Source organism: Pelophylax lessonae (assembly GCF_965119305.1).
Source record: "Pelophylax lessonae genome assembly, chromosome: 4".
Lineage (NCBI taxonomy): Eukaryota > Metazoa > Chordata > Amphibia > Anura > Ranidae > Pelophylax > Pelophylax lessonae.
In genome coordinates, this window is record NC_138771.1 from 143,746,674 (window position 1) to 143,885,031 (window position 138,358).

Sequence of the window (138,358 nt, forward strand, 5' to 3'; positions counted from 1 at the left end):
TATTTGATCACCTGTGCGATTTTTTTATTTTTTGTGTTCTATAAACAAAAAAAGAGTGACAATTTTGAAAAAATAACAATATTTTTCACATTTTTTTTTATATGAAATTCTCAAAAAAAATGTAAAAATCTAAAATTTTTAACATTTTAGGCCAATTTGTTTTCTGCTATATATTTTTGGTAAAAAAAATCGCAATAAGCGTATTTTGATTGGTTTGCGCAAAAGTTATTGCGTTTACTAACTACGGGTAAGATTTATGTCTTTTATTGTTTTTTTTTTTTAACTAGTAATGGTGGCGATCTGCAATTTTTTTTTTTTTTTGCGGGACTGCGACATTGCGGTGGACAGATCGGACCCCTGACTGACATTTTTGACACTTTTGGGAGTACCAGTGATATTACTACAGTAATCAGTGCTATAAATATGCACTGTTACTGTAAAAATGACACTGGCAGGGAAGGGGTTAACTTTATTGGTGATCAGTGGGTTAAATTTATCCCTAGGAGCGTGATTCTAACTGTGGGGGGGCATGGTTTGTGATGTAACCACAGAGACATACGATCATACATAGCAGGATCGTATTGTCTCTGCAGTTACTTCAGGGAGAATGACAGACGGCTGTGTTTACATAAGCCGTCTGCCTTTCTCCCTCTCCAGTGGGAGATCGCGAGTGGGCGGCGGACATCTGAGCCGGCGGTCACTCGCGCAGGGATGTCAGGGAACGAGCGGGGGCGGGAGCGTGCCTCCAGCGGCGCGCGCTTGCCCCCTGCAGGCTCCTGGGCGAGCGACGTAGTCTTACGTCGGTTTGCCCAGGAGCCGCTGACCACCGCAGTAAATAGTCGCGCGGCGGTCTGCAAGTGGTTAAATGCACTATCTCTTAAAAATAGCTTAACATTTTTTTTTTTTTGCTCGGAACTCCGCTTTAAGTGGTTAAATTTATCGGTTACCTAACGCCTGGCAAAATCCTACATACTTCTAATGCGAATTGCCTGTGCATACACTAAAACACAAAACAAGATCCTTCAAGAAAAATGCTTAGCAAGAGTATGTAATGTATCATTACACCAATATACAGAGAACATGATTTAGTAGTAGAACATATACTGCACATGTGTCATCCATGGGTAACAATGAACGCACAGGCCCCCTAATAAGTCATTTTTTGAAATGTTGTTTCGTGTTGAGCTCCAAATCCACAAACTTCCTTTCTGTAAGGTATTCTATATATGGTTACCAGTTAAAACATTTCAGAAATGTATACAGTAGCATAAACAATCTGTGTTTTATAATGTAGCTACCTCCTTTATAACATTGAGTATGTATGTGCCTAATCTCAGCAGGAACATCTCAGCTCTGTGTTGTTAGGTCTCAGGTTACATGGACTGGGTTTTGGCTGCAACCTAGAAAATGACATACACACATACACACAGGGTGCTTGAAGGACACAGAGAGGACAGAAGGCAGCAGCTGCAGTTCTGTATGCTTGTGGGTAGAGCTGGAAGATCTTTGGAACAAAAAAAAAATTAAAAAACAGGTAAAATTTCCATAATCTTAAGGAGCGTGCTTGCATTTTACATCTTTGTTTAAAAAACACTTTAACTGCTATTCACAGTAATTTCACCACATAGCAGTTAATGTATGTAAACTTTGTGGAGTAGCTGTTTATGTTGGTGCACCTGCTTAGAAGTATGTTGGTGACTTTGGTTTGTCTTGTGAACGTAGAATCTGTTTTGTGACGGCGGTGTCCTTGGCCTGTGCATTGTCTTTTAGCTGACCTTTAGGAGAGAAATGATCAGGAGCCATAGAGCAAAATTCTTTCTTTTCTTTTCTAAAGTGCAGAATTCTAATGTATTTTTTTTATTTTAATGTATTGAAGGCCAAGCAAATTACTAAATTCACAACTAAAAATATACAATATATGTGAACACTATTCCCTGCCATAGAATTTCTCTTTTCTGCCAGTCTTGTAATGCTGACACCCTGCCAGACTGCATCACCAGGTTGGTCACTTTTCTGTATTGCAGTCAAAGTTATTGTAAACCCTCACCTATAGAAACTAAAGGCAAAACATTTGTATAAAAAAAAACATTATAAATACCTTTTTTATGTGATTTATTACAGTTACTTTTTTTTAACGCCGTCAATTTTAAGCAGGGCTATATACCTATATTACATTCACATCAGTCCCTGCCCTCAAGGAGCTTACAATCTAAGATCCCTAACTCACATTTATACATGCACATACTAGGGCCAATTTACCTACCAGCATGTCTTTGGAGTGTGGGAGGAAACCCACTTAGGCACAGGGAGACTATGCAAACTCCAGACAGGTAGTGCCCTGGTTGGGATTTGAACCAACAACCCTAGTGCAGCTAGGTGGGAGTGCTAACCACTTAGTCACTGTACTGCCCCGCATCACATTCTCTCTGTTCTCAGCTGAAGGAGGAGAAACAGCAGAACACTGAACTTGCCAGTGAATGGCTGTCAGGACAAGTCTGATCATTGGATGAGAGCATAGCTAGAGAACTGATCACGGAGTGTTCTCCTGCTTAGTGTGGTTAGTGTTTAATAGGAAAGTAAGGGACTGGCAGGAACACCAGGGATTTCACACAAAGTAAGCAAGACAAAGAGAACAGGACACTTTCTCATACAAGTACATGGTACAGCAAGCACAGATCAGGAATATGGAATGTTGGGCTAACATTTTCTTTAATGTGGAACTCCAGCCAAAACTTTGCATCTGGTTTTATGTAATGTTCATAGGTGTGCGTAGCCTATTGCATTAGGGTGTGCACCCCAAAGCTCAAACACACTTGGGTGTGTGTCTATATATATATATATATATATATATATATATATATATATATATATATATATATATATATATATATATGACCCTGGCACATAGATCTCCCTGCCGGAACACTAAAAGAGAAGTGCGTAAACACTTCTCTTATGGCAGAGCTGATAAGAGGGAGATCTTTGCCATCTTCCTACGGGCACACAGAACAATAATACTAATGCGCATGGGGTGATAAGGGTGTGCCCGGGCACACCTTGAACACTCTGTGCGCACGCCTATGGTAATGTTATATCTGCCAGGTTTTAGTTTCCCCCTTCTGTCCTTTTATTGGTGAGAAATCTCACCTGCCCTTCTGGTACTCTACAGTTAATACTGTAAAGCTGTCACTAGAGGTGAAATCTTCCGATGAGGATACATGTTCTGATAACTGCCGCTGCTGTCAGTTATTTTCTGTTTAGGGAGAATTCCTCATACTTCCTCTTTTGCTTCCAGAATAGGAAATAAGTAAGGCCCCCTACACACGGGTGTCAAAAATTACTGATGTTTACTTAGAAATTTGTTGACAGAAACTAGAGTAATGTTGAGTATGGGCGTATAGATGAGTAAAATTCTTCTTTATTGCGGGTCTTTTATTCTATGCATAGAAATTGCATAAAGATGCATAAAAACCCATATGCTGCACTCAAATGTAACATTTTCTATTTTTCTTTTACAACTGTACTCATTGCGATATTACTGAACTTTATTCAGCTGTGTGCATTTTTTTGACAGACAATAATGCATCTAATAACAAGTCAGCAAAAAGCATGGCTTTTTTTACTCCCGTGTGCAAGAGGCCTAGGGTCTCATTCACAGGGCCTATGCGTTCACCCATGTGAAGTGCCATCTTTGCCCGCACAGGGTTCATAGACGTTGTTTGCATCTGCATGTAGGCAGTATCATTAATGCCTATTGGGACGCAGCAGCTGCACGGACACAGCCGCTGGTCCCAATTTGACAGCTGTGCGGATGCATGTACCTGGGTGTATGCAACTGCTCTGTTTTTCACAGTTTTTGTAGAGAATTCCACTTTTTTTTTGCAGTATAGGTTAGTATGTCAGAAAAGTATGGATTTGTCAAGTGAAGTTAGCCAAAATCCTTGCACTGGATAGAGCTTACCTGAAGAAGCTTTTTTAAATCTGTCAGCATAGGTGAGCTGTGCTTTAAAGCAGAACTCTAGCAGACTGAAAAAAACATAGTTTTACATAGTTGCAGAAAATCCCTATTACCAAGAAAGCTAACCTATAGCTCCCAGCTTTCTCTCTTTTATAACCAAAACCATATTTCCCTCTTTCTTCCTCAAATGCCCCTCTTTTTGGGCAAACATTTAGACGACTATAATGACTCCTGCACATAGGCATTAGCACCACTGCAATGTATATTCTGAGCTATTTCCACTGCCTTGAAAGCCCAGGCACTGTGTACATCTACCTATTGAGAGGAATGGCTGTGCACGGTTGTACTTGGGTATACACCAGGGCTCGAGAAAACACAAGAATAGTGTATCGGCATATCCAAAAATATAAAATGTTTTACACTTTCCATTTGCCTCTACACTAGACTCATGTTTATGTGAGCACCGGTGTATACCTGGATACAGCTATTCATATTTACGGACAGCACCTAGGCCTTCAAGGGTGGCAAAGGGGATTTGCGTTTTTACCACCCTCACACCCCCTTCCCTAACTGTCCACTTACTAACATGGTGGCCTCTCAGGTCCATCCACATTGCTGCACCCCCGGTGCTTCACAGTGTGGCAAAGTTAACTCATCATGTCACCTTTGGCAAGTGGTTCCACTTGCCAAACGCACCTATTGAAGTCAATGGAGCTGTCAGCCATTTGCACTACGTTATTGCAATGAAAAATCCCCCTTGGAATTGGGAAAGAAACAGGCATTTAGGAAGTGGCAGTATTGCCTGTAAACTGGCTCTAATCCATTACTCAAAAGCCATCCACCGTAGATTGTTTTTCAGATGGGTGTCTTAGAATCACTGCACTTGTGATTAAGGCCCTAGTAGTAAAAAAAAAAGAGCACTTGTTGGCATAACCTTTTTTTTTTTTTTTTAATTCTCCATGTTCTGTGTAAGACAGGGTGTGAAAAGGATGTGTCCTTTACCCACACTTACCTTTACTGTACTAAAATGTGTTCCTCATCCCCAAAAAAGTTGGGATTCATGCTTACCTGCACAGTTATTGTTGCATGTGCATCCTCTTCCCCACATTGTACAGGCCTTACCCTGTCAATCACTCCACAAAGATGGCTCCAAAGTCCCTGAACACAGCTGCTTAGCAATGACACCTGTAGGGTAATCCCAAGCATGCAGACACATTACCTCTAAAACCATATACTTCAGTGAAGTTATCTTGAGGGATCAGCATTCAGAACTTCTCAGCTGCATCTTATAGATGCCAAGGATTAGAGCGCAAAATGCATGAGCAACATGGGGATCCCCAACAGGAAGATGAAGATAAAAAATACATACATAAGACAAACATTTTATGCCAGCTTTAAAGAAGTCTTGTCTGTATTGTTGACTGGTGTTCTGTTGCAAACCTAAGAGATAGGCCTGGAACAAAAAGAGAATCCTTGGGAACATAGAAACTACCCCCCCCCCCCCATGTGCAATTTTTAGGGGGAAACCTTTTGTAAAGCAGAACAAGAATGCTACCACTGCTGACTTTCCATTTTACAAATGCTGGTTGCACTGCTGTCATGCTGACTCTCTGGCTTCAATACTTTGTAACATAGGAAAGGCTGTTACAAGGTATTGAAGCCTTCCCTTGTTTCACTGAACAGGAAATAGTATGAGGATAAAGACCTCTGACCTTATTCTGGCCTTCTTGGTCTGTATGATTGTTGTGAGTCAGTGATTCAGAAGCCAGAGGATCAGCATAACAACCCGGTAACTAGTATTTCTTCAAAGGAAGTAAGAAATTGCATGTTCCATATTTCTTTTTAAAATGCATACTGTAATCTCAGCTGGAATGTAGGTATCATTAACCATAGGTTCATAAGGCTAATATAAATTTTCAGTAGCATCAGTATTTTTTTATTTGTATTTAATCTTAAAGTATCTGTGAACACACTTTTTCCTAAACAACGTCTATCAGGGGTGTCCAACCTTTTGACCTTCCTGGGCCACATTGAAAGAAGAAGAATTGTCTTGGGTCACACATAAAATACACTAACAATAAGGATAACCGATGAACACAAAAAGTTGGGAAGATCACAAGTTAACAATCACTAATAAAGATATTGTACTGATCTGAGTAATAAAACGTAATGTTTTTAAAACAATTTTTATTATAAAAGTAAAAGAGGGTAACCTACATTTAGTGTGATATTTGACACTGTTTTTGATAAACTGACGCATCAATATCTGGTTCCATGGATGTAGAAGCAATTTTCAATTAATTCTCAAGGTGCTCATCAGATTTTTTGGTTCTAATTTTTCATTCATGTGCTTCATCCTTGAAAATAGTTGCTCACAAATATAGGTGCTACTGAGAACTGATGACATGAATAAAGTGAGATTATAAAGAGCGGGATATTTTTCATTCAGAAGATAAAACGTATAAAAGTCCCGTAAAGAGATACTGTCAAAATTTTCTTTGGCCCCATGTGTTCACCAAGTGTAAACACATTTTTGCAAAAAAATTCCCAAAAAAGTAAACATTTTAAAGTAAGTTTACGAATTTGTGTTGGGTTGCATTTATAGTCATCTTGGACCACATGCAGCCCCTGAGCCATAGGTTGGATATTCCTAATGTATATAGGTTTACTTTTTTTTTTCTTATTTAGTGGTCAGTTGACTGCACAGCCTTCTCTATGTTTCCCATTCACCTTGCAGGGGACATGCAGCTGCAAAAGGCTAGCTGTAACTGGCTAATGGTTCACAGCCACTGTCACAGCCTTATTGCAAATTTAAATAGAGCATGGAAGAAGAAAAAAAAGGCCTGTGACATCCCTACAAGCCCTAAACCAACACAGCTACTGTACTAGGTATGAGCAGCTGCAGCTTTTCAGTGTGACTTGGGCTGGGAGCTGCTGTCAATCAACCCTGCATCCCGTATATCTAAGAGAGAAAGAGTGGAATGCAACTGACAAATCAAGCACACCAGGTATTTTTTTCCAAAGGCATACAAATAAATATATGCCACAGTGTCAATCACCTATATAGCAAGAAAGACTCGTGTCAGCGGTTACACACACTTTATCATTAAGGGTAACATATACCTTAAATATATGCTTTACAGGATGTTTATGAGCTACAGGCACATCACAGGTAACCAATGAGGTTACCAAAAGGTCCAATACAGAGGTTTGGTGACCAATGAGGTTACCAAAAGGTCCATTGCAGAGGTTCTATAACCAATGAGGTTACCAAAAGGTCCATTATAGAAATTCAGTGATCAATGTGGTTACCAAAAGGTCCATTACAGAGTTTCATTTGAAGACTATATATAGAATGACCTGTCTAGCCATGTGATTATGCTAGCAAGAACAATGCTCCATGGTAAGAAAAGGGAGTTGAGCCATTAAGAAATCATGTGCAGAGATCACTGTTAGAGGTGGTCCCCGCCTCTACTAGTTCAGAATCCAGATTTCTGATATCGCGCTTGGTGAACACATTTAGTAATAAACATTTATTGTATATATTAATGTATAGTGTCATGACTAAGACCTTAACTTATAGGTAAACATTTATTGTATATCTTAATGTATAGTGCCATTACTAGGACGTTAACTTCTAGGTAAACATTTATTGTATATCTTAATGTATAGTATCATGACTAGGACCTTAGCTCCTAGGTAAACAAAAACAAAAGTATTAATTGCAGGCATATGTACGTGTTCTATGTTGTAGCTATGTCTTAGCCACTGTCTCATATGTTACATATTTGGTTTTGGCATTAGCACTCATCACCCTTTCTACCCTTTTTATGTTCTATATTTCTCATTTCTTAACTGCCAGTGCTTTTGCTTTATCCCCTTGCCCTTTTTTGTTCACCCTGCTTTTTGCGTCTCAAGTCCCTAGCTCTTCTCTCTTGTTGTTCCCTAACCTTTCACACACTTGGGCTACATCCAACTCTCCTGCATAAATATAAACTTACAAGTTGTGTTGCTGCTAGAAGGGAATGCGCGAGGAGAAGAGAAGTACATTGGGAACATGCTAGCCAGAGGAGAAATGTATCAAAGAGCTTGTAACTTATCTAGACTAGGTTCATCTGGTTAAAGCCGGGCATTATTTGGAAGCTCATCTATATTCTAAAAACTGCTGTAAAAAATGTATCCCGTCATAATAAGATCATATCAATCACATTGCTATGGGCATAGTGGGAGCCATCTTTTTTAAAACATGACTTGAAGATATGTATGTGTTTTAAGTTTCTGTTCACAATTTTTGTTTGTGTGTGACACAATTCAATACTTGGGAGTCGGGGTTGCTCTTCTTTTTTTGTATAATACGTTTTTATTGAAATTTTTCAAGTTAGCACAAAATATAAACCAAGAAAGGGAAGAAAAAAGATTCTGATTGTATGAAAAGTACAAAATGTACAAAGTGCCAGTATTACAAGCAACATATGAAAGACAAAATGGAAACAAAAGGCAATATTAAGTGCCAGAGAGAGTGCAAAGAGTCCAACAAGCACTTCTTACAATCAGTATAAGCATGCAAGGGCAGGAGGAGGTGATAGGAGACTTATAACATCAAACAAATACCTTGGGTGCAGGAATTACCTGCAAATATCAAATAAGGATAAAGAAGCCCCTGCCTCCTGTACATCAATAAAGAGTGCAGGAGCAAGTGGAGCTTCCAAGTGCAACATGGTGAGCTGCACTGCTAGAACAGAAGATGTAGCCACTCAATACAAGATAAGAAATTAATAGTGAAATAAAGAGGAAAAAAAGGGACATTTTGCATATATATAGGGATGTAACGATATCAAAATCTCACGGTACGATACAATTTCGATTTTGACCTCACGGTACGATATTTATTGCGATATTGTGGAAAAGCTAAAAGCTGAATGTAAAAAACATTTTCTAGGCTAATGGGAAAGGGATTATGAAACAAACAGCATGGGTGGCTGGGCACTGCCACTGTGGATAAGTACCAAAGGAAAAAAAATGTTTAAAAAATGTTTGGTTGGTTGAGAATGGGGAGTAGCAATTTTTATAGTATTTTTAAGATCATACCTTGGCACATCTGTAGTACGATGTATACAACCAACCTACTACATCAAACCTGACATTTACAAAGATCAATATGCTGTTTAACTTTCCAGCAAGTTATAATTTCAGCCAATTTACTTCTGTTTGTTAATTAAGAGCCAGGCATTCCCTTGATCAATACCAGACCAGACCCTTTTCCTAGATGCTGTTCTGATATTATTAAGCTCTTCCTGCTCAGCCTGGAATCCCTTTTAAAGGTGAATGCCCCAGAAGGGACTGGTGATCATGTGTGATCCCACTGACTACAGGCCATTAGTCTTGTTGCTGTGCTGAGAGCGCGCTCACAGTTCTTGGTCATCTGCTGCCCAGCAATGCATATGTGTGCTCACTGTGCTGGCCTTGAGTGGCGTCAGTTTTTTTTTTTTTCATTTAATTTCGAATCTTTCTTTTACACATAAACTGACTCACCGGCGGTCCGGTGTCACTGTCTTCCTCTTGCCGACTTGCCGTGGTGCTGTCAGCCTGTCACGCTGTGGTCACGGTGCCTGCCTGGAAGGAAGCTGCTCCGACTCCGCCGCTCTCGTGCGCTGGCTCCGCCTCCGCTCCACAAGCCCGCCCACCCACACTGCTCCAAACCAACTGGCAGCCGCTCGCCTCGGCTCGGCCAGTAGCAGTGCAGCATAGAGGTGAGTGACCGCAGACAGCAGGAGCCGACAAGACACAGAGAGAGACACAGACGGCGGCCAGACACCGTGCACCCACCACGACGATATCGGGCCATGTGAACAACCGCGATACCGCGATAGCGGTAATATCGTTACATCCCTACATATATACAGTATGTATACTGCGTTACACAAAGGGAATCCAGAGAGTGGTCAGGCAGGCAGAGGTCATACACAAGCTGGCGGAGCAGTATAAAATCGTCAGGCTGGAGAAGGGTCAAAAATCCAGGCAAAGTTCATACACGATAATCGGAGTCAGAGAGCATACAGCACACCACACAAATGGGCACCGAGTAACAGGAAGTGCTGCTATTTATGGACTGGTTAAATTGTAAATTGTACGCAGCTGGCAGCAGGTGGGGCTAGCGTGCCCAAAGCAATACATCAGGCTGGAAAATCACGGCAAAGACTCCAAAGGTTCCACGTGGCACAACAGGCAAGGCTTCAACTGCGAAACTGGAAATCTCCTGGTTCAAGGACACCTAGGTACATGACATGGACCCCTTCAGGGGCCTAGCGGGGATAAGCAGGAAAGGAGGCATGAAAGTCTCAAATGAGAGCAGGGGCATGCAAATCTTTAGCTGGAACCCAGGAATGGTCTGTGATGGGATATCCTTTCCAATTAACCAGATTATGTAGGCCATGACCCTGCCTTCTAGAATCCAGAATTTTAGAGACTTCAAATTCATGTTGTCCATCAACAAGAACAGGAGGAGGTAGATGTTGAGTTCTGGAGTAAAGATTGAAGATTGCTCTTTAAGGAGAGAGACGTGGAACGTGGGGTGTATCTGGAGAGAGGAGGGCAATTTCAACCGATAGGAGACTCGTCTGACTCATGCAATTATTCTATAAGGACCAAGGAACCGATGGCCCAATTTGGTAAAGGGTTGCTTCAGTCTCACATATTTGGTAGACAGACAAACTCTGTCCCCCACCGCATATGGAGGCATATGGCATCTTCGTCTGTTGGGAAAAGTTCATATCTGCCTGCTGACTTCTGTAGTAGTAAGTGAATCTTGCAGTGTAGCAAAATACTTTTCACCCATTGATCTGCTGCTCGTACCCCAGAAGAAGGCTGAAGTAGTGGAAAGGTCTGAGGGCGATAGCCTAGGGCTGCGTAGAAAGGTGTGGTGTGAGGGGCACTGTGCCAACAGGAATTAATTGCAAATTCAGCCAAAGGCAAATACTTAGACCAGTTGGAGTGTAACGAGTTGATGTAATGCCGAAGATAGATAGGTTTCAAGGGTCTGGTTCATGCGTTTGGTTTGACCATCTGTTTGCGCATGATGTGAGGTCGAGAGTGAGAGCGTTACTCCCAGTTTCTTACAAAACACTTTCCAGAATCGGGAAATTAACTGAGAGCCGCGGTCTGAGACGATATTGGTAGGTATCCCATGATGTTTCACAATATGAGAAAGGAAAAGGGTAGACAGCTTCCGCTGTAAGTAATCCAGAGAGTGGTACAAAATGAGACATCTTGGAAAAACGATCCACTATGACCCATATAGCAGTCATGTCATCGGATTTGGGTAACTCTGTAATGAAGTCCATAGTCAAATGGGTCCAAGGCTGGTGAAGTGCAGGAAGCGGTAGTAACAGCCCAGCAGGCAATGTGCGAGGTACGTTATTAGCAGCACAAGTTGGACAGGCAGCCACATTAGTCTATCTTAGCCTAACATTAGCCTATCTTAGCCACATTAGTCTATCTTATTAGCCTAACATCTTTTTTTCATGTGAGGCCACCAAACAAGATGCTGCAAGGTCTTAAGAGTGATTGTGACACCAGGATGACCGGATAGCACTCCATGTGCCCATAGGAGTACAGGTTTCCTGAGGCTGGGGACCACAAACAGGCGACCTGGTGGTACCTTCAGCACTTGAGGAACACGATTCTGGGTTTCCTGTAACTGCTGGAAAAGAGCTGTAGAGATCTTTATGACAATCTTGTGAGGTGGAGTACTATACTGCTCGGTAGGTTGACCTTTTTCAGAAGTAACAAATTGTCTGGAAAGAGCATCGGCCCTCCTGTTACTATGCCCAGGGACATAAGAAAGGACAAAATTAAAACAGGAGAAGAACAGAGCCCACCGAGCTTGACGTGAATTCAAACGTTTAGCAGTCTGAAGATACAGCAGGTTTTTATGGTAGGTCAGGATAGAAAAATGCTTTAGAGCCCCTTCCAGAAGATGTCGCTATTCGGATAAAGCTAGTTTTATAGCCAGTAGTTTTCGTAATTCATCTCCGCAGGAGGACACTTTTTAGAAAAAAACGCCACTGGATAAACTTTACTGGTTTAAGGTTGTCTCTGGGACAGCATGTCACCTGCTCCTACCTCAGAGGCATCAACATCCACTATGTATTGGAAATCGGGGTTTGGATGCTGAAGAAGGTCTTGCTGAACATACCTTTTAAATGCTGGAAAGCTGATTCTGCTTCTGAGGACCACAGTTTGCAATTGGTTCCTCTCCTAGTCATAGAAGTATTGGGGGCAGCTATGGAGACAAAACCCTTGATGAAGTGCCTGTAGTAATTTGTGAACCCTAGAAAGCTTTGAAGTCCCCTCAAAGTGGTTGGTTGGGGCCATTGAAAGACAGCAGAAAGTTTCTGTGGGTCCATTTGGAAACCGACACTATTTATGATGTATCCAAGGAAAGATATGTGGTGTTGATGAAAACTGCACTTCTCAATCTTTGCATAAAGGTGGTTTTCTCTCAGTCACTGTAATACTTGTCTTACATGTGAGCAGTGCTCTAGGTGAGTTTTGGAAAAAATCAATATGTCGTCCAAGTAGATTATCACAAAACTGTTGCTGAAGTCATGAAAAATGTAATTTAGGAAATGTTGGAAGACAGCAGGGGTGTTAGGGAGTCCAAATGGCATAACCAGATACTCATAGTGTTAATTGCGGGTGTTTAAAGCTGTCTTCCACTCGTCTCCCTCTCTAGTTCGAACCAGATTTTAAGCCCCTCAGAGGTCCAGCTTAGTGAAGATTACGGCTCTCTTAAACACATCAAATAATTCTAGAATAAGCGGCAATGGGTAGGAGTCTTATACAGTGAGTCAGGTCTATGCATGGTCTAAGACCCCCATCCTTCTTGTCGACAAAGAAGAAACCTGCCCCTACTGGAGAAGAAGGGGGTCAGATAAAAACTTGACATATTCCTCCATGGACTTTTGTTCAGGCAATGACAGGGGATAGGTCCTTCCTTTGGGAAGAGGTGCTCCAGGGATTAGATTTATCGCATAGTCAAAAGAACAATGTGGAGGTAAAACCTCCGCCTTTTTTTTTTCAAAACACACCTGCAAATTCATGGTATTCAGGAGGCAAGGTAGGAGAAATGGCTGCGGGAGCCAACAGACAACTAGAAAGTCTTGTGGGTCGAGATAAACCGTTCATATAACAGGAAGGTCCCCAAGAGGTTAATTCTCCCTTTACCCAATCAAAGGAAAGGTTGTGCTGTTGTAACCATGGGTAGCCAAGGATAACAGGCAGAAGTGGAGAATCAATAAGAATCAATAAGAGACAGGACGATTTCCTCTTTATGGAGTGCGCCTACTCTGAAGGGTGATTGTAGTGGTCTCAAACTTTACAAAGCCATCTCCCAATGGCTGCCCATTCAGGGTGGTGATGTTTAGGGGTCTAGACTTGGGAACAAATGGGATGTTGTTTTCTTTAGCAGAAGTGTAATCCAGGAATATGCCAGTGGCTCCCCAATCTACAAAGCCTCACAGGAGACAAGTTTAGAGACTAAGTGGCAGGTACATTAATCTTGGTTTTGGAGGAAGCACTTGTAAGGCCTAGCCCAGCTCCTCCCACAATTGTTAGACCCTGCCTTTTACTGGATGGGCTAGGCAACTAGATAGCAAATGTCCTTTAAGCCCACAGTACAAGCATAAGCCCAATGCACGTCTCCTTTGTTGCTCCGATTCTGTGAGGTGGAGACGGTTGACTTCCATGGGTTCCACAGGAGACTAGGATTTAACAGAAGTTACAGGTTCAGCCTGAGGTGGTGCTTGGAAGTTAGGGGCTAAATGATAAACCGGCCTAGGAAGCTTACGGGTTCTAAGTCTCTCCTGGCGTCTTTCATGGTACTGGAGATCCAGACGAACACACAGCTCAATTAGTTTTTCTAGATCTTTCGGGGAGTCCTTGTATACCAATTCGTCCTTAATGCGATATGCAAGACCTTTACAGAAACCTGCATGTAATGCCCTTTAGTCCCATTTGGTCTCTGCTGCCAGGGTCAGAACTCAATAGCATACTGCGCCACAGTCCTGGTACCTTGATGTTTGTCCAAAAGTGAGCACTCAGCTTCAGAAGCTCTATCTAACTTGTCAAATACAGTCTGAAGAGAAGCCAGAAATCTATTAGCATCTTGCAGCACAGGATCATTGCATTCTAGATAAGGAGAGACCCATGCCAGGGCTTCCCCCTTTAACAATAAAATTACAAAAATCACTTTGGCAGAAAAAGTGCCGAAAGCCCTAGGGTTGTTGCGGAAGTGCATATTGCAAATGTTTAAAAAAACCTCTGCAGTCCTCAGCATCACCACCAAACTTTTCAGGTAGGGGAAGTTTGAGTGACACATAAGAGGTGGGTTGGATTGAAGCAGGAGTCTGGAATGATACAGAGGAGCCAGGCAAACAAGACTTTAGCATAGCACAAAGTTCATCTAGCTTAGTGTCCAGAGAAGAAAGATCCTTTTATGAGCTCCAATCAATTGCCCCTGATGCGAAAGCGCCTTAACAATCTCAGCAGGGTCCACTGCCATTGTGGCCGTTTGTTATGTCAGGTACCTGTGAGGTAGAGTCAGAAGTGGAGGTCAGGCCGGCAAACGATCGGGCAAGTGGTACACAAACAGAATCCAGAGAGTGGTCATGCAGGCAGAGGTCATACACAAGCTGGCGGAGAAGTATGGAATCGGCAGGCTGGAGAGGGGTTAAGGATAAAGGCAAAGTTCATGCACAATAATCAGAGTATACAGCACACCCAGGGAGCTAGTCCACACAAACGAGCACTGAGTAAGAGGAAGTGCTGCTATTTATGTGCTGGTTAAATTGTACATTGTACGCAGCTGGCAGCAGGTGGGGCTAGCGAGTCCAAAGCAATACATTAGGCTGGAAAATCCCTGCAAAGACTCCAGAGGTTCCCCGTTGCACAACAGGCAAGGCTGAAACTGCAAAACTGTGAAACCTCCCAGTTCAAGGACACCTAGGTACATGACAACCTCCTCCTGGGAGTTTTTTTCAAAGTACGATGTCAAAGTGTGGGTTAGGGCCTCAGAGACCAACTTATCATCTGAGAGATTCATTCAGTCACCACTTCTGCTCAAGAGGGTGGGTGGAGACTGGGCGAAAGGTCAGGGTTATAGGGGAGTGATCGGAAATAGTAATGGATTAAAGAGGTTGTAAACCTGAAAAAAAAATTCTCTTCTTTTTGCAACCTGTAAGAGAAACACATAATGAGCTAGTATGCATCGCATACTAGCTCATTATGAAATACTTACCTTAGAACGAGCCCCCGCCGTGCCATCCGCTTACCTCTATGACGGGCGACATGTCCAGTCGCCCGTCTTCCGGGATCGGGGCATCCAGCCATCTGATAGGCTGGAGCCGCGGTGACATCACTCCCGCGCACGCGCGCGGGAGCCGATGGTCATGGCACGGGTCTCTGAAGGAACGACACCAAAGGCAACCTGTACTTGCCCTAGGTTAACCATTATGGTGGCTATTCCCCATCCGGGGAGGGTGTTATACAGGATCAGGTGTTCTCTAGGGGTGTACTATTGGCCCCTCCAGGTATTTGAGTACCCTTATATACCTTGCTGAGTATTCTGTTTCATTGTCTATTACTGTTTTGGCATACCAGCTGATGCGCTATATGCCATTTCTGCTGGCCGATGACGTTTTGGCAGCTTACGTGCGTTTTCATTATGTTTTGATGACCCTGACTCCTCATCCACCCTCCTCACTGATTACTTATTATTTTTTTACCCATATTGTCATTACCTACTGACCATACATAGAACATTGATCCATTAGCTCCAGAGGAAGCTTAAGGCAAAACATGTCGAGCACTATGGCTCAACGGAATTTATAATCATGTGCTAACACATCGTTCGACCTTCCTGGGAAGGCAGTATATCTTCCTGTCACCTTCGGATGGGATCGCCTCGATGTGAAGTATCATTGTATTTTCCATTGTTATCTAAATGCTTTGTATCCGCCCACCACTTTATTAGCATGTAACCACCAAAACTGTTCATGTTGTATCAGTATGTTTCCCTCCATGAATGGGATATTATATTGTTATGTTTTTTGTGATTTTTCTTTGATGATTTTATATAAACTATTTAATAAAATTTTATACTTTTAAGTATCTAGTGCCTGCAAAGTCCACATTTTTTTCTCCTCCCAGTTTTCTAATTTCCTAATAGGATGTGGCACTGTTAAGTATCTAGTGCCTGCAAAGTCCACATTTTTTTCTCCTCCCAGTTTTCTAATTTCCTAATAGGATGTGGCACTGTTAAGTATCTAGTGCCTGCAAAGTCCACATTTTTTTCTCCTCCCAGTTTTCTAATTTCCTAATAGGATGTGGCACTGATTACGTTGTTTAGATGCCCAGGATACCGCTACCTGGGAGCGTACTTAACTAATTTCTCATCTAGGTTAACATACAACATATTATGTTCAGTGTGTTAGTATGACAGCCAGGCAACTAGCATTTTCAGGAGGTCACCAATATTAGCCGACAGCTTTACTTGACTACAGAACTCCAGTTTGCATTGTTGGTACAAATCTTTGCTGCAGAATGGGTCCTGACTAATTTTTTTTCTTGTGCATTACAGCCCAATGTCTTGCATGCCAGGCAGTTTTTTGTTTTTTGTACTCTTCTCAGGCATTGGCTTTGTGACAGCAAGTCTTACGTAGCCGCATCCTGTTGTGGCCAGCTGTGCCACTCTCTAGTTAAGCCTTTCTCAACCTTTTCAACACATAGGAACCCATGAAATAATTTTTAGGGTCTCAGGGAACCCCGGCTAAAAATGACTATATTTACAACTCATGATACATTAGTGTGATGGCCAGTGGGATGAATGCTCCTTAGGCCCCTTTCACACATACGGTCCGTTTGTCTGTTTTTCATCCATCCGTTGACGGATAAAAAACAGACATCAATGCATCACTATGTAAAAACGGATGACAACGGATGATCATCTGTTAACATCCATTTTCATCTGCTACTGTCAATGTCCATTTTTTGGAACGGATGAATGCCCTATTTTTCATCCGTCAAAAAAACTGATCGGACGAAAAACAGATGTAAAAAGACAAACGGTCCATTTTTCATCTGTTTTTGCATTGGTAGTGGATGTAAAAAAAACGGATGAAAAAACTGATACATTTTGAGGTGACTGAACTGAGAAACGGACCGTATGTGTGAAAGGGGCCTTACACTTTCGGACACTGGGAATAATTACCTTCTTCCAGATAGCTAAAAAGATCAATGGTGTCAGGGGGAACTTATCTGAGAGGCAGAAACTGCCCATTGCTCAAGGAACCTCTAGCAAGTAGCAACCTCTGGAGGAACCCTGGTTGAGAAACAGTTCTCTAGTTCATAGTATTACCGGGCTGATGTAATGGTGGAGCTACTGCAGCCAGTGGTCTTTACTATCGACCCAAACAACACAGTAGTCATTTTCCCAGAAGCTCAAACTGCACAGACTTTTGTGACAGGAAGTTCCTGTGTCTCCACCACTTCCTGCCCACCTTCATACCACAGGACCACCTTCATACCACTATGTGAAAAACATAGTCATGTGTTACATTGCCAAGGTTAGCTAGTGACATGCTTACATTTACCCATTCTGTAATCATTGTTAGTGGTGAACTATTATGTTTCAGGGTCATTATACTGTATATTTCCTCATTCTTAGTAGTAGTAAGAGACAATAGATTTGAAGTAGAACTATAGGCAAAACTTTTATTTTTTAATTTTGGATAGAGAAAGGGAGGGTTATAACCCCTGTCAGATTTTTTTCACCATCTGTGTCCCATTGCGGACATTTCCCTTCACTTCTCATAGCCAAATAGGAAGTGGGAGGAAATCCCTGAAAATTAAGGGAATTTCTTTGGGACCCTCAGAGTCCCCATTGTAAGATTTCTCCTCTATTACTTTTCTGGGGACAACCCAAAATCTGGAATTTTTTGTTACTTTCATTTTTAATGATAATGGTAAACAGGACAAATAGAGAGGGTGAATCTCCTTAATGGGGTCACAGACAGCAAAAAAAAAAAAAAAAACTGACAAGTGTTCTAATCCCTCTCCACTCTATCAAAAACTAAAAAATAAAAAAATTAATAAGTTTTGCCTTTAGTTATATTTTAGCTCTGCTGTTTACCTGGGAAATCATTGCCATAGACTGGGATGTGTGACAAATGTATCTGATCATGCTAACAATTCAGAAGCACAACGTTGGCAGCCTTTGCTGAAGTAACTCATGCAACTCTTTCTCTGAAGGAGACAAGATGGCAGAAGCTCACCAGGCTGTGGCCTTCCAGTTTACTGTGACTCCTGATGGTATAGATCTACAGCTGGGACGTGATGCTCTCCGACACCTTTACCTGTCTGCACTGATTGCCTGTAGGAAACGACTCATCACTCTTAAGGTGAGTGATCTATATCATATATATCTGGAAATGTGATAAAGAAAAAGGCAGTAGTAAGTAGCTAAAATAGGTACATGCTGCAATTCTTGATGTAAAAATCACTGAATATATTCAGGAGGAATGCACAAACCATGCATGCAAAACTGTTGAATTACCACAACACTTTATAGTTTTTGCGGCAGTTTTGCATACAGTACATAGTGTATTTGGTTGCATGGATTTCTTTAGAATTGGAGAGAGAGAGAGACACTCTAAAGACTATCAATTAAATGGCACTTATGTCAGTTTATTTCAGCCTGAGTTCTGGGAAAGTCACTACACACTTGCAAATATTCTGCATAATCTGCAAGCAGGTTTCAGTCCCGGTTCACACCTATGCGATGCGGGAACCCTGCAAATCTACTGCGGGTTCCCACATCGCTTTCACAGCGCAGACAGTTCACACTGCCATATGTGAATCGCTGGGGGTGTCAATTCAAAGTTAACAACACCCCCAGATCAGTTCACATATGGCAGTGCGAACTGACATTCGGTCCCAAAAAAGGGTCCTGTGCGTGTTTGTGGCGAATCGGATGCAAATTCAGCCATACTATCTGTATGGCTGAATTCGCATCGCACAGTTGCACATGCGAACAGACACATTTGTATGTATACACACAAGTAATACAATAGCAATCTATCCATGACTAAATCGGTTGGAGCCAAGCCTGGTTCAGCCAGTCACCCACTTCATATTCGGTCAATTCTAGATAAAACCCCCCTATGTTGGTAAATCAGGCATTTGCATCGTAACGTTGCACCCATTTGAGTTACCCACATCTCCAACGTAGGGGGGGGACTGGGAGAGCCAATGCTACAATAAAAGTGTCTGGGTCTGGAAGAATGCCCTGGACACTGCTGCTCTAACAAAGTATCCTGTACAAATTCATCTAGAATGCCCAGTATGCATTGTTTTGGGTCTAAGGATATTTGATAAGCACTATTAACAGTCTGGACAACAGAAGTCAAAAGCTTTGCAACTTTGGGCACCTCCACAAAGGTGTATAAGATCACCAGTATCCCTATTTGTACCTAGCACATATTGAAGCAGGCCGCAGTCCCATGGTATACAATTTGAGGGGAATATGGTGTACTCGAAGCAATATTTATAATTGTGACAGTCTTTGAGTTACATTCAATGAGCAGCTACGAACAGATTCCAATGCCTCTGCCCATTGATCTTCAGAAATGTTTCCTACATCATTTTCCCATTGTTCCATAGCAGTATTGGGGAATTTTGCCAAATAGTCCCCCACCAACATTGCATAACATCTAGAAATGAAACGTTTAGTAGATGTGGAATGTCGCATCATATGGAATATAGGGTTGGGGACTGTTCTGGTGAAGCTAAAGAGGGCTGGGCTTTAATGGCATGCTGCAATTGGACATAATAAAAAAGCATATTATGTGGCAGGCCATATCAGATTTTAGTTGGTTAAATGTAAGCAGCCTACCATTATCAAAAATATGACGGAGGTGTGTAACGTAACTTGCACGCCACAGGGTGTCATATCGTAACTAGTTCTGGGTAAGCATGGTAATTCCATATTGGACTGTATTCTGTAAAGCTTGTCACTTGCTGTAGCTATTTCACCTTGGACCATTAGCCTATATGTGGGATATGACTTCTTAGATTTCAAAAGGAGGTATGCCTCTAAACCTTCAGGGAGATTTTGGCCCTTACAGCATAGAGAACCACCTTTAATGTTGAATCTCCAGCCATCCCCTCCCCCGAATCCTGGGCATTTAAGGCGTCCACTATCTGCTGCAATTGGGCTGCTAAATAATACATCCAGGGATTTGGAAAGGCCAGTCCCCCATTATCTTTTGATCTTTGCAACTTCTCCAGCCGGATGCTAGCAGGTCCTGCTTTCCAGAGCAAAGAGCGAAAAAGGGAGTTAACCAGTCAAAATATATTTAGAGGGATAACCACTGGGGTATTGTGTAAAAAGTTGAGTAGCAGGGGCATTAGTATCCTTTTTACCAAATTCACTCTGCCGGCCACTGAGAGCCATAGCTTAGAGTCTTAGACCATATACCAATCTTGTCCCTGAACCTTGTTAAGAGTGGAAGGATATTCCCGTGACAGTAATCAGTAATCCTCGATTATATCATAACTCCTAGGTATCTAAACTGTGTTACCACCAGTACCGGGCAGAAGACAGATAGTTGAGGGTCCAGAGCCGGATCTAATTGCAATAAGGCTGACTTCATCCAGTTTATAGTAAGACCAGAGTACCTGCCAAAATAAGTAATTCTGTTCATATTGGCTCTCAGCGAGGGATGTTTATATTTTTAATTGTAAAATGAATGCCTGTATCTATTTTTACTACTTATACAGATAAACATTTAATACAGGGTGTATTCATAATCATAACATAACATAAGATTCCCAAAGCCTTATGATTTTCCAAGGAGAACACAGCAGAAACTGTTTGTCTTCAGGCCATCGCTCCACGATTAAAAATCTGTATACAGTGCAGCAGGCAGGGAGGTCATGAGTCACTACTGACCAATTCACTTGTATGTATAAATTTCAGGTTGAGCTGTTGAACTCTTAAACCAGGCTTTTTTCCCCCAAAACAAGGCATTACTAGTCCAGAAACATGGGAAAAGGAGCCAATGAGAATAAAAAAACAAACATTCATATGCAATGTTTAATGGACCAAAAGGATAAGAAAACATTTATATGTTTTAGTCCTAACCATAATAAAAGAAAATCTGTACGAAACCACTATATACCACTAATTCAGTGAACCACATTTATGTATGGTTCTAAAATTGAGGCCCTGGTCAGTAAGGCTATGTCCTATATAATCTGTTCAAATATTGAACCTTTAATATGCCATATCCTGCAATGAACTCTCTCAAATATGATCGGGCATGATATGGAGGCTCTTAATGCTGACTTGACTTCTGAAAATGTTAGTTGTCTGCCTATCATGCTGATCCTTTTGCTTCAATACTTTAAAGTACTGTATAACTAAAGGCAAAATATTTTTAATTTTGGTTAGGATGGAGAGGGGTTAAATCACATGCCATGTTTTTATTGCTGTCTGCCACTCTCTCTACTAATCCCAAATTATGGGTTGTCCCCAGAAAAGAAATAGAGGGGATATCTTCCAATGGGGACACTGGTTCTGTGACAACCTGGGATTCTCTTGCTTTGGAGGGATTTCCTCTCAGTTCCTGTTTTGGCATTAGGACAAGAAATTAATAGAAATCTCCCTAATGGGACACAGATGGCCAAAAAATAAATACATAAATGCAGAGGTTACAACCTTCTGAAAAACAAGTTTTGCCTTTAGTTCTACTTTTAGTCACCAGCCACAAGCAAGTATGCAGATGAACACTTATGATTTTCTCTAATTTTCATTGACAGTGGGTCAGGAAAACAGCCAATCAAAAAGCATTTCCTGAACCAGGTCATACATTATGCAATTTACTTACATTTTCATACATTATTGCCCGATTCCCCCATCAACACTAAATATGTTGATGGGGGAATCTCGCCCGCAGTGCTATTGCGTTCTGCAGGGGAAGAGCCTTCCCTGCCGACAGAACACAATGATTAGTGTTGCTGGCTACAGCCAATGGCACTAATCATTTGGGAAAAACCCGACAGATTGTACACAAGTCAATCGATGAATCAACTTGTATACAACCAGGGTCCCCATATATAGATTGAAATTCTGCTGGTCCCTGCTGAACCGGACAAATTTCAATCCATGTATGGCCCACTTAAAAGTGCAGAGGAGATCCTTTTTACATATTGTGAAATTTTTTTTCTACACTCCAATTAGCATACAAGAGTGGCAAAATTGTAGAAAACTTGCTTATTATACAGACACTAACAATACTACTTACATTAATGACTATTCTGACAAAACAAATGGGTAGCCATGGTGGTCAGTGGTACACGTGAAATGGGAAGAGAGATAATTTAGGTGATCGCATGGCACATTACTAATTTTCTAGGTTGATGAAAGCTTAAAGAATAAGTTCCCCTTTTGTAACATGTTACAGATGCACCAGCCCTGCTCTCCCTTATCCCCTATTCTGACAGCTAGCGGGGGATCTTCTCCCCACCACGCCCCCGGTAGCTGCCACATTCTACAACAACAGTGTTCTGTGAATGGGAAAACTACAAGGTCCAACAGCCTTTGCGGCTGTCAGTTTGTATTTCTCAATGAACTACCATAGAGCTGTTGAGCGCTGTGGTAGTTTATTCATGCTTCCTGTCACGGTGTAACTGCCTGGCTATATCGGAGGTACGACCAGACAGATACACAGACAGTTTGCAGGACCGTGGCATTACACCCACAATCTGCTGATCGTAGGTGCAATGCTTGACAGGTGCTTTACAAAAAAATAATAAATGCATATTTTTTTTACATGCAAAAAAAGTACATTTATTTTTTATTTTTTTGTAAAGGTGAACTTATCCTTTAAAACTGACTTTCTTTTCTCCAATTTAGAGCTCCGTTCTGAGTGGAGTGTACCCTGCCAGCCCTTCTACATGGTTTGCTGTGGTAGCTGTAACTCTTGGCTCCCTATATGGAAAGGTGGATGTGTCATTCGGACTCATAACGAAGATAGGCAGCCTCCTACCTGGACAGTAAGTAGTAGAATTATACTGTTTGCTCTGTATTGTGAATAGGACAGAAATTTGCTTTAAAAAGTTATCGTGATAACACAAAAGTAACCTTTTATGAGCAAATTCATGAGCGCTGTATTAGTGGAATGAGGATGGCTCTTAATTCACAAAAGAATATGGGACACAGAGCTCAGCCCTTGTTATTTGATTGCATTGTAGCAGCACACAACATTTTGGGGATGTATTTACTTAGCTATGCAAATTCATGATTCCCCTTATTTTGTGCCCTACTACTAGCAGGCAAGAAAAGGTAAAATCCCCCTTTGACCTGAAATAAACCCATCAATGTTAAGCACAAAATGTTCTGCTGTCACATACTGCAAGCAGACAGGCTCTTTATTGCAAAAGAGAGATGCAATGTCTCCTCTAAAATAAAAAAGAAAATACCTACCTGCCTGCGCACGGGGTTCTCCAGCATATAAACTGAGCGGCATATGTAAGCAGGTACTTCCAAGTGGTTTTTTAGTGTGTTTTCTATTTTTTTTTTTTTTAAACTACTGCCTCGTGAGTTTCTGATTATTACCCAGCTTTCATTCTCAGTATAACTGTATATTACAATGTGAGGTAATTGCACTATTTAGTTAATTTGCCCTACTGAGCTGGTAAGTGTTAAGAAGCAAGGGTTAATACTGCTGGCCATGTTTTCCCGGGCTTTTTAGGAAGTACCGCCCTCTGCTGGGGCAAACATGTAAAAAGGGAGGAAACCACCTCAAAAGGGTCTGCTTAATGCAGGGGAAGAGAACAGAAGTTGTGCCAGGATGTAATTGCCATTTTGATTGATTCCACCCCTTAGTGGGAACCCAGCCTGGGTTCCAGGAACATAGACTTCTAATTTATGGACATTCAGGACACTAAAGACTTTCTCTACAACTAAGGTATGACTACCTCAATAGGCATGGACACGAGGGGCGCTCAGAAGACACTTTGTATAGCAATGATGTTAGAGAACTGTCAAGCTGTAATTGCTTTTTTAAAGTTCAACAACTTTAGTTTACCCGCTCTCACCACTTCTGTTTAATCTCGCACTTCTAAACCCTTCTCTAGACATGTAATTGATTCAGCTCCTCTGCGTGGCATCAAAATATGCAGCACAGCACTCTTCACAGCCAATATATTGATTTTCCCCTCGAATCCGATTCCTATTATGCTCACTTTAAGCATTTTTGATGAGTTTCGTTCTTGTTCAGGCCTCCATATCAATTTCAACTGAAGTGAGATAATTCCCCTAGGGGCCTCTAGATTCCCTGCGTGGTTCTCAATCTCCCTCTTTCCTGTGAGCAGAAACCACATTACATATTTAGGCTTCAAGATAGGAAAACCTTCATCCTCATTGGCCTCTCTCAACTATCCTCCTCTATTCCTGAAAATTCTAGGTGAGTTAGAGGAGTGGATGGACCTTCCCATCTCGCTCCTGGGGAGATGTTATCTGTTCAAAATGGTGAGTTTTGCTTGGCTATTATACCCGCTTTAAACCATCCCAATCTTGCTAAAACCCAAAGATATACAAATGTTGACCAAAGTGATTACCTCCTTCCTATGGCATAACAAAAGACCATGCAGAGCTCTGTCACAACTACTGTATATCTCCAAAGAAATGAAGGGGGTGGGGTAAATCTACCTAACGTTAGGGTATGTAGCCTGGCCTGTCTTCTGAAGTTAGGTCTGGACTAGGTATCCCACTCCTCACATCATTCTAATTGGACTCTAGAGTCAAAAATGGTTCATCGATACTCCCTGGAGGCCCTTATTCATAGCAGACTGAAGCTTCTACTAGGGCCGGACTGGGAATAAAATTCAGTCCTGGAAATAATTTCATAACATCCCCATAGCATTATTATACCAGCCCAACAGCATAACGTCATTATTTTCTTGTTCATAAAAGGGAAAACCATGGATTTAAAGCACATTTGAAGAGTGTATTATATATAGATAAGACAGATATAAAAGCACATAGGGCTTTACATATATGCAAATTCCGGTTAAAAGTTGTAAAAGTGCGGACATGGTACAGCAGGTGGTCATAGGCTGTGTGGACATGGTACGGGAGGACATGTCAGAGGCTGCAGACATGGTACAGGAGATGCAGGGGCTGCGGGCATGGTACAGGACATGCAGGGGCTGCGGGCATGGTACAGGAGATGCAGGGGCTGCAGACATGGTACAGGAGATGCAGGGGCTGCGGGCATGATACAGGAGATGCAGAGGCTGTGGGCATGGTACTGGTGAGGCAGAGGCTGTGGGCATGGTACAGGAGATGCAGAGGCTGCGGGCATGGTACAGGCGATGCAGAGGCTGCGGGCATATGATGCAGAAGATGTCATAGGCTGTGCAGACATGGTACAGGAGATGCAGAGGCTGCAGGCATTGTACAGGAGATGCAGAGGCTGCGGGCATGGTACAAGAGTTACAGAGGCTGCGGGCATAGTAAAAGAGATGCAGATGCTGCGGGCATTGTACAGGAGGTGCAGGGGCTGTGGGCATTGTACAGGTGATGTAGAGGCTGCGAACATGATACAGGAGATGTAGAGGCTGCGGACATGGTACAGGAGATGCGGGGCTGCGGACATGGTACAGGAGATGTCAGAGGCTGCGGGCATGGTACAGGAGATGCAGAGGCTGCAGACATGGTACAGGAGATGCAGGGGCTGTGAACATGGTACAGGAGATGTCCGAAGCTGCGGGCATGGTACAGGAGATGCAGAGCCTGCAGGCATTGTACAGGAGATGCAGAGGCTGCGGGCATGGTACAGCAGATGTCATAGGCTGTGCAGACATGGTACAGGAGATGCAGAGGCTGCAGACATGGGCATTGTAGCTTGGTAGATTGGGTCCTGGTTTTAAAGGGATGAGGTGGCAACCCTAATGGTACAGGAGATGCAGGAGCTGCGGAGGGTGTTTTTTTTCACCGATCTGTGAGGCGCCTTGCATTTAGAAATGGAGCCGACTGGCGCCATCATTTCACTGCGCATGCGCCGTCTGCCCGAGAATGGCCGAGCGTGCACGGGCTTTCCTGAGCGGTGTGCCGTTGACATGTCGGGCTGGCCGCAGCCATTTTTTTACGGTTGCCACTGCCCTTCAAGCTGCCCCAGAGCAGGGAACTTGCCGGCCTACCTGGAAATTTCCAGGTATCACGGTAGGCCAGTCTGGCCCTGGCTCCTGCTCCCTAACCTTCAACACAATTTTATTTCTGTGGGACACTGTAATAGCAGGGAGCTTTGGTGATAAGAAGAATTTCGTATTTGACACTATGACTTGAATGTTTTGCAAAACCCAATTAAAAGGATCTATTTACTGATCATTTACACAGAAACGTTTGTTCCTTGCCTAATTATCCGTAAAACTTTAACGGTCGTGTTACGATAATGTGAATGAGGCCCTAAAGTGGAACCAAAAACCTATTGATTTAACTGTTTCCCAAAACAGTTAAATTTAAGGCATGCTGTGAATGATACCTGTTATGGGTGTTTTTGCTCTCAATCGAACTGTCAAGCCACCAAATTGCTGGTATCATAACTGATCACATGTGCAGCACCATGGCAGGTGCAGATCAAACGGAGACTAAAATGGCAGCTTCCTTGGCTGTAATGGATAGGAGGGTTTAGTTCCACTTTAACTGTAATTCTACATCTCACTGCAGTAAATCTTTTTGTGTAATATTTAATGTATATTTCTCAGTTTCTTTTACCATTTAAATCTAGGGCTGTCATCAAACCTGCATCCCGTAGTGTAGTGAGTGCTATTATCTTCTCTTCTGGAGTTTGGGTCTCTGGAATCCTTCTGTATCGTCAAGTTCTGCGCATGCTCCTCTCATACCATGGCTGGATGTTTGAGCCACATGGAAAAAGAAGTTTGAAAACAAAACTTTGGGGAGTAAGTCTTCTATTATTCTTACAGTATTGCCAGATCTTACACCATCTTAGTATCACGCCTTACCATCTTTTAGGCACTGTACACTCCTCATCATCTTGGTAAAGATATAGATAGAATGGAATATTTGATAAATTGTATGTGAAAAATAATTTGAGCAGATAGAAAAACATAGTGTTTCTATATTGTACCCTTTGAATGTTTAAAGAACTGGTCAACAATTAAAGCTTTAAGAAAATTAAAACAAAGAAATTTGACCAAACTGTATCCCGCATTGTTCTATTATTCAGTCTTCTATTTTTCTTTAAACAAGGATTTCAGTTCAGTCTCCACTCTCTACCTAAATGTTTATTCAAATTTACACCATGTCATAGCAAGCATATCTATCACAAAGATTTTAAATTGCCTTTAAAAAAAGGCTAATTTATTTACTTATCTTGCTTCTCTTTAAGTCACAGAACTTTTTTTTTATTTCCACTACTTTCTATCCCCTTACTTTCCTATCAACATTTTTAAAATGACTTTGTGACTGTCACAGGGCTGTATGAAGGTAATGGCCAGACGACAGCCCATGCTCTACAGTTTCCAGATGTCTCTTCCAAGGTTGCCAGTGCCATGCCTAGAGGACACAATAGAAAGGGTAAGAAAACCTTGAATGTTGTTACAAAAAGGTGTGACTGGGCTGTGAAGTTAATGAGGAATTAGAGCTATGTACAGGTTGTCTTGTAGGTACTCATACTCTGATGAACAAGAAGGTTTTACACCATGAGATCATGGCAATCAAGAGTTATTAGTTAAAAATTAGGGCTGAGTTAGAAGTTCACCATCATGAAACTTAGTTAGGTACAGCAAACACTTGAGGGTATATTTTAAAGCAGTGAATATGACATTCCCCAAACATTCACCAAACACAAATTTTAGTTGTGCGTGTGTTTTAAATTACAGTGAATAATTCACCTTCAGTGAATGTTTCATTGTCACATTCACACATTCATTACTCTATATATGAATGGTAATAAACATTTAGTAATACCCTGTTTCCCCGAAAATAAAACCGGGTCTTTTATTAATTTTGGCACCAAAAGACACAGTAGGGCTTATTTTCGGGGTAGGTCTTATGTGTAATGTTATGTCTTCTCTCCCTCCCTGCCTGTCAGGATACACCTGTGTGAACCTAGTTTAGTGTTTGTAAAATCCTAGAATCCACTTTATGACTGTTTTATATAAACTCCAGTGTGTTTCTGTAATCTAATAGTGTGAAATACCTTTGATACAGCGCCGCTCAGCTAATCTCCCGCTCTGCTCTCCTCTCCTTCTCTTCTCATAGCTGTCAATAGGAGATCTCAGCCCCTCCCCTCAGCGGGTCACAGAAGTGCCGAGCATTATATTATATTAGTGTGAAATACTTTTAGTACAGCGCCGCTCGGTGCTCAGCTGATTTCTCGCTGCTCTTCCTTCTCTTCTCCCCCGCTGACAGCTGGGGGTCACGGAAGCGCCGAGCGGCACTGTAACGAAGGTATTTCACACTATTATAATATAATGCTCGGCGCTTCTGTGACCCGTTCTGAACACTGCAGAGGGGAGGGGCTGAGATCCCCCGCTGACAGCTATGAGAAGAGGAGAAGAGCAGAGCGGGGAATCAGCTGAACGCAGAGCGGCGCTGTACCGAAGGTATTTCACACTATTAGATTACAGAAACACACACTGGACATTATAAAAAAAAGGGTATAAAAGTGGATTCTAGAATTTACATACACTAAACTAGGGCTTATTTATGGGGTAGGGCTTATATTGCAGCCCTCCCCGAAAATAACAGTAGGTCTTGTTTTCAGGGTAGGTTTTATTTTCTGGGAAACACGGTATGACAACAAAAATGCAGAGCCATAATAGTTACAAAGAATTCATTTTTCTTTTCAATATGTTTATTGAATATCATAATAAAAAGGACATACAGATAATAAATTAGCCTGCAAGGCCCAAAGGTGTAAATGAACAAGTACAATACAAATAATCAATGGTTTGTGTAAATATATGGAGACAGAGTATAATTGAAATTAAATGTATGACCACAACAAGTAGCAAAAGCTTCTTACACCCTCTAAGCCTCTTGTCGTAGAAGGCCCAGGAGATCCCGGGCTAGGGCCTCCCCCCCCTCCAGCCCTTGTCTCGTATCTAAAACAACCTCGTATTTGGCTATCAAAATATAAGAAGATGGGAGGGAAAAAAAAAATATCTCCCCTTTGGAAACAAGTGTTCAACCTTCTAAGCACTCCATATGGTAGCATTAGGAGCAGAAAAAGGATTTCACAAATGGAGGAAAAAGAATAGATGAAGAGTGAAGAGAGAGAGATGAAAGGGGGGAGAAGACAAGTGGCTTTAGAGAAAGAAAAGCCAAAGAGCAATGGGAGGGGAAGTAGGTCTGCCAGGAGGGTCCTTTTGGTGGAATGCCATGCCCGCGTACTGGAGTACTCCAACATAAAGTGCCCAAGGTTCCGAGACTGTTTCAAACCTTCGCACTCCATCCTGAAGTTTAGCACCAAGTTGTTTCTGGGACATGATCCAGGAGACTTTCTGCTGATCTTGAGAACGAGGGCTTCTTCCAAGCTCTGAGTATTGTAATTTTAGCTCCCAAAAACATAAAGAAGATCAAGGTCTGAGAATGTTTAGCAGTTTTATCTACCCTGTGGTTCAAGAGGGAGGGCTTTAGTGGGATCCTGAAGAACAACAACCCCAGTAACTTTCCCTATTAGGTGGAGATATTTGTTCCAATAGCCTCTGAAATAGGGGCAAGACCACCATATTTGAAACATGGAGCCAACTAGATTACGCCATCTGAAGCACAGGGGAGAAGTATCTGGGTAGATCCTGGCTAATCTGACGGGGACATAATAAAATCTAGTGAGTATTTTTACATTCGCTTCTATTAGCGGTATGTTCATGATACCTTTGTAGGAGCGTTGGAGTGACTGGAGCGATTCGTCTGGGTCCCACTGTATTTCCAAATCAGATTCCCAGGACTAAGCATAGAATAGTTTATCTGCCTTGTCAGCCAGGGCAGAATAGATAGTAGAGATGCCTCCCCTCTGATCCATCATTTTGGAACACCATTGTTCATAGGTTTTAAGTTTGGGGAGGGTCAGGTTTGTCTAGCCAGGTAGAGTGTAGGAAGTGCAAAATCTGGGACAGTCTAAATTTCTCAGTAGGAGGCATTTCGAGTTATCGTCCGATATCACTTATTAATAGCAACCTCAAACTTATGACGAAAATTCTTGCATCGAGACTATGGAGCTTTATAGCTAAATATATTCACAAGGACCAGGTGGGTTTCATGCCTGGGAGGCAGGGCTCAGACCAAGTTAGGAGAGCCATAGATATAATGTCGTTGCTACACTCTCACTGGGATGGGAGCGCCCTGCAGGAAGGCCTTCTTTTGTCTATTGACCTCCAGAAGGCCTTTGATTCCGTCTCTTGTCCCCACCTTTTTGAAATACTAGGAAGATGGGGTTTTGGCTCTAAATTCTTGGGAATCATTCAGTCTCCTTACTCTGCTTCGAAAGCACAGGTCCGTTTGATGGGTCGTTATTCTAACTCTTTTGACATAAAAAAAGGACCAGACAGGGCTGTCCCTTATCTCCTCTAATTTTAGCAAAACCTTTGAAAACTTAGCAATCGCCATTAGATTGCACCCTGATATTAAGGGAGTCTTGCGTGGACCCCAGGAACACAAATGCGCATTGTTCACAGACAACCTACTGCTCTTTATCACATCCCCCCTGATCTCCACCCCTAATGTATTTCAACTGCTCCAAGACTTTGATTCTATCTCAGGCTTAAAAGTAAATGTCTCCAATCTGTAGCACTGAACATCTCGGTTCCTCTGCAGCTAATAGATCAGTTAAGGCACCACTTCCCCTTCTCCTGGTCCTCTGACTACCCCACAACATTCCCATTTTTGGCTTTCTTTAATTTCATTTTCACCTGGTGATCTGACCAGTAACTCTGTTGTTTTTCAACAGAACAAGCTCTCCTGCAGATGTAGCAGTTAGAAGGTTGAGGCAAACCATTTCCCACTGAGAGTGGTGCTCACAATAATCAGCTTTTATATATCCATGTAAAACCTGTATCCCAAAAGGAAAAAACTGTTTGCTGTAACTGCTTATAAATGTTATCTGCTAGTACATCCAACACTGCCCTCCCCCAAGACTGACAATTTTGCTGTCCAAATGTGCCCCTGAGCTTATTCATCCAGAGGGGAGGCACTCTAATACAGGAGGTGTGTTACTGGCCAGATCGCCAGGTGAAAACAGAGGGAAAGAAGCCTAAGAAAAGAAAACGAATGCAGCCACCACATATCATACTACAATAGATTACATTTTTGGTTTTGGGTTTAATACTGCTTTAATGTACATGCAGTATAGTTCGATATTTTACTATTTCCTATCCTTTTTTTTTTTGGTGCTTTTGCAGTACTTGCAGTCTGTGCAACCATTGATGGATGAGGAAAAGTTCAGTCGCATGAAAAGCTTGGCTCATGACTTCCAGAAAGATCTTGGTCGAAAGTTACAGAAATATCTGCATCTCAAGTCTTGGTGGGCAACAAATTATGTAGGTGCAGTACATATGTAGTTCATGTTCAATGGCTTAAACATACCTCCCAACTTTCTAGGTTTGGGAAAGAGGGACACCTTTTTCGCAGACAGTATGTGGGCATAGGACACACCCTTCTTACATGGACCATGAAGAATGAATAAACCAAAGATGTTTGATACACACTTTTCCCCACTACTTTTCCTTTAGGCCTCATGCACACGGGGCGTTTTAAAATTGAGCTGCAAAGCCAGTTCTGATGCCAGGAAAAAGCAGCTATAAAAACGTGCTTTCAGAAGCGTTTTGTATTGGTGTTAATGAACGTTTTAGCCACGTTTAGCAGCCTCTCTCTGCCCTCTTCTATTTTCCAACCTCAAATCCAACTACTACAGCTTAACCACTTTACCACCGGAGGATTTTGCTGTCTTACGTCTGGGCCACTTTTTGCGATTCGGCACTGTGCGACTTTAACTGACAATTGCGCGGTCATGCAACGCCGTACCCAAACAAAATTTACGTCCTTTTTTTCCCACAAACAGTGCTTTCTTTTGGTGGTATTTGATCACCTGTACAATTTTTACTTTTTGCACTATAAACAAAAAAATAGCGACAATTTTGAAAAAATAACAATATTTTTCACATTTTTTTATATGAAATTCCCCCCCAAAAAATGTAAAAATCTAAATGTTTTATCATTTTAGGCCAATTTGTTTTCTGCTACATATTTTTGGTAAAAAAAATCGCAATAAGCGTATTTTGATTGGTTTGCGCAAAAGTTATTGCGTTTACTAACTAAGGGAAAGATTTCTGTCGTTTTTGGTGTTTTTTTTAACAAGTAATGGCGGCGATCTGCGATTTTTTTTTTTTGCGGGACTGCGACATTGCGGCGGACAGATCGGACCCTTGACTGACATTTTTGACACTTTTGGGGGTACCAGTGACATTACTACAGTAATCAGTGCTATACATATGCACTGTTACTGTAAAAATGACACTGGCAGGGAAGGGGTTAATTTTATAGGAGAGGGAGGGGTTAATGTATGCCTGGTGCTTACTAACATGTGTGGGGGGAGGTGACTGAGTGACACAGGGACAGATCGCAGGTTCAGCTATGCTGAACCCTGCAATCTGACCCTGTCTGTCACTTAGGTGATCCGCCCGCTTGTGTTTACACAAGCAGGCGGATCTCCACACTCGATTCCCCGACGATCGAGGAAGAGTGGCGGTGATCACCGCCGCTCCTCCCCTGGCCTGACTCCTGCTGTGACTGAATACAGCGGGAGCGAGCCTCCGGCAGCGCGCGTGCGCCGCCCACAAGGGGAGGAGTCCAGCGACGTAGGTCTACGTCGCTGGACGGGACCTAGCCACTTTGCCGCAGTAGAGCTCGAGTGAGCGGTCGGCAAGTGGTTAAAACGCCTATGCCACTTGCAGTTCCTAAAAGCCTGTGTGTGCATGAGGCCATAGAATAACATGGAGGGGCGTTTTTAAGCTGCAAAAAAAAAAACGTCTGACGCTCCTAAAAGCAGTTGTAAAAACGCCCTGTGTGTATGAGGCCTTATACCGATTTTTAAAATTAATAAATGCAATAATATAAAGACTGGATTCAAGATTTATTGTTGTATAATGTTTTTGGTAGTTGAATAATGCATATTTTATAAAGACCAAAAAGAAGGACAAATAAGAAAGAAAAAAGAATTTGGTTCCAAAAGAGGGAATGTCCCTCCAAATCAAGGACAGTTTGGAGCTATGGCTTAAAAGGCAGTTAAAGTGTATGTTACTCTATATATTGTTTTCTTCTATGTGTGTGTTCACACGTATTTTATAAATCATTGTCCCTATCATTTTCATGTACTTCTTCCATCTGAAGTACCTGGTTAATCCTGCCAGTCACCTTTCTTCCTTGTTCTAAACTGACCTCACAAAGCACAGAAGCTGATCTGTGTTAGCGTGATTGGTTTGCATCCTTTGGCCATTCAGAGGTACAGGACACTGTGCAGACACGCAGCATGCCTGTATTGGGTAGTTCAGCCATCATACCCCCTGACCAATCATAGCCTGCCTCTGGAACACACCCCCTCCAAATCACAGCCTGCATCTTGCCTCAAGCTGAACAGACTATTGAATACAGGCACACCATATCTGTACAGTGTCCTGTAACCCTCAGGATGAAGAGATGCATCGTCACATGACAGAACCTTTTAATCTTGTATAAAAGGTAAGAAATCATTCCTGAAACTAAGCAAAAATAGTTATGTTACCGTTATAGATAGATCTGTTTTAGAAAGTATTTTACAACTATTTTAATACTGTATGTATAATAAAGGTTTATTAACCACTTGCCGACTGCCCACCGTAATAGTACTGCGGCAGGGCAGCTCAGCTGCGTCCAGTCACGTAGTACAACGTAACTGGAGTGCACGCGGCTTCGGCGGCGCGCGCAGGCCGCGGGAGGAGCAGCGGCGATTGCCGCTGCCCTCCCGCGATCGTCCGGGAAACCGAGAGAAGACCCGCGTGCATACAGGCATACATTTAACCCCTTTGATCACCCCAAGCATTAACCCCTTCCCTACCAGTGTCATTTATACAGTAACAGTGCATATTATTTAGCACTGATTACTGTATTAGTGTCACTGGTCCCCAAAAAGTGTCACAAATGTCAGTTAGGGGTCCGGATCTGTCTGCTGCAATGTCGCAGTCCGGCTAAAAAAATCGCAGATCGCCGCCATTACTAATAAAAAAATAAATAAATAAATAAAAAGTCCAAAAATCTATCCTAAAGTTTGTAAATGCTATACCTTTTGCGCAAACCAATTAAAATACGCTTTTTGGGATTTTTTTTTACCAAAAATATGTAGCAGAATACAAATTGGCCTCAACTGATAAAAAAATACATTTTTAACATTTTTTTATTGGGAATGTTTTATAGCAGAAAGTAAAAAATATGGCGTTTTTTTCAAAATTGACGCTCTTTTTTTGTTTATAGCGCAAAATCTAAAAACCGCAGAGGTGATCAAATACCACCAAAAGAAAGCTCTATTTGTGAGAAAAAAGGACATCAATTGTATTTGGGTGCAGTGTCGCACGACCGCAAAATTTTCTGTTAAAATAACGCAGTGCTGAATGGCAAAAAATGGCCTGGTCATTAAGGGGGTAAAACCATCCGGGGCTGATGTGGTTAACAAAAAAAAAAAAAACCAGGCAGGTTAAGTATTATTCTTCTATAACATAGTCATCCCTAGTTATTTAAAGATGCTCTACTGTTATCCTATTTTTATTTAAAATATTTCTAAATTTCTTGTTCAGTACTTGTATTTTTTATTTAAGTTTGTATTTTGGCTTTCAGTTTTATTATCTTTAAATTACTTTTCATTAAGTGCCGGTTCACATTTGTGCGATGCGGGAACGCTGCGAATATGCAGCGTGATCCCGCATCGCATCCGAACCCCTGGCAGTTCACACTGCCATATGCGATACGCAGGGGGTGTCAATTAAAAGATAACGACACCCCCAGTTGTGATCGCATATTGCAGTGCGATCTGCAAGTTCGCACAGAATCAGATCGAACTAGTGTGAACCACTATGCGATTCGATTCTGCTGCGGATAAAGAAAGGGTCAGGTGCGTGTTTAGTGCGGACGCGGTGCGAATTCAGCCATACAAAGTGTATGGCTGAAATTTGCACCGCACATGAGATCGCATGTAATTTAGGAGCAGTGCGCTCCGAATTACATGCGTTCTCCGTGATCGCACAAATGTGAACCAGGGCTTATTGAGAACGCTGTTTTTGATTACTGTTGGTACAGGTATATTATGTAAAATTTTAACAGATGCATTATGTGTCAGAAGAAAAGGGTCACTTAACAATGTAAATGCAATTTATTGTAGCTCTTAAGGCTCGTACACACTATAAGAAAATTGGGTGAACATTTTCGTCCAAAGAACTTTCGCACGATTTTCGTATAGTGTGTACACAATTTTCGACAGCCGATTCTGAATTTTTGTACGAAAATTCTCGAAGGGACAAACTCCAAAATGTTTCTTGTACAGTAAAAAACGAATGATTTTTCGTTTAATGTGCACCGTTTTTGTAAGGTTTTTGTAAAAGAAAAATCAGAAAAGAAAGACTGTGCAAGATCAGAAACCATAAAAAACAAAAAAAAAAGCCTTTGTCGTACAAGAATGTTCGTAAGAATTTTCATCGGTTCTGAATTGCTGTGAAACAACTAGGAAAATCGGACGATCGTTCACCCGATTTTCTTATAGTGTGTACCCCACTTAAGTTTATGGTCAGTTCTACAAAGTACGTGGGGTTCACAGTCTAATATTTGCATTTACTGTATCTCTACTAAAGGCACATTTGATGGCACTGCCTATGGCCTTTGATCATAGCTGTGCACAGCCTATTGCATTAGGGCATGCACCCCAAAGCTCAAACACACATGGGTGTGTGTGTGTGTATGTATTTCTATAGATATATAAATACATAAACTGTATATATACACACACATATATACATACACAAGCCAACACGCACAGACACACACAAGTGCTTCCACTACACTCTGGGCCCCTACCAGGGAGATGGCAACAAAAAGTGTGTGTGGTGAGTGAGGGGGGGGGATGGGGGGGGGGGTTAACTTTTAATGTCATGACCACAAATGCAAAAGGGGGCATAATGGGTTTAAAATTTCACTACCATGACCACCAATTCAAGGGAGGGGAGGATCGGTGGCAGTGAAACCTAACCCTCCTCCCTCACTCTTGCATCCATGGTAATGGCAATGAATGTTAACCCTTTCCTTAATCACAGCCCTCTCATCCTTTGTGATCACTTATAGTACACGATCACAGGCTCCCCCATGGCTCTCTTTCCTGGCAGGGACATTGCTTGTACTGGGGCAGGGATAACTTCATGCACCAGGGCAGAGAATAGGTGTTGGAATTCAACCATGCCCCCACCGCACCATTCAGCATCAACATCACTAAGACCCCCCCAAGGAAGACATTATGCCACATAAAATGGTAGGTGTGGCCAAACTGCATTAACTGTGGGGGAGGGTCTTAATAGGGCATTGTTAAATATAATGAGGGTTCAAGGTTGAGTGCAATACGCATAAAGTGCAGTGTTCAGGGGTGCAATACATACAGAGTTGAGAAATGTGCATCGTACAGAGAGCAGGGTTCATGAGTGCATTACATAGAGTGCAGGGCTTGAGGCGTGTTCTACATACAGAGTGCAGTGTTCAGAAGTGCATTACGCATAGAGTGCAAGAGTTCAGGAGTATACTATGTACAGGAGCAGGGTTGAGGTGTGCTCTGTGAACAGAGTGCAGGGTTGAGGAGTGCGCTATGTACAGAGTGCTGGGTTCAGAAGCATGCTACATACAGAGTGTACTGTTTGGGAGTGTGTTATGCACAGAGTTTAGGCGTGCGCTATGCACAGGGTGCAGAGTTCAGGAGTGAGCTAGGTACAGGGTAAATGCACTATGCACAGTGTCCAGAGTTTAAGAGTGCGCTACGACATTTTACAATTTACCCGCAGCACAGAGAGATTCATGCTATTTTCTACTCCCTGTCCAGTACAGAGCTCTTCTTCCTTCCCCGCTCTTTATCCACAGCTAACTTCTCCCCCACAAAAGAGAATCTACAACATAAGATGGCCATACATTATACAAATTGTATAATGTATGGCAAGTCTTACCGTGCAAGGTCAGGCTGCTGGCACGGGCTTCTGTTATTGCTGCGGGTGTGAGGCTAGAGCGACTTTATGGATACCCCGCGACGCTCCTCCTCATATGTATATGCAGAGCAGGGAGGGTTTTGTGTGTGCCTATGCTAGAGGCAGGTGGCAGAAGTTCCACATCATAAAAAGCCCTGCCGCCCACAGTGCAGTCTTCCTTTCTGTGCTGGGTGCTGGTATACAGAGCGGGTTCCAGCACTCGGCACCCCACTGCCACTCTGCGTGTTGTGCACAGTGGGATTAAGGTGTGCCCAGGCACACCCTATGCACAGTCCTATGCTTTTGGTATACTAGTTACTGTATGTGTTATACACTGATTTAAAGTATATGTTCCACCAAAACTTATTCAAGTTTTGAAAAGAGTGGGGAAAAGTTAACTTTGAGTTATAATGGAATGTATCATAACATAATGTAGTCTGTAAACATTTATTCTATAGTTATTTTTTATTGCTATTTTTCAGGTCAGCGACTGGTGGGAAGAGTACATTTACTTGCGTGGCCGAGGACCAATTATGGTGAACAGCAACTATTATGCTATGGTGAGATCAACATTTTTACTTTTTCCATGGTTGACTGATCTAAATTCAAAAGTAACAATAGCACCACAAGTAAATCATTTTTTAGGTGACTTTACATTACCAGACATTGTATTTCTGTGTAAAGACTTTTTTTCCAGTCAAGGCTTTGAAAAGAGATTCATGCCTCTGCCTGATACTTACTACAGTTACCATCCTACTGGCTTCAAAGAGTGTAGAATATGTTTGTAGCACCCTTGTCTTAATGCAGGGTTGCTATTGAAATTTAGTTTGCTGGGCAGTAACTAGCTTGGCTATAATTATACTGTGGACAATTGAACTTCCTCTTTTAATCTGGGTTTGACTGCGTTTCTCCCTTCCGTCAGTAGGTGGCACTGTTGCCTCTGACACTAGAGTGAGAATTACAGTTAAACAAACTGTTAATGTCCATGTCTCTCTCAGCCAATTACATTGTCATTGCGGCATTCTGGGAGAGAGTATTTAACTGAGGGGAGGTCCAATAATCGCTCTCTACTCGCCCGGACCCCCTTTGGGGAGGGTGTGTGCTATTGTGCTGCTGTTGGCTAGGCCTGAAGACTGGGGCCTAGTCACATGCCTGGGATTCTGCTGAGGAGAGCCAGCGACCCACATGGAAAAGAACATCCACAGACATCCAGTAACCTGTGTGAGTAATCTGCCTGTTACATATGGAAGACAGCTGTCCAGCCAGTACAGACCACAAAAGAGATTGAATATGGTGGAGAGGAGTTGTCTCCTAGATCAATCTGAAGCTTTATGGTTACTGAATGAATCTCAAGGTCTGTTATGGCGCTTTTCCACTGGATGGAACCGAACGGTTCGGCTCACTTTTGTGCTTTTCCACTGCTGGTACCGCATGGTACGGTGTTGGAACGGTTCGGTACGGTTCGGTACGGTAGCGCTTTTCCACTACATGGAACCGAACGGTACGGCTCGCTTAAACAGTACCACCTCAGTTGTGGTTCCAACAGGGCCATACCGGTACCATATCCCACAATCCTTTGAATGCAGCCTTGACTGCTTGTCACTACTAGCCACTGACTGGTCAGAGAATCATTCTTATCCCACCCACTTTACTTTAGTGGAAAGGCAAACCGTACTGAACCGTTCCAACACCGTACCATGCGGTACCATGCAGTGGAAAACCAACAGAGCCAAGCAGGGCCGAGTGGAGTCGAGCCAGTACTTGCAGTGGAAAAGTGCCATTATACTGTACCGCTGTCTGAGTACCTGTCTTTTTGTAATCGGAGTCTGCCTAATTGACTGTTCGCTAAGGGTGTCCTGAGCCCTACCCCTCTCTCCCCCAGTTTATTCTTGTCCTGTTGAGAAGAAATAAACTCTTTTGTTACTTCAGCATAAAAGTGACTGGCGCCCATCATTTCTTTTACCTGCATCACTACCCACCATGCCTGACAATCCACACCCACAGGAGGTATGTAGGCCCTCTCTGCCTCTGAGGGTCATCATTAGGCCCTAGGAGGTTCCAGGGGTCCGCTACATGTTAAACATTAAAAATGAAAAAGAAAAGGTCAATGTAAATAAGCTTATCAATGTATGTTAATGTAAAAACTAGCACAATTTATTTCAAATTTTTGGTATAATTAATGTATTTACTACATTTTGAAGCAGAGGAGATGGCCTGCTGCTATGTGTAAGAGAGCTGTGCTTTGACTCTCCAGAATGATGCACATCCTTTCCAGCATGGCCAGTTCTCTAGCTATGCTAGTTACTTAGCCTGCTCTCTTCTATTGATCAAACTTGTCCTGACACGACCCCAGTATAGCCATTCACTGGAATGCTCAGTGTGCTGCAGCTTTTCCTTCCCCAGCTCTTATGCAGATGAAAACATAGGGAATATGATGACTTATTAAAAAAAAAGGGGAAAAAATGCATTTATAACGTTTTATTTTATATCTACACAAATGTTTTGCCTTTCATTTCTATTACAAACTGAATAGGTTGTTTTACAAGTGTAGCAGTTTTTCCAGGCCTTGAGCCTGATGTGGGTCTGCCATTGTTACCGGTGACACCTCCAACACTTTTGTGAACCCAGGTGTGAGAACTGAGACAATGACCATTCCGGCATCTTTGGTTTGTTTTGTTTTATTGTATTTAGGGGATGGGAGAAGGGAATGAGTGGGATACTCCTCTGGCTCAACTAGGTACACTTTTGGGACACTTGAAGAAAAATGCCTGTTGTCCTGACAACAGCTGAATGCCGACCAGCGCTTCCTGACGCTTATAGATACTGTAGAACTGAAACTGTGCTGGAACCTCGACTGTAACTCAGAAGATCCAGGACTGTAGAACACTTGACTCCTGACACTGCTTTAGCTCAAAAGTCACTGAACAGCTCCCTCCAGCCCTGCACTGGGTGAGGTAGCTCTGAGTAGATACTTGTGCTGCTGCAACTCTTAACCTTGTACACTTCCCACTGTACACTGACTCTTCAGGGCCCGGACTACAGGCACCCCCTTTTACACTTCATTGTCCTCTACCTAGATATCCCCTCTAATACTTCAGGGTCCTCTGACCAGGCACCCCCTTTCACAGCTAGCTGACTCCTGGATCCCTAGAACCTTCTCCGGAGTGGTCCCCTCTGACACTAGGCAGACCCCCAGGGGCAGTCCACAGTACTCACAACCTTTGTAGGCTTTCCTGAAACTGGACTCCTCTCTTTCTTCACTGGTTCTCGGCACACCGGATCCCCTCTGCAGCTCAGCTTCACACTCTTTGGATTCCCAGGCCGCCACCGGGAAACCCGCTTCCTCTGACAGGAGGAGAGACAGCCGTACTCTCCCTCCTGGGACTCTGCATTCCGCTGCAAGACGCTGCGTCATTAGTTCCCTTCAAACTTATATACCCACTCCCAGAATCCTCTGCGGCAGAATCTGCCTTCTAGGGTATATACAAGCCAGACTGAGCCATTGATTGGGTTTCCTCCACTGCCCTATGAGAATCCTCTCACAGAGCCAGTGGGGAGACTCCCCTCTCAGTAACCTCACCTGGGAGACATGACAGTCTAGCTGAAATCATGGTCCTGCTGTTAAGCAGCCAAGGCCCACTATACTTTACCTACCTGTAGGGGGCTACATCTACCCCACACCAAAATGAGTCTGGTTCCTCTGACTCTGAGGCAACTGCCTCCTATCAAAAATACTGCCAAAAGATCAGGAGTATCCCACAAACCTAGAAAAGGGGGAAAAGGGAAAAACGAATGTACAAATAAGTTACAGTGAAAAAATAGATCTTTACACTCTGCTGTACAAATTTACAAACAGTTTAAGGTGCATGAGAACTGGTTCACCCCCCACCAAACAAACTCGTCTGGTAAAGAACAATAAAGAGAAATACAATGCAAATTTCCTGACTGACTATCTCTAAGATGGTCCCACCTGTAGAGAGATAAAGGAAGCAAAAGTTAGTCAACTGCATATACAAAGGAAAATGCAAGCCTAACTATCTTGACAGTTGAATGGAAAGACCCTCCTTTTAGCTCCAAGGGCGACCTTTCCACTCCCTTCCCTGACTACCTCTGCTAACCAGCATCTTGACTCGCCAGGGTCCACTCCTTGGCTGTAAGAGTCTGTCCCCTATCACTGGCTACCTATGCAGAGTCCTTTTTGATGAAGCGAAACACAGCACCCTCTAGCTGTCTTTCCAAACACTCCTTTTAGGAAGCAGGGCAAGTCACAGTTCTATATGACCTGCAGTCCTGCTGAGTCAAGGAAATAACACAGGGGTCCTGCAGGGCACCCCCCACCAAAGTTCTTGAATACACTTGAACTTTGCAATACCATCTTCATCTGTCAGAACTGTGGATGACATCCCACACAGTTATTTGTAATCCACAGAGATCCTGGCCCGATGGCCCAAGGGATCTAGCACAACAACAATTTCCCAGAAGACCCGGGCCTGATGGCCCTAAGAGGTCTGGCACAGCAACATTTCTTCCTAAAGACCCTGGCCCGATGGCCCAAGGGCTCTACATAAACTTAAACACTTGCTACTTGTGAACTCAGCATTAAATTTATAGTTCCTTGGTCAGTTGTGATGGCCAGCCGGCCAACACAGTTTTTTTTTCTCTTGAACATCTTCTCTTTGAGACAGAACATTTGCAGCCCTCAAATGTAATAGTCAGGGTGAGGGATCTGAACATATTCTCCTTGCTCGTTTTTGACTCTGATGGACCAGACATGCCTTGATCCATCTGGGCGACGGACCTCCACTCGGTCTATGTAGATGGAGAGCCCAAAGTTCCACTGAGCCTTTACACTGTTGAATTTTTCCTTAAGCTTTTCCTCTGGGAGTCCCTGTATGGCTTTGGGACAAAGAAAGCCCCAAATCATCTTGTCACACCAAAAGTCCCGAAACTTCTCCACCATCACCATCACTTCTCTTGGGGCATAGGGGTAGTCATACCCATATTCAAGCGCTACTTTCTTTTGTATCCACCTCTGCATCCTGGATAACCGGGGGAGAGTCCTCCTGTTACCTCTTCCTCGTGAAGAAAATGGGGTGCATACTCTTTGTATCATTTGCTCATAGACAACATTTTGGTCTCTGGCTCAAGCAATATTTCCTGGAGGGGTGAGGTCTGGGATCCTTTCAACGTAGGCATCGCAGAACCCCAATTTCTGGGCCAGATCCCCTCTCTCTTTGGCTTCCTTAGCCTCTTGATCAAGTGGTACAGTCACTTCGGGATCCAGTGAGCGGCTCTCAGCTTCTGACCCCCAATCATCAATCCCTTCCTCGACTGACCCATATCTGTTCTGGAAAGATGGAGAATCAATGCACACAGGGCACCTCTCTCCCTCACTACTAGCACTGGAGGGTTAGCCTGGAATCACTGTAGGTTTATCAGGCTGCTGGATGCTGATGGGGGCGGATCCTGCCATGACCGCTGAGGTAGCAAGGCCCTCCGGACACATTCCAATTGCAGGTGCGATCATGAATCCCCTCCCAACAGAACTCTGCGACCGAGTCCCCCTTCAATAAAGTGCAGGCCCACCGACTGCTGACAGGGCCTCCAGCTGCAGCATTAGACTAAACATGCCCCTCCCGGCTCCGCAGATGAACCTAGACACAGTCCTGGTCACTTCCTGAGTAAGGCCTGGCTCCCACATAACAGAGAGCTTTTGAGACGGCCCTCACTCTTTTCTTCCTGGAGCAGCAGATGACCACATTGCCCACATTGGACCCACGCTTGTACTTGCAAAGTGACAGTGGCACACTGAGGACATACTGCTCCTAAGAACTCCCAGCCGCCTCCTGTGCACAGCGCGAGTCCGCCGTCTGGCACCACCCGAATACCGGTATCCCAGACTAGGGGGGGGGGGTCGGGGTGATGGATCTGCTCTCGGTTCTGCTTTGCAGGATCTTCACTCATGGTGGCAATGGTAGTGGGCACATTCTCCATCTCTCTCACAAACGACATGCTCCTCTCTCCTACACGTGTCTCCTGCACGGCCACACCCAAAGAAGGGGATATTAATAGGGTCCCCTTAGTCACCCCTGATTGGCCAGATGATCCCGCTGTCTCTACCTCTTCGCCATACTGGGCGATGACTCCTCCTGCTAGGCAGAGCTGTTTGTGGCGCGCTTTCCCGCGCGGTGCTGTAACTCTTTCCCCGCCATGCTTCTTCACTATAAGCCTCAGGGAAGTAGCTGCTAAACGGATCATGTCACTTGCCAGACATGCATCCACCCTCCTCAATTGCACAAGGGCCACAAGTGCGCCTTCCTTCACTGAAGCCCTCTTTGCTCGGCAAGAGTAATATCCCGCTGTCAGTCGCACGGTCGAAAGTCCTCTTCCTCGCCATACATGTGCAATTTTTATCTTCCATACTGGCTCCCGGGATTAGCCCCACTGCCCCTCTCGGCATGGCCGACTACGATCTCCACAGTATCGGTGCAATGGCTATATAGAATAAATGTCCCGCTGTCAAATGCACGGTCAACATCAGTCCACATAGCATGCACATACACCAAGCCCCTGGCACCTCTCTTCCCATGCCCCCGGTCTCCATCTTCACTGTCCTCACTAGGACCACTGGCGTCCTCTTCTCTTTACTGCCCACACTGGGACTCCTCTCTGTTAAGCAGTTGAAGCACTCATGCACTCGGACACTTTTTCCCCCTGCTCTCCATGTTCTGACAGCAGAGTACATCTCATAGTCCATATGAAAAGTCCTCATCAGGTTACAGGTTTCCTTTGAACATTTGCGTTGCCACAGGCAACCTTCCATATGGGCTTCTAGCTTCATCCCACTCTCTTTGTCTCCCGCAGGTGCAGTCTCACACCTGACCTGGAGCTTGAACAACTGTTCTGGGCACAAAAATTTACTTTTCTGACTTTTTTTTCTGCCGTTGCCAGGGGCAACTGGCCCAGTAACTAATGGCAAAATCCTGGACGAGCCCCCAAATGTAGCAGTTTTTCCAGGCCTTGGGCCTGATGTTGGTCTGCCATTGTTACAAGTGACACCTCCAACACTTTTGTGAACCCAATTGTGAGAACTGAGACATTGACCATTCCGGCATATTTGGTTTGTGTAGTTTTATTGTATTTAGGGGATGGGAGAAGGGAATGAGTATACTCCTCTGGCTCAACTAGGTACACTTTTGGGACACTTGAAGAAAAATGCGTGTGGGCGCTGTCCTGACGCCAGCTGAATGCCGAACAGCGCTTCCTGGCGCTTAAAGATACTGTAGTACTAAACTGTGCTGGAACCTCGACTGTAACTCAGAAGATCCAGGACTGTAGAGTACTTGACTCCTGACACTGCTTTAGCTCAAAAGTCACTGAACAGCTCCCTCCAGCCCTGCACTGGGTGAGATAGCTCTGTGTAGATATTTGTGCTGCTGCAACTCTTAACCTTGTGCACTTCCCACTGTACACTGACTCTTCAGGGCCCAAACTACAGGCGCCCCCTTTCACACTTCAGGGTATGTGTGTGAAGTTGACTGTCATTTTTTTTTAATTGTATTTTACATTATTTATTGTTCAAATATTTAGTACAATGTTTTTTCCATCCCTTTCCATCCTAAACTTCTGACATGATTATATTTTCATTGTAGGATTTTCTAACCGTGAGTCCGACCACTAACCCAGCAGCAAGGGCAGGAAATGCCATCCATGCAATGCTACTATACCGAAGAAAGCTTGAAAGAGGCCTGATACCGCCTGTGAGTGTATTTAGTGAGCAATGCATTAGTGGCTGTACAGCATGTAATGTATAATGCTCTGCCCAGTAAGACAAGGAGATATTCACTATCAAGTGTATAATATTAAGCCATGCCTAACAAACTAAATTGTGGAGATTTGTAATAGCTACAATATTGCTTCTGGAGCATGGCACTTACTTGGGGTGTAGCTTATATTCAATATGCAAAGAACGTAGCTTTGTTCAATAGATAGTAGAGTGAGGGAAGATACCTACACCTAAATGAAAAAAAAATATATAAATTACGATGATAATTTCAAACATGACATGCAGGGGTAGTGAAAATGTTATCTAGTTGATAGAAATATGCTTGGTTTTATATTTTCTATGAAATAAAAGTGTATTTTTTGTTTACACAATTCAGCATCTGAAAACAGTGCTGTTGTTAGAAATCACGGGGCCCTATACAGTCTACCTGACAGGGCCGCCCCTCCCTCCCGGCCGGAAGTGACTGAGGACATAAATTTATCAGTTCTATTCTCTGCAGCTTTAGCTGCACAGATGAATGAATAAGAAGCACTCTGAGGCTTCTTGCTCATTCACAAACTGAAGCATAGTAAACACTGTTTACTATGCTTCAGTGATAAATGGACACAGGAGTGATTAGTACCGACCGCTCACTGTTTTCATTCAGGAAAGGAAAGGGCCAATAAACAATAATTTTACTGGCCCCTTCCCCTACTCTCCATCCTGAAACATACCCCTGTGTGCCTGAAGCAGCTGTCGGCAGGAGAGGAGAGAAGGGAAGTCGGCAGTGCTGTAGGGAAAAGGGGCACACAGGGGTCCCGGACAGCAGATGGAAGGGGCGCATTTGCTAGAACCAATCCCTCTGCAGTGCAGCAAAAAGAGAAAGAGGAGGAGAAGCTGGCAGCACTGCAGGGGGAGTCAGAAGAGGATTGGTGTCTGAAATAAGACAGTACAACCCTTCCTCCTGCTCAGCAGGTGCCTGGGCCCCCCTTTTGAACTGATAGGGCCCAGGCCCAGTACAGGAAGGATGGCTGTACTGCCTTATCAGTGGTCCTGCCTGAAAACCCTATTCTTTTTCATATAAAAAAAAAACATTTAGCTAATGTTGCAGAGCTTCCTAACCTCTCCTCCCTATTCTGTTTCCAATATTGTGTATATATATATATATATATATATATAAAAAAAATACTACAATGTACCTCCCCCTCTTTTCATGTGAATACCATATATATGCTTCATATGTGCCAATGACTGTTAAGAAGTGACCTACATCAGCACTCAAAAAATCCTTTAAATGGTGTCGGCTGTCTCCACGTCTTCACTGATCACTCCAATAATTTCTCATCTCCTCCAAATGGACCATGCAGGTGAAATTCAAAGGATGGAATCTTCCATAGCGTTATGCACGCTCCTGTCATCAGTGAAGACATGGAGACAGCTGGAAATCAGAGGACAATTTATTTACATGTGAATTGTTACCCTTTTGGTTACAAGAGGTTAAGGTGAGTGTAGTTTTGGAGGGGGAGCACGAGTGGCACTATTCCTTTGCTACACGGCAAGAGCACAGTTCACTTTCCACTTATTTCCTGGACTTTCTCATTAAAAGACTGATGAAATATTGTTTTTTCACCTAATAAAGACTTTACTGATATTGTATGCATTTATTTATATGGAAGGGGTTTTGTAGTTCTAGCACATGTTCATTATATTTATGTACAGGGCACATTTTGATGTGGTCTATATTTTTTGTCTTTTGTTTTTTTCTTTTGGCATTTGTTTTTGAATTTTAAATGAGGTATTTTGTAGTATGGCACATTTATATGCACTTTTAAAAAAAAAAAAATTTAAAGCCACAGTATTGGAAACAGAATAGGAAGGAGAGGTTAGGTAGTGCTACACCATAATTCATCTAATTTCCTTTCTTATGTATATATTAGTGATCGATCAATTATCGGCAAAGCCGATATATATCGAGGGCCAATGTGTACTTTCCCCGATATATTGGAATCGGCCACCAAGGTGATATTGCCGATATTTTGGGAAAGTGCTTGTACCGGAGTGATGCCATAGCCGACGGTCGGCTGTCTTGTAATGACTACCTATGCGGTTGAGAAGCCACTCGGCTGTCATTACAAGGAGCGGGAGGGGACAACCCCCACTCCCACTGCCTTCCGCGGCTCGCCCGGGTCTCCCGTCCCACCAGGAGACCCGGGCAACCAGCCTGCACGGCCGTCGAAGACCCGATCAAAGCCGCATTCGGCTCTGATCGGGTCTCCATGTAAAAAACCGGAAGTGATGTCATGACATCACTTTTGGGTACTCGGCGCCAAATTAAAAATAAATGACAGCATTCAAAACAGCCAAACTTGGCGTTTTGAAAGGTTTTAAGTGCAGAGGAGGGTTTTGGGGTCTTTTAGACCACCAGATCCCTCCACAAGAGTACCTTTCAAGTGATAAAAATAATTTTTTTTTTTTTAAATGTATGATAATATTGGCAAATATCAGCCGATACCGATATGCAATGGCCAAAATATCGGTATCTGCAACGAAAAACCGATATCGTTCGATCACTAGTATATATACCCTGAAGGGTATCTTACTTGGTGACAGCAGCTGCCCACAAATCACACTCTCCCATATTCCTCTATAGTCCATTGCATGGAAACGGTATAATTTATTCTGCTAATGTTGATTCCTTTGTGACCAGGTCATGGCTCTTGGCATTGTCCCCATGTGCGCCTATCAGATGGAGAGAATGTTTAACACTACACGGATTCCAGGAGTGGAGACTGGTGAGTGTGTTATGGAGCAGTACAAATGAAATATAGCAGAAGATCATTTCATTCCATCATTCGTTTTCAGTTGGCAAATCCAGTGTGATTGTCCAAGCACCCTGCCATCCAGGGCAAGGGAAGCTCTTTAAAAGGGAACTTGCAAGTAAAGAAATATAGGAGCTGCTTTTGCTAAATTTTTTTTAAAGGTGTTGTCATTCATATCTTTTGTTCAAAACTTTGTAAGCCACTGATTTCAAACAAACATGTGCTTACACACACTTTTTGTTTCTCCATAAAATACTTTATTGAAGATGGAAAATGCTACAAACAGAATAACAAGTACACTTTGCCGGTTCCCCATCTAATAGGGTGCGATTTAACGGCAAGTGAAAAATGTAATAGGCAAATGACAAAGCAGAAACAGCACATGTAGGGAAACAAAATATCTGATAGCACCAAAAGAAAGCCATTTCAGTGTGTAAGATTTCCCAAACTTCAGCAAGGGACCAAAGTATGTATGCATCTATGGGACTTCCAATTGGCCAACTTATACAAAGGAAAGGGACAATGGGTATTCGTGGTGTGGATACAGAAACTTACACTCACTGGCCACTTTATTGGGTACACCTGTTCAATTGCTTGGTAACACAAATTGCTAATCAGCCAATCACATGGCAGCAACTCAATGCATTTAGGCATCTAGATATGGTGAAGATGACTTGCTGAAGTTCAAGCCGAGCATCAGAATGGGAAAGAAACAGGAATTTAGATGACTTTGAACATGGAATAGTTGATGGTGCCAAACGAGCTGGTCTGAGTATTTCAAAAACTGCTGATCTGCTGGGATTTTCACATACAACCATCTCTAGGGTTTACAGAGAATGGTCCGAAAAAAAAGAGAATCTATCCAGTGAGTGGTAGTTGTATGGAGGAAAATGCCTTGTTGATGTCCGAGGTCAGAGGAGAATGGGCAGACAGGTTTGAGATGATAGAAAGGCAACAGTAACTCAAATAACCACTCATTAGAACACATCTAAAATTGAAGCAGATGTGCTACAAGAAGAGAAGACCACAACGGGTGCCACTCCTGTCAGCTAATAACAGGAAACTGAGGTTACAATTCGCACAGGCTCTCAAAATTGTACAAAAGAAGTTTGGAAAAATGTTGCGTGGTCTGATGAGTCTCGACGTCAGCTGCGACATTCAGATGGTAGGGTCAGAATTTGGCGTAAACAACATGAAAGCATGGATCCATCCTGCCTTGTATCAATGGTTCAGGTTGGTGTAATGATGTGGAGGATACTTTCTTGGCACACTTTGGGCCTCTTAGTACAAATTGAGCATTGTTTAACCGCCACGGCCTACCTGAGTATTATTGCTGACCATGTCCATCCCTTTGACTACAGTGTACCCATCTTCTGATGGCTCCTTCCAGCAGGATAATGCACCATGTCACAAAGCTCGAATCACCTCAAACTTGTTTCTTGAACTTAACAATGATGTCACTGTACTCCAATGGCCTCCACAGTTACCAGATCTCAATCCAATAGAGCACCTTTGGGATGTGATGGAACGGGAGATTTGCTTCATGGATGTGCACCTGACAAATCTGCAGCAACTGCGTGATGCTATCATGTCAATATGGACCAAAATCTCTGAGGAATGTTTCCAACAGCTTGTTGAATCTGTGCCACAAAGGCAGTTCTGAAGGCAAAAGGGGGTCCAACCTGTTACTAGCAAAGTGTACCTTATAAAGTGGCCGGCGAGTGTATAATACCAATTGTAATAGTAGGAGCTAAGTAGGAATATGTCTCCACATATTGATACAATCTACTATCAAAATGACAAAAGCCATGGGGTATGGCATCCATAAAGCACCAAAGGGAATATAATATATAGGCAATGAAAGGAGAAGAAAAGGGGGGGAGAGAAAGAAGCCAAAAGAGAGTGGAAGGAAGACCAGGAGAAAACAAAAGAGAACCGAAAAAAAAGGGGGGGGGGTTATAGATTCCCAAATGCCGCTATCCCCCCCACCCCCCAGTTTGAAGTAATATCTGCCACCGGTACTAGTCAACAGTCAGGTTGTCTGTTTGGGGCCCCCTGTCAGGTTGTCTGTATGGGGCCCCCTGTCAGGTTGTCTGTATGGGGCCCCCTGTCAGGTTGTCTGCATGGGGCCCCCTGTCAGGTTGTCTGCATGGGGCCCTCGTGTCAGGTTTTCTGCATGGGGCCCTGTGTCAGGTTGTCTGCATGGGGCCCCGTGTCAGGTTGTCTGCATAGGGCCCTGGGTCAGGTTGTCTGCATGGGGTCCCATGTCAGGTTGTCTGCATGGGGCCCCGTGTCAGGTGGTCTGCATGGGGCCCCGTGTCAGGTTTTCTGCATGGGGTCCCATGTCAGGTTGTTTGCATGGGGCCCTGTGTCATGTTGTCTGCATGGGGCCCTGTGTCATGTTGTCTGCATGGGGCCCTGTGTCAGGTTGTTTGCATGGGGCCCTGTGTCAGGTTGTCTGCATGGGGCCCTGTGTCAGGTTGTCTATATGGGGGGCCTTGTGTCAGATTGTCTGCATGTGGGCCCCCATGTCAGGTTTTCTGTATGGGGCCCCATGTCAGGTTTACTGTATGGGGCCCTGTGTCAGGTTGTTTGTATGGGACCCTTGTGTCAGGTTGTCTGCATGTGGCCCCGTGTCAGGTTGTCTGTATGTGGCCCCGTGTCAGGTTGTCTGCATGGGGCCCCGGGTCAGGTTGTCCTCATGGGACCCCATGTCGGTGTCAGGTTTTCTGTATGGGGCCCCGTGTCAGGTTGTCCGCATGGGGCCCCCCGTGTCAAGTTATCTGCATGGGACCCCATGTCGGTGTCAGGTTATCTGCATGGGGCCCCCGTGTCAGGTTGTCTGCATGGGACCCCATGTCGGTGTCAGGTTGTCTGCATGGGACCCCATGTCAGGTTGTCTGTATGGGGCCCCGTGGTTTCTAACAGCAGCCCTGACTATTATCACTGAAAAACAACATAAGATGATTAAACCTCAGACAATAATATGTGAATACACAGTAGTTGCCTTCTCTGTATATTAGCACAGCAGCCATTTTAATTCTAACTATCATTTATTCATATGAATAATCATCACACAATCCAATGTATATATTTTTTTCTCTGCAGACTTCCTTCAGCATCTGGTAGAAAGTCGACATATATGTGTGTACCACAAGGGCCGCTTCTACAGGCTATGCCTATATGATGACAGGACCCTGCTTAGCCCACGCCAGTTGCAAACACAAATTCAACGCATTCTTGATGATCCAAGCCCACCACAACCAGGCGAGGATAAACTGGCAGCGCTCACAGCTGGGGACCGGTGAGATCAGGGAAAAGGGGAAAAGACTAGGAAGACTCATAGGCATGGGCAGAATATGGATATATAATATACATATAACGTTTCCCTTTCTGCTTGTCCCCCTCTTTCTTTCCTTGCTTTATACACTTACCACTTGTTAAAACTTTTCCTTTTTTGTTTTCAAATGACATAACAGATTCTCCTGGGCTAAGGCTCGCTCACAGTTCTTCAATAACGGTGTGAATCGGGTTTCCCTGAGCTGCATTGAAAAGGGTGTCTTCTTTCTTTGCCTGGACCCTGATGCCTTAGGATACCAAGCGGAGGATAAGAACTCTCTCAGTGTATATGCTAAATCTTTGCTTCATGGGAATTGCTACAACAGGTAACGAAGGCAAAATATCATATATATATATATGGCATGTCGTTTCTGCCTAATTTGTACTTATAAGGCTATTAGTATCTGCTGTGACCTGGTTTTATCCTTCTATTACTGCCTAACCATTGTCCTAAATACTGTACTGTATATCTTTAAACAATTAGTGCTTTTCACTATTATGTATTTATAGTAGGTACAATGCAATATATTATAAAAAGTATTTAATCATTTCACGCTATTTCTCGGTTAGTACTTGAATTTCAGTCCGATGCTATAGAAAAATCCTCATTAGAGGGTGCAGTATAGATTTTATTGTAGTTGATACATCATTGAAAAAATGAACTAATCTAAACTATATTACCAAAAGTTTTGGAACGTCTGCCTTTACACACACATGAACTTTAATGGCATCCCAGTCCTAATCCGTAGGGTTCAATATTGAGTTGGCCCACCCTTTGCAGCTATAACAGCTTCAACTCTTCTGGGAAGGCTGTCCACAAGGTTTACGAGTGTGTCTGTTGGAATGTTTGACCATTCTTTCACAACGCATTTGTGAGGACAGGCACTGATGTTGGACAGAAGGCCTGGCTCGCAGTCTCCGCTCTAATTCATCCCAAAGGTGTTCTATCGGGTTGAGGTCCGGACTTTGTGCAGGCCAGTCAAGTTCTTCCACCCCAAACTCACTGTCTTTATGGACCTTGCTTTGTGCACTGGTGCACAGTCATGTTGGAACAGGAAGGAACAATCCCAAACTGTTCCCACAAAGTTGGGAGCATGAAATTGCCCAAAATGTCTTGGTATGCTGACGCCTTAAGAGTTCCCTTCACTGGAACTAAGTCCAACCCCTTAAAAACAACCCCACATCATAATCCCCCTCCACCAAATGATTTGGACCAGTGCACAAAGCAAGGTCCATAAAGACATGTATGAGCAAGTTTGGGGTGGAGGAAGTTGACTGGCCTGCAAAGAGTCCTTACCTCAACCATATAGAACACCTTTGGGACGAATTAGAGCGGAGAGTGTGAGCCAGGCCTTCTCTCCAACATCAGTGCCTTACCTCACAAATGTGCCTCTAGAAGAATGCTCAAACAGACACACTCCTAAACCTTGTGGACAGTCTTCACAGAAGATTTGAAGCTCTTGTAGCTGCAAAGGGTGGGCCAACTCAACATTGAACCCTATGGACTAAGACTGGGATGCCATTAAATTTTGTGTGTTTGTAAAGGCAGGCGTCCCAATACTTGGTAATATAGTGTATTTAAATATATAAGCCTTTATTTAAAGTGCTTTTGGAGAGAAATATTTTATTGATCTAATTTTTTTTAAATGACACTAACCAGCTAAGAATGCATTCTAAGGACACCTCGTTATTATACATAAAGGTTGCAATTCTGTGTGTTTTACTAAATATGATATGCCTATGCATACATGCAAATGACTATGGGACAAGACACTGACTGTAAATAGTACTTAATGCTGCCTTCTTCAGCTGCTGAGTTTCTTCCCCCTTTACTTCATTACAGGTGGTTTGATAAATCCTTTAGTATGGTTGTGTTCAGTAACGGGAGACTGGGTCTCAATGCTGAGCATTCCTGGGCTGACGCTCCGATCATTGGACACCTGTGGGAGGTATTAACATACTGTAGTTGATGTACTCAGGTCTATACAGTAATACCTTGGTTTGGGAGAAACCTGGTTTATGAGCGTTTTGAAAGACGAGCAACATTTTTTAAAAAGTTTTGACTGATCTGCAAGCACTGTCTTGATATACGAGCAGTATTACACTCATCACAATGTTAAAGTGGTTTAGTACAGTATAAGCATGCCATCCCCTCTGTTACATAACATTATGTGTCCCTGTGCCTGAACTGTATATACAAAATGCTTTTCTACTGTATCAGAGTTTCTCTCGGCGCTCACGTAACTCCTCTTCTCTCTGCTTTCCCCGGTGGGCGGGGCCAAGCACTCCCACTGACATCATTCGGGGAGGAGGGGAGGAGAGAAGCAGAGAGCCGAGGAGTCACGTGAGCGCCAGGAGATGCTCTGATACAGTAAAAATCAGCATCTTTTATATACAGTACAGACACAGGGACACATAATGTTATTTAACAGAGGGGGTGGCATGCTTATACTGTACAGTACTATACTTTAGATATGATAGCAGCATATCTTTATCTATACCAATAAATGGTTGTGGAATGAATCATCTGAGTTTCCATTATTTCTTATGGAAAAATTTGCTTTGATATACGAGTGCTTTGGATTACAAGCATGCTGCTGGAACGAATTATGCTCGCAAACCAAGGTATTACTGTATAAACAAAGATGATATGATATCTGAATTGACCGTGTATACTTCTCACTGTAATCTGCACTTTTTAAGATGTACACCATTGGTTGTCAACTTATGAGCCAAAGAAGGCCTTGAATGCAGCCCCCGACATCACCACGGCCACACATAACGTTCAATATATGTAATGCTTGAGAGAAATGTCAGAAACGACAGGCCTAATAGAGGAAATGAGGGTCAGAAACATGCTAAATTTTTGGCTAGGGATTTTCTTAATATTTTACTAGTTGCTGCAGGATATAGTGTTTCAGGCTCCGTACACATATTGGTGTCAATCTGTCTACGATCCTGAATCGCGGGATGCCCGTGCAATTCCTATCACTTCCAATGGCACGCCAAACGTGGCGTGATTTTGCCTCGATTGTCACCTGATGAATCATGGTAAAATCAAGCAAATCACGTTCTTGTTCTTCTTTTGGGTAAGAGGCGTCCCGCGATTCTATTGGGGTAGTGTCATGAATTGCACAGGCATCCCATGATTTGCCGTGATTCGGGATCACAGGCAGAATCGCCGCGATTCTGCTTGCAATCCGGAACACCAACATGTGAACGGAGCCTCAGTAATATTGTTGTTAAACCTTTTTTTGGTTTTAAATAGAGAAGGGACTGTTAAATTCCTGGTAGTTTTTGTCCCATCAGGACATTGAAACAATCGAGCCGCCTGACACACGCATCGGCTTCCCCACTGACGATCGGGGGCGGGAGTGCACCGCTGGCGGCACGCACTCGCCCCTAGCTCCTCCCAGGCGACCGACGTAGATCTACGTCGTTTTGCCTGTAAGAGCCAACCTGCCGCAGAAAATATGGCGTAAGCGTTCCGGAAGGGGTTGAAGACCACACAGGGATTCTAACACTTAAATACATAAAAAAAAAAAAAAAAGCTTTGACTTTACATCTACAGCACTTTAAACCTTTATATCTTTCGTAGACATACACTATGTGCTATGTTCATTTGACTGTAGAATGCTTTCATTGTTTCAGCAACATAAACATCTCGAACCAGTTTGTCAAGTTTCATGACACTATTCTTTTTTGTTCTCCTTCTCACCTCTTCTTTTACACCCTGCCATTTAGAATCTGTTTTATATTGCCTAATTCGTATTTTAGTTTATTGTATATTCAATTTCAACATGCATGTCATACATATAATGTTGTGTCTGTTTCTTCCATAGTTTATGCTGGCCACTGATTGCTTTGAACTGGGTTACACAGAGGATGGGAACTGCCATGGAGATCCTGGACTCTCATTACCTCCACCATACAGATTACAGTGGGATATTCCAGCAAAGGTGGGTTTTTTTTTAAAAAGAAACCAAACTGTGGAAGTTGTACCTAAAGAAAAAAAAAAAAAAAAGGGCAAAGGACCCGTCGCCAGTATTGCCAGTGGTCTGATCTTTTCCCATTACTGACTTATCACAGCACTGTGTCTCTGTGTGGAGGTGGCCATCTTAATAGCGATAGGGCATGGCTTCACATTGAAGATTCCCTGCTGGTGACTAAATAGTTGATAGATTGTGTTGGTATGTTTAGCCACTTAAGGACTACCCACACAGATGTACAGTACTGTGGCAGGGCAGCCCTCCTGCGCAAAATTGCGTACCTGTATATGTTTGTGTGTACAGGGTCTGGGGCATGCACGCATGGCGCCAGCGACCCACTCCCACTGTGATTGGACACAGCGGAAGCTGATCAGCAGGTCCGGTGGATGCGATGTCTGCTGGGACCTGCCGATCGTTCACAGGAGAGGCAGAACGGCGGTCTTCCTATATAAGAAACAGGGTTCCCTGTCTTCCTCCAGTTAGACCACCCCACACACGGTTAGAAAGCACTCCCTAGGAGCACACTTAACCCTTTGATCCCCCTGATGTTAACCCCTACCCTGCCAGTGTCATTAGTACAGTGAGAGTGCATTTTGTTAGCACTGATCACTGTATTAGTGTCACTGTTTCCCAAAAAAGTGTCAAAAGTGTCAGTTTGGTGTCCAATTTGTCCGCCGCAATGTCACAGTCCCGCTAAAAAACGCTGATCGCCGCCATTACTAGTAAAGAAAAAAAAAATCTAAATTCTATAAAAATATCCAATCGTTTTGTAGACACTATAACTTTTGCGCAAACCAATCAATATACGCTTATTGGGATTTTTTTATACCAAAAATATGTAGCAGAATACATATTGGCCTAAATTGGTGAATAAATTAGATTTTTTTAAATTTTTTTTATTGGATGTGTTTTATAGCAGAAAGTAAAAAAAAATATTGTTTGTTTTTTCAAAATTGTCAATTTTATAGCGCAGAGTTGATCAACTACCACCAAAAGAAAGCTCTATTTGTGGGAAAAAAGGATAAAAATTATATTCGGGTACAGCGGCGCACGTCAGTGCAATTGTCAGTTAAAATAACGCAGTGGTGTATCTCAAAAAATGGTCTGGTCATGAAGGGGGTAAACCTTCCGGGTCTGAAGTGGTTAAGAATAAAGCACAGATAAATGAAGTAGAAACACGGGGATCTTTGTACTGCAGTTTCTCAGGAACAGCTTTCCCTCCAGCTCGTAAAACAGTGAGCAGAACAGTAGTGATATCACCAAATTTAATACAAATTTTTGATAGATGAATAGTCACAAGCACAGTGCCCTAAATGATTTCACTATACAGATATACAGTGGTTATATGATGTTAGAAAATCGGAATGTCCCTGTGCAGGAAGTGTACTGTATTTTTTAGGAGACATTTATGACAAAAGTTACATTTTCACGGTACTGCTTAGGCACAATGAACGTTTCTAGATTATCTCTATAAGATAGCATATCTTCACTTTTTGAGTTCAGGTCCATTTTAAGTGGCAGCAGAAAAACAGAAGATTTCAGTTGGCTCCAATCTTTCGAAATAGAGGGCAGAGTATTTGCACACACCAGCCTAAGTTAATTGCCCCGGCTCTGCAAAGGGGTATATTCTGTACATTCTGTGAGTTCATTATAATTAAGCCTCCTGACATGAATCTTGTGCTTAAAGGAAAAGTTCCCCCTTGGAGCATAGTACATGTTCCACTCGATTTTAGGGTTGAACATGTTCCAGCATCTACAGCAGGCATGTCCAACCTGCGGCCCGGGGGCCGCATGCGGCCCAGAACCGCAGGCAATGCGGCCCACTGCCCCCTGACAATTTTTTTTATTGCTGGAGAGGAAGGAAGTCGGGTCGTGGGCACGGCCACAGCGGCTTCCAACTAACTGTAGGCAGAGGCTCCCTCTGAAGGGATCATCCTCTAGTTGTGTTAAATTAGTGCTGGGGGGGGGGAGGGCGGCATCGCGGAAAGGGCGCGCGGCGTTTTATTACTTATATACCTTAACTATAGTATATATTTTATATGCGGCCCGAGAAAATTTCTCTACACTCAATGTGACCCAGAGAAGCCAAAAGGTTGGACACCCATGATCTACAGCCTCATCCCTCTTCTCTGTGATAGCCAGGGCCGCTGATAGGGGGGGACCACCAGTCCTCCTGTAGGGAGCCCGGGCACACAGGGGGGCCCCAAAAACACGGCAATCGGTGCGGTCGGGCAGAGGGGCAATTACAGAAGGAAGCCCTGTGTGGCTCTCTGCAGCAGCTGAAAGCCATTTTCTCCCCCTCCTGCCAGCTTTCAGCTGCTGCAGGGAGAGACACAGGGCATCGTTCCTGTCATTAATTCTCCGAACCCAATCCCCCTCCCTATTCTGCCTGCTTCTGATCCCCCCCCCGTGTGCCCCCCTTTTACTATGCCATTCCCCCTCCCACAGCGCTGCAGGCTTCCCTGTTCTGTAAAAAAAATAGCAAATTGTAAAACAAAATTTATCTTTAAACATTGTAATAAGTCATTTTAAAGAATTGTAAAATAAAATAATGTAAAAGTTTTTTAAGAAAAATTAAACATTTTTTCTTTTTTAATGTAAACAACAATTAAAAGGGCTAATTCACAGGCTCTCTGTTATGATTGTGTCCGCTAATAATAATTTTAGTGTATTTTTAGTGAAAATTATGTCTTGATGTATTCAGGGGGCCGTACCAGGTAGGCTGTATGGGGCCCTGTGATTTCTAACAGCATCCCCTGTGATAGAAAACGGAAGATCCTCTCCTTGCACCCACTGTCACAATTTGTAAACAGCGTGGCCATTTGAGGCTCCACCCACACGCCTGCGTCAGATTCCTGCAAATGAATGCCTGAAAAAATGGTCAAGGGCACTGGTGTATGCTTTCATAGTTCATTGATCTTCCTGCTCTTAAGTAACTGTCTCCCCCTCGAGGTACAGGCAGACAGCTAAGCTGAGAATTTGCAGGAGCCTGAGATTCTACCCAAGATTTGCTGATCTTGGGTGCAATGCTAGAAAAATTAAAAACGAAATGTACATTTTTTTACCTGCAAAAAAAAAAAAAATGTGCATTTGATTTTTTTTTTAAAAGGTGAACTTATCCTTTAATTTTGCTGTTCTGCTGCTGGTATGCAACAGTTAGTAGTTGCAAAAGATCACTTGTGGCTGAAGAGCAGAGGAACAAATAAAATATTAACTTTTGTGTACCCTGCAATAAAAAAGTACAATTCCAACTAATTGGTATACATTTTCTATGCAATTTTTGACTTCTATTAGACTGTAGTTTTTTTCAGGTTATGTTGCGAACATCTGCAAAGATTCCAAGATGTTCAGCTGTGTGTTCTACTTTAAACATCCCTTTATGTATATATTGATGTAGACCCTCAATCATTAAAGAATAATTGTCATTTATTAATTAATCACTTTATCAATTTATTAATCACCCCACTTCTCTGAAACCAGTCCAAAGCGGTGGGAGGAGACGTTACCCACGGCTCACCGGTGTTTCTTGAGCTTATCATTTTCACCAGTGCTTTCGAGAAACAAATTGACAGTGCAGCTGGCTGCTCCCATAGGCGATTAAAGAGTAGATCCTTTTTGATTGCCTCTATGGTCTTGGAGGATTGGAGCGACGTCACGATGTCACTTCCGGTCCAGGCTGGAAGTAAATCTTTTTTTTTTTTTTTTTTTAAACAAAAGATCAAAAAAAATATATATTTTATTTTGATCTTTTGCTTTTGAAGGTAAAGAAGAGATTTGGGGTCTTTTTACCCCAGATCTCTCCTTAAAGAGGACCTGTTTCTATTATGTTCCTTATTTCTATGAAAAGGGATGTCTACAAAATGATAAAAAAATAAAATAAAATAAATAAGAAAAAAAATAAATAAGAAACAAAAAAAGCACCCATCCCTCCGTGCTTGTGCACAGAAGTGAACACATACGTAAGACGCGCACGCATATTTAAACAATATTCGCATTACACATGTGAGGTATCGCCGCGAACGTTAGAGCAAGAGCAATAATTCTCTAGTACTAGACCTCCTCTGTAACTCTAAACAGGTAACCTGTAAAGGTGCTTAAAGCGTCGTCTATGGAGATTTTAAAGTACCATAGTTTGTCGCCATTCTACGAACGTGCGCAAGTTTAAAGCATGACATGTTTGGTATCTATTTACTCGGCATAACATCATCTTTAACAGTATACAAAAAAATTAGGGTACATTTCGTGTTTTTTTTTTTTGTTTTTATGTATTAAAGTGTATTTTTTCCAAAAAAATTAATTTGCAAAACCTCTGTGCAAATAGTGTGTGACATAAAAACCTGCAATGATTTCCATTTTATTCACTAGTGTCTCTGGTAAAAAAAAAAAAATGTATAATGTCTAGGGGTTATAAGAAATTTTCTAGCAAAAAATTCTGATTTAAACTTGTAAACCAAAAGTGCCTGGTTGGCAAGTAATTGTCATTTTATCCTGTTTCATGAAGTAATACGTTTCTTGATTATCAGTACTACAGTCTGACTTGTACTTTGAACTCTACAACCTAATTACCCCATTGGGTTTTTTTTTTTTTTTATGCATTATAAGGTCTTTGTCAGACAAAAATAACTTATAGCGAAATTTTACTTTTGTCTAGTGTCGTGAGGTCATTGAACAATCCTACTTCACAGCCAAGACACTAGCAGATGACGTGGACTTTAACTGCCTTCGTTTCACAGATTTTGGAAAAGGACTTATCAAAAAGTGTCGGAGCAGCCCTGATGCTTTTCTGCAAATATCACTACAGCTGGCTCACTACCGGGTAAAGAGTTCCTAAAGTGCTATGTCACTGTGTCATAGAAAAATATCTAGGTATTATTTATGTTCCTCAGGTTATTTATTTGTTTCTTATCAGTGTAGGCCAGTGGATGCTGCCTTGCTACGTTCTTAAACACCACTGCCAATAAGTTGTTTTAAGGGTCCAAAAATGGCAGCTTTAAAGCTACAACACTTGGAAATATTTCTATAATGTTTCTAATATAGAAACTATGAAATGCTATGAAGGACATCAGGAGATATGTGGTAGAATTTCCACTTTCTTGTTGATTCGAGTTATTTAAAAGATGTTCTATCCCAAGCAGCTGGATATAATCTGCCTACCCTCGCAGGAAAACAGGAATTGTTCCACAACCAGCGCTCTATGAATAATAATGGTTGTCCATTGGTAGTTGGTAGTAATGGTAGTTCATTAAATAGTGTTTTCTCAATATGTCTCTTTAAAATTCCTGGATCCAATAAAGTGCATTTGCCAAAAATCGAAGTGCGTCTTGAACACTTCTATTTTCATTCCACAAGTGAAATTCAAATCTGCAGGCTGATCTTTTCCTCCACTGATAATGCTCTCAAAAAAACAGAAAATGTAGTGTAGTATGTTCAACCGCCAAAACTATATAGGAAAGTGTTGTATGTGCTCACATTAAAAATGTGTTTACCAGTGCCATACATCACCAAAACGTGCTTCCTCGTGCAATCCCTCAGTATTTACCCTTACCCTCAGGATTTTTTATCATGCCTTTTATCAACACTGTCAACTCTTCTTTCACGATGCACCCTCTTCAGATCCAGAAGGTTTAACAAATCCACAGCCGCACATGCGACTTGTTGCTGGTGAAGCAGGGTGCCATCTATGTCGCCTGTGGCCACCAGGTGAACAAAGTATGGGAGGATGGATGAACCAGCAGGGAGGAAAATGCCAATGGTGAGTAGTGTGTATTCCAAACCAGGAAGGGCTGCCACTGGTATACACATTTTTTATGTGAGCGCATACTCTTTCTTATATAGGTTTGGGGGGTTGAAAATATTACACTATATTTTGCCTCATTTTTTTTATTCAGTGGGGGAGAAGATCAGCCTGTGGAGTAAAGCTAAAGTGTTCAGGACACACTCAAACTTTTGGCAAATGCACTTTATTTGATCCAGGAAACCTAAAGAGGCATATTGAGAAAACACTATTTAAAGAACTGCTTTGTGGACTACCATTATTTTTCCTAGAGCGCTTGTTGTGGAAAAATTCACAGCACCTACCAAAAACTACACATTACATAAAAGGCTAATATAAGAAGAGTGTCTTTCATTTTCTTTATGTTGTAGATATATAGTTCTGTGCACACATGTGAAAAAAAAAAGAAGCTGTCATCAAGGCAAAAATATACTCCAGAGTCTACATAAGTGTGAACAGTATATATTAGTGTAAAGCATAATTACTCGCTGTCAGTGGCGTAGCGTAGGGGGTGCAGGGGGGGCCAGCCGCACCGGGTGAAACATCTGGGGGGGGGGCGCATCTGCAGTGTCACTCTGTATGTCTGACTCTGACATACACAGTTCACACACTGTCTGCGGCTGCCTCCATCTTTAGGCTGGGAGATGTCCAGCGCGGCCGCCCTATGGCTGAAAATGGCGAGTCGGGGCGGGGCTGGACTGTGCCTCACCTGTCCATTGGTGTAGAGTGGGGTGGCGTTGCAAGCCAAGCCCCGCCTATGCTGCCTCTCCTCACTGCTCAGTCAGTTTAGCAGCGAGTGAGTCAGCAGCCTGGCGCTGTCACAGAGTGGGTTTTTTTTTTAATCACCTGATCAGAGCAGTGCGCCCGAGCCCACCCATTGTGTGAAAATAGCGAATGAAAATTTGCTATTGTCACACAGATCCTCCCCCTGGCCAATCAGGAAGCGGGTCCGAGTCCCGCTTCCTTATTGGCCAAAAGGCGAACGCATGCCATTGGCCGAGGAGGGGTGGGAGGACTCGAGGAGACGTGGGGAACTGAGGAGAAGCGGCCGCTGCAGGTAAGTCTCTTTGCATTGAAGGGGGCACGCTGGTCTCTCTGCATTGAAAGGGGGCACGCTGGTCACTCTGCATTGAAAGGGGGCACGCTGGTCTCTATGCATTGAATGGGGGCACGCTGGTCTCTCTGCATTAATAGGGGGCATGCTGGTGATTCTGCATTGAAAGGGGGCACGCTGGTATCTCTGCATTGAAAGGGGGCATGCTAGTCATTCTGCATTGAAAGGGGGCACGCTGGTCTCTCTTCATTGAATGGAGGCTCGCTGGTCATTCTGCATTGAAAGGGGGCACGCTGGTCATTCTGCATTGAAAGGGGGCACGCTGGTCACTCTGCATTGAATGGGGGCACGCTGGTCATTCTGCATTGAAAGGGGGCATGCTGGTCATTCTGCATTGAAAGGGGGCACGCTGGTCATTCTGCATTGAGAGGGGGCACGCTGGTCATTCAAGCTTGTATTTAGATGCATTTTACTTTAATTACATCAGTATTTTCATAACAAACAATACATGTGCTTAGGGGGTAAGGGTTTCTTTAACTAATCTAGTGGAAGAGACTCGAGTGCTAAAATCCCGCGGGTTAGGGGGCGCAAATTACTTGCCTTGCCCCGGGTGCTGACAACCCATGCTACGCCACTGCTCGCTGTGCTTACTTGGACAACATACGAGTTCCTAAATCACAATGGTGGATCTTTATGTAGCAAGGTCATGATATTGTATACATCTATGGAGGAGCAGAATTGTGCAGTGACAATACATTTATTATAAGTATTCAGATGATATACTGTAGAATTCACCTATGATAGCTTCTTTTTTATGATTATTCAGCTTTAAACACTGTGTTAGCTTCTTCTGTAAGTTAAGAGATTGGGAAATTTGTAGTAACTCAAATGAGCCAATATTAAAACCATTTTTTCGTTTATCCTACCACGGTAGACTGAATTGCCTGCTGTGAGTTCAACTTAAAGGGTATCTCCATGCCAGACATTTTTTTTTTCCCATTTCGATAATAATGGGAAAAAGTTACAACTTCTCTTGTGTTTTTTACCGCTGTATGGTGTTCTGGGTGGATATTTCTCTCGTTTCCTATCCTTGTTTATTGTATGTGCGATACAAGCAATTTGGCTTAGATTTTTGTTCCTTTACGTTTTAGCTCACTATAATGTGATGTTATAATTATTATTAAAAAATGGTGTGAAAGCACCTGGCTCTTCTAGGTTAAAAATGCTAAAACCTGCTGCCCTTTTGATTGTAAAATACAATACCAAGATAGAAAAATTGGTAAAAAGGCACTGGTGACCTTGGATTTTCAATAAATATAGTCAAATATATCAAACCTAGCTCTTTTTTTCCTGATGTGATAAAATTGTATACATTGTTACAACTAGGTAAATAAGTGCTAGTGACACACAAATGTGCTGTGCAAAATTAAATAAGGTGCTTAATAGTGCAAAAATACCATAAGTGCTTGGTATTAACTGAATTAAAAAATAAATATAAACATGAATGTTTGATAAATTATTTGTGTTATAATAAATTAGTGCATATAAAGTGCTTCAATTGTGGACTGTGATCCAAGCTGTATTCAAACAGTTCATGCAAAAAATGTTGCTTGGATATCAAGTGCTCCAGTGATTAGGTGTGCCACTCTTTGCTTCTTACCAGATGCAGGTAGGTCACAAGGACCCCAAACGCCTGTGATCCCTTTTCTTAGGTGGATCAAACCATAGGCACTCCTCCTCTTCAGTTTGATTTAAGTGTAGCTTTCAACAGAATATTATGCTCCTTTTCCTCACTCCTCCATTAATTTACCTCATATAGATGTAAGTTAAGCCCATATGCAGGAAGACAGATGAGAAGCCAACATAGTGTAATATTGCTACTTTATTAATAAAATATATCATTCACAACAATTGGCTGCTTACTCTTAGTTGTGCCCTCCTGGCACTGGGCAATCAGCATTGGTTGCTATAGGTAGCAGGATCGGGGGTCAGGATCTGCAGTATCCTGGTGCTCTCCTTCCTGGTTTCCCCTGTAGCGTGCGGCAGTCCGGCGTGCGTCCCAGCCTGCGTTCCAATGCGATCAGAGGTATCCTCTTTCCTTCTACTTCCGGGTTTAGCAGAGACCACAGGTCCAGAGACCACAGATAATTGAAAAAAATGAAAGCACTATGCTACAGCTTGCACATTAAAGGGACTAGGGCATAATTTTTTTGGGGGGATAACACAACCACTTTAAGGTAGAGTTCCAGAGGATGGGAGAGGCTCTGGAGAAGTCCTGGGGACGAGCATGGGAGGAGGAGACAAGGGAGCTTGAGAGTAGTTGGTCTTGATAGTAGTGGAGAGGACGGTTTGGGTGATATTTGGAGACAAGATTGGTGATGTAAATCAGGGCAGAGTTGTGAATGGCTTTGTAAGTTGTTGTTAGTATTTTTGATTTTTTTCACTGGGCAATGGAAAGACAGTGAAGGGATTGACAGAGAGGGGTGACAGACACTGAGTGGTTGGTAAGCAAGATGAGTCTGGCAGCAGCATTAATAATAGACTGAAGAGGGGATACCCTATGGTAGGCCTATGGAAGGGAGTTGCAATAGTCAAGGCATGAGATCACAAGGGAGTGAATAAGTAGCTTGGTAGTTTCATTAGTTAAAAAGGGACAAATTTTAGAGAGACGTTACAAAGGTAAAGTCTACAAGCTTTTGACAACAATTGGATTTGGGACTGAAAGGACAGGTCAGAGTCTAGATTTACACCTAGTACCCTTGCGTGAGGGGAGGGACTGATAGTAGCATTATTGATCTTGATGGAAAAGTCACGGAGGGGGCACAGACGAGGGGGATTTATCGGCTCGGTTTTAGAAAGTTTTAGTTTAAGGAAGTGCTGAGACATCAATGTTAAAATGTCAGTAAGTTAGTAATGGGAGAGAAGGCTGAAAAGGTGAGGTGAGGAGTAGAGAGATAGACTTGAGGTGGTATTGGAAGATTCTTTCTTGGTGCTTCCCAAGCCATGTTTTATAGAAGCTATGATTTCCAAGCACTGCACTGATGGCTGACAATGAAACAGCTGTATGCAGTTGGAAATAAAGGGCTCTGTAATATAAGGCTGTATCTGTTCTATAAACCTGTGTATGTACAGTTTCCCTAGAGTTGGAAGAAATTATTTGCATAGATCTACCCTACAGCAAGAAACAAACCCTTTATTTTTGGGATGTGTGATGGAAATGAGGTATGTAGGTACATAAGGCTTTAAAAAGTCTCAGTGCTGCCCTATTAGGACTACGAAAAAAGTTGACTAAGAATCAGTAATAACAACGAGGCTTAAATGAATTGTAGCATCTTAAAATTTCATTATGTAAGGTGATGAGGAGGGGCTTAGTTTCTCTTTTGTTTTTTTGATATCACAGGATAAAGGGCACTTCTGTTTGACTTATGAAGCCTCTATGACCCGTTTATTCCGTGAGGGTCGAACAGAGACCGTGAGATCCTGCACCAAGGAATCATGTGATTTTGTGAGAGCCATGGAGGATCCCAATGAAACCGTGGGTACCAAGTCCTTTTTTAAATGAATTAATTTGTCATATAAAATGATGATATCAATTAGAATCCCAACTATCATCACACAGAAAGAAAACCGTCTGGCACTTTACCGAGCAGCTGCTGAGCGTCACCAACTCATGTATCGTTTAGCAATGACAGGAAAAGGCATTGACCGCCACCTTTTCTGTCTCTATCTTGTGTCTAAGTATCTGGGAACTGAGTCTCCCTTCCTTCAGCAGGTGAGAATGTCTGTCATTAGAAAAGTTATCATGTTTTTTGTTATTTATGTGAATATGTAATCTGCCCCATAACCTGTGTTTCATTTCTTTTTAATGTGGCTTTCAATAAAGGGGAACTAAAGGTAAACCTATATGTTATAATAACATGGGAGGTCAGTCCTAATTACTATGTATTCTTCACTGCTGTTAGGGCAACTGTCTCTGTTAAGAAAATATTGACCCTTATGTTAAAAAGCCTTTAGGCAAATAAAGCCTATAGCAACCCACTATATTTTAAAATACATAACATCAAACTAGATGATGGAATGTGGATGATGCCTTCACTTCACATTTTGAATAATCTTTTTAGACTCTTATCAGCACAGGGCCCAGGTAACTTCAACAATATGCAGTTAGATACACAATCATATATTTTCTGCTAATTTGTTCCAGTGCCTGAATTCTGTGGTGAGGTGGGATGGGGGCCAAAGATAATTTTTGTGATCTGTTGACCCTGATTGTTTACTGGGCCTTTTCTAGGTGTTGTCCGAACCCTGGCGTCTCTCTACATCTCAAACACCTCAACAGCAGCTAAAAATGTTTGATTTGGAAAAATTCCCAGACCATATATCTGCCGGTGGAGGATTTGGACCAGTAAGTATGTTTTAGTATATGGCATGGGTAATCTACAGATATGCAGGTCCTGCAGTACTGCAGTATTTGCACAAGAAAAGGAAATCATGGATGTGCTGTATGTGGGCCTTTATGTTGTTCAACTAAATACTGGCTACATACTAATGTCCGATAGATAGTATCAGAGATATGTTGTTTAAGGGGAGAATGCCCTCATCCCTATCATAAGTATGCAGAAACCAAACCCTCTAAGTGGAACTTTAAGAGGCATGATGTATAAGCATATAATAAATATAAAAGGCTTTATTGTACATTAAAATTATATACAAGTTAAAACAGGACAAATGCGGCTGTGCTTTGCAAACTTGTATACAATTACATTAAAAAAAAACACAAAGTTCTGTCTATAAATACATTGCGTTTCAAGATATGTTCATTTTTTCTTTCTTCTTCCGGGGTAATTGGTTAACAGGTATACTTTATCTACAATAGAAAAATATAACTTTTACTATATATATTGTGACAGGAAGTCAGGTAAATCTGTGAATGTAGTCACAGACAGGAGCTACACTTCCACCTGGGTTAGACAAATCACCAATTACTATAGGGTGTCGGCTGCAGAGGTAGCCAGAACTGTCTAAGGAAGTTGAAAGGCCTTCAGCTGTTCAGAATGAGGAAATGAAGGCCTCTATAATTGTCCAAAGGAAGTCTAATGGATTGCTGCCTCCGGAAGCTGTCTCCTGAAGCCGTGTGGGCTGGGGACAGGAGAGCAGTCAGATGAGTGCCTCCCGACAAGCTGTGTGGGCATGGGAGAAGACCCCCTGAAGTGATGTGTGCTAAGGAGGGTAACCAAGTGTGAAGACGTCTCAAAGGTAAAAGACATCAGATATCCAGAGGGCTGGGTGCATGTATCGCAATTGCTTCTGTGGTCGGGCTGGCATGCTTATTGAAGTATTATAGAAGTTGCAGAAGATACACTGCCATGGCTGGGATGACTATGGAAAGACTATGCTTGTGTGAAGAGATTATAAATGGACTATTGAGTGTCCGCTGTAGGACAAGAAAGTCTGCCCAACAGTAGGTTGGAGACAGACTCTTAGGTAGGTTCCAGAGTGAGAAGGTAGCCGCCCACAGAGGCAAGGATTTATTTTCTGTTTTATTTTATTTTGGATGTTTTTGCTGCATGCAGTCTGGTGAAGAAAACACCATTAATAAACCAAACTGTTGTTTGCAAGCACTTGTCGGCTATCTCTCTGGGAAAACGCACCCCCCAAGGGGTCATCTACGCCTACCACCGAGCTAATCCCTCACAATATATATATATATATACACATACTTGTAATACAAAACAATCCCAAGACATGGGTAGCTGTAACCCTTATGGGTGAATTTAATTACACAGAAAACCTCAGCATTTAAAAGCAAGAAGAAGCTTGCTGCTGTCTGTTCCAGATGGCCCGATGTGAACTGAGGGGAAATATAGCACCTGACCTGAAGTACCTCCGGCCACTGGGGGCGCCAGGAACAACACGTCAGGGATCCAAACCTCAGGTGGAGAACTCCCGCTGTTAAATAAAGCAAGGAATAACCATCAAGATTAATAGAAATCTCAAGGGGGATTATAGATAAGGGTATAACTTACTTATGTTGTATTGGATAATAATATCCCAGAAAGCAGTCCCAAGTTGTATTGGAAACGTAGTATAGGAATCCCAGAACTACCTCCACAGTTGACCAGGAAGCTTAGAAGTGGATATCTATAGAAAAAATATGTAATAAAATATATAAAAATGTATATTCTGAGGTCTGTTGAGAATCCTATCCATACTGCTGCTGTGCTCTGGTTTTTAGGTTTAAAACCCCCTTTTGTTATCTGTCATTCTGTGGTTGCGTTTGTGGTAGGTCTGGCATAGAGCAGTTCCCTTATATAGCTGTCTCAGGGAGAAAGCCCAACCACTAAGACGACTCCCCCTGATTTGTGTGGGTTGAGTCATCCCCACAACAAACGCAGCGTTAATAGTGCCGACACTACCTCGCCCCTAGTGCGGGGATGACTGGGTTGATGAAGTGTTCTCCAGATATTCCTTAGACTCCTATACTACATTTCCAATCCAACTTGGGACCTCTTTCTAGGATATTTTTATTATCCAATACAACATGAGTAAGTTATACCTTCATCTATAATACCATCAATCATAGGAAAATATCATTCTCCCTTGAGATTTATATTAGTCTTGATGGTTATTCCTTGCTTTATTTAACAGAGTGGCTTCTCCGCCTAAGGTTTTGGTGTGGATTTCTGATGGGTCGTTACTGGCACCCCAGTGGCTGGAGATGCTCCAGGTTCAGGTGCCATCTTTCCCCTCAGTTCACATTGGCCATCTGGAACAGACAGCAGCAAGCTCCTTCTTTGATTTTAAACAATGCGGCTTTTTATATAATTGAATACACCGATTAGGGTTAGTGCTACCCATGTAATGGGATTGTTTTGTATTAGATATACAATATGATACTCAATTATAATTTTCTTATGGAGATAAAGTATACCTGTTATTACTTACCCCTGAAGAAGAAAGCAAAAAAGAACCTCTCGAAATGCATTGGGTATTTTTTATGATGTTTATAGACAGAACTTTGTGGGGTTTTTTATGTATTTGTGTACAAATTTGCGATGCACAGCCACATTTGTCCTGTTTTAACATGTATATCTTTTTAATATGTACAATAATGCTGGTTATATTTTTTTATATGCTTATACTTTCATGCCCCTTAAACTACCACTTAGAAAGTTTGGCTTTTGCAATGTCGGGTAGAAGGTTGTACAAGCTGCTGTAAATTCTCAAAGTATAAACAGGACCATCAGAACCAAAAAGATGGCCCAGATAAACTAACGTCGGTGCATCAATAAAAAATTGCAGGTTGTGACATATGTACTAGTGCCCCAAAACAACAATAAATCGCAATGCATGTTGAATTCGAATTCTTCATGTTCATATGAAAATTCCTATTTGCGACACGTCTGTGTCTACAAATCTACAATTTGTGGGACATATAATTTAAAATATTGCATATATTTTTTGTGCAAATAATAAGCACGTTAGAGCACCAAGCAGCAGGTGACCTAGGACTGGTGGTTATATGGATGTATAACTTGAAGTATAGTATAAATAGTTACTAGTTAAATAAGATTATTGTGTTAGGCATATTTTTTTATGTATGTTTGGTAGTTATAATTTGAAACATACAGTATCTCACAAAAGTGAGTACACCTCTCACATTTTTATAAATACTTTATTATATCTTTTCATGTGAGAACACTGAAGAAATGACACTTTGCTACAATGTAAAGTAGTGTGTGTACAGCTTGTATAACAGTGTAAATTTGCAGTCCCCTCAAAATATCTCACACACAGCCATTAATGTTTAAACCACTGGCAACAAAAGAGAGTACACCCCTGACTGAACATGTCCAAATTGGGCTCAATTAGCCATTTTACCTCCCCGGTGTCATGTGACTCATTTGTGTTACAAGGTCTCAGGTGTGAATGGGGAACAGGTATGTTAAATTTGGTGTTATCGCTCTCACTCTTTCATACTGGTCACTGGAAGTTCAACATGGCACCTGACGGCAACGAAGTCTCTGAGAATCTGAAAAAAAGAATTGTTGCTCTACATAAAGATGGCCTAGGCTATAAGAAGATTGCCAAGACCCTGAAACTGAGCTGCAGCACGGTGGCCAAGACCATACAGCGGTTTAACAGGATAGGTTCCACTCCTCGTCATGGTCGACCAAAGAAGTTAAGTGCATGTGCTCAGCGTCATATCCAGAGGTTGTCTTTAGGAAATAGACGTATGAGTGCTGCCAGCATTGCTGCAGAGAATGAAGAGGTGGGCGGGTCAGCCTGTCAATGCTCAGACCATACGCTGCACACTGCATCAAATTGGTCTGCATGGCTTTGGTCCCATAAGAAAGCCTCTTCTAAAGATGATGTGCAAGAAAGCCCACAAACATTTTGCTGAAGACAAGCAGACTAAGGACATGGATTACTGGAACCATGTCCTGTGGTCTGATGAGACCAAGATAAACATATTTGGTTCAGATTGTATCAAGCATGTGTAGCGGCAACCAGGTGAGATGTACAAACACAAGTTTGTCTTGCCTACAGTCATGCATAGTGGTGGGAGTGTCATGGTCTGCATGAGTGCTACCCGCATTGGGGAGCTACAGTTCATGGAGGGAACCATGAATGCCAACATGCACTGAGACATCCTGAAGCAGAGCATGTTCCCCTCACTTTGGAGGATGAGCCGCAGGGCAGTATTCCAACGTGATAACAATCCGAAACACACCTCCAAGACGACCACTGCCTTGCTAAAGAAGCTGAGGGTAAGGGTGATGGACTGGCCAAGCATGCCTCCAGACCTAAACCCTATTGAGCATCTATGGGCAGTGTTGGGGGTAACTAGTTACAAAGTAACTAATTACAGTAACTACATTACTTTTTTGGTAACTAAGTAAAGTAACTAGTTACAATACTAATATTGGTAACTACACTACTTTACTAGGCTATAGGAGGTAACTACACTACTTTACTAGACTATAGGAACGCGCTTTCCTGCGTTACCCAAGCCGTGCGATACAATCGTTATTTTGAGGAATAGAGAGGGATGAAGTTTATGACTTTTTGTTGCACTTTATGTTTTATTCTGTTTTTTCAGGTTTTGTTCTCATGTTTCCCAAAGCCTGTGTTTATACAATAAACTCTATGCAGAAAGAGTGTCATGTATCTTCTTCTACACGGTCAATTAAGAAAGAGGAGAGTAAAGTAATAAGTAGTGAAGTTACTTTTCAAATGCAGTAACTAGTAAAGTAATCTTATTACAATTTACAGAAGTAACTAGTAACTAGTAACTAGTTACATTTTTTGAGTAACTACCCCAACACTGTCTATGGGGCATACACAAACGGAAGGGGGAGGAGCACAAGGTCTCTAACATCCACCAGCTCCGTCATGGAGGAGTGGAAGAGGAATCTAGTGGCAACCTGGGAAGCTCTGGTGAACTCCATGCCCAAGAGGTTTAAGACAGTGCTGGAAAATAATGGTGGCCACACAAAATATTGACACTTTGGGCCCAATTTGGAAATTTTTACTTATGGGTGTACTCACTTTTGTTGCCAGCGGTTTGGACATTAATGGCTGTGTGTTGAGTTATTTTGAGGGGACAGCAAATTGACACTGTTATACAAGCTGTACACTCACTACTTTTACATTGTAGCAAAGTGTCATTTCTTCAGTGTTGTCACATGAAAAGATGTAATAAAATATTTACAAAAATGTGAGGGGTGTACTCACTTTTGTGAGATACTGCATATTTTGTAATGGTCGTGAGAGCATAAATAGTGTGCTGGTAAAAATAAAGTCAAATTATACTCCTTTTAAATTGAATTAAATGGTAATGCTATGTAAAATTAAAAAATAATATGAATAATAATTTTCCTGAATTTAAGTTTGATAAGTCGTCTCACTGTCTTCCTGATGTGTATATGAAAGGATAGTTAGACAGGCCTGCTATCATGTCCTCATATCCCATTCAGCAACTAGCTGCCTGACTTCTCACCTCATAGACAATGAGGTGTGAATATGCGGTTTCACCATTTGGCCCCTATAAACTATGATCAATGTGACATAATAATTTGGCACAATTTATGACTTTAGGTGATCATTTAGCATTTCTGTTGCAAATTTTCACTCTGCACGAATGATAGTTCAGACTAGTTTCTTTGGAGAATGGCCATTTTTGGTGAATAATTCCACAGTCGTAAAGCAGCAGTGGTCCTTTCCTTTTTTTTGTACCATGGTGGAGATGACAAGAATGAAACCACTAACAGGCCTGACTATCACTGACATGCAGGATGTTATTTTAACACAGTCAGTAGAGCACTAATATCCTCCAACACCTAGTCAGATAGCTGCTTCACAGTTTTATCCCTTTATTCCTTATAATGTATTATTACTTCACTGTTGGCTCAACTGACATTCATCTTTTTAGGTTCAGGAAGAGCCATCAGCATCAGTTTGTCTTCCATTAGGAGGAAAATCCTGTGCATTATTCTTAATTGACCGATCTTTTCTTATTAATCTCTGTTAAACCTAGGCGATTAAAATGTACAGTGGATACAGAAAAGAATCACCTCCCCTTTAAAATAATCAAATATATTTTCCTGCCTTGCAGTCTGAAATGAAGACAGACAGAGTTTTTGTTTTATCCAGCTTTATTTACTCAGTGCAACTTTCAAGTGACAGATAGATATACAGTTAGGTCCATATATATTTGGACACAGGCACAATTTTATATTTTTTCATGTATTTACCTAAACCTATTCGAGCTATAGTTTTATAATAGTTATGGGCTGAAAGTGTGAAGGTTTAATTTGAGGGTGTGTACATCCAAATCAGAGGAAGTGTTTAGGAATTACAGCTCTTAAAGTTTAACTCCACATTCGTGGGGAAAAAAAATCAGCAAATAAAAAACAAAACAAAAAAACAATATAGTGTATACAATTGCGATACAAATCATATTGTGATTGAATGTTATTACAAATTACCTTTCCTTTTCAATCTGCAGCTTTTGTACTTTTCTAAAAATGTAATGCAATATGGCTACCTGGAGTTGTTCTGTACACAGAATGTATACTGACCACACCCCAGAAACATCATTTCCTGCTTGTGTGATTGGCTCACCAATTTTCCCAGAAGTCTGCCTAAGATACAAGTCAGATTTCTGGCATCCCCTGCAACAAAAATTTCATTTTTGGTGAGATACTCCCAATAGAAACAAGTCTAAAGGGATGCAGGCCCAGCAGCTTTCTTCATTAGAGCCCTGCAGCTGCCACAGCTGACAGATAATTATAAAACCACTCCCATTAGACCCACTCGGCACAGAGGAACAAACAATGATTTCTTCATAATAACAAAAGGTAGGAATCTGCAATAAAGGCTGTTATAATCCCTGCAATGTACACAGATCACCCAGAGGGGAATGTTTTTTTCTCAACAAAAAAAATTTCTGGGGATGCCAGAAATCTGACTCTTATATTAGGCAGACTTCTGGGAAAATTGGTGAGCCAATCACACAGGCAGGAAATGATGTTTCTGGGGTGTGGTCAGTATACATTGTGTGTACAGAACTCCTCCAGGCAGCCATATTGCATTGCATTTTCAGAAAATTACAACAGCTGCAGATTGAAAAGGAAAGGTTATTTTTAATAACATTCAATTACAATATGATTTGTGTCACAATTGTATACGCTATATTGTTTTTCTTTATTTTCTGATTTTTTTCCCCCACATTCTGTGGAGTTACCCGTTAACCACTTACCGACCGCCCCGCGCAGATTTACTGCGGCAGGGCAGCTCGGCTGCGCATAATCACATAGATCTACGTTATTATGTGCACGCAGCCTCAGCAGCATGCATGCGCCACCAGAGCCATGCCTCTGTGATTAGACACAGCAGGAGCCAAACCACAGGAGGAACGGGCTCGATCGCTGCCAGCCTCCAGCAATCTTCGGGGAAACTGACAGGAGGGCCGCCTGCCTATGTAAACAAAGCAGGGGGCTCTCCTGTCAGACAAGCACACTGAGATTGTGTGTCTCATCTAAGCTGAAACACCAATCTCTGTGTGCCTTTCACAGAGCCCTCCCCATCCCACAGTTAGTAAGCACAATTAGGCTCACACTTAACCCCTTGATCAGCCCCAGTATTAACACCTTCCCTGCCAGTGTCATTTATACAGTAACAGTGCATATTATTTAGCACTGATTACTGTATTAATGTCACTGGCCCCCAAAAAGTGTCACCTCAGATTTGTCCGCCACAATGTTGCAGTCCCGCTAAAAATCACTGATCGCCGCCATTACTAATAAAAACAACAAAAAAAATAAAAAGTCCAAAAATCTATCTCATAGATTGTAAACGCTATAACTTTTGTGCAAACCAATTAATATCCGCTTTTTGGGATTTTTTTTGCCAAAAATATGTAGCAGAATACAAATTGGCCTAAACTGATAAAACAATTCGATTTTTTAAAATTTTTTTATTGGGAATGTTTAATAGCAGAAAGTAAAAAATATTGTGGTTTTTTTTTTCAGAATTGTCGCTCTTTTTTTGTTTATAGCACAAAATCTAAAAACCACAGAGGTGATCAAATACCACCAAAAGAATGCTCTATTTGTGGGGAAAAAAAGTACATCAATTGTATTTGGGTACTGCATCACACGAACGCAGTGGCAAATTCGCAAAAAATGGCCAGGTCATTATGGGGGTTAAACCTTCTGGAGCTGAAGTGGTTAAAGTTCACCAATGTGACTTCATTACTGCGATGAAAATATACTTCTAAAAATATAATAATACTTCTCCAGTGACAAATCCAGCCAATATATAATAGCAAGTTCGTTCATAAAACCAGTGCTGGCGAATGTGTTTATTTTTAAAGTGCGACCCTTCACCACAAATAGTGTTGACCAGCGTTTCTTCCAATAACGTGACCCCTAAGTGCTCTTAAGCCTCTCACCTTACTACTGTAACGTAACAGCATTTATGTAAGACTTTTCCTGGTGATCGATGTGTCTCCTCCTGCCTCTAGGTCGTCTATCCAATTAGTGGCACTTAGGAAGGTGGTATCTCCTCAGCAGTTGTCCTAGGGGCCTCTCCCAGTTATGTTGGTATTAGTGAGGAATTTAAAACAGGCTCCCCATAGTGAAATATTGTTTTGGTAAAATATTTAAGGTAAAACAGCTTGTTCACTCACTTTTTACAACAAAAAAGTTTCCTTTACTCCACGAGCGGTGAGCTTGTATATCTGTGTCACTTCTTCTATGCCTCTGCCCTGTTCACGCCCAACGTGCAGCCATGTGACTCTATCAGGGGAATGGCACCTTTTTCTCCTTCAACCACTGTGTGGTCATTTTTGCTGTGTGCTTTGGGTCATTGTCATGTTGGAAGGTATACGTTCTTCACATTGACAACTTTCTGGCAGATAGCAGCAGATTTTGCTCAAGAATTTCACAGTATTTTACCCCATCCATTTTTCCTTCTATCCTGACAAGTGTTCCAGTCCCTGCTGCAGAGAAACATTTCCCCCATAACAGGATATTAACACCTCAATGCTTTACTGTAGGAATGGTGTTATTTGGGTGGTGAGCTGTATTGGATTTCCGCCAGACATATCGCTTGGTGTTGATGCCAAATAAGTCATTTTTCCATGTGCTCAGAATCTTCAAGATGCACTTTGGCAAAGCTCAGTTGTGACTGCATGTGGTCTTTCTTGAGGAGTGGCTTTTTTCTTGTAACCCTCCCATGCAAGCCACATTTGTGGAGAATTTGAGATATTGTTGTCACATGCACACAATGACTCTTTGTCATAAATCCCTGCAAATGCTTCAGAGTTGCTGAAGGCCTCTTGGTAGCCTCTCTTACCAGATTCCTCCTGGCTCTTTCATACAGTTTTAAGCAATTTCCTGATCTAGAGAGGGTCTGTGTTGTATCAAATACCTTCTATGTCTTAATAATATACTTCACTGTGCTTTTAGACATTGATAAAGCCTTTGAATTTTTTTATGTATCCATCTCCTGACTTGTGCCTGTCCACAACTTTATCCCAGAGTTCTTTTGACAGTGCCTTGCCACCCATAGTTGATTGTTTGCTTCAGTTGCACTACCAGGGACTAAAATGCTCCAGGAAAGCTATTTTCATGCTGAGCTAATCAAAATGACCACAGCTGATCACAGTTAAAAGTCACATGGCTTTGTGTGATTACCTACACCTGATTGTGTTTACAAGTAATTTTTAGAAGAGGGGTAATCCTTTTTCCAACTGATTTTGTTTTTGAAATTTTTTTTTTTTAATAACATGGTGTTATATCTTTCACTTGGCCGTCATAAGTTACACGGAGTACATACAGCAAGATAAAACAAAATTGTGACTGCCTTCATTTCAGGCTGCAAAGCAACAAAATGTGTTTTTTTTTAAAGGAGTGAGGGAGGTGATTCTTTTATATACCCACTGATTATTTCAAACACCTGCTTCTACCTCTAAATATATATATATATATATATATATATATATATATATATATATATATATATAAAAATATATATATATATTCTATTACTGTACATAAAATGACTTCCAATTCTTGTTTTATGATCTTATAGGTGGCTGATGATGGTTATGGTGTGTCTTACATCTTTGCTGGTGAAAATGTCATCACCCTTCACATTTCCAGTAAATTTTCCAGCCCTGAGACGGTAGGATCTAAGCACCTGCTACCTGTTTTATTGTTAGAAATCTCAGCTTTCTTGTTGTTGTATGAATTACCGATCTAATGCTTATTTTAGTTTACTCCTAGATTTTTTTTTTATACTTTTCTTCAAATGTACAAGCCAACCATCAAAACTGACATCTACAGGGGATGGGAAATACTGCCAGGGTGTGTACAAAGATCACCCTTTATTCCAAAGTTTTTAAAGTAACCCAAACAAAAGTGGAGAAGGATCTGGGGGTTTTGGTAGATCATAAGTTTAATAATAGCATGCAATGCCAAGCTGCAGTTTCCAAATCGAGCAAAATCCTTTCTTGTATTAAGACAGGTGTATGAATTCCAGAGAGAGAGAGATAGAGATATAATTTTCTCCCCGTACAAATCATTAGTAGGACCTCATCTGGAATATGCAGTTATGGTTTGGGCACCAGTTCTCAAAAAGGACATCGGGAAACAGAGAAGGGCAACCAAACTGATAAGAGGCATGGAGGAGCTCAGCTATGAGGAAAGATTAGAGGAACTAAATGTATTCTCTCCTGCGAAGAGGGGATTAGGGGTATATGATCAACATGTACAAATACAAAAGGGGTCCATATAGTGAACTTGGTGTTGAGTTATTCACTTTAAGGTCATCACAGAGGACAAGGGGGCACTCTTTACATCTAGAGGAAAAGAGATTTCCTCTCCAAATATGGAAATGTTTCTTCACAGTAAAAGCTGTGGAAATGTGGAATAGATTCCCTCCAGAGGTGGTTCTGGCCAGCTCAGTTAATTGCTTTAAAAAAGGCCTGAATTCTTTCCCATTTTCCTGAATGTACAAAATATAACTGGGTACTAACATTTATAGGTAAAGTTGATCCAGGGAAAATCTGATTGCCTCTTGGGGGATTAGGAAGGAAATGTTTCCCCAGCAGGAGCAAATTGAATCATGCTTTGCTGGGGTTTTTTGCCTTTCTCTGGATCAACTGGCGGTAAAGGATTGTGTATATGGGATTGTATGATTTATTTATTGATTTAGTTATTGATTTATTTATTGGTTGAACTAGATGGACTTGTCTGTTTTTTCAACCTGACTAACTACGTAAAAGCCTGTTGATGTATTTCCTCATATAGTCCCTGTACAGCCCTTTGTTAGGCTTCTCCAAGTTAATAATCATTTAGTGGAAATGCATTTCCCGCACTCCCAATCCAATAATTATGTTGGATTAGTTGAGTATCCCTCATCACTAGCCTCCTCATAGGTTTGCAGCGCTAAGGAAAAGGGTTGTGCCTGACCAGGTATTTTTTGGAATACAGAAGACATTTGCAAATGCAGTCATACACACCTTATCTGCTATAACAAGAAAATGGATGTGAGATTGTGGAAATGGAGGTTAATATGGTGTCTATGTGACTACAACTGGGCTTAAAATCAACCTAAAAATGCACACACTTACTGCAGCTGCTGAAGCACCCCTGAAAGTGTTTTTACCTTTGTTACTTTGCTGGACAGATTGGCCTTCATGTAAATGTAAAGAAAATATAAAGCCATGAATTACAATAGGAATTCATATACTTAATATTATCTGTGACAAGTATGTAAAACTGACAGTAGTTTAAAAAAAAAGTTGTAATCTGCTTTGAAAAATGCTCGTCACATCATGATTTGTTAATTTTTCTACATTCATAGAAATAAAAGAAATCCAAAACAAATTTAATGCTCCCAAAGTCAGTTTTATTATAAATTTCATGATAATAATAGTAGCTAGCAAAAGCCTTAGTGCATATAAAATTAGTTCTCTCCCAATAGAGACACAATTTAGCTTTAAATTATTACATCTAGACCAATAAACTATCAAGTAAATCCAGGAAATTATTGTAGCTTAAATTATTGAATTACTGTTATTGCAGTTGTCATGTTTCTACGTCTTGAACTATGCTTCTTTTTCAAATTGTTGTGTGAAATGTATTTCCAACCATGGATTGGTTTCAGTTATACAGTGCAGGCAGAGATGGATTACAATAATGCAGAGGATCTTATACAAACCATCTTCATACTATATATCTATCATTTTGTAGGAGTAAAGGAGAGCTGCAATAAATAATACGTGAAAACCAGTCTCAAAACATATTATACTAAAATGTTCCTAATTATAGACAATCTAATTTAAATTTCTAAGTTCATATCTATTTTTGGAAAACACATGCTCTCCTATTAGCCCTATATTTTAACATATGTGTAAAAGTAGATGTTTTACTATTTTTCAACAATCCAACTGGAAAAGTATCTACTGCCAGTCGTTTGCAAGAGTATTAGTATGGCATGCATAAATGCACCCCTTACCCACTCTTCTCCAAAATTATTCCAAAAACAAACATGATATTGTTAAAATTGGGCTTTAAGAATGAGTTGTATGATCAGTCTGTAGATTTTTGAATGTGCTATATTTTACTGTCATATGTAGAATTATGTTGACTACCACGTAGCCACACTAAATTGCTATATTTGCTTTTATCAGTTTAACATGTAACAGTCTAACATTTTGTTTTTCTAAATATTTCCTTGTCTGTGTATCTCTCCCATCTCTCCCCTATAAGTAAACCTGTATATGCAGAGTTGCCTTACAAATTTTTTATGCTAGGCAGTCACCAAATGAGACACATTGGGCATAAATGGTGCAGATTACTGCAGAAGAGGCTTGTTTGAGACCTTCTATTCTGATATTTGTTAGGCCCGTGGGCTGCTGACTTACCTGTCTATTAGCTACTTTTTCAGATATAGTCTGGGTGGGATGAAATAGGTTTCAGGGCCACAACTCTGCAGATAAGAGGATCTTGAACAATGTTTGGATAGTCCCTAGTACAATATGAGTGGCTGGAACTTACCTGTATTCCCCATATGTTTCAAACTAGGCCTTTCCCAATGACCAAATCTATTGCAGATCAGATTATTTTCCACCAAGAGGGTGATCATGAATCATTCAAGTGTATATAAAAACTGGTTCAGGTCCCATTAATTTGGCGCCTAGTTAAACAGCAGGATCATTTGCTTTTATCTAGTTTTGTTCTTGTAGAATTGTATTCAGGCTCAAAAAGACTAATTTAATAAATTAGTACACAGAACATTGATAATAGAACATATCTAGAAGGTACCCTGTAGCATTCAGAAGCATTTTAATAAAGGGACGAACACTGCTTTTGACACATCTTCAATGCACATCAAACAAATGTTGGACCTTGCAAACTGGATGCTGCAGTAACCAATGGTCAGCACCATATCTAATAGGCAAGACATATATTGCCGGTACTACTAAAAAACTAGTTACGGTGATTACGTTGTGAGGCAGCGCATGTGATATGTCAGTATTTGCAGATGTAGAAAGACAAAAGACCCCTTTTATAAAAGAGCATCTTTTCTTCGATTGGTGTTTGAGGCTGATGTCATAGTGAATCATCTATCCAGTCCTACTGTTTAACCTCAATCAACACTAAAATTTTCTTAACATGAGATGTTTCATCCAAGAAATCCAAAGTGTACCTTAACAGGACTAGTTTTTTTAAACCTAAAGCTTTTATCTCATTTTACAAAGCTGGTAGTAGCCCACCAAATTACACCCCACATATAGTAGTCCTTGCATATGTGTCTTTAAAAACCTTTTTGAAACAATAACATTTCAATTAATAATATTGTATTAATATTGTTATTAGAAATAATATTTTGTATTTCTTTTAGTAAAATATGTATTCCTGTTGGTTTCTAGGGTATGCTGTGCTCATTTCTCTTACTTTTAGCTTTTGTTTAGTAACGTTTTAGAACCAGTACACGTATTACTGATCAAGTGACTTCTATTCACCACCGTGGATAACTATTGGTTATATGTGTTTTGGACAAGGTGAAATTATATAATTATTTTCACCTGTATGGAATTCATTGACTGCTATTTTTGTAATAATTGCTGTATACAGAATGTGACCCCTTTTAGGCTACATTCACACCTGAGCGTAGCGTTTTTCGCGCGTTTTTTACCGCGATTTTACCGCGATTTTTGCTGCGTTTTTTACCGCGATTTTTACCGCGATTTTTGTGCAGGCGTTTTTAGATTGAATAGAGAACAATGGAAAACGCCTGTAATCTGCCCAAAAAGAAGCTCATGTACTTTTTTGAGCGTTGGGCGTTTTGTATACAGCGTCAAAACGCTCAGATGTGAACAGGGGCCATTGAAATGAATAGGATTTGTCTTGTTGGGCGTTTTGAGAGCTGATCCTAGAGCAGAAAAACGCCCCAAAAACGCCCCAAAACGCCTAGATGTGAACGGAGCCTTAATGAAAACGAGCTATATTGTTTATATTGTGGGTACATTTATGATCTATAATACATTGAAACTCAGTTCAAAGTCATTCTAAGGGCCTGTTCACAATCATGCGGTTCCATTTTTGGTATTTAAATGCACTTGTACCTGCTTTGTAGCACATTATGATGTGTATTATAAAGATTTTACATACATTTTTCGTTCAACTTGATATGGATGTATTGAAATACAGAAATGCAGTTTTTGGATACTATCATTTAAATCTAAGTGCAGGCTACAGCATACACTACCTTTAAATAACCGTAGGGCAGCGTTTAAGGTTGAGCTGCCTGCACTCGATTCAGTTAATTTGACAAATGTCCTATGGTAGGGTCTTGGAACCACACATTGTGAACAGGCCCTCTTTCAATTAGACCTTATCTAATCTTCTTACTTCTCCCCAGAATTCTCACCGTTTTGGGCAAAGGATCTGTCAGTCTATGCGGGATCTGGCTCAGCTCCTCACTGTCCCTCCTCGTGGTGAACGGTAAAATAATGCCACCTCTGTGAGATCACATGACACATCACATGATTTGTTGTACTTTCTACTCACTTGAAAAATGTTATCAGCTTATTAGGCTTTATTCATATTTGTGTGCTGTGCTCAAAGTGCAGTAGGAAAATTGCCTCTTGCTGCACACAGTGCAAAACGCACCAAAACTATTGCATGCTGGAGTTTAGAAGTGCGCTGCAGAATACATTTCACCAGTGAAGAGTGAACTGTTCCATTCCTGAACCCGGGCAAGAATTTAAATGTGTTTTCACAAACTTTTTTCCTATTTTTCATAACAATACAAGACTGATAGCTGTAAGTTAAAAGCAATCTATATAAAGCAAGAACTGTATAGAATATGTAAATAATGTTTATCTATGCCATCTGTGCACACAAACCAATGGCATAATTTTACTGCTTTTTTGCATCACCTTGTCATTTCACCCCAACCATTTTCCAGCAAACCCTATATCATGCACTGATCAGTAGACATCAACAATTTGGTGAAAGATGTTTATTAAGATTTACAGAATGCAGTATAAGGAATGTGATGTGCCCCAGCTCCCAATTTATCCCTGAGTAGGACCATGTTCTTACGGTTTATATTTGCACACAAAGTTGTTTTGTTCTGTACATGGAGCATCGTTCCATTGACGATAATCTGACAGAGGAAGAAGAGAAATTATCCAAAATTAAGCGAGTAAATGAATCCCTGGGAATTCTGTTCTTATAATTGCTAAAAAAAGAATTATGTTCTGCTTGTATGTCTGCAATAGATTTTGTTTATGCTGCACAGTCTTTTCTCTCCTATACATCATTGCATTTTAATAATGGGGGAACAGGTGCAGATCCCTACTGCTGACAAAACCATAGCCCCATCAACAATAATAATCCTGGGGAAGCTATTCATGTTTCACATTTCTTTGGATTTTTCTACAGGTTACACTACCCTAAATGTAGGAGTTTAAATCCAGTTATTTTGTAGTGTCTTCCCTACCACTGTAAGAAGGGGAGACACGTGGGGATCCAAACCGTAATATTACACACAGATATTTGAAACGGGAGGAGTACGAACATTGCTAAAATACGCTTCCAATGCAGATTAGGAAAGACAGAACATGTATTGTGTATATTACAATAATAATCAGCATAGTTCACCAACACCATCTTGTCTGGGTACTCACTTGTTTCCTTGGTCAGCTCTCCGCAGTATTCAGCATTTTGCAGATTGTTGGGCTCTCCAGTCTTCCAACTACGATAATTATACATGGAGCCATCAGCCCACTTCCAGCGGCGATTCTAGAACCACATATGACTATAATTACCAAATGAACATTAAAGTAGTACATTTCCCCTACACTTCTTGTTTTAATTGTACATATCAATCTACTGTACCCTTTTAAGATGTTACTAAATTTCAATAAAATATCATATTGGTGATTTTTAGGTAATGGGACTGATTTACTGCTCACTTATCGCAATGAATATTCACTTTTGTGAATTGAATGCTTGCTTTTAAGCTGTATTCACTTAAAGAGATTGCTAACTTTGAATCTGTGTTCAATTCAATCATCCAATCATGTACACTTGTTTTTGATTTTATTTTTTTTTTTACATTTCTCATGCACATGATTGGATGATTGTAGTTAGCACAACTTCATATCTTTAACTGAGCAAAAGTTAACACTCATTTTGCACAGTGAACATTTTCTTTCCCAAGTTAACAGCCTTTACTCCTTTAGTGAACATTTTCTTTCCCAAGTTAACAGCCTTTACTCCTTTAGTGAATCAACCCCATTGACTTTAGTTTTAGCATAAGTAACTTCAAAATTCTTTATATTTGACAGCAGAGATAAAGTAACTAGAACACTGGGAACGCTGCTTTAGTACATTTCATATTTAGAAGTGTATAAGCTGGCTGTAGATACTTGAATTATGAAGTCCCAGTTTATATGCACAGGTATTGACTATCTGCTATGGTGCAAATAAAAATGATCACATTTACACAGTAAAGGTTTAGAAGACGAACACAAGTGGGGTTTTATTGACAAGGATCACACATTTTTAGGTTAGTGTAAGGCATGAAAATATTTTAATAATTCATTTGACTTTTATATGGGTGGTGGGATTTAATTTTAAATGTGATAAACATAGAAACAAAGGAAATTCTATTGTGTGGCTAATGTTATTTGTATTAAAATAAATTATTATATTCTATTATGTATCACTTTCCAGTGTCAGTGGTTATCAGAGTTAAAGTGAAACATGAAAAACATATTCTGTTTCAGGATATAAGCTGTCCATGAGAGAATTGCTTAATGTATTTCACTTTTATATGTAAACTTGAAAAACAGTATCTACTATTGTCAATAATTATGTGCACATAATAAAGTATAAACATGTAAATAAATATATTGTATGTCTCAAAAATATCAAGTAAAATGACTTCTGATTCATAAAATCAAGACTTTACATAAGTTACATTGTAGATTTTCTGTGAAAAAAGAAATATATATATATATATATATATATATATATATAAAATATATAAATAAATATTTTCAAATTAATAAAGAATATATTTTGTTGAAATCCCCTTTTCCTAAAAGTAAAAATGAACACCATCCATTTTATCTTACAAAATATGTTTACGGTAGAGTAGACTTTCCTCTGTTCCAAAAAGATTTTGTTATATTCAAAGCATGGATCTAATCTATATATTTTTTTAATTATTTAAAATGTATGTAATAACTGAAATTTTACTTGCCACAGCTAAAGCTTCCAAGAAGTGCTGAAGCTTGCCATTTCCTAACATCTAGAGGTGGCCCTAATTCTGGGATAGGCTTATCACAATGTGTGACATTACTCTGGTGTGCTCTGCCTGACCTCTACTGGGAATGCTGAAATGGCAGCCCCTGGCAGTGATTTATCACCTTGGCCGTGAAAGATGATGGACACGTTTTTCCTATTAATATACTCTTATCACAAGGTCTACTTAGTGTTTGCCAACTCTGGTCCTCAGGAACCACATACCGGTCATATTTTCTAGGCTTCCAGGTGCTTTTACAATTATGTTAATGCATTAAATCAACATACTCTATTTCACCTGTGATAATGTGAAAACATTTTTGGAAGACGGGTTTGGGCATTCTGTTCTATTATGGAATTGTCTATGTTTGGGCTTTAACAAATAGTTGTACTATGCATATATTTAGATCTAATTATGCAAACATTGCTTGTATAGCTCCCACTTTCACCCCCAACAATGAGACAATGGGGTTTATTTACTAAAGCTGGAGAGTGCAAAATCAGGCTCCCTTATGCATAGAAATCAATCGGCTTCCAGGTTTTATTGCCAAAGCTTAATTGAACAAGCTGAGGTTAGAAGCTCATTGGTTTCTATGCAGAAATGAGCCTGATTTTGCACTCTCCAGCTTTAGTAACAAAACCTTAAAGCGGAGTTCCGGCCACAGAAAAAAAATTTCAATGAACATACCCCCGGGACAGTCAGGGCTTGTACATTCCACAATGGATAGCCTCTAATCTGTCCCGGTTCGCACTTACCTTTTAGAAGAAATACTTACTTTTAAAATTTCCTCTCCAGCGCTGCCATCTCAGGTGTGGGCAGCTTGAAGCCAGCGCGATCCTCTTCTGCGTCCTCTTCCTTCCTCTTCGGTCCCACGATGCACTGCGCCAGCCCCACCGTCACTTTCGGGTCTGCAGCGTCATCCCTGCACAGCTTCTGGGCATGCCCAGAAGCTGTTTAGCAAGGTATGACGCGCCTACACTAGAACTGACGTTGGGCCGATGCAGGCGCATTGATTCCTGGGAGCGATGACGTTCAGCTCCCAGGAATCATTGCAAAGCGGAAGTGACGGTGCGGGCCGCGGCCGAGGAAGGAGGAAGTGGATAGTAAGGTGAGTATATTATCCTCTCTAAAAAGGTAAGTTAAAAAAAAAAAAAAGGCCGGGAATATCCAATTCGGGCTCAGGAAAGGATAAGGAAGCGGATGCTATAAAATCTACAGGCATGATTTTGTGGCCGGAACTTTGCTTTAATGTCTTACTCCAGAGCTGCTGTGAAACAGTACATTGAGATTGTTCTATTTGGTGCTATTCAAGAAAATATCAGCCTGCTGCAATTAACTGGAACAGAGTCCCATTTCTAATTTCGGAAAACATAATGTCACCCTATAATATACAAAAATGTAAATACTCATTAAATGACATATATACACAAGATGAGCTGTTAAGGAACCAAGGTTAGAAGAATATAGTAAAAACATAGCATTAGATGATGTATTGTGTAAACTCTGAATATATTTGTCTCAATAAAAAAAATAGCTTGGGATCTTTGGTTTGTACAGCGGGTGCATTGACCATACCTCCTCTGGGTCATGAAGTCCAATCCAAATGTCTACAGTTTTGGCGTAAGCACCCGCGTGGCTTGCAATAATGGATGCTTCTGCATCATCTGTGATGGAGGCTAAGTGAGCACCATGACCGTAACTGGCACATTCAAACTGCAAAAAAAGGCAAACACATTTTAAACACCAACATAATAAACAGCTGAGCATTTTGAACCCCTTTCCGTCCCCTTATTGTTTGCCAATTACCTCAGCTTCGGACCAGGGCAGGCGGAATCTGAAGTAACCATAGCAGTTAGCCTTGTAGAAGAACCATCCGGGTGGACAAGAGGATCGAGGAGCAGCTGTGTGGAAATGACTTAATATTTGTGCATGTCTCATATTTGTAAAAAAGCCTAAAAAAGCTAAACTATAACCTGATTATGGTCTTTAGCTGCAATCATTGTATTTATAGGTAAGATTTTTCAGACTCTGACTAAAGGTTAGGCCAGGTGTGCTTAGGCCTGTATTTGTACATTCAAAGAAGTGCTGCTAATAAGGCAGTGCTTAGCAACTGCTTAACTTTACCTAGATAAAACCATTCTGTGTCTTATTCATTCTGCTTGACTCCCCTAATCCGACTGGGAAAGTCATCCAATCTAATAATACTTAGACAGTTGAGTAGACCTTGTTATTTTAGACATATTATTCACATAATTATATCCCACCAAGGCTTTTTTTCAGTGGGAATGCAGGGAAATGCAGTTCCAGCACCTCCAGTGTAAAATGTATGTACTGGCAAAGGGGGCTGGGGTGTGCTGGAGGGTCTATTGATGCTGACTGCTAGGAATCTATTGTAGCTCGGGGGTAGTAGTGTTGCTGGGGGGGGTGTCTATTGTTGCTTGAGGAGTCAACCATTGTGGGGGGATCTATTATTGCTGGTAGGGGATCTTTTGCTCTGGTCTTCCCATGTTGTTGGGATCCACTGCTGAGGGTCTATTGATTCTGTCTGCTGAAGGATCTATTGTCTTTTGTTGCTGGGGAATATCTATTGTTGCTTGTATGGATCTGTTGTTGCTGGGGTGGGTGTATTTTGTTCTTGGGGGAGGTCTATTGTTGCCGAGAAGGATCTGTTGTTGCTGGGGGGTCTATTATCACTAAATAATTCCATACAAATTACTTTACACCACAAAATATCACTTGGCTCTGCATTCTCTAAAAGGAGCGGTATTAGGCGGTGGATAGCAGGTAGAGACAAGGGACAGTGCTCAGAGGTGGAGAAAGCACCTACACTTTTGGGGAAAAAAAGCCCTGTATCCCACAGTATTCACCCAAAATTTAATGAACAGCTTAAGTAATTTCTCCGTAAAGTACAAGATCTTTGGGGGGTTTTTGTGCTTTTTTTTTTTTTAAAGCAAAAAAATTGGAGATTTGTATTAAAAAATAAATAAATCTGGTTTTATAAGGAAAGTTAAGTAATACTACTTGTTTTTATAACTATACTGTATACTACATGACTATCAGAGCAGAGTGGGCTATAAAGGAGCCTCTATTTTAAATAAACTCACAAATATTTTATATTACTGGATCAGCAACGGCATAGTGACAACAATTTATGATTTTCATCACTTTTGACTTGTGAAGGGTAAAATGCAATACTAGCTGCAGGGAAAAAAGTTTTATAAGAGAGGGCTCAGCCAACTTTCTCACTCCTATACAAAAGTCCTCTTAAGAACTGCCAGTATAGAACTGCTAGTTGTAAAGCCTAGTACAAACTATCACTATTTTATTTTTCGTTTAACCCAGCGGTGCTGAGCGAAAAAAACAAAAAAACAAAAGCGCTCTGGAGGAGATCCTGTACTAACAATTCGATGTTAGTGCAGCGATCTCCCCGCTGAGCTATTGTGTTCTAACAGGGGGACCTGCCAGAACACTTTGATCAGCGCTCTCAGCCATTGGCTGAGAGCGCAGATCAAAAGCTGAATGACAGACCTTTTTCGGTCATGCGCCGGGTCATTTGGTCCTTTGACCGGGTTCTGTCAGACTGGTGATCAAGAATAGATTCAAAATCGAGAATGGGCATAAAGACTTTTGTCAGCCTAATTTCCATTGTATTGTACATTTCTCATTTGTTGTTTCCATGACTTGAGCATGATGATAGATTCTTTAGTTTAACCTCCCACACTATAAAGGATTATGCAACTGTGCTTTATGTATTGGAAGCATTTTTTACACATAGATTTATTTTTACAATGATATAGAAAATATTTCCCTGCACAGCTACCCAACGCCAACAATAAGGTGTTTGTAGCGCTATTTTTACAATGCTATTTTTACCCAAATGCACAAATAACCAGTTTATAGAACTATTTTTTTACAATGACTAATGAAAGGATCCATCCTTACCTTCTGATATGGACACAATAGCCAGAAGACCCAAAAGGGCAATAGAAACGGAAGTTGTCATCCTAAGGACAGCAAGAAATATATGAGAAGCCATATTAAATATTAACAAAGACTGCATGATGGTGCTTTTTTTTCTGCCGCTAGATACCTTCAGTTTGAAAGCCAGCATCATTTAACCATGTTTCTTTGAGCCCAGGTTGTCCTACACCCACCCCAGCCTGTGATTGGATAGTGAAAGGAGAACAGCGATGAACTCATCTCTCCGTCACCCAGCCTTCTCCTCCTATCAGCATGCTTCTTATTAGCACATGAACTGATTGGTTCCTTGTTCTGCGTTTTTCTCTCACACATAGCTCTGATATACAGGGACTGCAAGAAGCTGATAGCAGGTAAATTCAGGTACGTACACTGTTTGCATTTGCATCTTAGGACAGAAAGTGTTTTACTGTCAGGTTCATAGGGTAAAATATATGTATATATATATATATATATATATATATATATATATAAAGCTTGAAGAAAGTAAAATGAATGCAACTACTACACCAAAGGAATGGTAAGCTTCAATAGATTACATTTTTGTTTTTGGGATAAACACCAGTATTAGTTGTCAGTGCTGACAGTTGGGTTGATTTACTAAAACCGGAGGGTGCAAAAGCTGGTGCAGCTCCGCATGGAAACCAATCAGATTCCAGGTTTTTTTGTCAAAGCCTTTCAGATTAAAAGCTAATTTTCTACCATGTACCATGTACAGCTGCACCAGATTTTGCACTCTCCAGTTTTAGTAAATCAACCCCACTGTCTTTTTGGCAATGTTTGGTCTTTCTCCTAATGTATTTGTGTAAGCGGGCAAATGCAGCATACTTCCAGGTGTATTCAACCTGTATTTTAGATCAGATTCTGAGCAGTGTTGTTACTCTAGGGCATGAGTGTGTTGGCACTACAGAACACTTCCCTTTTGCTCATCTTCATAACATAGCAAGTTAGGTAATCTGTAGTTGACAGAGGTAACCTGAAGGCCTGTTTTACACGGGCTTCAACTTGTATAAGAACAGTGTGAGCAGAAAGTTTTTGCAGAGCTTAAAGCAAGCTTTTGTTAAGCTTTTAAAGTACCATTCCACTCCAGTTGTTTAAATGTTGAACATAGATCATAATGGGAGTGCTAATTGCCACTTTAAAAAAGCTGCTAGCAGGCTTCAGCACTTTTGAAGCTTGCTGAAAGCCTACTGAAGTCTTCTAGCAGCTTGCCTAAAGTGTCACAACTACTAGGATCTGTGTTCAACATTTAGAAACTAGAGTTCAATGGTACTTTAAAAACTTCAACAAAGCTTGATCAAAGCTTTGCAAATGCTTTGTCAAAGCTTTCTGTTCACACTGCTCCTATACAAGCTGAAGACCACATGTGAAACAGGCCTAAGAAAAAAGACTGCTTGCGATAGCATTGCAGAGTGCAGAGGAAAGCACTGGATTCCTGGCAGGATCAACCGTTTTTTTTTTGCATTTGTCAAGCAGGAATGATTAAACTCTTTCCATGTTACAGTATATTTAACAGACCAAAAGCAAGTAAGAGAAGTTAATTGTATTGTGGTTTACATACACTTTACCCTGGAACCTCTGACTTTTTTGCTAACCTTAACCTAACTCCTGTCCAGGGGCGGACGTACAGGGGTCGCAGGGGTCGCCATGGCGACCGGGCCCCATGCTGCAGGGGGCCTTAGAGGGCCCCCTGTATGTATAGAGATGAGGAGCGGCAACCGCAGCTGAGACCGGAGCTCCCCGATAAATCGGCACTGAAGGAGCTGGTCTCGTATAGCAAACTGAAAGCAGAGAGTGTGCTGTGCTCTCTGCCTCCCCCTACAGTGCAATACCCGGTCGGCAGGAAGTTACAGGAAGGTACAGACCTCTCTCTAACATTTTTTAAAAAGGCTTTCTGTGTGTATGTATGTGTGTGTGTGTGTGTGTGTGTACTGTATGTGTGTACTGTATGTGTGTACTGTATGTGTGTGTATGTGTGTGTACTGTATGTGTGTACTGTATGTGTGTGTATGTGTGTGTACTGTATGTGTGTACTGTATGTGTGTGTATGTGTGTGTACTGTATGTGTGTGTACTGTATGTGTGTGTACTGTATGTGTGTAATGTATGTGTGTGTACTGTATGTGTGTGCATGTGTGTGTACTGTATGTGTGTGTACTGTATGTGTGTGTATGTGTGTGTAATGTATGTGTGTGTACTGTATGTGTGTGCATGTGTGTGTACTGTATGTGTGTGTACTGTATGTGTGTGTACTGTATGTGTGTGTACTGTATGTGTGTGTAATGTATGTGTGTGTACTGTATGTGTGTGTAATGTATGTGTGTGTACTGTATGTGTGTGTACTGTATGTGTGTGTATGTGTGTGTACTGTATGTGTGTGTACTGTATGTGTGTGTATGTGTGTGTACTGTATGTGTGTGTACTGTATGTGTGTGTAATGTATGTGTGTGTACTGTATGTGTGTGTATGTGTGTGTACTGTATGTGTGTGTACTGTATGTGTGTGTACTGTATGTGTATGTATGTATGTATGTATGTGCGTGCATCTATATATGTATGTGTGTGCATGTATTTATATGTGTGTGGATATATGTACGTGTGTGTGCTTCAAGTTATTGCCCATTTGAGTTTATGGACTTTTAAATGAAATGATTTTAAGCTGAAGTGTGCAGTAATTCAGTTATTATATAATAGTCAGTTTTCTCAATTTACTTTAAACACGTAAGGGCTCTTTTTTTTTTTTCCACGTAGCGGATGACATTTGTGTCATCCGGTCCGTATGTCCGCATATCATCCCATCCGTTTGCGGATGATATGCGGACATAATGTAAGTCTATGGGCATTGCGGATGACACCGCTGACATCCGATTTTGCTTCCTTTCCGTTTTTTAAACGGAAGAAAAATATGGTTCTGTTCCGTTCCAAAAAACGGAACAGAACTGAAAGGAAGAAAATCGGATGTCAGAGGATGGTATTCCACTGACATCCGCAATGCCATTGACTTACATTATGTCCGTAAATCATCCGCAAAAAAATAGGATGATTTGCGGACATACGGAGCGCCCGTGTGAAAGAGCCCTTCAGGTGGCTAGGAGGTACCACCATTCCTGCGCTACTGAAATTTTTCTATTTTGTATTGTGTGATCTAATTCATATTACAACATTTATACACGATTTCATTACCTATAATTACTTGTATATAAGTAGCAGCATTGTGTTATATGTGTCCTATACTCCTGAGTGCATAGGGTCACTCTGCAATTGTTTTCCTTTTATGGGTGAATTTGGAGGTGTTTCTTTAGTCCACCAGCATTATTACTGTTCCCATTCCCCCCTCCCCACCATTGCTGCCACTGATCCCACTTCCCTCCCCACCATAGCTGCCACTGAACCCACCCCCTCCCCACCATTGGCGCCACTGATCCCACACCCCCTCACCACCATTGCCGCCATGGATCCCACCCCCCCCTCACAACCATTGCTGCCACGGATCCCACCCCCCCCTCACCACCATTGCTGCCACTGATACCACCCCCCTCACCACCATTGCTGCCACTGATACCACCCCCACCACCATTGCCGCCGTTGAAACCAGAAACAAATGTTTTACTTTGTTATACATTGGAAAAAAAAAGTGTCAAAAATATGCTTTTTCGGGGGGTGGGGGGCCCTTCATGATTTCTTGCACCTGGGCCCTAAGAAATCTAGTTACGCCACTGCTCCTGTCCTAATATTAACTTAACCCTAGTAAATCCAAACCTACCTTGTTTCGCTCAAAAATGTCAAACCAAATAGTTGCCAAAAGTTTGCTGTACTGTGCTGATGTGATTTTATATTAAAATACTTACAAAAGTGACGTTTTAGCCTGTATATTCCAAGCAGTATAATATTTTCCCCAATAGATCTATGGGGGCTGGAAAATATATCAAGTTGAAATTCAAGTTGACATTTAGAAATCCTTTGCTTACCTGCCACAGACGCCTGAACAGATAGAAGAGTTAGGATTGTCTGAGTTGTTGGTGCTCTATAGTTACAGATTGTGAATTTATATCTCACAGGAGAGTCAATCCTGCCATATGGAGAGCAGGAAACAAGGATAGGAAGTAATAAGGATATGGTTATTTCACCTAATTAAAGGGTTTTCACCACCCACCCAGATCATAAATGATAAAATAAAATTAGCACTACACCATTGATAAACAACTGCTAGTGATGCTTCTGGTGAGATAAATCTGTGGCACATACTGTTTGCTCTGGAAATATAGATAAGTACACTAATATGACCATAATTGTGTAAATAGGCTTTATCATAGCTAAACCTTTCCCTCATTTCAACTGTGATGTAATGAATAGCTGAATCACTTAAACTAACAACAGGTTTTTACATAATTCTGGTAATCCATTCACCATTCACTCAACAATTTAGATTAAACAAGGTTTCCAACTTTATATTCTTCTAGAGACAATACGCAAGGATGGTATAATTCCATCAAAATTCAAAAAAGCAAAAGAAAACAGGATTTTCAGGGCCAAGGAAGGAGGAGTGGTCACAAATGCAGTGGCGTAGCATGGGGGGGGGCGGCGCCACCGGGTGCAAAATTTAGGGGGTCGAAATCCCGTGCCCGTGTGTCACTCCTGCTTGTTCTCTTAATTTTTATACAGTGTTCCCAGGCCGCCATGTTCCGTTCTGCTGCGCCCTGTTTTTGGGCAAATAGGGCCATGTGCAGCAGGGGGGGCTGGCCTGTCCGTGATCCCAGGTGGCACATGCGCACGGGAGTCCCGCCTCGGCGCCTCCAGCATCTTCTCCTCCTCCTCTTCTCTGGGTGGCACATGCCGCACACATGGCATTCCCGCCTCTGGCTTACTGTGAACCTCCACCGCACCATCTTCTTCTCCTCCTCTCCTGGATCTCAGGTACGTTCCGTTCCCAGTCTAGCAATGTGTCAGAGTGAGGCAGCAGTCAGAGAGATAGAGAGACAGAGGGAGTTAGGGTCAGAGTTAAGGTGAGTTAGGACAGAGCAGTTAGGGTCACGCTGTGTAGTGATCAGTATAGGAATACTCCAGGCAGGGTGGTAAGCCCTGTTATGGGACCCATTTCTTACTCTGCTTGCTTGTTTATGTTTTACATTCCTTTATTATTGTGGCCATGTCATGCTTTGCTTGGATGTCTTTTTCCCCGGTTATATTACATTTCTAGGTGCTCTGGGTTCTTTTTACGGTACCTCTGGTGTTTTGTGCTCTCCTGTCCAGTTCCTGGACGCGGCCGCCACTTCCGGGCTGCGCCGTGCGGCTGCGCATGCGCGGTAGCCGCCGGGGGGGGGTCAGATTCATTGCGCATGCGCGGGAATGACGTGTGACGTCACTCGCGCATGCACGGCGCGTCTCAGCGGCCGCGAGGCAGTCTATTTAAACTACTGCAGTGCCAGAGCTGGTGGGAAGGTCGGCGCATTTGACAGCCTCCCCCAGCCTCTGGCTCGTTTTTGTAAGGTAAGATGCCAATCCTCTGCTTATATCTATGGCTATTTTCAAGCCTTTTTGTATGGAAACTTAGCCTGCTGTTTCTCTCTGTCCAGCTGTTAAGGGATACTGCCTATCTTCTTTATAAGATGGATGCATCTCCGCCCCCTAGTGACCAGCCCGCTCATACAAGGTATGTGCTGGGTGATTTAAGGGATGGGGAGACCTGTGTGTGTTATTGGCTTTCGTCTCTTTTTATGCCGTCTATGTCTGTCTCCAGCTCTTCTAGGTCTGACCAGCAGCCCAGCACACTCAATGAAGACAGACACTCTAAAGCGCATCACCGGAACTCCTCATTTAGGTCCAGACGCAGCTCCCCCCCATAGTAGGGGACGTGATGGCCAATCTTCATCTGCCAAGCATCAGGGCCATCCGGAGCGTCCGCACGGGAAGAAGTGTGGGGGTGCGGTACCCTAGTATCGGATGGCTCCTCTCTGTGCAAGCCCTGCTATGCCCAAGCTACGCGTGAATGGGATAAGTCGGACCAGCATATTGAGGAGGTTGTACGCAGAGTCCTTAAAGACTCCCTTGTTGATCTACACAGACCAAGTACTTCTGCGAGGCCATCCCGCTCTCCTGAAAGAGATCTTCTGGTTCAAGATCCTTTTGATTCTTCCCAGCCCAGCCATCCTTCTATCCTTCCGTCAGAGTCGGAATCTGATTCAGATGACTCCGGTACAGGGTTTGAGTTTAACCTCGTCTCCCCTTTAGTTTAGGCGGTGAGAGAAGCCCTTGATTGGGAAGATTCTGCTGTCTCCTCTCCGAAACAGAATTTTTTTTTCAAGCAGTTATGTAAAGAACGCTTGAATTTTCCCTTCCTAGGGGAGCTGGGAGACATAATCTCTGAAGAGTGGAGCAAAGTGGAGAGGAAAAATTCCAAGACCCCGAAAATGGCAAAGCTGTATCCGTTTAAACAGGAAGAGGTGAAGCATCTGGAGTCTCCCCCCTAGTGTGGATGCGGCTGTGATGCGTCTTGTGAAGCACGTCACTCTTCCGATGGAGGATACAGTGTCGTTTAAGGATCCTCTGGATAGGAGGATTGATGCTGACCTTAAGCGAGCGTACCTTTCAGCCGGCATGGCCTGCAAGCCAGCTTTGGCCTTGGCTACAGTTTCAAAAGCCATGGAAGTTTGGATCAACGCTCTGGATGATACTCTTAAAGGAGTTTCGGAAGCAGTTCTTCGGAGCTCCCCGATTCAGGAGCTGAAGATGGTGGCGGGCTTCTTGGGGGAGGCATCTATAGACACCATTCGCCTTTTGGCCCGAGTTATGCTGTCTTCAGTCACGGCTAAACGTGCCCTTTGGCTTCGTCCTTAGGTGGCTGATGCTGCTTCTAAACAGGCGTGCTGCCGGATTCCCTTTGAGGGTTCTTCCCTTTTCGGGAACAAATTGGATGCAACCATAACTCGGGCCACGGTCGGGAAGTCTGGGTTCCTCCCTCAGGATAAACGCCCAGGTGCTCAGAAGCGCTCCTTTCCAAGGAGACAGAATGTTAATCGTTCTAGGGAAGCGCACAGCTACAGACCGGGCAAGTCCTACGGGAGAGGTTGGCAGTCAAGACAATCTACCTTCCAGAAAGGTCCAAAAGGCACTTCATCTGGTGACCGGGAGGCCACCAAATCCTTTTGAGGTTGGGCCCGTCCAGGCTTCCCCGGTAGGAGCCAGGTTGCTCCAATTTCAGGGTGTCTGGGCGGCCTCGATCCAGGATCCCTGGGTACTAGACATTGTGTCCCAGGGGCACTCTTGGGTGTTCAACAACGTTCCCAAGCCCAGGTTCATCACCACATCTCTTCCTCCTTCATCAGAAAAAAAGAAGGTTCTTCTTTGCTATCTAGACACCTTATTGGCTCAGCGAGCTGTTGTTCCCGTTCCTGAAGCGGAAAGAGGTTGGGGAGTCTATTCACCCCTCTTCCTTGTTCAGAAGAACGGCACTTGGCGGCCTGTGATAGACCTCACGTACCTCAACAGATCTATCCGTCGAGAAAGATTCAAGATGGAGTCCCTGGTCACAATCCAGCATTCGGTTCTTCCAGGAGACTGGCTAGCATCGATAGACCTGAAAGATGCGTACTTTCATATGCCTGTGGCAAAAGAATATCAACCGTTTCTCCGATTCGCTATCGGTCATGCTCATATGCAGTTTACATGTCTCCCCTTCGGGCTTTCAACATCGCCTCGCACGTTTTCCAAGACCTTATTGGCAGTTGTAGCTCTCATCAGGACCAGAGGTATCAGGTTGCACCATTATCTGGACGACCTGCTTCTTCTGTCCCAGGACAGATCTCAGCTAATTTTACATCTGGAGCAGGTGACCTCCACAGAGTTTGGGTGGATCCTGAACCTCGAGAAGAGCCATCTGGTACCAACGCAGTCGCTAGTGTTCCTAGGGGCATTGTTCAACACGGCAAAATGCACCATCTCTCTGCCCGAAGAAAAAATCCCAGTGGTTCAAGGCAGGGTGGCTCTCGCTCTAGCTGCCTCCCGTCTCACTGCCCGCCAGTGTCTGAAGGTAGTGGGGACTCTTATGGCTACATCGCTCATGGTGAAATGGGCTCTGTGGAAACTGAGACCCTTCCAGAGGGGTTTTCTCCAGCAATGGACGACAGAGAACATGTCACAAGTTATTCACCTGACCCCATTCATGAAGGGATGCCTTCCTTGGTGGTTACGCCGTGTAAATCTCACAAATTGCCACTCGATTGCCCCAATCACTTGGATCACGATAACCTCCGATGCCAGCAGTACCGGTTGGGGAGCCTTTTGTCTTTCAGAAGTAGAACAAGGCAGGTGGAACTTTCCCGCTCACAGAGTGGTGTCCAACATTCTAGAACTGCGAGCTGCCCTCAAAGCCCTTCAGGCTTTTTCCACCATCTGACTCAGGGAGCTTCAGTGTTACTCAGGATGGACAACACCACAGCAGTGGCATACGTCAAGAGGCAGGAAGGAACACGCAGCATGTCTCTTCTCCAGGAAAGGGAACTGATCGTGTCTTGGGCCCAGCAACATCTGGCCAATCTTTCGGCAGTCTTTGCTGAACGTGGAAGCAGACTTCCTGTCCAGATACCAACTCGACAACAACGAGTGGTCTCTCCATCAGGAAGTGTTCGATTGGGTTCTGTCTCTAGGAATATCTCTAGAACTGGATCTTTTTGCGGGTCCACGCAACAAGAAGCTTCGGAAATACTATGCAAGATTCAGGGATCCTCAAGCCTTCGGAGTGGATGCCCTCACGGACAGATGGGATTTCCAAACGGCATATGCTTTTTCACCAGTGCCAATAATTCTCCAATTCCTGTGGAGACTGAAAATGGAGGAGGTAGAAGTCATAGCGATAATTCCCTTCTGGCCCAACAGACCCTGGTTTCCCCTGCTGTCCCTTCTAAGCTTCAGGGATCCAATCCCTCTACCTCTCTGTCACAGGGTCCTACTATGCATCCATGCCCGGCACGTCTGCACCTCAAGGCTTGGTTCTTGAGAGGGAGAGGCTGGAGGCCCTCGGATGCCCAGAAGAGGTGATCCCTACTCTCATGAGTTCAAGAAGGGGTAGCACCAACAGGGTCTATGAGAGGATCTGGGCTAGGTTCATGAGTCATCAAGTCCAGGGGTCTGGTCCAGTGGACACACCTACTATCCAACAAGTTCTGAGTTTCTTGCAGTCTGGTCTGGATCTCTCCCTATCGATCAGTTCTCTCCGGGTGCAAGTCTCGGCCATCTCAGCCTTCACCGGAATTTCGTGGGCAAGACATCAACTGGTCCAACAGTTTTTCAAGGGCGCAGTCAGGCTCAGGCCTCAGAGAAAACCGAGTTTCCCAAAATGGGATCTCCCATTAGTCTTGGACTTCTTTTCTTCTGTGGATGTGGCTTCCATGTCAATCAAGGAGCTTATGCTCAAGACAGTATTTTTGGTAGCTATTACCTCCGCTAAGAGGGTCTCTGAAGTTCACAATCTAGGTTGCAAAGAACCTTTTCTGACCTTCTTCCAGGACAGAGTGGTCCTAATACCTATGCTAGGGTCAAACCCTAAGGTGACCTCTGTCTTCCATGAAAATTCTGAGATAGTTCTTCCCACCTTCAGAACCAATGAGGGATCTCCAGTTCATCCACTAGATGTGGGCAACACTTTGAATCAATATTTGGAGTCTACATCCTCCTTCCGCCAGTCGGATTTTCTTTTTATCCTTCTTCATGGGAAAAAAAGAGGAATGCGTGCCTCTTCTAGAGCAGTGGCTGCGTGGATTGTCCAGACTAACCAATGGGCGTATAGAGCAAAGGGCTTGGCTCCTCCGGAGGCAGTTACGGCTCATTCTACCAGAAGCATTGCTACGTCTTGGACAGTCTCTAAACACGTCGCTCCTGATGTGATCTGCAGGGCAGCCTCTTGGTCATCTATCAACACCTTTCTTTCCCATTATTGTGTTGAACCTGCCGCATTATCCTCTGTTAATTTTGGCGTTCAAGTCCTGTCAGTTGACGGTGCCAATTAAAATTTTCTTTGTTCAGCATCTTCCCACCCGGGAGTGTATAGCGAGTTATTTCCGGAACGTATGCTGCCATGGAGTCTGTCAGGAAAACGGAAAATTGATATCAAATACTTGTACTGTAATTTTCCTTTCCTAATGGACTCCATGGCAGCAGGAGTCCCCTCCCAATTCCTGAGTAGGCTAGTTACAGAACATGGATGCTGAAAGGAAGCAAAGATTTATGGGAGTGGGGTCCTATGAGGTAGGAGAGGAGGCGGGGCCTACCCAAACGTATGCTGCCATGGAGTCCATCAGGAAAGGAAAATTACGGTAAGTATTTGATATCAATTTTCAGTTTTTTGCGCTATAAACAAAAAAAGAGCAGCAATTAAAAAATATATATATATATATATATTTTTCACTTTCTGCTATATAACATTCCCAATAAAAAAAAATTAAAATCAAATTTTTTCATCATTTTAGGTCATTTTTAATTCTGCTACATATCTTTGGTAAAAAAATCCCAATAAGTGTATTTTGATTGGTTTGCGCAAAAGTTATCGCGTCTACAAACGAGGGGAAAGATTTATGTCATTTTTATTTATTTATTTTTTTACTAGTAATGGCGGCGATCAGCAATTTTTAATGGGACTGAGACATTGCGGTGGACAGATCGGACCCCTAACTGACATTTTTCACACTTTTGGGGGGACCAGTGACATTACTACAGTAATCAGTGCTAAAAATATGCACTGTTACTGTAATAATGACAATTGGTCATCCAAGCAGCATCTCTGACACAAGGAAGTCCTGAATCTCTAATGGGGAAAGGATCTTCAGGAAGCCTATAGACAATGCTGATGATTGGTCCTTTGCCCTCTCCTTACCTTTTTTGCCCAGCTTCCAAAGATTAGGTCCTCTTAAAGTAAGACTAAAAACACACTGTTTAATGTACATTGTCCCTTCTATTTCTGTATGTGGATGATGGCACTGTAATTATTTTAATTTAAAAAAATCTAAGTACCCTTTTCCTAATCGATATACAGCTGTCACGTGACCCAGACCTTTTCCTGCCTGTCTGCAGGAAAACATAAGCAAGAGGAGCTTCTAGTCTCCTGCTGCTGGTCACATGTTCAAAATTTAAAAAAAACCCAGCCTTTGGAATAGGGGAATAATTGGCATACAAATATATATTTAAAATCAAATCTCTATTATTTTGTGGAAATAACATGGTGTTGGGAGATTTCTGCCAGTCACAGGCTGTGTCATGCCACTTCAGTCTGTTTCTTAAAATAAGAGGGAGGAGAAGTCAACATTATTCTATATGTAATATCCTGCCCCTATTGTGTTTAGCTGGTTAGTGGAGATGGAGGGAGGTAGTGGGCTATCATTTGCTACTGAAACATGAAAAAACTGGAATGAAGGACACTTGCTCCTGGTGGGGAGACAGGGGTAGTCCTATGTCCCCCGCCCAAATACCATGAGGTGACCCAGTTCCAGCGGCAGAAAATTGATACAGCCAAAGAGTCGACACGTTTCGCAGACCTTAGCTTTATCAAAACAAGGCTGTAAGTTAGTCTTTATTTCTGTTAAATAGGAAAAAACCATATATTAATATTAATAATAATTTAACTCATGTTTTGCCCCAAACTTCAAAAAACAAGGATTGGAGAGACCAATAATCCCCCCAGGAAAAGAGTCAACTAGGGACACCGTTGTGAAAAATACAAAAATATAATAACTTTATTAGGCACGTATGCCAGTAAAATTGAAGAAACAGTGTAACGAGGTGCGGCACAGCATGAATAAAAAACAATTAAGAACAAAACGACAACCAATGGAATACCATCAACCCGGGTTGAATGAACAGAAAATTTGATAACCAATCATAGTAGATGGCAGACTACGGACTCCAAGGATCAAATGGGGGATAGGTGGTGTTGCACAGTCCCAATGCCAATCATTGCTGATAACAGAATTATAGAGGCAATGCTCTGCAGATACAGTTCCAGGTGGATGAGGTCACCACATGGGGTGAACAAATAGTAAAGGTATAATAGCCTGTATGCAAGGAACTGAGTCTGCTGGAGACAAATAGCTGGTAAGTTGGAAACAGGCACAAAGAATTTGCTGCATGAGATGGGTTCTCAGGTGAACCATACACTGCATACACTGTGTAGATAACAGATGAGATTGATAGAAATTCAATATGGATATTGTTTAGCAGGCAGTGTAAATTAGTTTACCGTCCTTGAGAACACGCCGTAGATGTCTTCCCAGGATGTGTGGACCCAAATGACCTGTTCACGATGCACTCCGACGTTAGCGTTCCCCGAGATTAGCTCCCCTCTGAATCCTTCCAAGGAGCGGGGATAGACAGGCCGATTACGGTCTAACGTCACACCGGACGTATGGGGGCGGGGGGACACTGAGACTCCAGCCGTGCAGTGCCCGATGGTCACGATGGTCACTTTTCCATTGGATGTGGACTGATGACGTGGAAGCTGACGCGTTTCACTGGCGTCAAGCCAGTTTCCTCAGAGCTTGGTCAGTGAGCACACTCTCAGCACAGAAAACCCATTCCCCATAGGCACATTTATACAGCCACTCAACGTTAAAGCCCATCCAGTGGCCGCATATATGTGTACGGCCAGCAGGAACAAGTTAAGGTATGCTCAGACAGAAATACATACAAAAGGTTATATTTTGTCCTGATAGGCAAACTTGTGCAGTGTATTCAGTTGATAAGATCAGTAATTTATAAATATGTGTGTGGATACTAATGTGACCAGAGTTCTGCAATACAGTGAAGTTTTAGGACAATACTTGACAGTGTCTATGCAATGGGGCCCTCCTGAACCCTTTATTTTCACCTTGTCAGTGCTCATTTGATTCCTTCCTTCTCTGAAGCCACATTGAAATCGGAGGTATTGGCAACTGTAAGGATCTGTGGTATCTTCCTCACCCTCATGTGACAGGGCTTTGGCCTAGCAATTGGTTTTTTTTACCTGAGCACAGTGAAAGGAGAGGAGATTACATGGTCCCTAATGCTGTAAGTGCTATCTGTTGTGTTATCATCTGTGGAGGAGGGAGGAGTAGTAAGGGAGCAAGGTTATATAACCAGGTCGGGGGCCCCTTTGTAGAGACAATGCTAATTTGCCCCTCAATGCCAAGATGTCAGTGGCTTTTTAAATTGGGGTCATTTATTAGCGAATAATTAGCGTATCTTTAAACAAAGTACACTTTTACTTTTTTTTCTCTTGCTACTATGGCTAAAAGAGACCCACCCTCCTTCTCCACACATTCATATTTACCTCAGTATCATCACCGCGTCCTCTTCAGTCTTTCCTCACCTGCTATGGTAATTAGTGTTGTACAATGGTGTGTCTGTTTTTCTGTTGGGGGTGGCATAAAAAATTTAGCTATGAGGCCCTGTATTTCTAGGTATGCCCCTGTCCTGCATCAGTGGTTGGTAGGAGTAATGAATGCCAAAATAAGTGAGTAATAAATGCCCCAGCATCAGTGGTCAGTAGAAGGAGTGCCCTATCACTGGTGGTCAGGATGTTTGTGCCCCATCATTGGGGGTCAGTGAGAGGAATGTAGCCCCATCATTGGTTTTCAGTTGGAGGAATGTAACTCCATTGATGTTCAGTGCCAAATACCTTGCAGTCTCAATGTTCCAGTGCCACCCTTTGTGGTGATGTCAGGACTGGGACTATACTTTTAAACAAAGTACACTTTTACTTTTTCTCTAGGTTCCATGGCTGAAAGAAACCCACCCTCCCTCCTCCACACTTCCATACTTACCTCAATATCATCATTGTGTCCTCTTCAGTCTTTCATTACCTGCCATGGTAATTAGGATGTTGCACAATGGTGTGTCTATTTTTCTTTTGGGGCAGCATAAAAAATTTGCTATGGGACGCTGTGATTTCTAGTTATGCCCCTGTGCTGCATCAGTTTTCAGCAGGAGTAAAAAAATGCCAGTGGGAGTAATAAATGCCCCAGCATCAGTAGTCAGTAGGAAAAAGTGTGACCTATCACTGGTGGTCAGAATATTGTGCCCTCTCATTGGGGGTCAGTGAGAAGAATGTAGCCCCATCATTGATTTTCAGTTAGGAAATGTGTTCAGTGGAGCTTACCTCACCGTCTCAATATCCCAGTGCCACTCCTTGTGGGGATGCCATGACTGGGAATATATAGGCACCATTGGGCAGGAGATCATTCCACATGATAGTGGCTGTAGTAAATTGCAGGGTGCTGGAAAGCTCTGCGCTAGTGCCCTGTCATTGATGATCAGAATATAGTGTCCTTACATTGGTGTTCAGAATATGTACCCCAACATTAGTGGCCAGTGTGAGAAATGTAGTCCCTTCATTGGTTTTCAGTGTGGAAAATGTAGGCCCATAACTAGTGGTCCGTTTGTAGAATGTAGCCTTATCTTTGGTAATCAGTCTGAGTAATCTAGCTCTATCATTGGTGTTAAGGGGGAGAAATGTAGCCACAGCTGTGGTGCTCAGTGGCACTTACCATGTAGGCTCCATTTCTTGCATCAATCATCATTATGGGGAGGACTGGGACTATACAGGCACCATCAGGCAGGAGATCATCCTATCTTTTAATGCCTAGAGTTGCATTTCTGTTTTCACTCTGCACTTAGCAGTCCCCTACTTTCATTTTGTAATGAAAAATCACTGCATGCAGTGCCATCTAATTGCAGGAGTTGGTTTATGCAACTCCATGCCTACAGAACCCAAAATGCATGGTGAGCAAGTGGGCCAGCATTGTGCCAGTATAAAGCCCACAGTGTGCACAAGGACTCAATTTTGAGCAGTTCATGTTATTGTATTGGTTTTGAAACAAGCTGTCCACAATGACCTGCACTCTGCGGGTAACACTGTAGTATATCATGGAGAAGTGGTGCTGCAACAATTCTCAGTTGTTCAAGTAAGGGATTTCCAAATGCATGAAGTAATCGTATCCACCACAGAGGCAAGCAGGCCTTAAACCCTAAAGGGTGGATGAGGAACCATAAATGCAAGCTCTGCTGCCAAGTGTAAAAAAATGGATATCCGCTTAACTGGCAAGTATTGTCTGGTGTGTATTTGTTATTATTTCACTCTGCATGTGAAACTGTTCATGCATTGCCTGATTCATCTGGCTATACGTTTCTTGGCTGGCATGTTTTCCAAAAAGTGGTTTTCTGGCAGCAAGATACTATGTAATTCTAATCACTAAGCCAGAGGCGTAACTAGAACCTTCAGGGCCCCGATGCAAGAAACCATGAAGGGCCCCCCAGACCCCTGGCCGGGGCCCTTCCCTTCAAGCCCAGGGCTCTTCCCACTAATCCTGGGGCTCTTTACTCTCATTGCATGGCCTTTTATTATGGTCCCGCATCAGGATCCTTCCACAAGTTCTGCAGTGGGCCCCCTTCCTGCAATCTTGGGGCCTCCCCACAGTGGTGAAATGCCAGGGCCCGGTCGCAAGTGTGACCTTTGAGATCCTAGAAGTTCACCCACTGGTTTGCTATCGGGCCCCCTGGAGCATGGGGCCCGGTAGCGATTGCAACCCCTGCAACCCCTGTAGTTACGCCCCTGCACTAAGCATTGCTTTTAACCTGGTAGTGTGCAATACAGACTCAATAATGGTTGATCAGCAATGTACTGTATATACATAGTTTAACATGGCTCCTGCCTTTGGCAATCGTCTCAGCCCAAGGGATTGCTGCATGATCTGTACACACATTGCACCTATTGCATTATTTGCTGCCACATCAGCTTAAACATTTAAGCATTTGACAAACTGGGTTATATCTGTGTAATACCGTGCTGCTACATTTTTATAAATCCACAGTAAAGCATTCTACAGTTTAAAGGTGGTCATAAAGTTGTCCAGTTGGTAGTAATATACTTTTGGCAGCTTCTAATTTTACTAGTTTTATAGTGCTTTAAAAAGGGCCTGGATTATTTCCTAAATGTAAATAATATAACTGGATACTAAAATTTATTGGTAAAGTTGATCCAGGGAATATCTGATTGCCTCTTGGGGGATCATAAAGGTTTTTTTCCTCTGCTGGAGCAATTTGGATCATACTTTGCTGTTTTTTTTGCCTTCCTCTGGATCAACTGTGGGTATGAAGTGTGTGTATATAGACTTATATAATTTTTTTCTTTTTTTTTTTACCCTTTTATTGGTTGAACTAGATGGACTTGTGTCTTTTTTTTTTTCAACCAGACTAACTATGTAAATCTGTAACTATATGTAACAAGGTTTGCTATGGGTTACTGCAGACATCCAATTTTGTGCTTCTTTCCAAGTGTTTTTTTTTTTTTTTTATATTATTTTCACACTTGTCATAAGTAATTTATTGTTTAGCCACCACTTCTTTGGGTTTATTTAAAGAAAACAATGCAGACTGCCTGTAATGATTAAAAAATATATTTATTTATTTTTGGACTCCCCCAATCAGAATTATTCCGAGACCTACAAATCTAGAATTTTTTTTACACCATTCACGAGGATAGGTAATCTGCTAAACCAATTCTCCTGGTTTGAACACATCTGCAAATAGGACCCACATATTAGAGGACTAATTTAGACTCTCTACTCCCAATTGCTTGTCAAGCCTGAAGAGGCCCCCCCTCTTATGTTGCTAAATGGGAAACAGCAACATGGCCTGAGATTTGGTCAGCAGCCAAGGCTTCTTTGCCAAATGTAATTGCAGTCGAAGCCAACTACAAGGTGCTTATGCTATGGTATCTAGTCCCGGCTAAAATAGCAAAGTTTGCTCCTAACCACTCAGCTCTCAGTTTGCGCAGCTGCTCAGAGCCAGGTACACACATTCACATCGGGTGGAGGTGCCCGGTGGTCCAGGACTTCTGGAAAGCCATTTTCGCACTTGCCTCTGAGGTGTTCGAATTCTCCCTCCAACCAGAACTGTCAACTGCCCTCCTCAATTTGAGGCAAGAATCTTTGACACATAGACAATTTAAAATACTGATCCAGCTCTTGACAGCCGCAAAAACAGACAATAGCTAAAGCATGGAAATCTCCCTACCTAGTTGTGCCCAAGAAAAAACATAGAATGAATTGCACCCTTTTTCATGTGAAGATGGAAGCCCTCGAAAAAGATCTTATAGTCAAGTTCGGTAAAATATGGCGGCTGTGGATCAAGCACTGTCTACCGCCAGACTTCGACGAGCCGGTGCTTATGCTATGGCAGATGGAGTTCATCTACGGGCCTTACTTTCTGCCTGACACACCACCCTCTGGTAATTTATTTTCTCTTTCTTTCCTTATCTTCTTTTCTTTCCCTCTTTCTTCTCTACTCTTACTCTTTTTTTTTTCCTTCTCAGCTTTGGCCTATTTTTTTTTGTTTTTAATATTATACCTATGAATAAGCCTGCTATCTAGAGCTGGGCCTAGTCTCGCTTTATGCCTAATGAGACTCCCCTTTTTCTTTTTTCTCTCTCATGGTAGTCCTCTCATATTTTGCTCTAATAGTTCATAATTATTATTGCAAATAGGCCACTGCACAGCAGATGGATAGAATTTACTTTCAATGCATGCATGGAGTTGAATTGCAATTATTATGTGTATTAAGCCAACAAGCCCTCAATGGCACTTCCATCGTATACTTAAATAAGTCATACAGTGCTTTGAAAAAGTATTCATACTCCTTTAAATTTGCCACATTTTGTCACGTCACAACCAAAAATGTAAATGTATTTTATTGGGATTTTAAGTGATAGACCAACACAAAGTGGCACAAAATTGTAAAGTTGAAGGAAAATGATAAATGGTTTTCAAAAATGTTACAAATAAATATCTAAAAAGTTTGGCATGCTTTTGTATTTAGCCCCCCCAATATTCAATCAATTCAGTCAATATTTTGTAGAACCACATTTTGCTGCAAATACAGCTGTAAGTCTTTTTAGGTAATTCTCTACCAGCTTTGCACATCTAGTGAGTGACATTTTTGCCCATTCTTCTCTGCAAAATAGCTCAAGCTCTGTCAGATTGGATGGGGAGGATCTGTGAATAGCTATTTTCAAGTCTTGCCACAGATTCTCAGTTGGATTTAGGTCTTGACTTTGACTGTTCCATTCTAACACATGAATATGCTTTGATCTAAACCATTCCATTGTAGCTCTGGCTATATGTTAAGGGTTGTTGTCCTGCTGGAAGGTGAACCTCCGCCCCAGTCTCAAGTCTTTTGCAGACTCTAACAGGTTTTCTTTTAAGATTGCCCTGTATTTGGCTCCATCCATATTCCCATCAATTCTGACGAGATTCCCTGTCCCTGCTGAAAAAACGCATGCCCACAACATGCTGCCACCACCATGTTTCACTGTGTTCAATTTTGTTTCAAAGTTCAATTTTGGTCTCATCTGACCAGAGCACCTTCTTCCATATGTTTGCTGTGTCCCTCACATGGCTTCTCACAAACTGCAACTTCTTATGACATTCTTTCAACACTGGCTTTCTTCTTGCCACTCTTTCATAAAGGCCAGATTTGTGGAGTGAACGACTAACAGTTGTCCTGAGGACAGATTCTAACACCTGAGCTGTGGATCTCTGCAGCTCCTCCAGAGTTACCATGGGCCTCTTGGCTGCTTCTCTGATTAATGCTCTCCTTGCCGGCCGGTCAGTTTAGGTGGACGGCCATGTCTTGGTAGCTTTGCAGTTGTGCCATACTCTTTCTATTTTCAGATAATAGATTGAACAGCGCTCCGTGAGATGTTCAAAGCTTGGGATATTTTTTTATAACCTAATCCTGCTTTAAACTTCTCCACAACTTTATCCCTGACCTGTCTGGTGTGTTCCCTGGCCTTCATGATGCTGTTTGTTCACTAAGGTTCTCTGACAAACCTCCTGAGGGCTTCACAGAACAGCTGTATTTATATTGAGAATAAATTACATACAGGTGGACTCTATTTACTAATTAGGTGACTTCAAACGGTAAATGATTCCACTAGATTTTAGTTAGGGGTATCAGAGTAAAGGGGGTGAATACAAATGCACGCCACACGTTTCAGATATTTATTTGTAAAAAATGTTGAAAACCATTTATCATTTTCCTTCCACTTCACAATTATGTGCCACTTTGTGTTGTTCTATTATATTAAATCCCAATAAAATACATTTACTTTTTGGTTGTAACATGACGAAATGTGGAAAGTTTCAAAGGATATGAATATTTCAGGGCGCTGTAGATATCCTGTTTTGCATTATTGTTTTAGGGCATATCAGTCATCAGGTTATACTTTGCTTGTGTTCCTTTTTTGTAACCAATGAATGCTTAATCCATCACAGAGGTATACCTTATGTTCACTATATAATATGCTTATTGGTAATTCAATAATATATATTTTTTTTTATGAAAAAAAAGCATTTAAAGAGATATCTGATTCCTTTCTGTTGGTTACAATACTTTTCCATTTGCCTGGTCATTACACTAGCCTTTCCACATGTACAGTATCAGGATATTTATTTTAAAAAATTAAACAGATTTAAATTTGCTTTCCATCATTCAGCACACAAATACAAATAACAACATCAAATAATGCACCGTTCACACTAAAAGGTACATCGTTGTGCTGTTTTATTAGGATATAGGGTAAAAATGTTGGATTTTATGAGAAGACATTTCAGGGCTTAAATTTACAGACACAGCTCTTCTTTCCTCCACACCCAACATCATTCCACTTCTTATATTCTGGAAGAGAACAGGGAAGCAAAGCATGAGAATTGGTAAGTGTAACATACATTTCATTCACTTCAAACATTTATCTTTTGGGTGTAGCTAAATATAAGAATATGAGAATGTGAATTACAGCGTCATTAGAGGTCCCATGAGCTTTATCACTTTTTTACCCTATCTTAAATTTTGAAAAAGGAGCTGCAACAGCAATTTGGTTTGGGAACACTTTATTTTAGGAACAGTTTATAGGCTAGTCATAAATGGGCACATAAAAACAAGGAGATGCTTCTGATTTGAAGCATCACTTATGAAACTTGACCCATATCATATGTCCTAGAATTGATAATAAGCGCCTCAAGTAGATGCAGGTAGAAAAAGATGCTCTTTGATGCAAAAGAAAATTAGGTACTACACATGCACTGCTGTTCCTAGGTACTTGCACTGAGTTTGAAGACAAGTAGATCTATGTATGTCTAGCAATAGTCTGCAAATACCTATGTAGATACACCACCTGAGCTGGCAGCAATTCTGCCCATACTACTGTGACTTCATCTACTGTCCCCTTTTAAAAAAAAATAGCTTCCTTCCTACATGTGTGTCTCCTTTTGTATGCTGTGGAGATTGCTGATGGCTACTGTAGAAAGTGGCATCTTACACTTACTGTATCATTTGTAACAGTTATTGAAGAGAACATGAAGCCTGAATTATAATCATGTAAGCATCCAAGGCTAAGAGATGATGGCTATCTATAGTCCTCAACTTGTCATAAATACTCAGCGATTCCATTGTGTTTATTAAAGCTGAACTCAAGATATGCTATATTACCAAAAGTGTTGGGACACCTGCTATTACATGCACATGAACTTTAATGGCACCCCAGTCTTAGTCTGTAGGGTTCAATATTGAGTTGGCCCACCCTTTGCAGCTATAACAGCTTCAACTTTTCTGGGAAGGCTGTCCACAAGGCTTAGGAGTGTGTCTATGGGAATGTTTACCCATTCTTCCAGGAGCACATTTGTGAGGTCAGGCACTGATGTTGGACACCAAGACCTGGCTCGCAGTCTCTGCTCTAATTTATCCCGCTCACTTAAAAAACTTCCTCTTGCTTTGCAGGACTCTACAGGTTCTTAATGGTGTAAATGCCCCTTCATTATCTTGACCAATAGTGTCACAAAGGCAAAGGGACTAATCTCGCTCTGCCTCACTTTCTGAGGTCTTCATAGATGGATGGCTTGGTTAGGACGGTTCCAGCTCTTTCTGGCCGTCCCTAGTGGGAGAACATGCTGTAATGGCTGTTGGACTTTGCGTGTGGCTTGTACCCCACTCTTTAAGGGTTTTCTGCACCACGCACCTCACCAGAGATTCCATTTGCTGGAAATCACCATCCCCTTTGCCAACTGCCTGGTTATAGTATGGCTCACTCACAGACTTGCCCTCTGGGACCTAAGTCCTGCATTCCCAGCAGGCTCCTTCCTTGGAGTGGCTGATAGGGCGGTGGATGTGGTGCCTAAAGGAGGATTAAGAGCTTCTGCTATGAAGGCTGGACCTTGATGGTGACCAATGATGACTAAATCTGGAAGAAGAATGTTGATGTAGTGACCTAACAAGGTCTTTATTATCTAATGCCATATATTGTCAATCTAACCTAGAAGGACACAAAAACCTAAAAATAAAATAGGGTAGAAAGGAAAAGGGTTAAAAACCCAAAAGGTGTGCCAAGGCAAGCGAGGAAAGGAAAGGGTTAAACACACCCTCTCATCACTGCTACACAAGGGCTGGCCACAAGGGGATGGGGGGGGGGGGGGGCAGTGATACATCCATAGTGTGGAAACTGCACAGACCGCCAACCTGCACAGGTGATGGAACCATCAGGATCACACACACAGGCAGCACACAAGGGTGTTATTGCAGAGCATATACCTGTGATAATTGCACACAGGATTTAGGGAAACTGCTGCAAGCTGCCCACAGAGAAATCCCAATATCAACAGTACTGACCGCTGATTGAATTTCTTCACTGTAATGACACCACTGCCGCCCACAGCACGTATGTGCTGAGTCCCTGGACAGGAGTAATCCAGGGAAGCCAGGCCAGATGAAAGAGCGGCGGCTTGGAGCGCAAATGTGCTCCAGCTGCCATAGGCTTGAAGACACTAGAGCCAGGGAAGAAAAACAGAAAAACACACACAACTGCTGCTACGGAAAATGCAAAAAATGTATATATATATCAGCACACACGGCATCCCCCATGACCATGCCTGGATCCAGAAGACGCTGCTGCACGAGCCCAGGGCGCTTATGGCTACCTGCTAATAGCAAGGCTCTTAGGCCATACTGCCGCTTTGCCTGCCAATGGCCAAGCTGAAACTCTTCATGGCACCGCATCCATTGCCCTTCTCCACCCCGCTAATAGCTGGGGATTGCTGGAGACTCCACATGGCACCGAATCTATCGCCCTTCTCCACCCCGCTAATAGCTGGGGACTGCTGTGGACTCCACATGGCACCGAATCTATCGCCCTTCTCCACCCTGCTAATAGATGGGGACTGCTGGAGACTTCACACGGCACAGAATCTATAGCCCTTCTCAACCCTGCTAATAGATGCTGGAGACTCCATACGGCACCGAATCTATCGCCCTTCTCCACCCTGCTAATCACTGGAGACTGCTGGAGACTCCACACTTCTTCCAGAACACAGCTTGCCGAACAACCAGGCCTTGACGTGGACCCTTCATCCAAGGTAACACTTCAACCATTCTGGTCCTGAGGAGGAGGACAAAAAAGCCTCTGGCTCAGATCAAAGATTTATGGGAGTGGGGTCCTATAGGGGAGGAGCAGATGCGGGGATAACCCATACGTATGCTGCCATGGAGTTTGTCAGGAAAGGATAATGGTGTATTCATGAAAATTAATTGAAATTAATTGAAATTAAGTGAATTGAGTATAGTGCTGAGTTTACTGATTTACTTATCGGGGTAGTCACAATTATTATATTGAAATATATGTCTGATCTGCAGAGAGTTACAGCATTTATGAATTCTATGATTTTCCACAAACTGAACAAATCTATGTTAATATATTTGTGCGAATCAAAAATGTCTTGTTTGTTCATCGTTACACAGGGAAAAACCCCAGTGACCTACACATAGAAGTATATAGTAGGTCAGTACTTTCCCTTTTATAGGGAAACCATTTCCAGTCCCTATATAACATACAAATGGACTGTCTGAAAGATGTGTTTTGGTCATATCTATAAACCATTTGTGACCGCTCTCTAATGCCTCGTTTCCACTGAGCGGAACGGTTCGGATCGGGACAGATCGGCAGGCTGATAATGGTCCGGTCTATTCAGTTGAGCGTTTCCACTGGAAGTCGGACCTCTAGGGTCCATGCGGGGCGTACACCAAATGCCTAGCGTTGCGGCGTGGCGTCACACTAGTGCGACAACAGACGTGACGCTACAACAACAACAACAATGGAGGTCATCCAGCAGCTCGTCTTTGCTCTACTTGGCTTTTGGTTCTTAGTAATCAAAATACATGCCACACAGTGTGAGAGAAGGTTACGAGCGGCAAAGCGAAACACAGCAGAAAAGAGAAGAAAACTTTTGGCTTGGGTCTTGAGTCAGGAGAAGTACACCTTTGTGCGGCAAAGACAAAGACGGCAGCGTTATAGGGTAAGCAACATTATGCCAATTGTCATTTATTTCTACCCGTATTAAAAAGTAAAATAATACAGAATATGACAAAATCTAATATAAGATGGGAAGGATATACAGTACATATGTACTTAACAACATTCATGTTGCACACGTATGTAAACATGCACATTTGAAGTATTAAATCAAATGCATAACAAATCATTAGTAGTATAATGAGTATTTATGTATAAGGTGTAATACTTCAAATGTGCATGTTTACATACGTGTGCAACATGTATGTTGTTGAATACATAATGTACTGTATATCCTTCCCATCTTATATTAGATCTTTGCAGATTCTGTATTTTTTTATTTATGTATAAGGTGTAATACTTGCAATGTGTACTCATTGCTCACTTTTATACATGATGCTATCTGACCTTGTAAAATATAGTATGTTGTATTAATATGTTTTTATTATTTGTGATATGGTAACATCTGCGTTTTCTTCTTTTAAAGATGCTTCTCCTTTTGTCAAAGCAGCGCCGCCGACCAGTCATTTGGGCTCTCCCCCGTGCCAATGAGTGGTGGGATGTGACCGTCCCAGGATTCACACACACACAGTGGGTGCACAATTTCCGAATGTCGGAGGAAACCTTTTCATACCTTTGTGCAAGGCTACGTCCAGCGATGGAGAAGCAAAGCACAAACTTCCGAGCCAGTTTGCCAGTGAGGAAAAGAGTAGCCATTGCACTGTGGAAGCTGGCTACCAACAGTGAATACAGAAGTATAGGTCATCTTTTTGGTGTCAGTAAATCATCAGTGTGCCGTTGTGTGCAGGACTTCTGTAAGGCTGTCTGCACATCGCTAGCTCCTGAAATTGTTCATTTTCCAGACAGGGAAAAGCTTAAAGACATGGCTGACTACTTTGAAAACAGGTGGGGTCTTCCACAGTGTGTTGGTGCTATTGATGGGTCACACATACCAATAATAGCACCACAAGAATACCACACTGACTACTTCAACAGAAAGGGCTGGCATTCCATCATCCTCCAGGGAGTGGTGGATGGAAAAGGACTATTCTGGAGTGTGAATGTTGGAAAACCTGGGAGTTTGCATGATGCTCGGGTTCTACGATTGTCCACATTTTGGGATTGGGTTGGGCAGGGAGGGCTGTACCCTCTTTCCACTAAGAACATTTGGGGGGTGAATGTTGGCTATTATGTGCTCGGGGACTCTGCCTACCCTTTACAAAATTGGCTCCTGAAACCATTTCCTGACAATGGCCGCCTGACACCAGAACAACAAACCTACAACAAGAAAACATCCAGGGCACGGGTCGTAGTTGAAAATGCTTTTGGAAGACTTAAAGGTAGGTGGCGGTGTCTTATGAAGAGGAATGACAGTGACATTCAACTTGTCAAATCCATGGTGCTTACTTGCTGTGCTCTTCACAATCTTTGTGAAAGTCATGGAGAAGACTTCCACCAGGATTGGAATACGTCTGCAGAAGAGCCAGTAAGGGTAATAGCACAGGATATTGAAGATGAGTGCAATGAAATACGTCAGGCTCTGATGCGTCACCTCAACACCTAATTTTTTACCATGATTGTTTTAAAGTTTTAATAAAGTTTTACATTAATGAATCAGACACACCCAAAGTCTCTTATAAAATCTCTTTTATTCAACAACAAAAATATTCTTTCTATATTTTCTTACAAGTAAGAATTCAAAAAAATAAAACATTTTTACAAAACAAAACTGAAAAATTACCAAAAAACAAAGGGTACAGGTCCTGTGCTGGCTGACAGGCACTATTGCCTTGGCGGTGGCCTGGGATCACGACTGGCTCCCAGCACTTGAACAAGCTGCCCTAGGACACCAAGGAAGGCCTGGTTGAAGGTAGACAACTGCTCCATCTGCTGCCGGGCAATCTCAGCCTCCTGGCGCATAGCTTCCTGGGCATCCTGACGCAGTGCCTGAAACCATCGCTCAGAAAGGGTCTCCATCCTTTCCTGTTGTCTTTCCTCTACTGCCCTCATATCATCAATAACTGTGCGCAGATCCAGCTGCAACCGTCTCCTTTCACCTGGAATATACAAAATACCAGAATATTGATTTAAGAAAATGCACAATTATAACTTTCACTCTGATCATAATGTCTTACCTGTGTGACGTGGTGCATTTGGCGTACTCTGTGGTAGGCTTGGTGTTGACACAATCGTACTGGTGCTGCTGAAAGATGTCGATGGACCATCGTCTGAAAAGTTAGAGGTATCATTGGAGAGTCCATCCACAGTATCTGAAAATGCACATATCAAGGGTTTTATACACAAACGAGAAGAAGACACAGTGTACTATCTTATGGCAGTTATCATCAGGTAGTAAACAATGGGATGCAGAGTGGGTAAAAAAATGAGATGCCTATACTCTTCTGTACAGGTATTTAAATAAAAAATAATGGAACTATATCAGTTTAAAGGCTAAGGTACAATGAGAGCATCAGAAATCTCCATTATCTTTTCTACAGTTGTCTTTTTTCTCAAAAATAGGGGCTGGTTTATACAGACAGTACATTTCCCTATCCATTCTGAGATTAACTTTACTTGGTTAAAGTGCACTGTGGCTGCTTGAAATCATGCATGATAGCCTTTAATAGTATTTTTATGCATATTCAGCCCCCATTGATATTATCAAGCCCATACTAATTAAGCAAAACACCAGTCACGCATTTTTCATTAATTATACAAAACAGTGCAGCGCTACTCCCTACCATTTTCTTTCAGTCCACTGCACAAATACAATTACATTTTTGGTGCAGAGTTAATGGTTTTGTGCAGTTATTTTTTTTAAATGGTTAGCATAGGGAAAGCCAATGCCAAGCAGGAAAAAAAATAAAACTTACCAACAGGATCTATCATGGATTCGAGAAGTGCAGATGCAGATGAAGATGCAGAGTCCAGACCTCCTTCCCTGCCTTGGTTTGCTGGCCTATGCCCGTAAATGGCGTCCATGGCATCGTACCACTTCCAAGTACTTCGACTGTTTCCACTACAGCTGTTGGCATCCTTAATTTTTTTATATTGGCCTTTAAGCTTCTTAAGCTTTGCCCTACACTGACCCGACGTCCGTTCAAATCCCTCGGCTGCCATCCGCTGGGAAATATCTTTATACACCTTTTCATTCCTCACTGATCCATCAAGCTCACTCTGAATAACACTGTCCGCAATTATAGTAAGGAAAGTGGATAGTTCCTGAGTTGACCAGACCCTGCTGTTATTTGCAGGCATCCTTCTCCTATATCTGGACTGAGCTGCGCTTCCGTTTGACGACAGCAGTGACGTTTTCCTGTCCACCAATCAGTGGAATGTATCGTGTGACACCAGTAGCTCCGCCCTAACCGTACCGTACCATTTCCTATGGCCCTACATCTGAAGGAGGACCACGAATGGTGCGGTTTGGTTCGGTTGTATGGGCCACTTTCATAATGGAAACACCAAAAATAGCGTACCGTACCGAACCGATCCGAACCGTTCCGCTCAGTGGAAACGAGGCATAACTGAACCTATCAACTTGGCTGATTAACATCCACTGTTGAACAGGAGCATTCCCCTGTACACACGGTGCTCCTGGGCAGTTAGGTATAACATGGATGGCTATACAGTTGTAGTAAGGAAACAAAAAAGTGACACAGCAAGACTGCTAAGATATAATATCTACAGCCATGGCCAAAAGTTTTGAGAATGACACAAATATTATTGTTCACAAAGTCTGCTGGTTCAGTGTTTTTAGATCTTTCTGTCAGATGTTAGGGTCCTTTCACACAAACGATCCGATCAGATCCGCCTGTCAGTTTTTCAGGTGGACCTGATCGGATGCTCCATGCATCTCCATGGGGCAGCAGATGTCAGTGGAGACATCTCCGATGACACCCACTGCTATCCGCTTCCTATCCGTGAAATCCGGACGGATGGAAACCCTATTTTTCATCCGTCCAGCGGATTGGATAGGATGAGAATGGACAGGCAGTCCGTTCTCATCCGATTCCCCCATAGAGGACAGCGGGGATCTGACAGCTCTGTCTCCACACACAGAGCGGAGATGGATCTATCATCCGCCTGCTCAGAGGGGATTGGCGGATCGATCCCCCGCTGAGCAAAACTGCTCCGTCGGCAGATGCGGGCCATGTGAAAGGACCCTTACTGTGGTATACTGAAGTATAATTACATGCATTTCATAAGTGCCATAGACTTTAATTGATAATTACATTAAAAGAGAAGTATGACTTTTGGTGTTTTCTCCCATTTACTTAGGTGGATCTGTTCCCCGGCGCCTCTGCACTGGGAACGGAGTGATCGAACACCACTGATTGCCCGGTTCTGACAGCTCCCTGAACAGAGAGCTGCTGACTGTAAGTAAGAAGCTCTCTACTCTGCCCCCTCCTCGCTCATTGGAGTGCTGGGCTGTTGAGGGGCGATGAGCAGCCGACTCAGGCTCTCTGCGGCTCATTGAGAGGCTGAGCCAGGTGTCGGTCCAGGCATCTGGCATGTCCCGCCTCCGTGGCCGTGATGCCACCGTGCCTGGACCAACATCTGTGACGTCAGCAGAGAGCAAATTTCAGCCCGGTTTCTGCTGAAAACGGGTCACAGGAGTGCAGAACGAACTGCACTCCTTTAATCCATAGGAGATGTAAACCCAAATGAGTTTTGGCTGTACATCTCCTTTAAGTTTATGCAAAGAGTCAATACAGTCAGTGGCGTAGCGTGGGTTGTCAGCGCCTGGGGCAAGGTAAGTAATTTGCACCCCCAAACACAAACCTACAAGACCACTACACTGACCTAGCTAACCGCTACAGAGACCTACCTTATTGCTACACTGACCTACCTGATTACTATACTGACACTTACACAGACCTACCTTATTCCTGCACTAACGGACCTGATCACTACACTGACCCTCCACTGACCCCTCCACTGACCCCTACACTGACACCCCCATGCATTGACATCTCCATACACTGACACCTACACTGACACCCCCCATACACTGACACCTACACTGACCCCTACACTGACATCCCCATACACTGACATCTACACTGACATCCCCATACACTGACCCCTACACTGACATCTACACTGACATCCCCATACACTGACACCTACACTGACACCTACACTGACATCCCCATACACTAACACCTACACTGACACCCCCCATACACTGACACCTACACTGACCCCTACACTGACATCCCCATACACTGACACCTACACTGACACCTACACTAACATCCCCATACACTGACATCCCCATACACTGACACCTACACTGACATCTACACTGACATCTACACTGACACCTACACTGACATCCCCATACACTGACACCTACACTGACATCCCCATACACTGACACCTACACTGACATCCCCATACACTGACATCTACACTGACACCTACACTGACACCTACACTGCCCCCCCATACACTGACACCCCCCCCCTACACTGACCTATCTTTCCCCCTCCCATGTCCACTTCCCGGGGCCCCCGGTGCAGGCAGCACATCACTCACCTCTTTCTGTGTCCAGACACTGGACACTTGAGGAGGGGATCCAGAGAGGAGAGACACAGCGTGTCAGCAGCAGAGCAGCAGCCAGCGTGGAAGCAGCCGGCCTGGACAGCAGGGAGAGACTTCAAGAGCGGTGACATGCACCGAGCCGCCAGGCGCCAGCTGCCATCTTCACCCATGACAAGCCCCGCCCTCTGGCCGCACGTTACACCTTCAGCGCCCGCCGCTCATCCTGCACAAAGAAGCAGGAAAGGAGCCAAGTGTAGGAAAGAGCGGGCGGGCCAGCCGGGGCATTGTCACAATAAAGGGATGGGGGCACTATGATCTTGTGGATGGCGGGCGTGGGATGCGCCCCCCTAAATGTTGCGCCCGGTGCCAGTGGCCCCCTCCGCACCCCCCACGCTACGCCACTGAATACAGTATTTGGAGTGTTAACCCTTCTTTTTCAAGACCTCTGCTTTTTTTCCTGATGCCCCAAACAATCGGAAAGGGGATTCATCAGAGAAAATTACTTTATCTCAGTCCTCAGCAGTCCAATCCCTGTACCTTTTGCAGAATATCAGTCTGTCCCTGATGTTTTTCCTTGTGAGAAGTGACTTCTTTGCTGCCCTTCTTGACCCCAGGCAATCCTCCAAAGTCTTTGCCTCATTGTGCGTGCACTCACACCTGTCTGCTGCCATTCCTGAGCAAGCTCTGCACTGGTGGTGCCGCAGCTGAATCAACTGTAGGACACGCTCCTGACGCTTGCTGGAGTTTCTTGGGCACCCTGAAACTTTCTTCACAAATGCAGTGGAAATGTTTTTCTATGGGATTCGGTTCATTTTCTTGGCAAAGAGGGACTTTGCAAGTCATTGAAATTCATCTGTTTACTCTTCATAACATTCTGGAGTATATGCAAATTGCCATCATAAAAAGTGAGGCAGCGGACTTTGTGAAAATTAATATTTGTGTCATTTTCAAAAACTTTGACCATTGCTGTACATGACCTATACCTATCAACACTATTGCAGCTAATAGATATTCTATTTTGTTTAAAATGTATTATATTGTGAGTTAACTATCCACTTACTGGAACCACTGACTAGCACAACACAATATTCTTTTCCTTTGTCATTATCTGGAACACCTGCTTTCCAGGCTTGAAAATTAAACATGGATCCATCCGTCCACTTCCAACGGCCATTCTGCAAGTGAAACATAGAGCTTTATAGACTACTTCATACATTATTGTGGATGTCTGGTGTTGATTTTCAATGGATATACACACCTTGTCAGGGTCATGCAGTCCTATCCACACACCCTCCGAATCCTGACTTGCAGTCACATGGCTAGCAATAATAGATGCCTCTGATTCATCCATGATGGAGGCCAGATGGGCGCCATGTCCATAACTTGTACACTCATACTACAAAAGAAAAATATGCTAACAGATCCTTCTTTTAAAAATTGAAAACACAGTACCCATTACGTAGGTTAAAGCAACAAAACAAATAAGCTGTTTACTATGAATGTAGATCAATGTCAAATGAAACAAAGCAAAGTTTTATGAGTGGACACAAATTAATATAAACAAAGGGAGTTTTCCTTTAGGTTTATTGCAATATATTTGGATTATGCAATGTTAATTACAGGCCTTTTAGTGTAGGCAATCATACATATAAAACTGGGCATGCACCAGCAGTTAAGTCCTTGGTTCAAAAGAAAGAGGCGACCTTTGGCAAATTTGAAAATCAGCAGAATAACTGATTGTCATTGGCTGCTGTTCAGTGCTTGGATCCACTGGCTTCACAGATTAGAGGGATTAAGCCAAAAGACACCAATTTCCCAATATGCATCTAGAAGGCCTGGACACTTTGTGATCTGGAAGCATTGAGGATCCAATTGGGTTTATATTTATATTCATACTGTGATACAATGTTTTGCATGTTGGCTACTCAAGTGACTCAGTCTCGGTTTACACTGGGATGGCTTCAAAGTCGCCCGACTCTGAAGCTGCCCGTACAGCGCAACTTCAACGTGGCTTGAAAACTACTTATTTAGCAGACGTCAATGCAAGCCACTACGAAGTCACCCCTAAGTAGTGCAGGAACCTTTTTCTAAGTCAGAGCAAATTGAGTCGCTCCGATTACAACGACTCCATTGCACTGAGTGGAGTGCGACTTGTCAGGCGGCTATGTCACCCCAATGTGAACCGATTCTTAAGTTGTAATTGTTGTGCAGCTTTATCAGTATTGCCTGAAATTGTATTGAAACAGAATGAGTTTATAATCAAATGCCAAATCACAAAGTACAACCCTAAAATGTTGGTATACATAGTTTGTATTATGCCAAAAAATGCTAATAACTGTAGTTAATAAATGGAAACATCTGTTATGTATGTAGGATCATTTTTTTAACATAAAAAGAAACATGATTGCTTTTGTTCACTCCAGAACTGCGTCCCTGCCCATGCAAATAAATAAGAATGCAAAAGCAGCTTAAAGCAGATCAAATGCAGGTCAAGTACACCTGCCAATAATGTTGAATGATGTCTGAAGCATCTCAAACTGATGTGAAAAGAATGCTGCATTTCTCCATTGAAGTATATCGAAAACGACCCTAAATCTTATTGGTGCACAGCCTAATGGGCTTATTCAGTAAATGGTGCTATTAGAAAAGTGTCAGACAAACAGAAGATGGTACCGCTACATTTTGCACTTAGCACTGTATTCCTTTCAGTGCTTTACTAAACAAGATCGTTTATATAACCCGCAATGACAATGCAGTGACTTACCTCTGAATCAGCCCATGTTGCTGGGTTCTTACTGATGGCATAACAATGTGATCTGTAGAAGAACCAGCCAGGAGGACATGAAATACGGACTGATGCAGCTAAAGAAAGAAACGTATGCCTGATCATAAGGGTCAGTGGGTAAACATGTCTAAATCAAGGCCATTAAAAAACATTTATAACTATGGTAGTATCTACTTTAGGATATGTATTTGTCCGTCACATATTGAAACCTATGGCAAAATTATTGAGGACATTGCCAAATTCATACACCACAGTCCAGAGCCATACCAAAACTATACTAGGAGATGCACATACACAGAATAGTATAACACAAGGGGATCAAAATCAGATGGATGTTGATGATGTCAAAGGATGAGTTAAGCCCCGTACACACGATCAGATTATCGAACGATCTGTCGTCCATTTTTTTGTGGCATGCTAGTCTGATGTGGAAAGTGAAGAGGTTATTTTCATACAAATTTTCCCGTACGACAGAATTCTACTTCAGAAGTGATGTTATGTGTTGGATTGCTTTTTATGTGTTCTTTTGTCTCTGAGCATGCCTAATCTAAGATTTTTTTCCGTCAAAATCTGTACTAATGAGACGAAAATCGGACGTTGTGTTGACGGACGATAAAAATTTTATAGCCTGCACATCAGGATTTTTTCGGCCGAAAAGTCGGAGTCGGCTGTCGAAAGCACCATACTAACAATCCGAAAATCGGCAGATCGGTCGTCGGACGAATTTTCCTTACAGATTTTCTTATCGTGTGTATGGGCCTTTAGAGTCACAGTGAGGGGTAGCACTAGAGCTTGTTTGCAGTTAATCAAGAACAGAAGAAAAATCAAGAAGCAGAAGAAGAATGTGCCTTTGAAGACCAACCTCCAGGTAATTGCTTGGCACTGACCACACACCATATGAATGACTGCCTGGGTAAATGTATCCATAGGTTGGTCCCCGAAAACAACACCACATTCTGCACAGGATAAGTATTTTTCCTTCCTTTCACCTTTTTCTTTTCTGCTTTTCTTTTTTGTTCCTTGGCATTTGAAAATTACTTCTGATATGGTTGTGTAGTTTATGAAGTGTGAGCTTAAATGAACACATACCCAGATTTTAAATCTTCGCCAAGTGTCAAGATGCTTTATAGATGAAGGGTTGCAGGAAGTATGTATATGTGTTTAATTAATTCTCCTTCCCTTAGCTTAAAGAAGAGGCATTGCTACAAATAAAACAAAACTAAACCCCCAAGTGGACATAGTGCATGCAACACTTTGCCCCAATCCATTCTGTGTTGTGGTTGCTGAGCAGCCTGCTCAGGCAGCTTGGCACCCCCAACCCCTAACCCCAATCAACTGATGTCTGACTATGCTGCTAGCAAGGAGATGAATATTTAATTAGGATTGAGTGACAGCGCTTTACTCGTTTTTTTGTGGCAGCCTGTATAAAGCAGAGGGGCAGCATCAAAACTGGGGGAAGGTTCTCCACCTGAGTATGAAGCTGGCCAAAAAGAGACAGAGCGGGGAATATGAAGACAACCATGGAGCAGAGAGGAGCCAGTATACAGGTAAAGCTGTACACTGACAAAGGGAGCAGACTCTGAAGGTGTTTTTGTATATAAGAACATGGTCAGTATCTGTACAGTACATAACACAGTGCAGTACTCAAGTATAGTGCACCAATCTGTAATGTAGTTGCATGTGTTGTGGATTACCTGTTGACAGGTACAGAGTAATGTGCCCGTAATCGGGTAATTTACAACAGGTAATTGTTCTGGATTACCTGATCATAGAAACATTACATATAATAGGATACACACACCACACAGAAGGTGGGGTCACTGGGGTGGCTTTAGTGTTGCATGTACCTCCCCATCAGAAATGCCCATAAATTTTTTTCTCTAACACAGATCTAAATGGGACCTGATACTACTACATGCCCCTGGGGTATTAAAAAGATGTAGGTTATAGTGATAATTATTTTTTTAAATACATAGAGGCAGAACATTGTTTACCTTAATGCATTCCCTGCATTAAGGTAAAAATGTTCCAGTGAAAGTATACTATACTTACTTTACCTACTTTCCTATCTCAATCCAGTGCTGTGCCATCTCCAGCGGTGCTTAACTCCCCTCTCCTCACAGGACAGAGAGGCACCAGCAGGAGCCACTGGTTCCTACTTCTATCAATCCAATCCCGTAAGGAGGGAGTGGAGGGAGGGTCTGAGCTGTGTTTTGTGTGTCTATAGACTCAAGAGTGAGCCCACAAGTGTGCCCCCATAGGAAGTAGCTTCCTATTGTGGAGCACAGAGAAGAGGAGGAGTCAAGAGCACCAGAGGGGTACCCCAGAAATCTTTTTCTGAAATTCAGATTTGCATACAAACATACATACATACATACATACATGCATACATACATACATACATACATACATACAGCAAACTGCATACCCTCAGGCCCTCCCCACATAAGAAAATCTGAACATGGCTACTTGTCAGAACAGGGGTAGTGTCCCCATACCAAGCACCTAAAGTACTAGAATTTTAAACAGTGGCAATGGAGAGCAGAGAAGTCAGTGGTAATATTATTTGTGAGTTAAGATACAAGAATGTGTAACCAACCTGCAGTTCACTGTCTATTAACAGGGCTCTGCCCAGGCCATGCCAACAACAAGCCACACCCACAATAAGCCAAGCACACATATAAAAGGACATATATGGTCATTGTATTATTTAGTAAAGCTGGCAGGCTTAGTTGTTTGATTCCACAGACATGACTATACATATGAAGACATTCACATAGGCATATTAGTTAAGTTATATTTTAATCATAAGACACGATGGTTCATTTCATAGCATGTACTAATACCATCAGAGATTTATAGTAACTAAGTAGAACTACTTCACTACTGTACTTAAGTACCGAAAGGCGGTATCTGTACTTTCCTAGAGTAGAATTTTTTTCTCCTACTTCCTCTTTTACTTCACTACATTTTTTCGATGATTTCAATACTTCTACTCCGATATTTTTTTTTTGTGCTGCATAGTTACTTGTTACTATTATAAAAATTACCACTGCCAGAACAGTAGATGGCAGGTTTCATGAAGCTCAAAACGTGTATTATCAGCGCATACGAAAATAAATGCTACTATATGCATAAATAAAAGCTGCATTTGAAATAATAAAAGACAATATGATGTTCAAACTTTTGACTTCTTTCTTTAATAACTACATAACACAGTACTTGTACTTTTACTTTCAGTACTTGAGTAGCAAAATTTTAAAAAAAACTACTTGCAATACTTAAGTACAAAAAATGTTGAATACTTTAGTACTTCTACTCAAGTCACTTTTTGATCGAGCACTTCCACTTCTACTCAAGTCACTTTTTGATCGAGCACTTGTACTTTTACTCAAGTATGGGTTTCGAGTACTTTATACAACTCTGAATACCATGCATTAAAAAAAAAACAAGCTAAGGCAAGGTTTTTAGGCATCTGGATCATTTATATAGAGGCGATGGCTTCCCAGTGGATACCAATTTGAGAATACTTTGACAAATTCATTGTGCTTAGAATGACTTACCCTCTGTGAATCTCACCATGATGATGCAAAACCCCAGGACAAACAGAAAGAAACCCACTGAACTTGTCATTGTCCTTTTTTGATATGCAGAAACAACCAGGTGATGGGATTGATGATATTGTCTTTTCTACTACTGACTTTTGGATTTCATCCAAACTAACCTTTATAGAACTGAATGGGTGGTCATATACTCAGGGAGTGGTCTTCAGGGCGAGTAACATGTTGGACATTTACAAACATCGATCTGGGTGGTGGGCAGTAATGACAGATAGACACGTCTTCTGGATTCAAGCATGCATATCTGTGTCTCTACAACCACACCTTGATAAGTACAAGGCACAGAACACCTGTTACCCAATGCTGATTATAGCACGGTGAGCAGACACTGTTGAAAAAGAAAAGTAACCTGTGAATATTTTTGAAATTTCTAAGTTGATTATAAAATATCTAGCTAGAAGATAGGGAGAAATTGTATCCCACAGAGTATTTTTGCAGATTTTTATATGGCTTCAACTTATTTTTAGAAACCTTTACCTGAAATAATTCTACATTGATTTCAACCTGGGTAGAGTGTATTTTGATATATCTCTATTGCAGTACTCATAGACGTTTGCACATTGTGTGCCGATGTGCCTGGGCACACCCTAATCAACCCTTGCACATTAGCATTATGGCTTTGTGTGCCAGCAGGAAGATGGGAAAGGTCTCAGCTCTGCCATAAGAATAGTGTTTATGTGCTTCTCTTTCACTGTGCCTGCAGGGAGATTAATGTTCCCGGGTCATATATATATATATATACAGACACACAAACACACGTGTTTGAGCATTAGGGTGAACACCCTAATGCAGTAGGCTGTGCACAACTATGTAAGGTGTGTATACCGCTCAGGCGAGTGCTTGATAACAGTCCAGTGTGGGTGCCCGCCCTGGCTTTGTCACCGCAAACATCCAGCATTAGGAGAAATTGCCCGCATACCACCGCAGGACTAATGCAAAATACAGTAAAACCTTGGATTGCAAGCATAATTCGTTCTGGAAACATGCTTGTAATCCAAAGCACTTCTTATATCAAAGTGAATTTCCCCATAAGAAATAATGGAAACTCAGATGATTTGTTCCACAAGTCCTTCAGTTTATATTCTATATACAAAGATTATAGCAATGTGATACAGTGCCTTGCAAAAGTATTCGTCCCCCTTGAACTTTGCAACCTTTTGCCACATTTCACACTTCAAACATAAAGATATAAAACTGTAATTTTTTGTGAAGAATCAACAACAAGTGGGACACAGTCATGAAGTGGAACGAAATTTTTTGGATATTTCAAACTTTTTTAACAAATAAAAAACTGAAAAATTGGGCGTGCAAAATTATTCAGCCCCCTTAAGTTAATTCTTTGTAGCACAACCTTTTGCTGCGATTACAGCTGTAAGTCTCTTGGGGTATGTCTCTATCAGTTTTGCACATCGAGAGATTGAAATTTTTGCCCATTCCTCCTTGCAAAACAGTTCGAGCTCAGTGAGGTTGGATGGAGAGCGTTTGTGAACAGCAGTTTTCAGTTCTTTCCACAGATTCTTGATTGGATTCAGGTCTGGATTTTGACTTGGCCATTCTGACACCTGGATATGTTTATTTGTGAACCATTCCATTGTAGATTTTGCTTTATGTTTTGGATCATTGTCTTGTTGGAAGACAAATCTCTTTCCCAGTCTCAGGTCTTTTGCAGACTCCATCAGGTTTTCTTCCAGAATGGTCCTGTATTTGGCTCCATCCATCTTCCCATCAATTTTAACCATCTTCCCTGTCCCTGCTGAAGAAAAGCAGGTCCAAACCATGATGCTGCCACCACCATGTTTGACAGTGGGGATGATGTGTTCAGGGTGATGAGCTGTGTTGCTTTTACGCCCAACATAATGTTTTGCATTGTTGCCAAAAAGTTTGATTTTGGTTTCATCTGACCAGAGCACCTTCTCCCACATGTTTGGTGTGTCTCCCAGGTGGCTTATGGCAAACTTTAAACAACACTTTTTATGGATATCTTTAAGAAATGTCTTTCTTCTTGCCACTCTTCCATAAAGGCCAGATTTGTGCAGTATACGACTGATTGTTGTCCTATGGACAGAGTCTCCCACCTCAGTTGTAGATCTATGCAGTTCATCCAGAGTGATCATGGGCCTCTTGGCTGCATCTCTGATTAGTCTTCTCCTTGTATTAGCTGAAAGTTTAGAGGGACGGCCAGGTCTTCGTAGATTTGCAGTGGTCTGATACTCCTTCCATTTCAATATTATCACTTGCATAGTGCTCCTTGGGATGTTTAAAGCTTGGGAAATCTTTTTGTATCCAAATCCGGCTTTAAACTTCTCCACAACAGTATCTCGGACCTGCCTGGTGTGTTCCTTGTTCTTCATGATGCTCTCTGCACTGTAAACGGACCTCTGAGACTATCACAGTGCAGGTGCATTTATACGGAGACTTGATTACACACAGGTGGATTCTATTTATCATCATTAGTCATTTAGGTCAACATTGGATCCTTCAGAGATCCTCACTGAACTTCTGGACAGAGTTTGCTGCACTGAAAGTAAAGGGGCTGAATAATTTTGCACTCCCAATTTTTCAGTTTGTGTCCCTTTTGTTGTTGATTATTCACAAAAAATTACAGTTTTATATCTTTATGTTTGAAGCTTGAAATGGGGCAAAAGGTCGCAAAGTTCAAGGGGGCCGAATACTTTCGCAAGGCACTGTAGGTTGTGTAACCATAAAATGTCCATCCACAATATGCAGCCTTCCCAAGGGGATTAGAAGCAAAATCTAGCAGAGCTACAGAATATAAGAGAAATGAGAACTGCCTCTAAGTGTAGCAATATGGTTACATTTAATGAAGTTTCAACATTTAGCAACTCACATGGTTGATGATTAAAATAGGCACACCTAAGTATGCAGGCATCCGGGGTAAAGCCGTCCACATAGACTATCTTCTGAACCACCGACTCTTACCACTGTCAGTCTGCAATCGTGCCCGGGAAGAATAGCCTGCAGTAGAGTGATCTGAAAGTGAGGCTTTGAATCACTCGTGGAGTGCAGCGAGGAAGGGATGATGAAGATGGCTGTGCAGAGGATGGTCTATGTGGACAGCTTTATCCCGGATGCCTGCATTCATAGATGTGCCTGTTTTAATCATCAACCATGTGAGTTGCTAAATATTGAACCTTCATTAAATGTAACCATATTGCTACACTTTAGAGGCTCCTCTCTTCTTTTTTATACATGACGCTACTTGTATATCAAGACATCGCTTGTATATCAAGTCAAAATTTATTTAAAAAATGTGCTTGTCTTGCAAAGCGCTCTCAAACCAAGTTACTCTCAAACCAAGGTTTTACTGTAATTCCTTTAATGTCTTCACAGTCAGGAAAACAAGACAGGATGAACTGTTGACATGTTTCACACTTACAGTAAATCACGTGCTTAATCATAACCATCCTGATTTGTTTTCCTGACTGTGAAGACATTAAAGGAATTACAGTGCCTTGTAAACGTATTCATGCCCTTTTAAATTTTCCACATTTTGTCATGTTACAACCAAAAACATTAATGTATTTTATTGGGGTTTTATGTGATGGACCAACCAAAAGTGGCACATAATTGTGAAGTGGAAGGAAAATGGTTTTCAAAATGTTTGTGTGGCATGCATTTGTATTCAGCTTCAGAAGTCACCTTATTAGTAAATAGAGTCCACCTGTGTGTAATTTAATCTCAGTATAAATTCAGCTGTTCTGTGAAGCCCTCAGAGGGTTGTTAGAGAACCTTAGTGAACAAACAGCATTATGAAGACCAAGTAACACGCCTGACGCCAGACAGGTCAGGGATAAAGTTGTGGAGAAATTTAAAGCAGGGTTAGGCTTTAAAAAACATATCCCAAGCTTTGATCATCCCACAAGACACTGTTCCATCATTCAAAAATGGAAATAGTATGCCACAACTGCAAACCTACCAAGACATGGCCGTCCACCTAAACTGACAGGCCAGGCAAGGAGAGCATTCATCAGAGAAGCAGCCTAGAGGCCCATGGTAACTCTGGAGGAGCTGCAGAGATTCACAGCTCAGGTGGGAGAATCTGTCCACAGAAGAAGCCATGTGGGGGACACAGCAAACATTAGGAAGAAGGTGCTCTGGTCAGATGAGACAAAAATTTAACTTTTTGGCCTAAAAGCAGAAAGCTATGTGTGGTGCAAAACTAACACTGCACATCACCCTGAACACACCATCCCCTTGGTGACAAGTGGCATATCAACAGGGGGCGGTCAACCCCAGGTGCCACACATTGGAGGGGGGGGGGGTGTCAGCAGGGCCACTGGGAGATTGCCAGCCCTGTCGCACTGGGCGGATCTGACACCTCAGCAGGGGGGCCAGAGGTAGAGCGTGTGAGGACTTCACCAATAAGCTAATCTCCCACTGTGCTGCTGTTTAGAAACTTTACTTCTCTGGGTCCCCTGTGTTCAGGGGGGCCGGGGGACAGAAAGCAGACTATTTAATCACTTTTGGCTTTAGGCGGATTAATCCGCAGAAGCATGCTACATGGTTGAAGGCTGGCCTCTTCTATATCAGCACACTGGGGCCGGCCGGGAGCACTGCTGTGGATTAATCTGCCTAATGCCAAAAGTGATGAAATAGCCTGCTTTCTTTCCCCCAGCCACCACTGAACACAGGGGACCTGGAGAAGTTTTTTTTCTAAATAGCTGCACAGCAGGGGATTAGCTCATTGGTGGACAGGATCTGGGAGTCTCCGCCTGCTCCACCTTGCCCCCCCCCCCTAGTTTCCTCCAGCCCTAGTCGCCCAGATAGGTGGTGCCAAGGAGGAAGGGAGAGGACCAGATGTGCCAGCGTTGCACAGCTGGTCTTGGGCTCCCAGCTCCAGAGAAACCACCTGCAGGACAAGCACTAACAATATTGCATTTGAACATTTGAACTCTTGGGTAAGGCCAAGCATGTTTGCGTGACACATCTGAGGAGGCCCCCTGCTGCCCCCCTATTGATAGGCACTGGTGAGGCTGCATTGATGGGCACTTATGAGGCTGCGCTGATTGGCAATAATCAGGCTGCATTGATGGGCACTTATGAGATGGTGAGGCTGCATTGAAGAGGCTGCATTGAGGGGCACTGGTGAGGCTGTGCGTTGATGGGCAATGATCAGGCTGCATTAATGGGCACTGATGAGGCTGCACTGATGGGCACTGGTGGGGCTGTGCTGAAGGGCACTGGTGAGGCTACACTGATGGGCACTGATCAGGCTGCACTGATGAGGCTGCCTTGATAGGCACTGATGAGGCTGCTTTGATAGGCACTGATGAGGCTGCATTGATAGGCACTGATGAGGCTGCATTGATGGGCACTGATGAGGCTGCATTGATGGGCACTGATGAGGCTGCACTGATAAGGCTGAAGACAAATACGCGCCGCACTTTTCAGATTTTTATTTGTAAAAAATTGTAAAAAAATTTGGAAAACCATTTATCATTTTCCTCCCACTTCTCAATTACTGTATGTGCCACATGTGTTGGTCTATCACATAAAATCCCAATAAAACACATTTACGTTTTTTGGTTGGAACATGACAAAATGTGGAAAATCTCAAGGCATATGAATACTTTTTTGTATCAGTCCTGTGGTGGTGTGCAGCCAATTCGTAGGTGTGCACCTACGCCAGTACTACAAACATTATCGATGCACAAAGACGGTAAAATTCCTCATCATTCTTAAGGAAATGAAAATGGTCTGTTCACACCACAGTTTCTGTTTGCCTATAATTAGAAGATCTTTTACAATCATGAGAAGCTTTTTTGTTTTTTTTGTAGTGACATTGGAATAATGAATAATTCCTAATCACAAGCAGAAATGTTAAGGTCAGTGCTTTTTTGGAGTTTAGTTCCTCCATGGTTCAATTACAGCTAACAATGCTTACATCAGTGAAGGAACTTGCATCAAATGATGAGGTTGTCTTGCTTGTTCTACCCTCATTCCCCATTAAAAAACGCTTTGTTCAAAGGGCAATAAAAAAAAACACAATTCTGAAAACAAAATTTAAACTTACTTTATTAAACAAATGGGAACCATGCATAGATAAAGGTTATACATTTCTTTTACTCCTCTCCTTTATCATGCATTACATTGTTGGTTATAGCTTGTAAGTTTCTCCTTTAAATTTGTTCTTGTAAGCACTTTCTCAAAAAAAAAATAAAAAAAAAAGATCTGACGAGTTAAAAAAAAAAAAGCAAAACATCTACACCAGGTTGATATCACAGGGTTTTTATTAGGAGGCTGAAGTGTTTTCACATGGGATTTGGGATCACCAGCCATTCCCAGAATAACACATGAAGGAAGGTTTGTGTTGTTACTCCTGCCTAACTGCCATTGGCAAGGTATGTAAGGTGGTATTTTTTTCTCCCTAGGTGTTTTTTTGTGAAATGTGGCATTTTGTAAAAAAGGGCAGGAGAAATCATACCAAATTTAATAGAACTGCTGGTGAAAGATTTTGGATTTCAGAAGTGACTGGAGTACTGAGAAAAATCCTGCAGAAAAAAAAACACTATGTTAGAATTTAAAGAAAATCAAACTTAAAGTGTTTGTTTTCCAACTCTTTAAATTCCTGACATATGCCTGCTGTACCATGAATTTGTAAGAGAAAATATTCTGTTCTCTTTGTATTGTTTCCTTTATGTGAAACCCCCGAAGTTCCTGTCAGTCTCTCAGCTTTCCTAATAAAAACTGACCACGCTAAGCAGGAGAGCACCCTGTAGTCAGTTCTCTAGCTATGCTGGGAACTCAGTGGGCTCTCCTCCAATGAACAGACATTTCCTGACCCACCCCTTCTGCACAGCCATTCACTGGGAAGCTCAGTGTACAGTACTGCTGCTTCTCCTCCCCCCAGTTCCTTTGCAGCTGACAACAGAGGGAGCAGAGGGAATGTGATCACTTATAAAACGGGGAAAAAGGTATTTATAATGTTTTATATATATATATATCTGTACAAACGTGGTTTGCATTACATTTTATTTAATTTCATTGTTTACAATCATTTCAAAAGGAACCAGTTCTTTCTAATTGCAGAGCAAAAGAAAAGTCCCCTATAATGGTGGCCACATCTGAAGCACATTTTAATTGTTTTATCGCTGTGCAGACATCAAGTTTGAATAAGATCAAGATTGAATAAAAATATCTGGTACTTTTGGGTTTGTGAGAGTGGGTGACTCACTCACCTCCCTGACATCACCTGACAGTGCTGGTTATTGACATTGGCTGCTTAGGCACCCAGAGTTGTCACATGGGGGTAGAAAGAGAGTCTTTTGCCCTGTCTGTGTTCCTAGTCATGACTTACACAGATCCAACTCATCATCCTCCTCATTCCAGCAGGGGAAGCAACGGGAAAATGGGACCATCATTACAGTGAAACTATGTGTTAAACACAGGTTCTCTTTAACCACCGCCCGGAGGATTTGGCTGCCCAAAGACCAGGCCCTATTTTGCGATTCGGCACTGCGTGCGATGCTGCTCCCAAATGAAATTGACGTCCTTTTTTTTCCCACAAACAGAGCTTTCTTTTGGAGGTATTTGATCACGTGTGCAATTTTTACTTTTTGCGCTATAAACAAAAAAAGAGCGACAATTTTGAGAAAATAATTTTTTTCACATTTTTTATATGAAATTCCCCAAAAAAAATGTAAAAATCAAAATTTTTTAACATTTTAGGCCAATTTGTTTTCTGCTACATATGTTTGGTAAAAAAAATCGCAATGAGCGTATTTTGATTGGTTTGCGCAAAAGTTATTGCGTTTACTCACTAAGGGAAAGATTTTTGTAATTTTTATTGTTTTTTTTTTTTTTTAACGAGTAATGGTGGCAATCTGCGATTTTTTTGTGGGACTGCAACATTGCGGCAGACAGATCGGACCCTTGACTGACATTTTTGACACTTTTGGGGGTTCCAGTGACATTATTACAGTAATCAGTGCTATACATATGCACTGTTACTGTAAAAATGACACTGGCAGGGAAGGGGTTAACTTTATCAGTAATCAAGGGGTTAAGTGTGTCCCTAGGAGCGTGCTTCTAACTGTAAAGGGGCGTGGCTAGTGATGTTACCACAGAGACATACGATCCTACGTAGCAGGATCGTATGATCTCTGCAGTTATATCAGGGAGAATGACAGGCGGCTTTGTTTACATAAGCCGCCTACCTTTCTCCCTCTGCACCGGGAGATCGTGAGTGACCGGCGGACCCGATGTCACATGCGCGGTCATGTCAGGGAGCGAGCGGGGGCGGGAGTGCGCCTCCAGCGGCACGCGCTCGCCCCCTAGAGGCTCTCAGGCTAGGGACGTAGTACTACGTCACTTTGTCTGTACGGGGCTGACTGCCACAGTAAATATACTGTGGGCGGTCGGCAAGTGGTTAAGCATGTACTGAGAGAGAATGAAGGATTCAATTGCTAATCCAACATCCTGAAATACCAGTTGCCTTGCTGTCATTCTGTTCCAATGGCATCAATACTGTAGAACATGCTTGGGATGAATGTGCTGAGTAGGCATTTTGGGGTTTATTTACTAAAACTGTGAAAAATCTGGTGCAGCTGTGCATGGTAGCCAATCAGCTTCTAACTTCTACTTGTTCAATTAAGCTTTGACTAAAAGACCTGGGAGCTGATTGCTTTTTGCAGAGGTGCCCCAGATTTTGCACTCTCCAGTTTTAGTAAATCAACCCCTGTGACTTTAGTATAGCTTTCTAATCTTGCTCAGTGGTATAGTGTTCTTGCTTAATGACGTAGAAGATATTAGGGCCACACCTTTCTGTATGGGATTTCATGAATTTTGGAGGTATTTCATTAATTTGTAGTGGCTATCCAACACATGTCCAGATGGTAAACTATGCATTTGGCCTGTCAATGTACCATAAAGCATAGATGTAAATACACATGCATTGTGGTGCACTAAGGTGTCACAGAAAAAGTCAAGTATGTGTTTTGGTCCATGAAGATGCATTGTGGGCCCATATAACAATGGTCCTATTCAGTACAACTCACCAAAACACACATTAATGAGTATGGAACAACTCTGATTAGACTCTTGCAGCCCAAGGCAGCCAGGCAAATAGTATTTTTAGAAGGAGATTAACAATGGAAGCTCTGTATATTTACCATGGCCATTAGATTTGTTTATAGACCAGCTGGAGAACACTAAAATCAGTGGCATCAGCCTATGAGGGCGAGGCCTGCACCCAAGTGACACCTGCAGAGGGGTGACACCATCCCAAGGGACCAAGGAAGGGGTCTAGGTGAGGGTCCAGGGTCCCGGTGGCAGGGCTTTTTCAGCCAGAACATGCCCTGATTGAGACTCCTTAGTCTCACTCTCACTGCTGCTGCCTCCTGCACACTGAATCCTCCTCCACAGGCCCAGATGCATAAGGGGGGGGGGCGGGGAGGGTGGGTGATAGCTAATTGAGCGCTGGTGTCTGTCGGGGCCCTGGGCCCGGGCCTATCCTGATGAAGGGGGTCTGTTCTTAGGGGGGTCTATACTGATGAAGGGGCCTGTACTGAGGAGGGGGGAGGGAGTGTGTACTGAGGGAGGGAGGTCTGTACTGAGAAAGGGGGAGTCTGTACTAAGGGGGGAGTCTATACTGAGGGAGGGCGGTCTGTACAGAGGGAGGGGGGTCTATACTGATGGAGTGAGGTCTGTACTGATGGAAGGGGGTCTGAACTGAGGGAGGGGGGTCTGGACTGAGGGAGAGGGGTCTGTACTGTGGGAGGGGGGTGTATACTGATGGAGTAGGTCTGTACTGATGGAGGGGGTCTATACTGAGGGAGGGGGTCTGTACTGAAGGAGGGGGTCTGTACTTAGTGGGGGGTCTATACTGAGGGAAGGGGGGTCTCTACTGGGGAGGGGGTCTATACTTAGTAGAGGGGGCCTATACTGAGGGAAGACTATAATTGGTAGAGGGGGGGTCTGTGCTGACGGAGGATGGTATACACTTTATGGAGAGGGGGGGTCTGCACTGAGATAGAGGGGGGATCTGTAATGAGGGAGGGGGGGTCTATACTTACTGGAGAGGGAGGTCTGTACTGTGGGAGGGGGGGGAGTCTGTACTTATAGAGGGGGGCCAATACTTAGCGGAGAGTGGGATCTGTACTGACTGAGGGGGGGCCTGTACTGCGGGGGACTATAATCAGCAAAGGGGGGTGACACCATGTTTTACCTCACCGGGTGATACCAATTCTAGGGACTCCACTCTCTAAAATACCTATATATGCATTGCTGTTGCATTTACTGGCTAGAGGAAATTTGGCATGTTAACCTACGCTTGTATTCCTTTTCCCACATTCTACATCAGCTGTCAGCAAAGTGATGAATTACAATTGTTCTTGAAGTACTTTACATGGGAATATTCCTTCTTAAAGCACATGGATTTTGTTAGGGCTCATTAGGATACCTTTCTTCCTTATTTCAACAATCCAGGAGTCTAAAGTAATATGGCTAAAGTGGTGTAGTGGTTAGCACTTTCACCTAGCAGCAAAAGGGTCACTGGGTCGAATCCCAACCACAACACTACCTGCCTGGAGTGTTCATGTTCTCCCTGTGCCTGTAGTGGGTTTCCTCCCACATTTCAAAGACATGCTGGTAGGTTAATTGGTTCCTGTCTAAATTGGCCCTACTATGTATGTATGAATGGGAGTTAGGGACCTTAGATTGTAAGCTCCTTGAGGGTAGGGACTAATATAAATGTACAATGTATATGTAAAGCGCTGCGTAAATTGACAGCTCTATATAAGTACCTGAAAAAAAAAAATAAACCCAACAGCAGGACCGGTATCTGCTCCTTTGTGCAAGGAGGAACAGGATGAGCACTGCCAGAGCCCTACAAAATGACCTCCAGCAGGCCACTGGTGTAAATGCCTCTGACCAAATAATCAGAAACAGACTTTATGAGGGTGGCCTGAGGAGCCAACGTCCTCTAGTGGGCCCAGTGCTCATTGCCTGGCACCATGGAGCTCAATTGGCATTTGCCATTGAACACCAGAATTAGCAGGTCTGTGCTTTTCACAGATGAAGAGCAGGTTCATCCTGAGCACATGTGACAGACATGAAAGGGTCTGGAAAAGTCGTGGAGAACATTATGCTGCCTGTAACATCATTCGGCATGACCGGTTTGGTGGTGGGTCAGTAATGGTCTGGGGAGGCATATCCATGGAGCAACACCTAGAGACCTCTACAGGCTAAACAATGGCACCCTGACTGCCATTAGGTATCGGGATGACATCTTTGAAACCATTGTCAGACCCTACCCTGGTGCAGTGGGTCCTGGATTCCTTCTGGTGCACAACAATGCCCAGCCTCATGTGGCGAGAGTATGCAGCCAGTTCCTGGAGGATGATGAAATTGATATCATTGAATGATCCCCTCGCTTGCCTGACCTAAATCTAATAGAATGCCTTTGGGACATTATGTTTCGGTCCATCTGATGCTGCCAGGTTGCACCTAAGTCTGTTCACAAGCTCACTGATGCCCTGGTCCACATCTGGGAGGAAATACCGCAGGACACCATCGTCTCATTAGGAGCATGTCCCGATGTTGTCAGGCATGCATACAAGCACGTGGGGGCCATACAAACTACTGAGTACCATTTTGAGTTGCTGCAAGGAAATTTCAGCAAAATGGACTATCCTACTGCATCATTTTTTCTCTTTGATTTTCGGGATGTCTTTGAATTCAGCCCTCTGTAGGTTGATATTTTTCCACATTGAGATCTGATGTGTTTTCAAAGTGTTCCTTTAATTTTTTTGAGCAGTGTATATATATATATTTAATCAAATTAACTTGAATTTGATAAATTGATTTAAGAAAAAGTTTTAGATCATGTGGTCCATATAGTGAACTTGGTGTTAAGTTATTCACTTTAAGGTCATCACAGATGACAAGCGGGCCCACTTTACGTTTGGAGGAAAAGAGGTTTAATCTTTTAATACGGAAAGGTTTCTTCAAAGTAAGAGCTGTGAAAATGTGGAATAGACTCCTTAGGAGCTGGTTCTGGCCAGCTCAGTAGATTAAAAAATTGGGTACATTTCTGAGCTAATTATAGTGAAAATAATGTGATATTTTCCTTTAAATTAAAAAAAGGGAAGCTGCACACATAGACCTATAGAAAAAAAATATATATATATAGGGCTAACCCAAATTGTTGTGCATATAAATCCAAAACAATACTATATATATATATATATATATATATATATATATATATATATATATATATATATATATATATATATATATATATATATATATATATAGGGCTAACCCAAATTGTTGTGCATATAAATTGTGCCAAGTAATGATCAGTATGTGACACTCAATCAAAAAATTAATGAAAGAATGAATAAATAAATAAAAAGTGAAATAAGTCCTTATAAGTCCACTTGGGCAGTCCCAGTAGAAATAGGAACCATAAGTCTCAGCGCATGGATACCACTTCGTGACTAAATGGAAACATTCAAGGATGAATCACCATATATTCACCATATATTCCAAAGAACTGCTTACGAGATGTAAGCGGTCATCCAATTGAATGGATAGACCGCAGCATGCTTAATTGACAATGAAGAAATCAATCCACCAGGTGTAATTCAATGTGGCATGTAGTAATGGACATTCAATACCGGATGCTCAGAGACCATCAAATATATGTGGTCACCCTATTAAATGGATAGACCTCTGCAGTGTCTGCACGCTTGATAAACAACAGGGGGATCTGCCAGGTGTAGTTCAATGCAGCATGTAATATGGAGATATTCAGTGCAAAGTACTCAGATGCCATATGTAGAGAAAAATGGGCAAATGCCGTACAAGCAAAACTAACCGCTGATAAGCACACTTGTGTGCACCTGCCAGTGGAGGTTGGACACAAGCCTTGCTTGTGTGCTTATCAGCGGTTAGTTTTTCTTGTACGGTATCACGCTAAGTCCTTGCCCATTTTTCTCTACATATGGCATCTTTGTACTCTGCACTGAATATCTCCATATTACATGCTGCATTGAACTACACCTGGCAGATCCCCCTGTTGTTTATCAAGCGTGCAGAGGTCTATCTATTTAATAGGGTGACCACATATATTTGATGGTCTCTGAGCATCTGGTATTGAATGTCCTATACTACATGCCACATCGAATTACACTTGGTGGATTGATTTCTTCATTATCAATTAAGCATGCTGCGGTCTATCCATTTAATACATCTGGTAAGCAGTTCTTTGGAATATATGGTGATTCATCCTTGGATGTTTCCATTTAGTCACGGAGTGGTATCCATGCGCTGAGACTTATGGTTCCTATTTTTACCAATATTCCTTTGCATTTGATTTGCATATCTACTGGGACTGCCAAAGTGGACTTATAAGGACTTATTTCACTTTTTAATTATTTATTCATTCTTTTATTAATTTTTTGATTGAGTGTCACATACTGATCATTACTTGGCACAATTTATATGCACAACAATTAGGGTTAGCGCTACACATATATATACAGCTCAGTAGATTGCTTTAAAAAAAAGGCCCTATTCTTTCATGAATATACATAATTTAACTGAATACTAACACTTATAGGTAAAGTTGATACAGGGAATAACCGATTGCCTCTTGGGGGATCAGGGAGGAATTTTTTCCCCACTAAAGCAATTGCTGTTTTTTTTGCCTTCCTCTGGATTAACTGTGGGTATAGGATTGTATGATTTTTTAGGTTATTATATGATTACATTTTTAGGTCAATTGCTAAATATTGATCACTTTCACATAAAATGCACTTAGTCTTAGTAAGTTCTTCATAGGTTTATTGCAGAATAATTATTGAGGGTTGAATTGTAAAGTAATTTAGAAAGTTTATTGCAAGTTTAGAAACTGTACATGTAAAAACTCAACTCCAGCCATGACTTTTTGTTTTTAGTTGTGGATCAGTATCGAAAAGAATAGGTTTTTTTATGATTGTCTGTGATCCTTGTGGAGAGATTTTACCTCACTTCCTGTCCCTTAGACGGCGGTAAATAAATGAAGTGGTTGTCTATGGCAATGGTTCTCAACCTTGGAACCTGGTAAATTCTTGGAAACCTTCCATGCCCTAACACCCTTTAGTGAAAACAAACATACTCATACAATAAAAGTATGGGAATATTAAATATATATTTAAAATGTAAAAAAAAGGGCGTAATTAGTTGCAAATATGAGTTACCGTAATTAAAGAAGACACCAATAGACACCCTCTGATATGTAGTCCCTATAGTTGTTCTTATATTCATCCATCAGCAGACCCCACCATGTACAACTCCCTTATATTTAACAGCATGTCTCCCTAATTTACACCCCCTTTACAATCATTCATCAGCAACCCATCAAAGTAAAATCTTTTAATGTTCATTCATCAGAATCTTAGTATCCCCATGCATGCATCTATCACCAGTCCTCTACAAACAGTCTACCCACCCTTCCCCAGTTCTGATTTTTTTTTTTTTTTATTGAATTACAAAACAAAAATGACCACTAGTGTCACATGGATAGGTACCTGGGCCAACCTGGTTTTGAAATAATAGCCAACTATTGATGGTGTGGCTGATCTGTAATTTTACAGGTCACTAGAGAAAAGACACAGCCCAGCAGAAGGGAGGCTGCAGACTGCTAGTGGGCCACAGTAGAGTGATTGAGAACTACTAGTCTATGGGGCAAGAAGAGACAGACACTAG

General features: G+C 42.2%; 4 protein-coding genes across 6 annotated transcripts; 1 reads left to right on the forward strand and 3 right to left on the reverse strand.

Annotated features, from left to right (window-relative positions):
- The first annotated feature begins 1,396 nt into the window (after nucleotides 1–1,396).
- On the forward strand, nucleotides 1,397–81,909 carry CPT1B (carnitine palmitoyltransferase 1B). Of its 2 annotated transcripts, none has more exons than XM_082255284.1 (19): nucleotides 1,397–1,534; nucleotides 18,269–18,414; nucleotides 22,932–23,071; nucleotides 26,809–26,980; nucleotides 27,516–27,617; nucleotides 31,445–31,582; nucleotides 37,765–37,842; nucleotides 44,935–45,042; nucleotides 47,755–47,839; nucleotides 50,975–51,170; nucleotides 51,346–51,531; nucleotides 53,049–53,154; nucleotides 55,048–55,164; nucleotides 59,846–60,010; nucleotides 65,422–65,556; nucleotides 65,641–65,793; nucleotides 66,313–66,426; nucleotides 76,623–76,715; nucleotides 81,462–81,909. In XM_082255284.1, exons 2-19 carry the CDS (start codon nucleotides 18,274–18,276, stop codon nucleotides 81,546–81,548), a joined length of 2,316 nt encoding a protein of 771 aa, XP_082111410.1. In that variant the 5' UTR covers nucleotides 1,397–1,534; nucleotides 18,269–18,273; the 3' UTR covers nucleotides 81,549–81,909. The 2 variants fall into 2 exon arrangements, with proteins under 2 accessions (XP_082111410.1, XP_082111411.1); XM_082255285.1 differs by having other exon boundaries at nucleotides 1,427–1,534; nucleotides 18,266–18,414.
- An 82-nt stretch (nucleotides 81,910–81,991) lies between these two features.
- Nucleotides 81,992–92,562, reverse strand: LOC309553915 (regenerating islet-derived protein 4-like). 2 transcript variants are annotated; one of them, XM_082255410.1, is made up of 6 exons: nucleotides 92,463–92,562; nucleotides 88,302–88,363; nucleotides 86,166–86,260; nucleotides 85,935–86,072; nucleotides 82,735–82,849; nucleotides 81,992–82,211 (listed from the first exon to the last, which is right to left on the reverse strand). In XM_082255410.1, the coding sequence occupies exons 1-6, from the start codon at nucleotides 92,495–92,497 to the stop codon at nucleotides 82,144–82,146; spliced, it is 513 nt and encodes a 170-aa protein (XP_082111536.1). In that variant the 5' UTR covers nucleotides 92,498–92,562; the 3' UTR covers nucleotides 81,992–82,143. The 2 variants fall into 2 exon arrangements, 1 of the variants encoding a protein (XP_082111536.1); XR_014225202.1 differs by lacking the exons at nucleotides 85,935–86,072; nucleotides 86,166–86,260; nucleotides 88,302–88,363; nucleotides 92,463–92,562 and adding an exon at nucleotides 83,321–83,424 and having other exon boundaries at nucleotides 82,735–83,278.
- Nucleotides 92,563–107,962: 15,400 nt separating this feature from the next.
- On the reverse strand, nucleotides 107,963–120,305 carry LOC309555129 (regenerating islet-derived protein 4-like; the record flags this gene model as incomplete). Its single annotated transcript, XM_082256964.1, has 4 exons — nucleotides 120,003–120,305; nucleotides 118,497–118,634; nucleotides 118,299–118,413; nucleotides 107,963–108,030 (listed from the first exon to the last, which is right to left on the reverse strand). The coding sequence occupies exons 1-4, from the start codon at nucleotides 120,126–120,128 to the stop codon at nucleotides 107,963–107,965; spliced, it is 447 nt and encodes a 148-aa protein (XP_082113090.1). The 5' UTR covers nucleotides 120,129–120,305.
- LOC309554556 (uncharacterized protein) lies at nucleotides 113,471–114,808 on the reverse strand (the record flags this gene model as incomplete). Its single annotated transcript, XM_082256295.1, has 3 exons — nucleotides 113,471–113,745; nucleotides 113,824–113,958; nucleotides 114,562–114,808. 3 exons carry the CDS (start codon nucleotides 114,806–114,808, stop codon nucleotides 113,471–113,473), a joined length of 657 nt encoding a protein of 218 aa, XP_082112421.1.
- Nucleotides 120,306–138,358: the final 18,053 nt, after the last annotated feature.

Bases quoted from the DNA above. Each gene is read 5' to 3' on its own strand.
- LOC309553915 (XM_082255410.1), bottom strand. From the start codon at position 92,497: ATGATCTGGGTGGGTGGTGAAAACCCTTTAATTAG. The intron at 88,364-92,462 runs GTGAAATAACCA...TGCTGTCCTTAG, and splicing joins GGTGAAAACCCTTTAATTAG to GATGACAACTTCCGTTTCTA. The intron at 82,850-85,934 runs GTATGGTCAATG...ATGTGGTTCTAG, and splicing joins GACTTCATGACCCAGAGGAG to AATCGCCGCTGGAAGTGGGC.
- CPT1B (XM_082255284.1), top strand. From the start codon at position 18,274: ATGGCAGAAGCTCACCAGGCTGTGGCCTTCCAGTTTACTGTGACTCCT. The intron at 23,072-26,808 runs GTAAGTAGTAGA...ATTTAAATCTAG, and splicing joins GGCAGCCTCCTACCTGGACA to GGCTGTCATCAAACCTGCAT. The intron at 47,840-50,974 runs GTGAGTGTGTTA...TTTTCTCTGCAG, and splicing joins GATTCCAGGAGTGGAGACTG to ACTTCCTTCAGCATCTGGTA.